This window comes from Symphalangus syndactylus, chromosome 12 (genome assembly GCF_028878055.3).
Source record: "Symphalangus syndactylus isolate Jambi chromosome 12, NHGRI_mSymSyn1-v2.1_pri, whole genome shotgun sequence".
NCBI classification, from domain to species: Eukaryota; Metazoa; Chordata; class Mammalia; order Primates; family Hylobatidae; genus Symphalangus; species Symphalangus syndactylus.
The window spans coordinates 137,404,216-137,538,563 of NC_072441.2; the positions used below are offsets into that span (position 1 = coordinate 137,404,216).

Sequence of the window (134,348 nt, forward strand, 5' to 3'; positions counted from 1 at the left end):
CACAGAAACCACTCCTGCAGTAGACCAAGAAGGTCACAGAGGGATAGGCCACTCTTTCTAGACAAGTTCTACATAATAGGGTATAAAATCAGTAGGATAAAGCCAGGAGGTATCACAGTTTACCTTGGGGTAGGAAGTGAGTAGGAACAACTTTTCTGAGTTTTAGAAGTTTCTGGCCGGGTGCAGTGGTTCATGCCTGCAATTCCAGCACTTTGGGAGGCTGGGGTGGGAGGATTGCTTGGGCTCAGGAGTTCAAGATCAGCCTGGGAAACCTAATGAGACCTCGTCTCAAAAAATAACAAAAATGAGTAAGTTTCTTTCAGAAAAGAAAACTTGCTTTTTTCGTAGGTTACATGTTATTCACAGAAAAAAATATGCATGTTTCCCATCTCTATACTCAAATGAAGAAATGTCAGCACCACATGACTGTGGAGTTTGAGTTGAATAACCTGGCTTTCACCTACACTTCAAATTGTATTGCCCACTATTCACCTTCACAAACAACACTCACATTATGGAACTGTGGTATTTTTGGTACTTCAAATACCACCTGCAACTTTCCGTCTGTTATTCCTTTGTACTAAATGTCCCTCTCTGACATTCTTCTAGTCAGAAGAGATTGGAAACTGGGCTCACCTCTATTTGTGCCAGCCAGGCAAGACACTTCATCTCAAGTTCTTTGTCAAATAAAGATAGTAACAGCACCTATTTCATAGGATTATGAAAATTCAACAACATAATTTTATGTAAAATGCTAAAAAGCACAAATTACCCTGAATTCTCACAGTACTTCCCACTTCCAGGCCAGTGCTTCTAAAACTTTTCTGTGCCTAAGAATCACCTGGAGATCTTACTAACACGCACATTTGGGTCCAGTAGGTCTACAGTAGGGCCTGAATTTATGCATTTTTATTAATAACAATCTCCTAGGCGACACCCATACTGCTGGCCCACTACCATACTTTAAGTAACAATGTTCTGAGATACTCCAGCCCTCCCTTCACCTTGTGAAAGCTTCTTGATGGCCCTGACAACTTTACTTTTTTGTCTCCCATTGCATCTGGAATTGTATCTCTTTAAATATGTGTACTTAAATTTATTTGGTGAATGACTATGTCTTAGGCAGTTCAGCTCAGTAGGCCTTTTGGGACTGAGAAAGGATAGATTGAGAATGGAACACCCCGAGGAAGGCTAATAAAAAACTTTCTTCTCCACAGTTCCTTACCCTGTTTCACACATGGGCTCATGAAAATGGGGAAAATACTGAAGCAAGAGAATTCTGGGTAAAGGCAAGAATAGAAGTGTCTGGAAGTCTTCATTCCTACTTAGCATTTTGGAGGCACTCTTGAATTGAAAAAGCTTTGAAAACAAAGTCAGTGCTTTCAGGTCTCTGCCAGGGTTGGGACAAATTCCAGAGATATCAAGTTAAAATGATTACTACAAGCTAAAAAAATAACCCTTTGCCCTGTATTATCGTATAGTCACTCATGCTGGTTTAAACATAAAAGTCTTTTTTTTTTGAAACGGAGTCTCGCTCTGTTGCCCAGGCTGGAGTGCAATGGTGCAATCTCAGCTCACTGCAACTTCCGCCTCCAGGGTCCAAAAGCGATTCTCCTGCCTCAGCCTCCTGAGTAGCTGGGATTACAGGCATCTGCCACCACACCCAGCTAATTTTTGTATTTTTAGTAGAGACGGGGTTTCTCCATGTTGGTCAGCCTGGTCTCAAACTCCTGACCTCAGGTGACCTACCTGCCTCGGCCTCCCAAAGTGCCAGGATTACAGGTTCGAGCCACCATGCCCAGCCAAAAGTCTTTAATAAAGATCAAATGATGCAATCTGCTCTAACTGGGATAGACAGTGATCTTAGGATCAACTACTTAGGCTTATACTTGAATTATTTTATTTATTTATTTTTTTGAGACAGTCTCGCTCTGTCACCCAGGCTGGAGTGCAGTGGCGCGATCTCGGCTCACTGCAACATCCGCCTCACGGGTTCAAGCGATTCTCCTGCCTCAGTCTCCCGAGTAGCTGAGACTACAGGCGTGTGCCATCACGCCCAGCTAATTTTTTGTATTTTTAGTAGAGACAGGGTTTCCCCGTGTTAGCCAGGATGGTCTTGATCTCCTGACTTCAAGTGATCCGCCCACCTCAGCCTCCCAAAGTGCTGGGATTACAGGCGTGAGCCACCGCACCCAGCCTAATCAGGTTCTTAAAATCTGGGTTTAGTTCCACTGTGAATGGCCTCACTTGGTCCTTCCAGGGGCTACAAGTTCTGTGTGGTTGAATGGATATAGTTCAGTCTTAGTAGCTTTCTCTTATTCTGGGTTAACCATCTCTCTCGTATGAGGAATTTTTACTAGGCCTACAGGTGCTTCTCATGCTCAAATCACAAAAAGGGACCTTTCACCTATACCTCCTCCCTTCATAAGTGAGGAAATTAAGGCCACTGAAGAAATTAGCTTGATTCCAAAGAAACAATAGTGGTCTCAGTCTCTAAGATCCTTGTTTCTGCCACTTCTTTCAACAGTCTTACTCAGATCATTCAGATTCCTCAGAATCCTCTGTTACCTACTGGGATCTGAGACAATAAATGACTTGGTTATGGGGGTGCTTTAGACTCAGGGTGAGGTGACAGAATGAAATTCCCGAAGAGCTGACAAACAAGAAAATAAGGTTTAAGGGTCAGAGAAAAGGTCTTGAAATTCTAACCACAACAGACTGGGCGCGGTGGCTCACGCCTGTAATCCCAGCACTTTGGGAGGCCAAGGCGGGTGGATCACGAGGTCAGGAGTTCAAGACTAGCCTGGCCAAGATGGTGAAACCCTGTCTCTACTAAAAATACAAAGAATTAGCCGGGCGTGGTGGCACACGCCTGTAATCCCAGCTACTCTGGAGGCTGAGGCAGAGAATTGCTTAAACCTGGAGGGGCGGAGGTTGCAGTGAGTCGAGATCGCGCCACTGCACTCCAGCCTGAGCCACAAAGCGAGACTCCGTTGAAAAAAAATCTAACCACAAGGATGAGAGAGACATTAGTTGTCTGAGTCGCTTCATTTCTAGCTAATGAAAGTAGTTGAAAACTTCACAAGGAACAGGAAATAAAGCTGCTGTATTAAAAGGACATACTGCTATCCTTGTCATTAGACACAGATGTCCCACAGTCCAATGAAACGCAACACATCTAAAAGCCAAACTCACCTTGGTTTCCATTCTTCCCAAATATTCATTCCTTCTTTGTGTACCTACTTCAAATGGTTGCATCAGTACCAAATCTTTTCCTTCACTCTCCAAGCCCCCCAAATCCTGTCTCCTTAGATATCTCAATTTCATCTACTGTGCCCTCTGCTGCAATTGTCAGTAAATACACTCAGCAAGCTTGCCTCAATTACTTCAAGTCTACTGTTTCCAATTTCAGCTCCTCAAATCAAGTGAGCACTCCACACTTCAACTGATATATGCCTATAGACTCAAGTCCAAACTCCTTGTTTTCATGATTTAGTTCCTGCTATCTCTACAATGATGTCACTCTCTTGTTCCCCTTTTATTGCCAGCGTATCAAATTATTTGTAGTTTCCTAGAAACATGCCCTCTGAATTTGCTATGTCCTTCATGTTCTGGTTGGCAGATCCTCTCCTTTCTACTCAGCCAACATCTGGACATCCTCTGGGAGCTATCTTGACTTCCACAGCTAATTACTCAATCTCAAAATTTTCTTTCCACAAAAACAAAAATTTTAAGATAAAAAGAACTTTGTTCTGGGATGGGCACAGTGGCTCATGCCTGTAATCCCAGCACTTTGGGAGGCCGAGGAAGGAGAGTAACTTGAACCTGGGAAGGGGAGGTTGCAGTGAGCCAAGACTGCACCATTGCACTCCAGCTTGGGCAACAAGAACGAAACTCCGTCTTAAGAAAAAAAAAAAAAAAAAAAAAAGAACCTTGTTCTGAATGATTTAGCTAGTAAGAAATAAAAAAATTACTGGGGTAAAATGTGAATGGCGTATTTCAGAAAATACAAGTGCAATTTCAGTTTACATGTGGCATGAAAACTCATGATGAGTAAACAACGAATGGGTGAAAAATTGTAATTTATTGAAACTCAACTCAAAAAATATAAGATGCTGTAGTGTACAATATATTACACAAAGCACCCTCAGGTGCACATTCAAGTCAAGTAAGAACTCCATATCCCTTTCCCTAGCCCTCCCACCCTGGGACCTTAGTATTTGTTCCATATACAATCATGCACACTTAATTTGAAAAAGGAAGCCCCAGTATATTTTGATGTATTAATTAGCACCAAACAAGTGTACAGTTCCATTTTTTTAATAAACAAACAAAAAATAAACCCATTCATTAAACCAACTGGAGAGCTAATGGACTCAGCCAATACTGCTGACATAGATATTATACATTCATGTAAATACACAGCCTATTCTACCTAAACAACGGTGTGGCTGCTTCTCAGCCTTTGTTCGAGTTGGCAAATGTCCCCATGTTGCAGTGTTGGAGCCAGTCTGTTACTAAAACAAAATTGCTACTTATGAACTTCCTACACAAAGCTCATCTGTCTTTTTTGTTGGAAATAAGTCTAAAATTGGTGTGGAAAACTTAGATCTTTCAAGAACAACCACTGGCCGAAGATAATGAAGCTGTTTTAAGGCAAGCTCTCCACAGTCTGTTAATGCTTTGTCCAATACAACCCTCAGGTTTTCCAAGGAAGGAACTGTTGTTGTTTCAGCTACTATTAAAGGTGGGATTGCAGTCAGGTTCTCATGAATTGTGGAGTCACTGGAAGAATGAGGTATGTCAACTTCAGGTTCATTGTCATTCACCATATTATTTGCCACAACACTCCCTGTTAAATCATTACTGGACTGTGAAGAACTACTTAATGTTAAGTGCTCTGAAGGCTCCCAATCATCAAAATCATCTTCTTTCTCTTCACTTTCCTGAATAAATTTCAGAAATGAAGATTCAAATCCCATAGGTTTGTAAGTCTTCAAATCAAATGACCGGGGCTGTGAATGTTTCCTAAAATTCTCTTTCGGGACATGGGTTGGATTTTTTACAATGTTTTCTTGCCCTGAACTATGCTGCCTGGTTTCTGATTCTTTGATCCTTGGTAAAGGCAGCTGGAAACTTGTGAAATAAGTCCCATTTTCAGTCCCATTGGGATTAGGTATGGAATTTTCTATTTTACAAGGAGGAGGAGGCTGAACTATATTACACTGTTCCAGGGAAGTGGTTTCTGAACTATGGTTACATTTCAAAGTTCCCCTGTAGAGCAGAGTATCTGCATCAAATACTGAGCTGCTTTCTATGCACCCTTTCTGACCTCCATCCCTTTCACTTGAATAACAGGAATCAGTGTTCTGGATGGGTGCACTACTGTCACCCAGGGAATGGCTGTGTTCTGTGCGCTCTGATTCACAGCTTCTATTTTCTTCTTTCTTTATACAGAGATCTGCTTCAGAAGGGGGTTCCTCCTTAATTTTGGTACCATACTTAACGCAAACAACAAGGTTCTCCATCTGCTGCTCTAAATAGGCACTACTCATCTGATGAGTGCGTTTGTAATGCCTCACAATGCTGCTCTCCAACTTCACCACAGATAAGCATCCTTGAACCATGCAGGGGTACTGTGTGTGCTCAGAGTGCTCCACACACATATGGAGGGCCTCAGCTCTGGTTTTAAAACTTATTGGGGCTTTCTTTTCTTTGATTAAGCCACATTTTTTAGCCTTAGCATTAAATGATTTCCTGGTGGTCTGATGTTCATGCCCCTGAGTGTCAGCTGTTTGACATACCTTTTCACTCCTTAGTAGTCTCTCATTTGCTACTTTCTGGCTTCTAAACAAATCATCATAATAGTCTTTATGTCGGTAATATACATGTTGTGAGTAATTACTGCGATGGGTGAAAATCTGGCCACAGCCATTAAGATCACAATGAATTTCATAATCTGAATGTATCTCCCCTTCAATATTATGCTGTTCCATCAAGTGGTGCTTCAACTTGTTGAATGTATAAAAAACAGCAGGGCACTGAGGCTGGTTACAAGAAAACCTTGCTGCAGATTCAGCTTCGGAAAGTACTTTAGGCTCTTCAATATGGTCTAGGTTATGAGAGTCACTACAGTGCTTAGCAAGAGCTTTGGAACACAGGAAGCGTTTATTACATTCCTTATATTTGCAAGCAAATATCTTTTTACATTTGACAAGTTCCCTTTTGGTTCTTGCTTTGTCTTTCTCTAAACATAACTGTTCTTTGTTGTACTGATGTACAGTTCTGTAATGGCGAATTAAGCCTTTTAGATTGGTGAATGAGGAGTTGCAAGTTTTATGAATACAATGGAATGGTTTGTGGTATTTATTCAAAATATAACACAGATTTCCTTTAGCAACAGTTCGCCTGCTACCTCTGCCCTCTCTTCCTTCTTGTTCTTCTCTATGGCTGCCTATTGGTGATGAAATGTCAGATGTTTTACTTTCTGTTTCTTCACAAGATGATTCCAAATCTGTTTCAGAACTACATTCATCCTTTTTAGGATGACAGTGTGGTTTCTCAGAGTTACTACTGGGATCACCTCCAAGTTCTGCAGAACAATCACCTTTCAACCTATCTACTGAACATGGGCCTTCATGATCACACTTTTCATTATCTAATAGTTTGTGAGTTGCTCTGTCACTGCCAATTTGATGTTTATTTTTATAATGAATCCTAAGGTGTGTTTTTCTTGTAAATGACCTTTGGCAAATATGACATTGAAATGGGGAATACCGATGTTGGAACATGGTTAACTGAAGGACTTTTTCTTTTGAATAATTATGCTTTTTAAGATAATGCATTAACAGAGCCTCTCTGGTCACAAATTCATATTTGCATCCTTGAAGCTCACAGAAAAATGGCTTAGCCGCCAACTGTGCAAGGTACTGACTTGGCATATTTTCATCTTGATTCTGAAAATTAAGGTCTGAGATAGATGAAACTGATTGAAGAGACTTAGCACCACTGGATGGGTACCCCTGCAATGACCCTGAGAAAGATCCATGTGTTATTGAGTTTTTCAAGCTTAGATGTTTCAAGCGTAACAGAAGTTCCAACATGGTATCCTCTGTACAGGGCCTTTTAGAAGCACAAATGGAGGATTCTGAGGAGTAACCTTGATGTTCTCGTTTACATTTAATGTGAATATTGTGATCTAGACCTTCATCTGGGGAGTCACTGTTTGTATCTGAGCAGGGTTTAGGTTCTGCATCCAACTTTTCAGTTGTCTGATTATGTTCATTACCCAAAGAGGGAAACAGATCTTTCGTCTTTATCTTTTTTGGCTTGAAATGGTATGGATGAACCTTCCGTAAATGTTTCTGCATTCCTCTTGCATTTTTGTATGTGGAACCACAGCCATCAAAACCACAGGTAAACTTAGTCCCATCAAAACAAACTGCCATACTGGAACATTTTTCTTTTAAACTGGAGGGCCCAAAGACTTTCTCATTAGATAACAATACATCCTGCATGGTTTCAGAGTGATCTAGTGTGTCAATTAGCTCTTCATTCATTGAAGTTGAAGAGCTATGACTTAACTGATCACTAGAATTACTGTCACTGTTTTCTTTCAGGTTTTCTGCAGTTTCTGTATCTATTTGAGAATTAGCTGATTCTGCACAAAAAAGATCTTCAGGTAAATGTGACTTAGCAGTTTGATTAAGTAGATGGGGCTGATTAATACAATCTTGCTTTTCACCTGTTGCAGACTCCTCAAGTTTCACTGATTTCTTTATGTCTCCATTTGAATTTTCAACATTATGCATTGAGAGGTGATTCTGGTATTCAATTTTGGAGTAATAGAACTTTTTACAGCCAAGAAAGTTGCATGTGTAAGATGCATCCCTAAAGTGTTGTGCTTCATGGTGGTAAAGCTGTCCCAAGTCACTGAAAACAATATTACAGCCATTTAATTCACATTTATAACGCAGATCGTCATGCTTTTGTTTATGGTTAAGTAGTTCATTTACTGATCCAAACCTAGCATAGCAATCTATAGATACACACATATAAGGCTGAGGCCCACAATGCACTTGTTCGTGCTCTCGAAGGTGAAAAGCAGACATAAAATGTCGTCGACAGTAAGTACACTTCTCTCTTCTATTTTTCATATCCAAGTAGTGCTTGGCATTTTCATCATTATTTTGGTGTTCAGCTTTAAGATGCACACTTAAGTATTTAAATTGCTTAAACACACGGGAACAGTCTGTACCGGGACATGGATACAAATCTCTGTCTTGCAGGTGGCAATCTTCTAATTTGCTGAATGTGACATATTCATGAGACTCTCCTTTGGCTTGGTCATTCAATGAATGGTTTTGCTCTGGGATTGCGGAGGGGCTCTTAGGACAAATACCCTTTTGAGAGCCTTTTAACAGTAATTTCTTTTTAGAGCGGTCCCTTCTGCTTGGTGGCATTTTAACATGCTCCATCACATGAGGAACAAACATTTCTTTTCTCTTAAATTTTTTAATACAAACTGGACAGGTGTAAATTCCATCTTCCATATGCATCTTAGAATGATGAAGAATTCTAGCCTCTATACATTCCCGCTTACATAACAAACAGAAAAACTTATACTGAAGCCACCTCTGATATCTTTCAGAAGAGCCAATGGGTTTTTTGTCTCTTTTCTCCTTATGCTGATCTGTCAAATCTCTTCTTCTATATTGTTTATCTTCTTTACCCTCATCATAGTCACTGAGAAATGACTCTAAAACATCTGTGTCATTAATGGACATTTCATAGCCACTTAAATCATCATCAGAATCTGAGGCTTCTTGTCCTAAAAGTTGGTGGCAGTGTCGTTTTAAAGTTTTCCAGTCCCAAAACTCAGGATCAAAAGGCCAGTGGGCTTTTAAAGCTAGTAAGAGCTCACATCGAAGAGAATTTGGAACCGGTGCATTTTCTTCATCAAATTTTTGATCTGGTTGCAAATATAGTTCTTCTAACATATTAAATCCATCCAAACTGGGTTCAATTAAGAATTCCGTAAGCTGACAGGCTCGTCTAACTTCTAAATCTTCTGGTAAAAGACAGGCAATTGTTTTACAAACGGATGCCTTCATTTCCTCATCTTCACTTGATCTGAGTTGAAGAGCTCTGACACACAGTAAAATTGACACCCCAAGACCAGCATCTTGTGCCTGTAAGTAGAAGACGATAAAAAAATTATTTTTTTGCATACAGAAAGATTATATAACTTTCACTGATAAGGAATTTTAGCTTGTAACAACTTTTAGAGTTCCTAAATTTTATCTTAAATCTTTCTTCATGAAAGTTATTTAGATATTTCTTGTCTCAACATGCAAAGAACTGAATTAGATGCTACAACTATGAACAATGTACATTTACTAGGCACTGTGTATTAAAGCAGTTCCTTACTTCCAAGGAATTTATCTGTACCCGAATGCATAAACAATAAATGCATGTGAATCCAAAGAAATTCAGGATAAAAAAGGTCACTGGAGGATTCAAAATAGAATGATGTTGAGTAGAGGGGCAGGGTTTAAAATGGCAGCAACAGGAAACACAGGTATAAATGTGAGTTTAAGATTAAATTCAATTTAAGAAATTCTCTTTGGCCGGGTACGGTGGCTCACGCCTGTAATCCCAGCACTTTGGGAGGCCGAGGCAGGTGTATCACCTGAGTTCGGGAGTTTGAGACCAGCCTGACCAACATGGATAAACCCCGTCTCTACTAAAAATACAAAATTAGCCAGGTGTGATGGTGCATGCCTGTAATCCCAGCTACTCGGGAGGCTGAGGCAGCAGAATCGCTTGAACCCGGGAGGTGGAGGTTGCAGCTGAGCCAAGATCACACCATTGCACTCCAGCCTGGGCAACAAGAGCGAAACTCCGTCTCAAAAAAAAAAAAAAAATTCTCTGTATCATGAACACTTGGATTTTTCAAAACTTCAAAGATAAAATAAATGATCCTCTCCATTTCCTCCTGAAAGAATTTGGTAATTTATAGTCACCGTCACAGGTGTACTGAATCTCAGCTTTCCAGGGAAAAAACAGAAATCAGAAAATCTTGCTATGGCAGCAGGGCAGCAGGTTCTCAGAAACTAGTTTAAAATTAGGAAGACCTGGTCATATGTGATAAAAGCTTGGTACATACAAGATAACTCTTTTTATCTGACAGGCTGAAATAAAATGCGAAAATGACATGAGCAAAGAAAAGCAAGATATGTCAGAGTGGCTTAAAACGCACTGCTATGAGCAGAGACTTTAGAATCAGACTTTGACTGCCTTTGAACCCCAGCTTCACAACAAGTGAAAAGTTCTCAACCTCTAAACTTCAGTTTCCTTATTGGTAAAATGATAACAGTAATGGTAATAACAGATTTTCCTCCTAAGGTTATAAAGATGAAATAATAACGCTGGCACATTGTAGCTATTTAACAGAATATGATGTAAAATAACGGAGTAAATTCCACTGTTTAAATCAGTAAACAATTTGCCAGGCATTTAATTCTGTGTTGGGCATCATTCATTCTAAATGCTGGGAACACAAAGAAATCACTGTCATTGATTTACAGAACCCCTACTACACCCTAGGCACTTATTTGAAATAAACTTTTTTGCACATATTATCCTCATTTTATAGACAAAAAACCCCCAACACTCAGAAGGTTAAGTTGCCCAATGTCACTAACTAGTGAGCAGAGGAGCAAGGACTTAAAAGCATTTAGGCCGGGCACGGTGGCTCACACCTGTAATCCCGACACTTTGGGATGCCGAGGCAGGCACATCATTTGGGGCATGGAGTTTAAGACCAGCATGGCCAACATGGCAAAACCCCATTTCTAATAAAAATACAAACAATTAGCCAGGCATGGTGATGCAGGCCCAAAGCCCCAGCTACTTGGGAGGCTGAGGCATAAGAATCCCTTGAACCTGGGAAGCGGAGGTTGCAGTGAGCTGAGATCACCCCACTGCACGCCAGCTTGGGCAACAGAGTGAGACTCTGTCTCAAAAAAAAAAAAAAAAAAAAAAGATATTTGGCCTGAAGAGTAGAAGAGATGTGGACTGGTAGGTGAAAAGGGAGTGAGTGAGTGTAGAATCCCTTGCAAACTGAGACTCCAACTTTTTTTTCTTTAAAACTAATCAAGCGTAATAGTGAGAAGGGGGGAAAGAGTAGAACAGAGTTCAGTCTTTAACTGTGAACAATCAACTGAGATAACTCCCTACCTTTCAGATGAGCCGAGACTCTAGCTTTTTTGAAAGAGAGGCATTACCTAGCCTATATCAGCTAGGATCTGGTTCTGTTGTGAATGGCAGACATCCCACAACAGTAGTGGCCTACAGAATATAGAAGTTTCTCCCTCTCATTTGGAATGTAGTCCAAGTAAAACAGGCCATGTTGCTTTGGTGGCTCCACAGGACTAGACCATGGGTCTCTTGACTTATTAGGATGATGTGATATAAGTTTATCATTTGTAAGTTAAGAGCAGAGAGGACTTGGGGAAAGTCAGCTAAATTTTAAAATAATTCACAGTTTCTCAACAAGTTACTAACTCCTTTTGGAAGACTGTGAGGTGGACAGCAAAGAATGGCCATTCTTTCTTAAACAACCTAATCTGGCTGGGATGGTAACATTTGAAAAATCACTAACAACACTTTTCAAAGAAAAGTAACCAGAAATACTATTATATATTCTAAACAGATATGCCAAAAAGTTACTGAAAGTAGTGAATAAATTTGAATCAGGATATGGAATGTGGAGCTGAATTTTGAAGAAATTGGTGGGTCTTAAACCAGGAAGGTGAGGGAGAGATCAAGAGTGACTTGGCATACTGTTGCAAGCGCACATAGGATATAGCCAAGTCATTTAATCTTTTTTTTTTTGAGACAGAGTCTCACTCTGTTGCCCAGGCTGGAGTGCAATGGTGTGATCTTGGCTCATTGCAACCTCTGCCTCCCAAGTTCAAGCAGACAGGTGTGGCAGCTTACACCTATAATCCCAGCACTTTGGAAGGCTGAGGTGGGAGAACTGCTTGAGGCCAGGAGTTGAGAACCAGTCTGGGCAACAAAGCAAGACCCTGTATCTACCACTGCTCCCCACCAAAAAAGAAAAAGCCAGGTATAGTGGCACACACCTGTAGTCTCAGCTACTCTGGAGGCTGAGATGGGAGGATTGCTTGAGCCAAGGAGTTTGAGGCTGTAATGAGCTATGATCACACCACTGCACTACAGCTTGGGTGTCTACACCAGCAAGACCTGTCTCAACCAAAAACTGAAAACTAAAGTCAGAGATGGAAGATGTCAGGTTTCACGCACCAACTTGTTGCACCCTTGCTGCCTGAAAATAGAGGCAAAGACTGAGTGTAGTTTCTAGTACCTGAGAACACACCCTGATTGGCAGCCAGCCAGAAAACAGAAACCTTAGTCCTACAACCACAGGAACTGAAATCTGTCAATGATAAGAACAAGCTTTGAAGTGGATTTTCCACAGAGCATCTGATAGAACTTAGCCCGGATAATTACATTTTAGCCAATATGATAATCTTAGAAGAGAATCCTGCCACATTGTGCTGGATTTCTGATTTACAAAACTGAACTGATAAAAATGGACATTGTTTTAAGTATTAATTTTTGTGATGTTATTCAACAATAGAAAATTAGTACCTTTATTAAAGATTTAAACAAAACAAAATGTTCTAATGGCCAGTTATAAAGTAATTGTTTAAACAGGCAAGTTCTATAGTTACCTTGAAATGTTCTTTTTTTAAAAAAAAAAAAAAAAAAAGACCAAGTCTCACTCTGTCGCCTAGGCTGGAGTGCAGCGGTGCAATCTTGGCTCACTGCAACCTCCACCTGCCCCGTTCAAGCGATTCTCCTGCTCAGTCTCCAAAGTAGCTGGGATTACAGGCACCCGCCACCATGCCCGGCTAATTTTTGTATTTTTAGTAGAGACAGGGTTTCACCAGTTGGCCAGGCTGGTCTCAAACTCCTGAGCTCAAGTGATCCACCTGCCTTGGCTTCCCAAAGTGCTGGGATTACAGGCTTGAGCCACCGTGCCTGGCCTCTTAAAATGTTCTTAATGTGACAGGAGACACAACTTCATTCACAGTAATTAGAAATAAATATCACCTAACTTGTTTGACCATCAATTTGTTTCTGATTAATTATAGGAAGTCAATCTGGAGAAACAGTCAGATGTGGTCAATTCCATTAATCTTATTAAAACCCATTATTTCTTATCTTCCTTTAAAGGGAATTTCCTGAGAAGTTATCTTCCCACTCATTTCTTTCCTCCAGCTACAGTTAGCAGAGAAGGCATAAAGTACTCACTTCAGTTTGTATAACTCTAATGAGGCAAAATAAATGCTGCTGCGTTTTAGCTATGACACCAAACTGACGACAGCGCTCCAAAAAAGTATCTAAAGAAGGGTCAATTCTTCTTTGCAGTTTACTCCAAAAAAGAGTCAGTTCCCTATAAAAAAAGAAGATCACGGTAAAACATTTAAAGTAACTGGTATTTGCTGCCCTGCCCCCGGCAACCCAATTTTTTGATCTGTAGAAAGCTGACAGTAGAGAAAACAAAAACTAGATTAAAAGCTGTCTATATTCACCACTGCTTTCTCCCAAACTGATAAAATTGTTAAGAATCCTCCGTAACAATTCCCTGACTTCTCTCTTGTGTTTGGGGGGAAAAATAAAAACAAAACACTACATCCTTAACAGTGGCATTATGAGGTTTTATCCTTCACACTGGTAATTAATATACTGATTGAATTAAGCCCTGTCCTAACAGGCAGAGATAATCAGACATCACTAAACTAAGAACGAAATATATATACAACAAATAGACACTCTAATGGTACACTTCGATACAGTGATCTTAAGGGCCCTTTCCAGATCTAAAATGTCAGGATGCTACTTAGAGCCTGTAGTTTGGAATGGTTAAATACTTCCAGCGAAATAAGTAAAATGGCACTTTTTGGAAATGGCTAAAATACAGGAATCTCACAAAGATTCATTATGGAAACAAAAGGAAAGCTTGAAAATAATAAATTAAACAAAAACATTTAATGGGTAAAACAAGCAAAAAAGCATTAGAAACTCAACAATGCCAAGGATAGAAATGCTAATGAGAATGTAAAATGTGAATGCAAGGAAAGCTAATAGTGAAACTAAAAAGAATGTTATCACTTCTAATAGCAAAACTAAAAAGGCCAGGCATGGCGGGTGGCTCATGCCTGTAATCCTAGCATTTTGGGAGGTGAAGGGGGGCAGATCACTTGAGGTCAGGAGTTCGAAACCAGGCTGGCCAACATGGTGAAACCTTGTCTCTACTAAAAATATAAAACTTAGCTGGGCGTGGTGGTGGACGCCTGTAATCCCAGCTACTTGGGAGGCTGAGAACAGGAGAATCGCTTGAACCCGGGAGGCGGAGGTTGCAGTGAGCTGAGATAGCGCCACTGCACTCCAGCCTAGGCAACAAGGCAGGACTCCATCTCAAAAAAAAAAAAAAACAAAAAAAACACTAAACTAAAAAGAATGCTATCACTTAATACATGTGGCTCTTTTAAGTAAATCAATGGATATTGATTAAATAATTTTCATTTAAAAATCTGTACTTTTTCATAAGCCAATTTAAAAACACTGATATCCTATATTGCTATTAACACAGACTGTTTCCCAGAAAGTTGGCTACAAATCCAAAGCTTAAGAAATGAAAACATGTAATTTAAAGTAAATATATTTAACAGAATTTATTTTCTTGTATTTCTAAAGAGGGAACTGGGGCTCTTGTAAGGTAATTTTTTTTTGAGACAGAGCTTTGCTCTTGTTGCCCAGGCTGGAGTACAATGGCACGATCCTGGCTCACCACAACCTCCAACTCCCAGGTTTAAGCAATTCTCCTGCCTCACCCTCCCAAGTAGCTGGGATTAAAGGCATGTGCCACCACGCCTGGATAATTTTGTATTTTTAGTAGAGATGGGGTTTCTCCATGTTGGTCAGGCTGGTCTCTAACTCCCAACCTCAGGTGATCCGTTTGCCTCGGCCTCCCAAAGTTCTGGGATTACAGGTGTGAGCCACCGTGCCCGGCATAAGGTGAAATTTTTAAGTAGTTATAAAACTTGCTTCAAAGATTGAAATGAATATATGGTGTCTCAAAAGATAAATGACTGGCCGGGCGCGGTGTCTCATGGCTGTAATCCCAGCACTTCGGGAGGCCAAGGCGGGTGGATCACGAGGTCAGGAGTTCAAGACCAGCCTGGCCAACATGGTGAAACCCTGTCTCTACTAAAAATACAAAAATTAGCTGGGTGTGGTGGTGCATGCTTGTAATCCTAGCTACTCAGGAGGCTGAGGCAGGAGAATTGCTTGAACCCGGGAGGTGGAGGTTGCAGTAAGCCAAGATTGCACCACTGAGCTCCAGCCTGGGTGACACAGCAAGACTCTGTCTCAAAAAAGAAAAAAAAAAAAAAAAAAAAAATACATGAATGAAGCTTAACAGGATGGCAAATTTGAGCTATAACAAATACAATTAATTTAAAATGCCTTTAAATATTTGCCTTTATTTGGCTAGTGCTACTTTACTAACCACAAGAAGTGAAAATTGAGATAGGCCAGCTGTGAAAATAGCCACCAGCCAGGCAAGCTGGGATAACTGTTCATTTTAAACACACAATTGCTTTATTCAGATTTAAGCACGTTAAGTAATAAAAACTTTTGTAATCTGTCATATGTATGTGAAATCTGTCCTATTTGAACAGAACAAAAATTATCAAAGCCAGTAAATCCTGATTATAAAGATAAACGAGTAAATGATGTCAGCTATCTAAAATTTACTGCAGGGCTGGGCATGGTGGCTCATGCCTATAACCTCAGCAGAGGATTACTTGAGGCTAGGAGTTCCAGACCAGCCTGAGCAACACAGCAAGACCCTAAAACCAACCAAACAAAAAAAGCTTAGCCACTCTTGGTGGCACACCTGAGGAGGCAGAGGCGGGGGGGCGGGGGGCGGTCATTGAGCCCAGGATTTAAGGCTGCAGTAAGCTGTGATCTCACCAGTATACTCCAACCTGGGTGACAGAGTAATACCTTCTCTCAAATAAAATAAAATTCACTAACTAAAGCCGGGCACACAGGCTCATGCCTGTAATCCCAGATACTTGGAAGGCTGAGGTGGGAGAATCACTTGAGCTCAGGAGTTCAAGGCTGCAGTGAGCTTCGATTTTGCCACTATACTCCAGCCTGGCAACAAAGTTAGGTAAATCCATTAAAGTGGTAAAAGGCAGGTTGAGAATTAAGGTCTCTCAAATAATTTTTTTTTTTTTTTTTGAGATGGGGTCTCACGCTGTTGCCCAGGCTGGAGTGCAATGGCATGATCTTGGCTCACTGCAACCTCCGCCTCCCGGGTTCAAGTGATTCTCCTGCCTCAGCCTCCCTCGAGTAGCTGGGATTACAGGCGACCACCATCACGCCCAGCTAATTTTTGTATTTTTAGAGACGGGGTTTCGCTGTGTTGGCCAGGCTGGTCTTGAACTCCTGACCTCAGGAGATCCGCCCACCTTGTCCTCCCAAAGTGCTGGGATTACATGCATGAGCCACCGCGCCTGGCCTTTTTATTTATTTATTTATTTTTTGAGATGGAGTCTTGTTCTGTTGCCCAGGCTGGAATGCAGTGGCATGATCTCGGCTCACTGCAACCTCTGCCTCCCAAGTTCAAGCAATTCTCCTGCCTCAGCCTCCTGAGTAGCTGGGGACTACAGGCGCACGCAACTATGCCCGGCTAATTTTTGTAATTTTAGTAGAGATGGGGTTTCACCATGTTGGCCAGGCTGGTCTCGAACTCCTGACCTTAAGAGATCCACCCACTTCAGCCTCCCGGAGTACTGGGATTACAGGCTCAAATAATTTTTTTCCTCCCAGATGAAGTCTTGCTCTGTCACCCAGGCTGGAGTGCAGTGGTGCGATCTCGGCTTACTGCAACCTCTGCCACCCAGGTTCAAGCGATTCTCCTGCCTCAGCCTCCCTAGTAGCTGTGATTACAGGTGCCCGCCACCATCCCCGGCTAATTTTTGTATTTTTAGTAGAGACGGGGTTTCAGCATCTTGGCCAGGTTGGTCTTGAACTCCGGAATTCGTGATCCACCCGCCTTGGCCTCCCAAAGTGCTGGAATTACAGGCGTAAACCACCATGCCTGGCCACTCAAATAATTTTTAAAACAGTAAGTCAGAATGTCTAGGGCTTGGTTTATTCCAAATTAAGTATTTCAGGCTCCAAGTATGTTAACTCCAAATAAGCATGATCAAAAATGGGCATTTTATGGTGTATTTTGTAAAAATATTTGCACAGTTATAAATTGATGTAAAATGATTACCCACCCAGATATATAAACATGCCTGAAACCACGACAGCCAGTATGTTACTCATGAGGATGCAAGATGTCACTTCAATCATCCATTCAAATCTGTACACTGGAACACTGAAATCAACATCCAATAGTAACCTACAGCCTGACAGATCAAACATGCACTAGGATAAATTCTTCTTCAATTACTACAATAATGTGACTTTTTTTTAAAAAAGCCAACCACTGAAAATCATGGAAAACGATTCCATTTTATGTATGCTTCCAATGTTCAGATGATCTACTACACCCTTGATTTAGCCCATTACCTAGCTCATTTCAACAAATTATATATAAATTTATAAAAATCGGAAAGGAAATTTAGCTCTGTTAACAGCAAGAAACACATTTTGGTAGGAATTTAGCTACTAAGCAAGAACTTTAAATTACTCTGTGTTTTGGCCAGCGTGGTGGCTCACCTGAGGTCAGGAGCTCGAGACCAACCTGGCCCACATGGTGAAACCCTGTCTCTACTAAAAATACAAAAAATTAGTCAGGCGTGGTGGCTGGCACCTATAATCCCGGCTACTCGGGAGGCTGAGGCAGAGAATCACTTGAACCCGGGAGGCAGAGGTTGCAGTGAGCTGAGATTGCACCATTGCACTGCAGCCTGGGTGACAAGAGCAAAACTCTGTCTCAAAAATAAATAAATACATACATATATATATATACACACACACACATATATACATATATATACATACATATATATATATACACACATATATATATATACACACATACAAACATCACTCTGTGTTTCTACATAGCAAGAAGCCCATGAAGTCCAGTTAACATGTTACACTGAGATTCAGAATTTAGGTATTTTAGGAATGAAGAAAATAAAACTGTGGAATTAAGGGATGATCATCCCCTAAAAAAGACTATTATAGAAAAAAAATTTTTTTAAAGCTATTACAATAATTGACCCCCATGACCTCTTTTCTCTCCCATACAATTCTGTTAAATAAAACACATATGCTAGTCTTCGCCAGTTACTGAGGACACAACTGTGAATTAGACAACATATTGGTTGGTATATCACAGTCTAGCTGGGGCAGAACAGACATGTAACTACATCTGAAGAAATACAAATGTGTTAACACAAAATTTAAGCTTAGACACATTACAGAAAGCAAAGGCCAGTCTATCAAATACTCACTGAAAGCTTACTGTGGAGGTTCAAAGTTCAACTTTATGACTTTAAAATGGCTGCAGTAATTACACCTCTCTATATACAAACATCATCTCACTCAAAATGGTCACCTTTTTCAAATACATGACTATTCCAATTATGTTACCACTGAGAGGCATCTACAGGGAGCTTACTCCTCTAGTACTTCTTTAATTTTCTTCAAGAGCCAAAAATCTTTTCAGGTCAAGATTAATAAATAAGTTAAACAATAACTGCTATAAAGTTTAAAACAGCTTTACTTTTTACTGTGGTTTGTAAATGTCTCTGAGGGAAATTTCTAAAAGAATAAAAAATGTTCTGAGTGACAGTTACATAGTTTTTTGTTTTTGTTTGGGTTTTTGAGACAGCGTCTCATTGTGTCACCCATACTGGAGTGCAGCGGTATGATCTTGGCTCACCACAACCTCCGCTCCCAGGCTCAAGTGATTCTCCTGCCTCAGCCTCCTGAGTAGCTGGGATTATAGGTGCGCACCACCACCATCCGGCTTTATTTATTTATTTATTTTTTTGAGATGGAGTCTCACTCTGTAACCCAGGCTGGAGTGCAATGGCACGCAATCTCGGCTCACTGCAAGCTCCACCTCCCGGGTTCACACCATTCTCCTGCCTCAGCCTTCCGAGTAGCTGGCACTACAGGCAGGCCTGCCACCAGGCTGGCTAATTTTCTGTATTTTTAGTAGAGACAGGGTTTCACCGTGTTAGCCAGGATGGTCTCGATCTCCCGGCCTCGTGATCCGCCTGTCTTGGCCTCCTAAAGTGCTGGGATAACAGGCATGAGCCACCGTGCCCGGCCTCTTTTTTTTTTTTTTTTTTTTTTTTGAGACGGAGTCTTGCTCTGTTGCCCAGGCTGGAGTGCAGTGGCACGATCTCAGCTCACTGCAACCTCCTGCCTCCAGGGTTCTAGCAATTCTCCTGCCTCAGCCTCCAGGGTAGCTGGGATTGCAGGCACACGCCACCACGCCTGGCTAATTTTTGTATTTTAAGTAGAGCTGGATTTTCACCATGTTAGCCAGGCTGGTCTCGAACTCCTGACCTCAAATGATCCACCCGCCTCAGCCTCCCAAATTGCTGGGATTACAGGCGTGAGCTACTGCGCCTGGCCAATAGCTACATAGTTTACGTTTCAAATATTATCTTCAATGGTAACTACACTCAAGAATGATACTCCCAAGAAATAAATTCTAGCATATGTGTTTAAAAATAAGCATGACTACTTTTATTATTATTTTAACTTTATTGTCACATTTAAAAAATACTGATATCTCTCTTATCCAAAATACCACTTAATTTAAAAGCTTTTTTCTAAACAAATACTCCTTATGTCCCACTACCTCAAGCATAACAAAAGAATCTATCTCATATGAACAGAATTCCTGTGATTAATTTTCCTTAGTAAAATTAAATGGTTTTTTTTTTTGTTTTTTTTTTTTGAGACAGAGTCACTCTTGTCTCCTGGGCTGGCTTGACCTCAGCTCACTGCAACCTCTGCCTCCCAGGTTCAAGTGATTCTGGTGCCTCAGGCTCCCAAGTAGCTGGGATTACAGGTGCCTGCCACAATGCCCGGCTAAGTTTTGTATTTTTAGTAGAGATGGGGTTTCACCATATTGGTCAGGCTGGTCTTGAACTCCTGACCTCAGGTGACCCATCCACCTTGGCCTCCCAAAGTGCTGAGATTACAGGCGTGAGCCATGCCTGGCCAAAATTCAATGTTTTATGTTATTCTAATATTCTAACTCCAGCATCCCACTAGCAAAAAAAAAAAAAAGCTTTCGAAAACAATGGAAGGGGAAGAAAAAAAAGATGTGGCCAGGCGCGGTGGCTCACGCCTGTAACCCCAGCACTTTGGGAGACTGAGGCAGTGGATCACAAGGTCAGGAGTTCGAAACCAGCCTGACCAACATGGTGAAACCCAGTCTCTACCAAAAATACAAAAATTAGTTGGGCGTGGCGGTGTGCACCTGTAATCCCAGCTATTCGGGAGGCGGAGGTTGCAGTAAGCCGAGATCACACCACTGCACTCCAGCCTGGGTGACAGATCAAGACTTCATCTCAAAAAAAAAAAAAAAAAGATGCGATTGCTCCTTGAATTGAAAGAAGCTTCCTTTTAACAAAGTGTGAAATGACTAAGATTTTCTTTCCTTTACTCATTATGGCTCCTGAGGAGGCCACAAAGGGAACTCTCTGTTAATCTCTTCCTGCTACAGAAGAACAGCATTAATCCTAGAGCCACTAACAGCTCTGGAAGAGTAAATGGTGGCTGACTGAAGAAGGGGAGAAAAATTTTAAACACAAACTATAACACATTCTATATATGATTTATTATTTGTATTGAAAACCTAGCTATAATGGTGGATATTTTTTCATTATAAAGAAATTATATTTAAGTCCCTATCCCACTATCTCCTTTCTCACAGGAGGTATAACTCTGGCAGAGTGGATTTGGTGGTAAAAAACGACAATTTGAATTTTGGCCTATGCCAAGAAAACAAGTATACAGAAGAAAAGCACTGGATTAGAAGTCTAAAACCTGGGCTTGAATCTCAGCTCTCCCACTTTAGCCTTGAGACCATGGACAATTACAAGTTTTCTCTGGTCCCTGTGATCCCCCCACTGCCTCACCTGTACAATGATTATTATGAGGACTGGGTGAGATTACAGTACACAAAATTTCTACATAAAATAATAAACAGAAAGAAATATAGTAACATACAATGGTATTAACCATAAAACTATAAAAATAGACAGACGATCCAGAGGGAGATCAATGAGGGCTGAAGTACACAAAAGGCTTTACTAGGTTTTCCTATAAACAAAATGCTCATTTCCAATTTTAAGCCATCCTTAGGTTCTGAAATACTCAGAGCTCCTCTAATCAAGATAATGCAAATCCAACCCATTCTTAGAATTAAATCTCAAATATTACTTCCTCCCTGACACCTTTAATAATCTGGTATACAGTGAGCACCTCTGTCTGATCTCCTATAGCATTATCCATACCACTAATCTGATACTTACTGACAGAGAGTCTTACATTTTAGAGGTTTCCTGTGTATCAGGTTTGTCCCTTTGGCCTAAATAGATTCAATACAGTTAGAATGAAAGAACCACGGATACACTTACTGTTTCCTTTTTAGCAACTAAGTATTCTGTAGGCAAACAAGATATAAATTGAATTAAAACCAAAATAATGCAATTCAACTATATAGTTCCAATGTTGCAAAAGAGATTACTATTCAAATGAATTTCCTTTTTTAGTGCTAGTTTGACCTAGAAACCTAGATAATTTGATCCTTTTCATTTGTGGGTTCCCAAGTAAGAATGGGGAGTGACTACCCAGAAGATACTAAAAAAATGAAAAGAAAAACAATCTAACACAGGTTTGTTTCATATTGACAAAATTTTATCGTCAAGGTAGAAGATATATTGGAGTTAACAGACAACCCGTTATGGGATGATCAAGAGGAACATTTTACCTTTTCTTGACTAGATTAAACCAATGATATTTTTAATTAAATGGTTGTGTGTGGAAGCAAGAAGCTATTCACAGGTCATGCTAGGTTTTAAATTAGAAACAAATTAACATTTTACATAAACCCTAAATGCTATACTATGTACCAACAAATAAAAGAGTGCAAAACTGAATATACTTACCAAGAACAATATACACTTGCAGTTTGGAGCTGCTGGGTAAGGTAAGTCGTACAAAGAACAAATGCTGTGTTATCCTGCCCCTCAGATTCCAGATTACAAATGATGTCTAGTACTTCCTTGCAGTCGACCTTTGCAATCTATCAAAAATGAGATGACTAAGTCAAAAAGAAAATGGTGACTTTTCAGTAAACTTTGTTATATAATGTGAAACTTCTTAATGAGGCAAAACTTAGAGACATAATTTTCTCCTGCTAATGAATGAGTCTTCTGGCATGAAAATTTCACATAAGAAAATATTAAAGAAGGGAACAGACACTATAAGGAAGTTCTACTACAGTCTCAGTACAGATAACAACATTTTTGCAGTTTAAAAAAATTACTTACAAACACTGCTACAATATAGATGAGTCAAATTATATATAATAATCTCAGGTTATTTTTACCTGAAGTATTACTATCTTTTTTTTTTTCTTTCCTGTTCCTGTCTTCCCCTAGCATCTATGACCACAGTTGGGTCACTCTGGTTACAGATAGTAAAACATATGGCTTATCCTCAATGTCAGTGGGGCTAAAGGAGGCCAGTTCAGGAACTGTTTTAAATACAAATGCTACATTAACAACATTTTTTCATAGAAGGAAAATATCTAGTGTATTAATGAGTTTTTCAGACCATCAAAACCCTTTTTAGAAATACATCTTTTCATTTATATGACTTAAGTCTTAAAAAAACTAATAAAAACCCTCTGGACAAATCAGTCAAATTTTTCTGGGGCTCCTTTCCTACACTGAAAAAGAGTATAAAACAAGTGAACTAGACTTTAAAGACCCTTTCTCTTTTTTTTTTTTTTTTTTTTTTTTTTTTGATACGGAGTCTTGCTCTGTCGCCCAGGCTGGAGTGCAGTGGCGTGATCTCGGCTCGCTGCAACCTCCGACTTCCAGGTTCACGCCATTCTCCTGCCTCAGCCTCCTGAGTAGTCACAGGCGCCTGCCACCGCGCCTGGTTAATTTTTTATATTTTCAGTAGACAGGGTTTCACCGTGTTAGCCAGGATGGTCTCGATCTCCTGACCTCGTGTTCTGCCCGCCTCGGCCTCCCAAAGTGCTGGGATTACAGCCGTGAACCACCGCGCCCGGCCTTTTTTTTTTTTTTTTTTTGCATCAGAGCAAATGAGGTAAACAGCTCATCTCCTCCAGAGTGCTATGCAGTTACAAGGGGGTGGTTCTAAGGCTCTAATTTTAGTCATCTCTTCAGGTAGGTGCAGAAAGGCTTTTTTTAAAGCTCAGCTCAAATGTTATTTTCTTACAGAATCCTTTCCTAACTTCTAAGGTCATGTTATTTGGTTCGCTGTCAAACACTCTCAAATTTCTCCTTTGTAGCACTTATTTCTAGAACTTTTTTTTATTTTTTCAAGTAAGTTTTACTGTATTATCTTGTTTTTTGTCATATCTCAACATGACAAATCTGTAAGACCGGCAAGGCAGGCAATATTATTTCTATTTCACAAATAAAAAATGAGTCCAAAGTTCATTTTTAAATTAAAAATGTATAAATTGGGCTATTTATTCTGCCTTGGGCCAACATTTAACCTACTCATACTGGCCTTTACCTTTTATTATTTTTAGTTTTGTTTTTTTTTTTCTTTTTTTAAGACAGTGTCTTAATCTGTTGCCAAGGCTGCAGTGCAGTTAGGGTAATCACGGCTCACGGAAGGTTCCACGCTTCTGGGCTCAAGCGATCCTCCTGCCTCAGTTTCTCAAGTAGTGGGGACCACAGGTCCCAGTTTTTTTCTTTTCTTTTTTTTTTTTTTTAAATTTTTGTAGAGATGAGGTCTCACTATGCTGCCCAGGCTGGTCTCAAACTCCTGGCCTCCAGTGATCCCTCCTGCCTCAGCCTCTCAAAGTGTTGGGATTATAGGCATGAGCCAACACCCTGGCCCTATTATTTTACTTTTTTATGCACTTTCACTATGGCTCTATAGCTAGACTATAAACTTGAGGACAAGAGCACAGCTCTATAAATAATATCCCAAATCCACTGTAAACAAATCCTGTAAGAAGAAAAATAGCCGTATCAAAATGTATGTGCCTAGCAAAGCAGTGCCATTTGCTAAATACCTGCACTGTGCTAAGTACTTGAGATGCAAGCCAATCTAATTTTTGCCCTAATGGATATCACAGTCTAGTCAGGGTTATTAGTAAGGAAGCAGTTACTAAGAATTAAATAGCTATAATGAGAGAGTATACTTTTTAAAAATCCCTTTGGTAAGAAGAATCTAACCCAAATTTGGGGACCAAAAAAGACTTTCTGGGTAAAGTGGCACCTAAGATGAGTAGGAATGAATGAGTAGGAATAAGCCATGGGAAAGAGAGAGTGAACTGAGAAAGATACTCCAGGACAAGAAGAAAAACACACGCAGTGGCCTAATAAATAAGAGTGAGCATGGCATAGAAATAGAAATAAAATATTTCAGTATAGTTGTGGGTAACCCGGCAATACTGTGGGAGCATCAACTCTTGAGAGTTGCTAGGAGTAGAAGCACTTTTGTTTTTCTTTTTTTTTCTTTTTTGAGACAGAGTCTCGCTCTGTTGCCCAGGCTGGACTGCAGTGGCATGATCTCGGCTCACTGCAACCTCTGCCTCCCAGGTTCAAGTGATTCTCCTGTCTCAGCCTCCCGAGTAGCTGGGATTACTACACCACGCCCGGCTAATTTTTTATATTTTTAGTTTCAGTATGTTAGCCAGGATGGTCTCGATCTCCTGACCTCATGATCTGCCTGCCTCAGCCTCCCAAAGTGCTGGGATTACAGGCGTGAGCCACCACACCTGGCCAGTATTTCTGTTTTTCTATTATCATTACCTCTATGCCTTCTAAGTTACCACAGGGATTGTTGGTAAACATGCTCCTGCACTGGCCTAAACAAGCAAAGTTTAACTTTCTCTACCAACATCTCAAATTAAACTTAACTTTCTCCAATGATGCATTTTCAGCAAATACTAACATTCTTTTAATTAGCTCTTAATATTGCTGTTTACCTGGCATTTTAAAATACACGAATATGCCTGATAATGAAATTTCTCATCAGGAGGTTCTTAACTCCTAAGCATGGTATCTCACACACACATTTTCATTACCTATTAACTTGACTGTTTTACTTCCATCAAGGTTTCAATTGTGAAGGCGGAACTAGTTTATAGTGGGGGCTTTGTATAAGCTTCCAATTCAAAAGCTCATTTGCCTTGCACCCACTTATCTGAGCTAATAACAGGAATATCACTCTAGATTTATTTTCCACTTTCATTTAACTAAATGAGACATCTGATCATTTTTACAAATGAGAAAAACTGAAGCCAGAGTTTTTTCATATCTGTTATCTGTTCCTCCTTATAGACTCTAAATCCCTTGAAAGCAGGTACTAGATCTTCTTTTATACTTTCATCCCCCTTAGCACCTGTTTTAGGATCTTTACATGACAAGCACTCAGTTAATATCCTTTGACTTGAAGAGAATCTCAGTATTATGCCCCAAATACCTGTACCTTCTTGAATATAGAGGAAAAAAGATACAATAAAGAAATAAAAGTAAATAAATAACTGAAAAAATTCATGTAAATTAAAATAACACCTCACTAATAAAATATGGTTATACTACTTGTCCTCAGTCTTTTGCAATAAATACCTAAGACCACACTAAAACACAAATATATGCCACAAAATACTTCTCAGCTAAAGTAAATTAAAATGAAGGTCACCAACAAGCTTTTGAGAGTTTTAATGAGTATCTAGGAAACATCTTATACTTAGATACTGAAACAATTTTTTGTTCTTAAATATAATTTCTAGTCCTGGGGCTTACAATTCTATAGCTGTTAAGACAAACTGAACACGTGTTTCAAATAATCAATTATGTTTACTAACTATTTTACCACTAAAATGTAAGTTCCCTGAGGGCAAAAGTCTGTGTCTTTCACCACTGTATCTACAGTGCCTACAACAGTGCCAGGCCCATGAATGAACATCAATAACTATTTGTTAGAATGAAAAATAACTAAGATAAATAACATGCAGAATAAATGGGACAGAAGACTGAAGACAGGAAGAATAATATCGACTGAAGTAAGACACAAAGATTCCAAGGAAAAGAATTCTTGGGGAGATAGCAGACTCTAGATGGACAGGGGAGAGTGTAGCCCAAAAATAAAACGCTGGAATGGGCAAACTAATTAATTGTGGCATTTGAGGAGGGAAATTGAGAGTAATTGTGGCATGTGAGGAGGGAAAAGGTTATCTGATGTAACGTCAACGAGTGATGTCACGTAGCTGACATTCAGTGAATGAAAGGTTAAATTAAACAAGTTTAGAGACTTAGGATAGAGCTAAATCATACACTGGGGGAAAGACAGACTGAATAAGGCCATGTCACAGAGTTGTGCAGTTTTGCATGGCACAAAAGTAACCAGCCAAAGGAGTTAGTGGGAGCTGAAATTCAGTCCACCTGTCAAGCCCTAATGAGGCTTTTGCCCTCAGAAGACGGAAGACCTTTGAAAGGCAACCATATGAAGGTGGAGTTAGAGGGTGATGGTTCTTTTTGCTGATTTCCACAAAGTTATCATGCAGGCCAATGATAACAGAAGACTAAAGGATCCAAAACTTACTCGTGGGGTTTTATGGGGAAAACAGATTTTGTTGTTTTCACTTGGATATACATCCAAAAGAAATCACTTGAAATCCGTAGTTTGATTAATTACTATTTACTAGATTTCTGCTAATTACAAAAATATTTACAATAGAAAACCTAGAAAACAGAATAAAAATCATCCTTAAATCTTACAACTCAATGATAACCAATATTAACAATGTGAATTTTTTTCCATTATGTCTACATACACGTTGCACAGCATGGGTTTAATATGTGACTACTGCAAATATGTACACATTTTAAAGAAAGGTGATACTATGCTGGTTATATGTTACTTCTTTTACCTTATGCTATGTTGTGACTTAAGTAGGAGTTGGGTTTTTTTTTCTTTCTTTCTTTTTTTGAGACGGATTGCTCTGTTGCTCAGGCTGGAATGCAGTGGCGCAATCTCAGGTCACTGCAACCTCCACCTCCCGGGTTCACGCAATTCTCCTGCCTCAGCCTTCCGAGTAGCTGAGACTACAGGCGTACGCTGCCGTGCCCAGCTAATTTTTTGTATTTTAGTAGAGATGGGGTTTCACCGTGTTGCCCAGGCTGGTCTTGAACTCCTGACCTCAGGCAATCTGCTCGCCTTGGCTTCCCAAAGTGCTAGGATTACAGGAGTGAGCCACCGCACCCGGCCCATTTGTTTTTTACTATAAGAGACAGGGTCTTGCTCCGTGGCCCAGGCTAGAGTGTAGTGGTATGATCACAGCTCACTGCAGCCTGGAACTCCTAGGTACCAGTGATCCTCTCTCCTGCCTCAGCCTCCAAGGTAGCTGGGACTACAGTCACACACCATCATGCCCAGTTTATTTTATTATTTTTTTGTAGAGATGGAGTTTCATACTGTTGCCGAGGTTGGTCTTGAACTCCTGGCCTCAAATGTTCCCTCAACCTAAGCCTCCCAAACAGCTAGGATTACAGGCATGAGTCACCATAACCAGCCTCAAGTAAGAGTTTTTACATTTGTATTCAACAGCCCAGAAAAACAGGAGAGGGTGAGGAGAGTATAGAGGCAAAGAGATCAATAAGAACAGAAGTGGCACGAGTGGACATTCTGGCATTCTTGTCTCTCTTTTTTTGAAGACAGAGTCTCACTCTGTCACCCAGGTTGGAGTGCAGTGGCACAATCTCAGCTCACTGCAACCTTTGCCTCCTGGGTTCATGCAATTCTGCCTCGGCCTCCTGAGTAGCTGGGATTACAGGTGCGTGTCACCACACCTGGCTAATTTTTGTATTTTTAGTAGAGACGGGGTTTCACCATATTGTCCAGGCTGGACTCGAACTCCTGATCTCAAGTGATCTGCCTGCCTCAGCCTCCCAAAGTGCTAGGACTACAGGCGTGAGCCACTGTACCTGGCCTGGTCTGTGGTTTTCTTTCTTAGGATGCCTTTGGTTTTAGTATCAAAGTAATACTGGCTTCATAGCATAAGTTGGGAAGTGTTCCCTCTTTTTCTATTTTTTGGAATACTTTGTGAAGGACTGGTATTAATTCTTCTGTAAATGTTTTGTTCAGTGAGGCCCTGTGGATGTGGGAAATTTTTAAATTACCCTCTTTACTAGTCATAGGTATATTCAGATTTTCTATTTATCTGTGAGTCAGTTTCTGTGGGTTTCTCTTTTCTTTCTTTCTTTCTTTCCTTCTTTCTTCCTTTCTTTCTTTCTTTTTTCTTTCTCTCTTTCTCTTTTTTCTTTCTCTCTCTTTCTTTCGATAGTTTCGCTCTTGTTGCCCAAGCTGGAGTGCAATGGCACAATCTCGACTCACTGCAACCTCTGCCTCCCAGGTTCAAGCGATTCTCCTGCCTCAGCCTCCCGAGTAGCTGGGACTACAGGTGCGCCACCACGCCCGGCTGATTTGTTTTCTGTATTTTTAGTAGAGACGGGGTTTTACCATGTTAGCTAGGCTGGTCTCAAACTTCTGGCCTCAGGTGATCCATCTGCCTTGGCCTCCCAAAGTGCTAGGATTACAGGCGTTGAGCCTCCGCATCCGGCCTCAGTGGGTTTTATCTTTCTAGAAATTTGTTCATTTCATCCAGTAATGTAATTTGTTGGCAAACAGTTGTTAAGAGTATTCCTTTATAATCCTTTTTATTTCTGTAAGGTTGATGGTATCTCCTTTTTTATTCCTGATTTGAGTATTCTTTGTTCTTGTTTAGTCTAACTGAAAGTATATCAATTTTGTCAATCTTTTCAAAGAACTAACTTTATTACTTTTCTTTATTGATTTTATATTCTCTATTGCATTTATTTATACTCTAATCTTTATTATTTCCTTCATTCTGCTTGCTTTCAGTTTAATTTGCTCTTCTTTTTCTAGTTTCTTAAGGTGAATCGTTAGGTTATTGGCTTAAGATATGTCTTTTTTAAAATCAACATTTTACAAATAGACATTTCCCTCCATAAATATTGGTATGTTGTGTTTCATCATTCATCTCAAAGTATTTTCTGGGCTGGGCATGGTGGCTCATGCCTGTAGTCCCAACACTTTGGGAGGCTGAAGTGGGATGACCACGTGAGCCCAGGAGTTCAAGGCTGCTGTGAACTGATTGTGCCACTGCACTCCAGTCTGAGGGACAGAGTGAGACCCTGTCTCAAAAACAACAAAACAAAATACAACAAAAAGTTATTTTCCAATTTCTCTTTTTTCTTTAATCCATTGCTTATTTGGGAAGGTAGGTTAAATTTCGCTTATTTGGGAAGGTAGGTTAAATTTCACTTATTTGCGAATTTCCCAAATTTCCTTCTGCTATTGGTTTATAATTTTATTTTACTGTAGTTAGAGAACATACTTTATATATTTCAATCCTTTAAAATTTATTTAGGTTTGTTTTATGGGCTAACACATGGTCTATCCTGGAAAATAGACCATATGCATTTGAGAAGAATGTATATTAGCTGCTGTTGGGTGTAGTCTATAGATGCTTGCTCAGTCCAGTTGGTTTATAGTATTGTTTAAGTCTTCCATTTCTTTGTTGCCTAGTTGTTCTACCTATTATTCAGAGTGGGTATTAAAGTCTCCAACTCTCATATTTGAATTGTCCATTTGCCTCTTCGATTCTGCTATTTCATGCATTTTGGGCTCTATCATTTCTCAGACTCGACAAGTTTGCTGATTCTTTCTTCTGCTAATTCAAATTTGATGCTGACCTTCTCTAGTGAATTAACTTGAGTTGCTGCACTTTTTGACTTCAGAATTTCATTTTGGTTTTTTATAATTTGTCTTTTTACTGATATTCCCTATTTACTGAGACACTGTTCTCATACTTTTAATTCTTTTTTTTTTTTTTTCTTGCCCAGGTGGGAGTGCAGTGGCGTGATCACAGCTCACTGCCGCCTTGACCTCCCAGGCTCAAGTGATCCTCCCACCTCAGTCTCATGAATAGCTGGGACTACAGGTGCACACTACCACACCCAGCCAATTTGAAAAAATTTTTTGTAGATATAGGGTCTCTACATGTTGCACATGTAGATGTTGCTCAGGCTGGTCTCAAGGGCTCCTCCCACCTCAGTCTCCCAAAGTGCTGGGATTACAGGTGTGAGGCACCTCACCTGGCCTCCTTTAATTCTTTAAGCATGTTTCCTTTAGTTCTTTGAATATATAGTTGGGCCTCGCTATTTGCAGATTCTGCATTCGTGAATTAGCCTACTTGCTAAAATTTATTTGTAAAACCCCCAAATCAATAATCAGAGCACCTCTGTGGTCACTTCACAAACATGCGCAGTGTGACAAAAAATTTGAGTCACCTGACAGGCATATTACCAGCTGAGGTCAAAGGTGATATTCTTATGAGATTTCTTTCTTTTTCTTGAGTAAAACCTCCTCAGATTGCTGTAAAGCCTTTATTTTTCAGAGTTCTAAAAAAGTTAATCTTATTCACTCTCTGGTTTCAAATGGTGATAACTTAGAACTCTTAATTTCCAGCTCAGACGTCTCCTCTAAGTCTCACGTTGTGTGAACACTGTCTGTTGTTTCTCTCCCTTTTGTCTTGTTCATTCTTGTATCCCCATTGCCCAGCAGACACCTCCAATGAATGTATACTGAATAAATGGAAGGCATTTCTGCATTATTTCTTGTAATTACATGTGAATCTAAAATTACCTCAAAATAAAATATCTAATTTTACTTAAAAAAGAAAAAGGATCACCTTGGCCACTGCAGAAAACAAATTAGGAAAAGGCAAGATTAGATACAGTTAGAAAGGTTTCAGAATAATCAGGCGATTAAACAACAGTAATAACAGGCATAAGAGGCAGCCAACTGGCATAACAGAAGGTGGGTACAGGCAGCATACTTATGTTCCTAAGTTATTTTCCTGCTTACGCTATCAATGTAAACTAGTATTCTGGCCAGTGCCATTAATATTTTATCATTACCTTTCTCTAGAATAGTGGTTTTCAATGCAGTATTTCCCTGATTAGTTCTGAGGTATACTGAAAACAATTTGTTCCTAGTAACAGATTTTAAAAATCAAAGTTGATAAATGTTTTATTTTTTCAAAAAGTAGATTTAAGCTTATTCATATAATAATACTTCATTCACTTGCATCCTTGAGTAGAAGAAAGGTGGGAGTTGCAGTTAGCAAACTTACATTTCAAGTAACCCTAGATATCTTTGGGAAAATCATCTGTTAGGTTCAAAGACATTACCTGTGAAAAAAGAATACTGACCAGTTTTAAAAACATGAGACTCCTTTTAAACTGCAGTAATGCTACAGACCAGTACTATGATGCTGCATGGACTTTGTATATTTCTTAAAGAAATAAATGGTCACCAATGCTTCCACTTAAACCCTATCACAGTGTGTATCTGAAAGAAGGCTGAAATGTCCTGCTGAATTCTCGACAATGATATGTCTGATCGACTCTTCATAATGACCCCCTCCAGTGCAATCATACACCAACCAAAATACCCACCCATAACCCATGAAAGTAAGACCAGAAGTGAGATCCAAATGCATACAAAGTTCTGGGAAGACGTCTCTTCAAAACCATTTAAAAGAACTGTGCTTTAGGAGATAAAAATATCTAAACAAGCAAATCCTCAATTTCTTTATACAGACTTTCTGTCATTAGTGTATTCTGAGTGTATTATCTCATTCCTTGTATGATCACAAGGATAAAGTAAAAGTATTAAGACTTTCAAAATAATCAGACAATTAAACACCAATGGTCTAACAGGCAGTCAATTAGCATAAAAGAAAGTGGTGGAGGTGGCATATTTTAAACTTAATTAAACCTTTTGTAATTATTCCTTGTTCAGAATTCATCTTAATCTTGATTCTTACTTAAACTACATCTGGAATTTCTATACTCCTGTTTACTTTTTCTTCTACTCCAAACTGAATTCCCACTGGGTCCTGTTTAAATGTATCTGCTCTATCATTTATACCTAGTGACTGTGTCAATTCCCAACAGTGTTAGGCTGGTGAGTAAACTGGATCCTGTTTGTCCTTTCCTTTCCCCATCAGGAAAAGAAGCAACCATCTGCTATTGTGTCTATCAACCACGTCAGACACGGAAGATGTAGTTCGTTCAGGGATTAAGAATGAAACGGACCCCTGCCTTAACTGTGCCAAGAACTCTGCTGACAGATTTCTTGAGCTCTTTAAAATAGAAGTGCTTCATGTTTAAAATGCTATCTTTTCTATGTTGAAAACCTGATCTTTGCAAAGACTTCCCCTTTCAGTAATGAAAAAATATAGGAAACATCCACTTGGGACACTGGGCCACTGCCAAGTCTATACCTTTTATTAAAATCCTTTAATATGTAAAGTTAATAGTAATGTCATCTCATTTAATTCTACATAAATAAAGTATCACAACCTAAAACTCCACGATTCCATGAAATTCTTCTGCCTTCCAGACCTACCAGATATCTGAAATGACTCAGTCTTTACCCACTAGGTTCTGAATTTTGACTTTCAGATGACCCAGTCAATTAATCTTAATTGTATGTGTCTGGCTAAATCTTCCCCAGCAGCGGTTTCCCATTACATACGCCTATTATTGGGATACCCCCAGGTGCCAACATACAATGTACTTTTATTCCCAGCTGTTGCTCAAGTTAACTCTTCTGAACTCAGGTGAAGTAGATGGCAAATATGTGTGTAACTCTGCTACCTTAGAACATATGCTGAATTTAAACTCAAATTAATCAACATCTAGTGACTCACTAGTAATTTTCCAAAGCAGATTATTTTTAATTCTGTTGACACTTGCAAAAGAAAAGTATCACTTTTCTTTTGTTTTTTAATTCTTTTGTTTTTTAATTCTGTTGACACTTGCAAAAGAAAAGATAAGAGACTGACTAGTGGCTGGGCGTGGTGGCTCATGCCTTGTAATCCCAGCACTTTGGGAGGCAGAGGCGGGCGGATAACAGGAGGTCAGGAGTTTGAGACCAGCTGGTCACCGGTAGAAACGGTGAAACCCTGCTTCTACTAAAAATACAAAAAATTAGCCAGGCGTGGTGGCGCGTGCCCGTAATCCCAGCTACTCGGGAGGCTGAAGCAGGAGAATCACTTGAACTCGAGAGGCAGAGGTTGCAGTGAGCCGATATCGCGCCATTGCACTCCAGCTTGGGCAACAAGGGTGAAACACCATCTCAAAAAAAAAGAAAGGAAAAAAAAAGAGAGACTGACTAGTTATGATGATACGATGATACTAGTGTTCCTTTAAAATAATTTTAAGATAACTTTATGTGTACTAAATGTTTTTGCATTGGTATATTTAACAAATTAATCCACATCATGATAAAAATGTTTTAAATCACACCTATATGTATAAATATGAACAGAATGATACATCACCGAGATGTTCCCAATCAGACCATGGCTTATCAGTGTCTAACACATGGAAATAGGTGGTAGAGTGGAAAGAAGGCTGACCAAGGAGCCAGGTGACCTGCATTCCAGCTGGGCTTGGCGTCTCTAATTAGCTTAATGCAGGAAGGGCCTTGGAAACATTATCAGCTTGGCTTCAGTTTCATCACTTGTAGAACACAGAGGGTTAGACCAAATGATACTAAACCACTGAAATAGACTGAAAAATTTAATTCTTGTAGAGCAGAGGTTAGCAAACATTTTTTGTACAAGGACAGACAGAACATATTTTCAGCTTTTCTGGCCAGAGAGTCTCTGTTACAACTACTCACCTCTGCCACTGTAGCACAAAAGCAGCCACAGACAAGAAATGAATGTGGGACTTCGTGCCAGTAAAACTTTATTTATAAAAACAGGTAGATGGGTGGGGGCCAACCCCCTACGATTTGTTGTGAATAGTATCAAATCGTATTTCCTATAACACAGTTCCCTGCAAACTCAACACAATCAGGAAAAATCCTGTTTCAATACATTGTTATTAATAAACCAGGAAAGATCATGTATAAAACAAAGCTGATCATCTTCCCAGACTCTCCCTTGTCCCTCCACCCATTCTTTCTTCTAATTAGCAGCAGAGCACCACTATTCTTCCAGTCTCTGAAGCTAGAAGCCTTGTGAGCCTCTTGAAGGTATCTCTGTACATCCTCCTCTGTTTTTGCCCTGTCAGCAAGTCCTGTCCTTTCTCCTCTTGCTGGCTACAATCTCTTGTCCTAAACATGATACATACTCTTTCTGTCTAGTCTTCCTAAAACACCACTTCAGTCATGTCACTTCCTAACTGCAAAGCCTTCTTAATTTCTACTGCATCAAATCTAACCATTAATGCAATGGAGTTTCCAAGCCCTTCTTTTCCAACCCCAACAGGTCTTATTTCTCACAAGACTTCAATAACCACTCTCTGCCCTAGGCAGGGCATTTATTCTCCAGTGGATCCCTGCAAAGTACTCGTTAGTACCTGTGCTTTACTACCATTCAGTCATCTCCAAACCATTCTTTCCACCCATCCAAACCCCACCATTACTTAAAGCTCCAATTCAAGGATCAATTTTTCTATGAACACAGAATTCTCTATCTTTACACTTCTACTGAATTTAGGGCAGTATCATAGAGCTTAGTACTTATCTTTCTGTAATTATTTTTGGCAAACAAACTGGGCCATACACAGTTTGCTGTATTTGCCAATGCCTAATACAACATTAGAAACAAAACGGGTTTTAATTAAGCAAAGGCTGAGAGAGTAAAGTTGTTATTATTACAGGATGAGGAATCAAACCCAAAATGTAATGTTTCGCTGCTGCTTCTGAATTCTTTTGGCATGTGTCAGGTGCTGAGAATAACCATTACTACATCTCAGTCTGATTAACTTCCCCAAACATAAAATACTGCAGCTGCTATTAGAGGCAAGCAATCTATCTCCTTACACTACCTGATACTGCAAATAAATAAATTAGCATACAGGCTTATAGTTGGTCCCTTATGATCGCTTTTTTTTTTTTTTTTTTTAAGACGGAGTCTCGCCCTGTCGCCCCAGCTGGAGGGCAAATGGCATGATCCTGGCTCACTGCAACCTCTGCCTCCTGAGTTCAAGTGATTCTGTTGCCTCAGCCTCCTGAGTAGATGGGATTACAGGCGCACACCACCACGCCTGACTAATTTTTTGTATCTTTAGTAGAGACGGGGTTTCACCATGTCCGCCCGCCTCGGCCTCCCAAAGTGTTGGGATTACAGGCGTAAGCCACTCTGCCCAGCCCATATGACTGCTTTTAAAAATGTAGATGAAGTCATAGGAGGCTATCTCTGTGTATACCACGTTTCTCTGTGCAAATTCAGGTTTCACCTCTGATCAGTCTTGACTTCGACTGATCCTCCCTAGTTCTGCACCCCAGGCTTAAAGAATTCTTATACTAGAGTCTATATTTGTACAGTGTCTAAAATATGCCAGGCATTGTGTTAAGTGCTTTAGATATTATCACATTTAAACTATCCAGCCATTTTGTGAGATGGCTACTACTGTTGTGCCTACTTTATAGATAATGAAAATAAAGCTACCTGGCCAAGGCTGTATGGCTAGTAAATGACAATGTCAAGATTCAAGCCTACATATTTTGATTGTTGCTTTCACTTCTCTAGATGTCTTGTGAAAAACATACTCTACCTAAGCTCCTCAGTAAATCCAGTCCAGTAATGAGCCACCCACAAGCCTCAGAACTTCAAAGTCCCCTCCCATCTTTTCTGAAGTTTCCCCTCTGGGTAAACAAAAGAAATAAAAACTTGCCTGCACAACAAGTCTACTTTAAGAACCAGAATCCAGGAAGAACCAGAAGGTTGGCAGTGCCAGTGAGTTGGACCATGTATATGAGATGTGTGAGTGTCAGATTAATATGTACAAAAGCAAAGCAGAGGCAGATCACCTTGGATTTAAACCCTGGGCCCACCACTTACTGGACATCTTACTACTATGGGCCAGTAATATCATCTCTCAGAGCCTCAGTTAATTTCTATAAAATTCAAAGTTTTTTTGTTTTTGAGACAGGGTCTTACTCTGTCATCCAGGCTGGAGTGCAGTGGTGTGATCTCAGCTCACTGCAACCTGCACCTCCAGAGCTCAAGCAATCCTCCCACCTCAGCCTCCTGAGTAGCTGGGACTACAGGCACAGGCCACCACGCCCAGCTAATTTCTGCATTTTTTTTTTTTTTGTAGAGATGGGGTTTCACCATGTTGCCCAGGCTGGTCTTGAACTCTTGGCCTCACGCAATCCTCCCTCTCAGCATCCCGAAGTGCTGGGATTACAGGCATGAGCCACCACGCCTGGCCTAAATTAATAGATTTTTATAAGGATTAGATACCAACACGTTTAAAGCACACAGCACAGTGCTTGGAACAGACAAGTGAGCAATAAATGTTTTCTGCAGTTATATTTAAGATTCAAGTAGAAAGTCTGAAAAGACAGGCAGTACAAAGCATTTTATCCTTTGATTTCTTTATCACCAGAAAGTCTAACAAATAAGAACATTTATTAATGAGGCCTTAGGTCATAGCTTCAATCCCCATTTGAGGAAACTACATGTTGTCCACTTGATAGCCACCAACTGGCTGTTTCATCTCTGCATCCCGTATCTGTGCTCCTGTCTAAGGTCATTCCCCAAAACAAAGATGACTAGCATTCTGTCTCTATCTATACTTTCCCTGCTTAGACAATCCTCTCAGATTCAAGTTACTACTAAACTCAAAGTCCAGGCCACAGTGCTAACCCAATATCCATCCCAGAATAAAGTCTGTGAGCACTTAAAAAAATAAGCTAGTTGATAGAAATGCAAAGACTACTAGGAGCCGGGACGGAATCACAAATTCCTGGAGTCAGTATTTTGGCCACTGGGAAGTATCTTTAGATATAAGCACATCTTAAATTTCAACAAGGGGCCGGGCGTGGTGGCTTATGCCTATAATCCCAGCATTTTGGGAGGCTGAGGTGGGCAGATTGCTTGAGGTCAGGAGTTGGAGACCAGCCTGGGCAATGTGGCAAAACCCTGTCTCTACTAAAAATACAAAAATGAGCTAGGTGTAGTAGCACACGTCTGTAATCCCAGCTACCTCAGGTGGTTGAGGCAGGATAATTGCTTCAACTCGGGAGGTGGAGGCTGCATGAGCCAAGATCACGCCACTGCACTCCAGCCTGGGCGACGGAGACTCTGTCTCCAAAAAAAAAAAAAAAATTTTTCAACAAAAAAATCTGATAAAAGATTCTCACAGTGGGGAGATATGATCTGGGACATAGCAGGGGGTCTTAGCCATTTGAAATAACTATTGACCCAAGCACTGATCCAGGATGCAATCAACCTATACAGAAATCTGAATCACAACACTATACTTGGTTTCATCTTGGTTCATATTTTTATAAATATACAGATAGCATAACTATATTTCAAAATAAAATAAAGCTGAGAGAAATATAAAATCACAATTTTAAAATTCAAAAAGACCCCCAAGCAAAGTTTAAAAACTTACAAAGCATGAGGAATGTTCCAGCTTTGACATTCTGGTCATAACTCAGGTAATAAAGCTAAAAATCCTAGTAACAAAAGATCAAGGGATGAGGCTATACCTTTCATTAATTCATTCAATAAGTATTGAGTGCCTACATGGCTAAGCATTCTTCTAGAATACAGGGATATACCAGTAAACAACCTATGTTCCTGTCCTTCCGGAGTTTACTATCTAGTGGGAGGAAATACTGAGTAATCAAATATGATGCCTAGTAGAAGTAGGTATGTGTACTACGAAGAAAATACAAATAGGCAGAAAGACAAAGTGATAGGGGTCATTTTAAATGGGTTGGTATACATTTATAATAATGACAGCAGATATTTAGGGCAGAGTAGGGGGATAGGGTAATATTTTAGATGAGACAGCGAGGAAGGCCTCTCTGATATGGTAATATTGAACAGACATGAGAACATTTAGAGCAGACATGAGGTAAGGGAGTAAGCCATTCAAATTATCTTGTGGAAGGCAATTCTGGTCAGAGGGAATAGCAAGCACAAAGCTCTAAGACAGGAACATCCTTGGCTTGTTCAAAGAACAGCAAAGACAAGGTGGCTGGAGAGTAGTGGGCACTAAGATTACAAGATAAGGTCAGAGAACGTTAGAAAAGCAGCTAGGGCCCATGGCACATAGAATAAAGAATTCTGAATGTATTCTGAGGAAGATGGAAAGCTATTAGATAATTGTGTGCAGAGGAGTGGCATGGCATGACAAGTTTTAGAGAGATTATTCTGGCTATTTTCAAGATAAAATGTAGAGGCCAACAGTAAAACCAAGTATGCCAGTCCAGAGGCTTCTGCATTCATCTTTGAACCCCAATGCCTAACACAGCATTTGGCATATAAACCCTAAGGTAAATACCAACAAGGATAATATTACTTATCCTATGTCTTTAATATAATATTACTGGTAGTACACCAAACTCAGGTTTGAATCCTAGCTTAACCACTTTAGCTTTGTAACCTTGAAGCACGCAACCTAATCTGAGCCTGACTTTCCTCATCAATAAAATGGAGCTACCTCAGAGCTACTGTGCTGATTAAATGTAGCAAAGTATATAAAGCATTTAGCACGGTGCCAAACACATAGTGAGGACTAAAAAAAACCCTCATAAAAGCAAAGTCCAAATATCAGGAATATCAAGAGCTTAGTTATGGACATGTTAAATTTGAGATATTAGCTCTATAAGTAGAGATGGTAATTAGGTAATTGGATATGGGTCTGGAGTTTGGAGGAGGGAATAGGGCTGGAGAGAAAACTTTTGGGATTCAGACCATAGTTGGTATTTAAAGCCAAAGATGAAGGAAATAAGCCTAGTTAAGTGTAAAAAGAGAAGACCCAGTGACAGAGTCATTGGGTACTGCAATATGTACTCATTAGACAGCAAAATAGAACTGAGAAAGGAGTAATCAATGAGGTAGACAGAAAACTGAAAGTCATCATTAGATTTAGTGATACGGTATACTGCCAGGGGCAAAGGTCACATTAGAATGTCTTGAAAAAAGAAAAATGGGCCAGGCGCCGTGGCTCACGCCTGTAATCCCAGCACTTTGGGAAGCCGAGGCAAGCGGATCACGAGGTCAGGAGATGGAGACCATCCTGGCTGACACGGTGAAATCCCGTCTCTACTAAAAATACAAAAAAAATTAGCCGGGCGTGGTGGCAGGCGCCTGTAGTCCCAGCTACTCAGAGAGGCTGAGGCAGGAGAATGGCGTGAACCTGAGAGGCGGAGCTTGCAGTGAGCCAAGATCATGCCACTGCACTCCAGCCTGGGTGACAGCACGAGACTGTCCCAAAAAAAAAAGAAAGAAAAATGTTCGATAGTAAATTAAGAAAATTTGTTAAAGAAATCATGCTTAAAAAGCCAGAAGGAAATGGGGCAGTAGCTAAAAGTAGAAACAGGATCTAAAGCAGTGTTATTTTTATTTTATTTTATTTTTTTGAAGACAGAGTCTCGCTCTGTTGTTCTGTTGCCCAGGCTAGAGTGCACTGGCATGATCTCAGCTGACTGCAGCCTCTGCCTCCTGGGCTCAAGCAATTCCCAGGCTCAAGCAATTCTTGTGCCTCGGCCTCCCTAAGTGCTGGGATTACAGGCATGAGCCACCACCTCTGGACCTAAGAAGGGCTCTTTTTTAAGGACAGAATAAATAATAGCATAAATGCCAATGGGGTGGTTATAACAGAGACAGGGAAATTGATGATGCAATAGAGAAAAGGAGAACTGCTGTAGCATTATCCTTAAGGGAGACATCAATTGAAATACAGAAGTGAGGGAGGCTGGCCTTAGCTAGGAGAACAGATATAATTTATCTCTAGTAACAGAAGAGAAGATGTACATTCATAGATGCTGGTAGATGAATAGATGTTTCAGAGACAGAGCTTATGAAAATTCTCTTATTTATCTTCTCAGCACTTCGATTTTTTTCAGAGAAATAAGGAGTTAAGTTCAGCAACAGAGAAACAGGGCAGAAAGTATTACAGTATAGTTTTGAAGAACAAGAAAAAACTATGCAACTATCTAAGAGTGGGAGAACGAATGGGCTAAAGAAATATAGGCTGGGCACAGTGGCTCACACCTGTAATCCCAGCACTTTGGGAGGCTGAGGTGGGCGGATCGTTTGACCCCGAGAGTTCGAGACCAGCCTGGGCAACATGGCAAGACCCTGTCTCTCCAAAAAAAAAAAAATTAGCCGGGAATGGTAGCATGTTTCTGTGGTCCTAGGTACTCCAGGGGCTGAGGTGGGAAGATCACTTGAGCCCAGGATTTTGAGGCTGCAGTGAGCAGTGTGCACCACACTCTAGCCTGGAGTAAAATTAGCTGGCAGATTTTTCTCCATGTAAATTTGGCCCCATGAGTGCAGGTAAACACATAGAGAGTAGGTGAAGATTTAGGGATAATCAGGATACTGGTAGTCAAACAAGCACAATTAAGAGAGAGACCAGTGGCCGGGAGCAGTGGCTCACGCCTATAATCCCAGCACTCTGGGAGGCCAAGGCGTGTGCATCATGAGGTCAGGAGTTCGAGACCAGCCTGGCCAAGATGGTGAAACCCCGTCTCTACAAAAATACAAAAAAAATCAGCCAGGCTTGGTGGTGGGCAACTGTAATCCCAGCTATTTGGGAGGCTGAGGCAGGAGAATTGCTTGAACGCAGGAGCCGAGATCACGCCACTACACTCCAGCCTAGGCAACAGAGCGAGACTCTGTCAAAAAAAAAAAAAAAAAAGAGAGAGAGAGAGAGAGGACCTGAGAGTACACGCAAGGGAGTGATAATGATGATGTTACAATGACAAAGCAGAGTTAAGTAGGGAAGTGAGTACATAAGGGGGGTAAGGGAGAATGAAAAGGTGACAAGATCAACAGATCTTGATTGATCCTGGTGGAGTCTGTATATTAAAGGGAGTAAGGTGGAAAGATAGACAATTGTATTTGGAGAGTAAGATATTACAAGTAAGAGTTTCAGAATTACTACAGCATAAAACCAGATCCTTGGGACTCCTACATCTAATAAAAAATTTCAGTTCAGAGTAAGAATCCATATGTCAGAATTGAATGGCAGGTAAGAGGATTAAAGGTAGATGATGAAATAAAGCTTAAGAATCTCTAGTTTTTTTCTGTATAATATGTCACAAACCATTAGAGAAGTCTAACTCCAAATTTAAGAAACATAATAATTCAGGTTTTTTTTTTTTTTTTTTTTAAGGATGCAATCTGATAGATAAAATAGTTGTTTTTTGTTTTTTTGAGACCGAGTCTCACTCTTGTCACCCAGGCTGGAGTGCAGTGGCACAATCTCGATGCACTGCAACCTCCACCTCCTGGGTTCAAGCGATTTTCCTGCCTCAGCCTCCTGAGTAGCTGGGATTACAGGCGCCCACCACCATGCCCGGCTAATTTTTGTACTTTTAGTAGTACAAGCTGAAGCAGGTGGATCAGCTGAAGTCAGGAGTTCAAGACCAGCTTGGCCAACATGGTGAAACCCTGTCTCTACTAAAAAGTACAAAAAGTAGCCAGGCATGGTGGCCCATGCCTGTAGTCCCAGCTACTTGGGAGGCAGAGGCTGCAGTGAGCCGAAATCGCACCACTGCACTCCTGCCTGGGTGACAGAGCAAGACCTTGTCTCCAAAAAAAAAAAAAAAAAAACAAACAAACTCAACCCTTATTTTCCATGGTATCCAGTTTGGCCACTTAATTGTTCAGGATGTAGTCATGGAATCTAGAATCCTATACTTTTCTGCTTACAAAATTAAATATATAAAGTAACTTAAGCTAAAATTAAGTGCCATTTTCTTTAGTTTATCCCTTGATGCCATGATTAACAACTTCTGCATTCCCCAAACATGGAGACGTCATTACTTTAAAAAGAAAAAACCACTTTCATATTTAAAATTCACAGCAAATCATCACCCAAATAAGTAAACATCCCTCTGTATATTCTTTAGTTATCTACTTTTCAAATCCACTCTAAAATATTACATTCTATCCGTTGAGCAGTTAAATATACAATTAAAATCATACATTTTGGTAGCCGGAAAAAAATGAATCTTGGTTTTCATTCTAAAGGGAAAAAATAAACCATGCAATATATATATAAATCTATTAAATTAATACCAAGTTTGAATGACGACAATTATTTACTTTACTCACCTCCTTAATAGCATCTTCATTAGGGAGCATAGAACATAAACATGTGATATATGCTTGCTGAAAAGATGACACATTTGAAATTTCTTTAGATTCTGCACATAGTTTTGATAAAGCAGTAGCCTGGGGGATGCAGTTAGATCTCAACAAATGTTTTATTCGCATTTGCAGAAAGGAAGGTCCTTCTTGTGCAATCAATTTATTGACTAGAAAAAATGAAAAATAAAACAGTTTGACAACATACCACATAACATGTCCGACTTGCTAAGATGAAAGTTTGAGATCTTTTTATTTGATTTTTAGCTAATAAAAATTTAGTTTATATAAATGGGAAGTTTATTCTGGTCTCAATATTCATCTAATAGAGATGAGAGGAAAATTAAGAAATAGTGAAATGAACTATAAGCATAAATGCAAGAAATGAAGCAAGTAACCTATGTAATATTAACAACTATCAACTGAATGCTTATGAGACATCAAGTTTTAAGCTGCATATTTTTATATACCTCTCATTTATTCTTCACACCACCACCAAGGCAAGTATTATTATCCCCAATCTAAGGTTAGGAAAATTAATATTCACAGAAGTTAGGTAACTTGCCAAGGATTCCAAAGCCAGTGGTGCTCTTTCCTCTAAACCAGGCATTTCTCAAAGTGTGTTCCACCGACCAAAAGACCTGAGAGATAGTCCTAGAAAAAAAAAGGATTCCTTGGTCAAATCTCTGAACAGTCCTGCAATAAAGAAAACTGTTCACTTTTATTTAAAAACCCAATGTTTCCTAAACTGATTTGACCAGAGAACCCTTTTATACATATTAGTAACCTGTAAAACATGTGTTCCTGGTTCAGTACACACTTTGGAAAATGCTACTCTGAAAGCTTCAGAAGTACTGAAACTCAGTACTTCTGAGCTGTACTGAATATTAGGCACTTGGCATTGACTGTACAGTGCTCTGGATGAGCCTTCAATTTTTTTTTTTTTTTTTTTTTTTGAGACGGGGTCTCGCTCTGTCGTCCAGGTTGGAGTGCCGTGGCTCGATCTTGGCTCACTGCAAGCTCCGCCTCCCAGGTTCATGCCATTCTCCTGCCTCAGCCTCCTGAGTAGCTGGGACTACAGGTGCCCGCCACCATGCCCAGCTAATTTATTGTATTTTTAGTAGAGACGGGGTTTCACCGTGTTAGCCAGGATGGTCTCGATCTCCTGACCTCGTGATCCACCCACCTTGGCCTCCCAAAGTGCTGGGATTACAGGCATGAGCCACCGCGCCCAGCCGAGCCCTCAATTTTTGAATAGTAAATATCCAACAAGTATGTGACATCACTACATAGTATTACTTAAAGAACAGAGGTGAGAATATTGCATGTCAAGCCAAGTGGTGAGTAAACAAACTGCTTTAGGTGGTTAATCTAAAACAGTATCTCTCAGACTTGAAAGTGCCTTCTGGGTCACCTGGGGAGCTTATTAAAATGCAGATTCTGATTTATTAGGTCTGGGACCTGAGATTTTGCTTTTCTAACAAGCTCCCAGGTGTGTGTGTGTGTGTGTGTGTGTGTGTGTGTGTGTGTGTAGAGTAGCAATAGTTTATACTAAGGTGTGTGTGTGTGTGTGTGTGTGTGTGTGTGTGTAGAGTAGCAATAGTTTATACTAAGGACAAACCACTGGCCCAATTTTAACTACATATCAGAATCAATCGTAAAATTATCCTTTAAAAAAATATAAAGAAAAACACATATATATAATCACAGATTTCAAAAGGACAGAAAAAGCTATACAGTTAAAGTTTTTCTCCCTCCTACCCTGACCTCAGTGCTCTGGTTTCCCACCCTGAGAAACAACAAGTTTCCAATTTCTTGTTTATCCTTCCAGAAATATTCTATGAGTATGGAAGACATTTTCTTTTGCCACTTAATATATGACACAGGTTATTCCATCATCTGCGCAGTTAGAGCTACCTTCTTATTTTTAACAACTGAATAGCATTCTGTGGTATGGATGTACTATAATTTATTTAACCAATCCCCTACTGATACACTTGCAGGCTGTTTCCAATCTCTGTCAATCATCAATAATGCTGCAGCTTACAACCCTATATATAGGTCATCTGAAACATGTGAATAAATCTACAGAACAAATTCCTAGATGCGGAATTGCTAAATTAAAGGCTCTGTTCACTTGTAATACTGACTCATACTGCCAAATTGCTCTCCAAAAATTGTACCAATTTATATTCCCATCAGCAAAATGTAAATGCCCATTTCCTAAGGCATTTCAAAAAGTTCTGGATTCCAGAGCTCCAGCTCTGGAGATTATGATTTAGCAAGTGGAGTCTGGACCTTGGGATGTATGTTTTTTGGTTTTAAACTCCATAGATACTCTAATATGTAGCCAAGGTCAAAAAGCATGGAGGGAAAACAGGTCACAATCACTTGGACTTTTCCATTTTAGTCCCACAGTTACTAAATTCCACAAGATGAACTCACAATCATACCCTTCACTCACATAGCTCCTTATTCCCTACTTCTATTTTAAGCAATGATATTCTCTCAATTATACAACAATAAAATTTTGGCATTATCTTTCCTTGATACTTCCTTTCCTCAAGGAAATCAACTTATTATGTCCTAGTAATTCTTTTCTAATTATCTCCAATCTAATTCATGCCTATTATTTCCTGTCACATGTCTCCCCTATATCCTATTCTGCCTGCCTAACATCAGATTCTGCTCTATTTATCTGCCATATGAGGTTGTAAGCAATTCTGCAAATCCCACAGGAAGCAATATACCTGATAACAGGCGTACTACCTATACAACCTATCACCTTACAAATTCCCACAGCATTTTACTTCTTTCCCCACATTTAGTTTTCTCGAAGAATAGTGATAAGGGATTATAGTGTACGAAGGTTAACATTTCAGGTTTTAGAATCACTGATCTGAGGTTGAAACCTGATTCTGACACATAGCTGTGAGACCCTTGGACAAATTAACTGACCTCTCTGAGACTCAAGTTTCTTCATCTGTAAAAAGGTTATATCCATCTCACATGGATGAACAAATTAAAGAAATACAAGAAATGCAGATAAGACTCACCACAGGGCCAAACATGGAGTAAATGTTCAATAGTACTACTGTCTCTGATATCTCCTTTATTACACTGTCAGCAATTTGTGAACAAATATCATGTCTTGTTAGCCTTTGTATTCCCTACAGCACTAAGCACAAGGCCTTGTATATTACGGATGTTTAATTAAACCATGCACTTAGCAACTGAAGGGTCATCGCTCTCCAATCAAAAACGTTTTAACGTCACCTCACCTGGGCTCAAATTCGGCCTCCACAATTTTAACTACATGGTCTTGGGTATGTGTAATCTCTCACCTGTTTCATGGATTATATGAGACATGAAAGCACAAATACAGTGCCCAACACATAGCAGGCACTCTGAAAATCATAGCTATTATTTCTATGCGGTAAGCTATTTTATTCAATAATTATAACTACAGTTAAACTGCTGCTAAATCAATTTTAACATATAGCTCAATCTTGTATTTTACAAATCATTTGAAGATATCAATCTTTAAATTTCTTTATTGAAAGGAAATCTACCATATGCTTCGATATTTAAAACAATATGTCTCACTCCCAATCACATTCCTTTCTGTATCTCATTTCTTCAAACATTTCAACACAAAACTTTTTTTAGTTTTTATACCCTTCCTTCTATCTAGATTTAACAATTGAACTGGTTTGCCACATTTCTTTGCCTTCTCTTTTTCAGAACTATTTAAAAGAAAGGTGCAGACATCATGACACTTTATCTTATACTATATACTTCATTATGTAAAAACAGTAACACTTAAGATCCAGTTGAAAAACAGCTCTGCCAGGCGCAGTGGTGCACGCCTGTAATCCCAGCACTTTGGGAGGCTGAGGCAGGTGGATCATCTGCGGTCAGGAGTTCGAGACCAGCCTGACCAATATGGTGAAAACTCATCTCTAAATATAAAAAATTAGCCGGTGTGGTAGCACATGCCTGTAATCCCAGCTACTTGGGAGGCTGAGGCAGGAGAATGACTTGAACCCAGGAGGTGGAGGTTGCAGTGAGCCGAGATCACGCCATTGCACTCTAGCCTGGGCAACAAGAGTGAAACGCTGTCTTTAAAAAAAGGCCGGGCGCAGTGGCTCACACCTGCAATTCCAGCACTTTGGGAAGCTGAGGGCAGATCACCTGAGGTCAGGAGTTCGAGACCAGCCTGACCAACATGGAAAAACCCCATCTCTACTAAAAATACAAAATTAGCTGGGCATGGTGGCGCATGCCTGTAATCCCAGCTATTCAAGAGGCTAAGGCAGGAGAATTGCTTAAATCCCGGAGGCGGAGGTTGCAGTGAGCTGAGATCACGCCATTGCACTCCAGCCTGGGTAATAAGAGCGAAACTCCATCTCAAAAAAAAAAAAAAAGAAAAGAAAAACAGCTCTTCCATGGCATCTTTACTGATCATGTCAGGTGAATATCAGGTAAAAGTATCAACAATTGGCACTTATTACAGAAGACAATCAGTGAGATGAACATCACTGCTTTTTGGTATCAAATATGTTAAATATCTGGCCTGCAAGGGCAGCAGAGATGTAAATAAAGCTTTTTAATCTTTTGACCCGAAATTAGATTAAGGGCCAACTGTGAAAGGAGGCAGACTACATGTTACCCACCACTTATACTGTGGTCCTCAACATAATTCCTTAGATATGTAGGTATCATGTACCTATTCAGAGTCTTAAAGATAGTGAGTGCTTAATTAATATTTACTGAATAGACAGGATACCAAGAATGTTAGGTAAGCAATGCTTCTCCCCATTTCTTGATGTTTTTCTATGTTAAAAATGATTAACTACTGTTAACTCCAGAGGTGGGGTGACATAGTTGATTAGTATATCAGGGGAAAATACACTAAGGATGTTTAACTCAGCTCCACCCTTTTTTCCTCCTGGGCTTGGGCCTGCCTGCACAAAACATGCAATCTCCTCTGCCCCAGTCAAGACTTATCTGGATAGGAATCTGCCCAATTCTGGGATGTTTCTGAAATTACCTGGCTCTAACAGCTTTTGTCAATAACAAAGGTGATATTTTAGCCTCCATCTACCTACATTTACAAGGGGATGCCGTTTATTGAGGACCTCAATGGAAAGCTATAAACACCAATCTTTTTCTATGTAACAGCTCTTTTTCTTATTCTTTTTTTTTCTTGTCAGTGCAACTGGTAAGCACCAGAATGATCAGAGGAAACGGATCAAGAGAAAATCTAAGTGCCTTTATGCCCATCTTTTCACTATACAGAGAGGTCCAAACACCATGTATATGGTAGGTGCTTAAGCCTGGTGAATGGATAAGCTAACTGGGATATTTTGAAGGATCGACAATCAAATATCTAGTTCTAAGACCTAAAGATATCTCAAAATGTGTAATAATTGTTCTAAAGTCTGTTTTTATAGCAAAAAATGTACTTAACAGAGTGTAACCCTTTGAACTTTCCATTAACTTGACGTAAATGAAGTTACAGTTGTTGGCTCTATCAAACAAGATACTTTTGTGTATCTAAAATGCAAATGTCAATTCAAATCCATAATTTTTCTGGTCTTCGACTGACAATTTTGCAAATAAGATATTTCATTCTGGCCAGATATGGTGGTTCATGCCTGTAATCCCAGCACTTTGGGAGGCTAAGGCAGGAGAATCTCTTGAGTCTAGGAGTTCAAGACCAGCCTAGGCAACATAGTGAGACCCCCATATCTACAAAAAATAGAAAAATTAACTGTGCACAGTGGCGCATGCCTGTAGTCCCAGTTACTTGTGAGGCAGAGGCAGGCGGATCACTTGAGCCTGAAAGGTAAGAGGCTGCAGTGAGCCATAATTGTGCCACTCCAGCCTGGGTAGCAGAGTGAAACCTTGTCTCAAATTAAAACAAAACAAAACAAAATCAACAAAAACTTCATTCTTTGCATCTCTCTATAAAACAATGAATTCCAATTATCTCATATATATAAAATAAAAAAGAAATTTTTTTTCACGGCCCTCAGTTGTTGCAGCCAATAAAAAAGGTATAAGCAGACCGGGCGCAGTGGCTCGTGCCTATAATCCCAGCGCTTTAGGAGGCCAAGGTGGGTGGGGATCACAATGTCAGGAGTTCGAAACCAACCTGACCAACATGGTAAAGCCCCGTCTCTACTAAAAATACAAAACTTAGCCAGGCGTGGTGGCGTGCGCCTGTAATCCCAGCTACTCAAGAGGCTGAGGCAGGAGAATTGCTTCAACCCAGGAGGCAGAGGTTGCAGTGAGCCGAGATCCTGCCACTGCACTCCAGCCTGGGTGACAGAGCGAGACTCTGTCTCGGGAAAAAAAAGAAAAGAAAAGTATAAGCAAAGCTCTACCACACACCAAAGATTACAGCAGATTATTCATTTCTATTTCAGGAACTTTGTATGAACATTGTTACTCAATGCAAAATTTAAAAATGAGTGCAAAGGGACTTAAAACTATCTAACAATGCAAGAATCCTTACTTAGGCAAAACATTAAATGCCAATAGTTAATTTTCACTACTCATAGTAAAAACAGAAAGACTAGATATATACACGAGTTAAATTCCCAAAATTTTAACCCATAATCAATTCCAACTTTCTCAGAACTAAATCCTCATCCAATATAGTCTTAAGACTTACCTTCCTCCGTTTCTACTGGCTGTTGAGACAGAATTTTAAGAAGAACTGGGTTTTTCCATACCCCTTCCTTGGTAACATGAACCAATATTTGTAGATTATTATTCCCAAATTCCAATAATGCATCATGTGACTCCTAGAACAAGAACAGCACACCCAGAAAATAAGTTAACAATAGAAAAATTAGTTTTGCCTTTTCAACATATCTGATACACCTAGGAATTGAAAGAACCAATACTTTGGATTTCCTAAAAATAAGTAACCAAAAAGACTATACTGAAAGCCTTGTGAAATTCTGTTGCTGTCCTTTTTTTTTTTTTTAAAGACAGAATCTTACTCTGTCACCCAGGCTGGAGTGCAGTGGTGCGATCTCAGCTCACTGCAACCTCCACCCCCTGGGTTCAAGCAATTATCCTGCCTCAGCCTCTTGAGTAGCTGGAATTACAGGCGTCAGTCACCGCGCCCAGCTAATTTTTGTATTTTTAGTAGAGACAGGGTTTCACCATCTTGGCCAGGCTGGTCTTGAACTCCTGATCTCGTGATCCACCCGCCTCGGCCTCCCAAAGTGCTGGGATTACAGGCGTTGAGCTATTGTGTCCAGCCTCTGTTGCTGTTTTTAGAAAAAAAAAACTAGGATGGGGCTGGGCACAGTGGCTCATGCCTGTGATCTCAGCACTTTGGGAGGCCGAGGTGGGTGGATCACCTGAGGTCAGGAGTTCAAGACCAGCGTGGCCAACATGACAAAACTCTGTCTCTATTAAAAATACAAAAAATTAGCCGGGCGTGGTGGCGCCTGCCTATAGTTCCAGCTACTCGGGAGGCTGAGGCAGGAGAATCACTTGAGCCTGGGAGGCGGAGGTTGCAGTGAGCCATGATTGTGCCACTGCGCTCCAGCCTGGGTGACAGAACAAGACTCCGTCTCATAAATAAATAAATAGGATGTTTTCACTAAGTAAAAGAGTGCCTTTAAAATGTTTTCCTGAATTCCTCCCTGGTAAAATTATCACCACAATTCAAGTTAAGTCCTTGCATTACTGTAGGATATTTGGAGTGTCCTACTATTAGGATCACTCATATTACTAGCAGACTCTGAAGACTTGAATGATAGCCCTGGTGGAGGCTGATTTAATTATTTTTTTTGTTTTGTTGGGGTTTTTTGGAGATGGAGTTTCGCTCTTGTTGGTTCAAGCGATTCTTCTGCCTCAACCTCCCAAGTAGCTGGGATTACAGCCACCACGTCTGGCTAATTTTTGTATTTTTAGTAGAGACAGGGTTTTGCCATGTTGGTCCAGGCTGGTCTCGAGCTCCTGACCTCAGGTGATCCACCTGCCTTGGCCTCCCAAAGTGTTGGGATTAAAGGCATGAGCCACTGTGCCCGTTTATTTATTTTAAAGCCATTGGTGCCGCTTTCTTCTAAAGAATTCTGCAGTATTCACACAAGCTGCCTATTCCTCTAACAGGAATGACAGGAGTATTACTTAGTGACACAAATCTTTATATAATTGTTTAAATTCGTCTAAAAAATTGCTATTTAAATGACAGGTGGCTCTATATAAAATGTCCTGAAAAGTCTAAGTTATTAACTCAGCAAACAAAATGTATTTACCAAGAGTTTGTTCATTAAAGTTCTTATATTCAAGGGTGAGGGAAAAGGAGTCAGAAATGTAATTCAGTATAAATGATTACGTATATGTCTCACTGTCCTCTATTACTACGGAGGATTATTGATTACGGTAAGCTTGTTCCCATGTTCTAATATTCTAACTTGTTTCCCTTAAACTCCTGAAATTCTCTAGGAACATAAGCTTCCATTTACATCAACATTTCTTTGGAAAATATAAGCCAAAAATGTTCACAGGCATAAGAATATAGTTTAGTATTCACTCAAGTGAAAACTACAAAATATAAAGTCTCCCCCATCCCTTAACTTTCATGTTAAAATAGGCTTTTACTACACATATACACCCACCCACACACCCACCCAATATGTTGCATTATTTTCTGCTGAGAAAGGACTTAAAATATGGAATTGATACAGAAAGTAGTATTTCTAATTATTAGTTCACCAATAGCAATATTTAACAAATGCTGCAATTTTCCTTTAACAGCTTGACTTGTCCTCGGGCTTCTTTCTTCTTAACTTAGAATGACTCGCATTTACTTTGGAGTGAGGAGAAAGAGTACATGTGAAAAGTTAAAAATCTGCGGTGTCAGGTTTACCATATTTATAATGTCTAACTGACCTGTACCATTACACTTTAGCAGAAAATACTACCACCCACCATGATATGCAGCAACTGAAATAAAAACCACAGTGTGAGTTTCTTTTTAAAAGTTCTCTACTTTTTCATTTGTTAAAGTTCAAAATACAGTTTACTCAGAATAAGAATGGTGTGTAATCCTTTGTTACCAATAGACATCTAATATAGGAAAGTTATCTTTTAAAAATAACATTAAATCTACAAAACTACAAAAACTATGGTAGCATTTCAAGAATAATTTTAAAACTTCAATTTGTTTATTTTTAAGGTGGAAATATCCTAGCCCAGTTCTTGAAATCTACAATACAGAAATAATAGCACAAGACGCTCACTTTTTTCTTTTTTTTTTTTTTTTTTGCTAAGACCACTCTGCTGCCCTTTTCAAGATGTTCACTCTTGCACCATTTAAAATAAATAGCAAGACATTGGTCAATTAAAGGCACAACCACAAAACAGAATTCTAGGTGATCATCAAAACAGGAGATCTACATATGCAATCTTAGATATATGTCCATGATTATTATGTAAAAAACCAAGTTGCAGAAAATAGGCTCTCATTTTTCATTAAAAAATCATTTGCAGAGTGTATATTTTTATATCCATAGGAAAGAAGTTACTCAGCTATAAATAGTAATTGGGAAATATTCTACCTGCAGCCTGCTCTGATAAAAACTGTTCTCTTACCAAAAGTATCCTTAATACCATTTGCTGCCTTGTCCATTTATAATATAAAATAAGAAAAATTAAGGGCTTTTTATCTTTTGGATTTCAACAGGGATCATATCTTCACATTTATTTGTACCCCTACTACATTTATTTACTGAACACATGTTAAAAAATACATCCTACACATCTCATAAACCTGAAAAAGCTTACACAAGGGGAAAAAGAGGCAACTATTTTATTCAAGCAAGCTATCTAAGAAAAGAATAAAGAAATATGGGAGAATTCCCTCTAAAAAGGATAGAGGTTGAGTATCCCTAATCCAAAAATCTGAAATCCAAAATGTTCCTCAAATCCAAAACTTTCTAAGCATCAACACGATACTCAAAAGAAATGCTCATTGGAGCATTTTGGATTTTCAGATTAGGGATGCTGAACTACTAAGTGTAATGCAAATATTCCAAAATCCAAAATACCCCTAAGCATTTGAGATATGGGATACTCAAACAGTATTAATATAGTAGTAATAGTCCTAATTAAGATTTGCCCTTCTAGAATGCCATACGCCAGAACAAAACGACTGGCAGGCTTCAGAACATAGAGTGATAAAAATCAAAGTGCTATGCATGAAAGATGATTTTAGCAGCTGTACAGATACGTGAGATATTAGGACTGCATTACAGGGATTTAAATAGGCCAAGAACATGACAAAGAATCCTCTTCTCACTAAAGAGAACATTATATCATTTCATTTTGGGTTATGTATTCCAGAGGAAAGAAATGTTCAGATAATGAAGTGTGTCTGTTAATATGCACATCTTTATTTGTGCCTCCATGAAACAGGTCTAAGCTGCTATAACAGGTCTAAGCTGTGTCCTCAAGGAAGTAGTTAGCAAAGTAAGCTCAGGGCTTGAAATCTGTATGTAACTTTGTCCAAGCTAATTAACCTCTCTTCACCTGTCTCCCCATTTGTAAATGGAGATTCAAATAATCCTCACACTATAAGGTTTGTAATTTGATTAGAAGATATAAAACAAACAAACAAAAAAAAGAAGATATAAAACAAATAAAATGTAGTGTAAAGCAGTGATTGGTACATAATTAGTGATCAATAAATGAATGACTGCATGCATTTATTTTTAGAGATGAGTCCTTTTATTTTAGGGATGAGCCCTGTCACCCAGGCTGGAGTGCGGTGGTGTGATCATATCTCACTGCAGCGTGGGACTCTTGGGCTCAAGCGATTCTCTTGCCTCAGCCTCCTGAGTGGCTGGGACTATAGGTATGTACCACCATGCCTGGTCTATTATTTATTATGTCTCTCTTTTTTTTTTTTTTTTTTGAGACGGAGTCTCACTCTGTTGCTCAGGCTGGAGTGCAGTGGCGCGATCTTGGCTCACTGCAACCTCTGCCTCCTGGGTTCAAGCAATTCTCCTGCCTCAGCCTCCTGCCTCAGCCTCCCAAGTAGCTGGGATTACAGGTGCCCGCCACCATGCCCGGCTAATATTTGTATTTTTAGTAGAGACAGGGTTTTGGCATGTTGGCCAAGCTGGTCTCGAACTCCTGACCTCAGGTGATCCGCCTGCCTTGGCCTCACGAAGTGTTGGGATTACAGCGATGAGCCACCACACCCAGCCAGGTACAATTCTTAAAGTGTTAGGAAGAAAAAGGTGAACCTTAGATGTAATAAAATAGTGTTTTGTATATTGAAGGTTATCAATAAGTATGCTACGAAGGATCCAAATACTGTTACTTTATAATCATGTATGATTTTGATAGCTTTATGCTGTCTAAACTTTATGTTTGAATAATGAAACTTTTTTGTTGATTTCTAACTATGCAGAGGCAAACAAAACCAAACCAAAAAAACTCATTTTTAATACATCCCCTTCATGTGAAGGGTCTTTTTATCATTTCATGACCTTAATACCAATATATAATAAACTTGTTTTTGTTCTAAGGTTTCAATTTCAGTTTGCTGGGAGTAATTAATTAGGTGTCTTGGATACAGAAAATGTTTCTGAGTTAAAATCAACTCACCTGTAGAGACTGACGGAATGGTAGCCAGACTTCACATGGCAGTTCACTTTCAGACACTGAAAGCAGTAATTCAAAACAACTCCTACAATAAAAATGAGTAAGTCTATAAAGGTGGTTACAGTAATAATTAAGTAGAGTATGACAGCAATATTAAAAATCTATTTTACATTTGTTTAGACTATTTTAAATGTTTTTACTCTTCAAAATTTGCTTCAGAGTTTATATTGACTGTTCAATTTTAAAAGGAGGAAAAAAAGAAAGACCACAAGGCTTTATATTTACATTGTTGCTTTAGTACATTTGGTAAGAATATAATAAGCTCTTTAGAAATCACATTCCAAGCAGTTTTATTTTGTTCATCTGGGTGTGAAGAGGCACCCATATAGGACAATTCTAATTCCAGTAGACAAAAATGGGAGCTCATACTACTATCAATTCAGCTGATAAATGATAAATATATGTAACTATTATCTATAGGTTTCTGTCACTTGCAGAGGAAGCATGAAGACTGGCAAAGTTGTTTCTTTACCTCTAAAAAAAACCAAGCAAAAGAGTTTCCTTTTTCTGACCATTATCCAGAAGACACAGAAAAGAAATAACAGGAAGATTTTTTTGAAAAAAGAAATGCACTACAACTTGAATAATGAGCAACTCAAAATACCAATGAATCAACATCTCTCTAAAACCCTACAGAATAATCCTTTACCCCTTAGGGATTACAACAGGTAAAACAGAAACTAGGACTTGGTAAAAGGAAAAATATGATCATAAAACCAGGAATGCCGGTCTTCCATAAAGGGCCACTGGAAAATAGGAAGGAAAACAGGTGAGGCTAGAAAAAAAATAAAATAAACCATCTAGACTAGAAGTCATCTCACTAAACAATCTGTAAGTTGAACAGGTGATGCCCAGCTAAAACTGACTGGCTGTTGTATCTTTTCAATTTGCAGATGAAAATTACAATAAAGGTGTAATTGTGTCTGCTACTATGCAGCTAAATATTAAAACAACAGCTAAATCGTTTTTGTTTTTGTTTTTTTTTGAGACAGTCTCACTCCACCACCCAGGCTGGAGTGCAGTGGCGCCATCTTGGCTCACTACAACCTCTACCTCCCAGGTTCAAGCGATTCTCGTGCCTCAGCCTCCTCCCAAAGTGCTGGGATTACAGGCGTGCACCACTGTGCCCGCCCTAAATCATGATCTCTTTCTTAAGATGGTAATCTTATACTGTACCCTGATATTTTTTGCTAATAAAATTATTCTTAGTTCAAATATAATCAAATTGCAGAATTTCATGTTGTTTTTGCTAAGATGTTCTTCAAGGACTACCAGTTTCCAGGTATTCTGTCATTTAAATCAATCTATACCTAAGAGATAGAAATATATCATTCTCAGATTCCAAGCCTGAATAGGAAAAGAGACTCTAGAGGCAAGTTAAAGATGATGTTGCTTGGCTGGAGCTTCACTTGGACTGTATCTCCTGGGAACGTGAGTATGAAGGAAATTTCATTCAATGGTATGACTCTAATGGTGCTCTGAAGAATAAATGTGATGCCACTGTAAAGAGAAACCAGGCAAACAAAACGACCAAGGGTACTCAATTTTAAGAGTGATTTAAGTTCTTAAACTTACAGTACTAATCTGCCAAGCACTAAGAGGACATCTTCACATTCGGTAGTTAAGTACGGACGTGCACTGGCAAAGCTTTGGATGGCAAGTCGATATACCTCCAGAAGATACACAATATGTTCTGACGCATTCTTGTTGCTTGCATATTGCAATAAGGTCTACAAAATAAAATTAAAAATTATTTACAAATAAAAATAATGAAACAGATTGTCTTTGTCCTCAAACACACCACATAGCTCTCCCATTTTTTTTCTAACAGATGCATATACTTTTATTTGCCTTTTAAGGCTCTGGTTTGTTTGAAAGATTCTATTTTCATCACTTAATGAATGATTTCTGCTGAGTTAAAGAAATGGCAGAACTACTCTTTAGATGTCAGAATAATTCTAAGAGTAGAGCCATAAAATGTCTAGTTGTTCTCACTGTAGCTCTGGAGTTGCCATCTCTATAATTCAATAATGAGTCTTCAACCATGTGCCAAGCACTGGGTACATAAGAATAAGACTATGATCCCTGCCATCTACAACAAGAGATGAATTATTCCTGAGTATGACTCTCAGTTCTACAGTGCCATAAAATCCTTTTTTTTTTTTTTCTGGACACATGGAATTGATTAGGCTTCTAAGGGTTAATTTATGCTAACTAATCTGTAAAAGGTTAATGTTATGTTGATATTTTTATTTTTCACTACCCCTGTATCCTCAACAAAATGTATATTTATTTTTTATAAAGTTTATGAAGAAAATTACCATATAGGCCAAATGCCAGTTTATTTGGTTACAATGGGGGGAATAGTCCTCTTACCACACAGGGTACCCTATTCCTCATACTGTGGCATCTGAGAAGTTATCTGGTGAGTATGGAATCTAAACCAAAAGAAAATGAAACCACAATAAAGCCTGATAAATTATGTATGTCCTATCACTAAGAATTTGTCCAAATGATGGTGGAAAGCTGGCTTATGTTCTCCCTGGACAGTGTTGAAAAATCACTGCCAAATTCATGTTTGGGGACTCTCCTTCTGAGTTCCATGGAGTTGTTTTCTCTCTTGTTCATATATATCTTCCTTCTGACAACTGATTAGGTTTTGCCTATGCTTAATTGGTATATCTAGTTAAGACCTGAAGTATGTATTACAGCCTAACATAAGCAGGATACAGTCTTCTCCCTGGAATACACGTTCTGTCTGACTGGGCTAGGGAGTTCCTAATAGGCTTTTGGTTGGGGATACTTCTATAGGCAAGTCTTATTTTCAGAAGATAGCTTTAACATGAGTGAAATACATCTTATCTGAATTCATTACCCCAGAATAATGTCTTCAAAGATTCCTAACTTCCTGTCTTTGATTTTTCTGCCTAAACAACTACAAATAGCTACAACAGTAGTGCAGGATTCTGCTGGATTTTCTGCAGCTTTAGTTTCCACACAAACGGTCCCCGTATGAGTTCTGGTAACTATTAGCATCATCTTGATTACTTTAAAATGTAAAAAAAAGAGAGAGAGAAACAACTTACAAGGAAATATACCATAGACCATTATACCATATACAGTAAAAGTTGCATTATCTGATCTTTGCATACCTGAATCATTATAGTCAGTTGAGCTATTTTTAGTATACCCACCTACTCAATTAAGTATCTTGCTACTTGGTCACAGTCACTTTAGATAAATGCCCTTCTGTAATTTCAGAAGAGCATCATGTCACCACTTAATCAAATCCCTAATTTTAATAAAATAAAAAAACTGAGTAACATTATAAAACTGACCCCTAAGCAATCCTGCTTCCCAGATGAATTAGTAGAGAGAGAATGCAGAACGAGTGTCTGTTATATAACTAAGATTTCACCTAATTTATTAAAATCAGCCAGGTGCTGTGGCTCATGCCAGTAATCCCAGCACTTTGGGAGGCCAAGGCGGACGGATCATGAAGTCAAGAGATCGAGACTATCCTGGCCAACATGGGTGAAACCCCATCTCTAAAAATACAAAAATTAGATGGGCGTAGTGGCACGTGCTTGTAGTCCCAGCTACTCAGGAGGCTGAGGCAGGAGAATCGCTTGAACCTGGGAGGCGGAGGTTGCAGTGAGCCAAGATTGCGCCACTGCACTCCAGCCTGGCGACAGAGCGAGACTGTCTCAAAAAAAAAAAAAAAGAAAAGAAATTTATTAAAATCTATGTTACAAAAAGATTCTGGTTTAGGTCAGTAAGTTACTTACTGTCTGCATTGGCTAATCTAAGAATTAAGGAGTTTCAAAAATTTATATTTAGTGCCAGATTTTATGTTCCTTAAAGTCAGACATTATGTCTCATCAATCTTTATAGGCCTACCACTCCTCTACCCACTTCCACCCCCATAGGACATTCTCAAGTCTCACTAAATGTCTGCTGAATACATTCACCATTTTATTCATTTGACAAATATTTTTCAATAGATTATCACACATAAAGTGCTAGATGCGGTGGGGGCGGGCAGACATGTGGCCTATCCTCACAGAGCTTTCAGAATGAGTCAATACAACATGATGGCTGAAACCACACATGCAAATTAACCAACTGCTAACTAAAGTATGCAAAGAGAAGGACAGAGTGCATACAGATGGGGTTAGTCTTTCCACAATCCACCTGTCCACTTCGAATGCTCTTGCCACCAATCTAATAGCTTCTGACAGACATTCCACCAGGACTTCTATAAGTTACACAATTTCAAAGATTCAATACTCTTGAGGAACTTCCAGTTTGCTCTATACTAATTTATACTTTTTATATTCCTAAATCTTCACCCCTTCATGTGTTGGTTCAAATTAAGTAGTGAGATCTCTTATACCCACTATAAGCATACTCTGCGTATGTGAAGAATGGCTGGAATAATCAATCTTCTTCATTATCACCTTTTTTTTTTTTTTTAATTGAGACAGAGTCTCCTTCTATCACTGCTGGTGATCCTCCCACTTCAGCCTCCCAAGTAGCTGGGACTACAGGCATGAACCACTGTAGCTGGCCAGGTATTTTCTTTTTCTTTTTTATGAAGTCTCACTCTGTCGCCCAGGTTGGGGTGCAGTGGTGCAATCTCGGCTCACTGCAACCTTCACCTTCCAGATTCAAGTGGATCCTTCCACCTCAGGCTCCCGAGCAGCTGGGATTACAACTGTGCGCCACCAGGCTCGGTTAATTTTTCTGTTTTTAGTAGAGACGGGGTTTCACCATGTTGGCCAGGCTGGTCTCCAACTCTTGACCTCAAGTGATCTGCCTGTCTTGGCCTCCCAAAGTGCTGGGATTACAGGCAAGAGCCACCTCGCACCCAGCCTTTGTGGTTTCTTTTTTTTTTTTTTTGAGACAAAGTCTCACTCTGTCGGCCCAGGCTGGAGTGCAGTGGGGCGATTTCGGCTCACTGCAAGCTCCACCTCCCGGGTTCACGCCATTCTCCTGCCTCAGCCTCACAAGTAGCTGGGACTACAGGCAACCGCCACCATGCCTGGCTAACCTTTTTTTTTTTTTTTTTTTTGTATTTTTAGTAGAGACGGGGTTTCACCATGTTAGCCAGGATGGTCTCGAGCTCCTGACCTCGTGACCTGCCTGCCTCAGCCTCCCAAAGTGCTGGGAGCCACTGCGCCCAGCTTTTTTTTTTTTATTTTTTTTAATGCAAGATTAGGTTGAAAGGATTACAGCCATCCAAATAACAGGATGGCTGTAATCCTTTCAACCTCATCTTGCATTTAAAAAACTGAACTAGGCAAGGTGGCTCACGCCTGTAATCCCAGCACTTTGGGAGGCCGAGGCAGGTGCATCACTTGAGGTCAGGAGTTCGGACCAGCCTGGCCAACATGGTGAAACCCCGTCTCTACTAAAAATACAAAAAGTAGCTGGGCGTGGTGGCGCATGCCTCTAGTCCCAGCTACTTGGGAGGCTGAGGCTGGAGAATTGCTTAAACCTGGCTAGAGTTCAGTGGTACAATCACAGCTCACTGTAACCTCAAACTCCTAGGCTCAAGTGATCCTCTCTCCCACCCACCTCAGCCTCCTGAGTAGCTAGGACTGGAGAAGTGCATCGCCATGCCCAGCCAATTAAAAAAAAATTTTTTTTTGTAGGGACAGGGTCTCTTTGCTGCCCAGTCTTGTCTCAAATTCCTGGGCCTCAAGTGATCCTCCCATCTTGGCCTCTCAAAGTGCTGAGATTACAGGTGTGAGCCACTGTACCCAGCCACGGTCTCTTACTTTTCTTTAGGAACTGAAATCACAACTGAAGAGAAAAGGGGCAATAAATGATAAAGATGACCTCCTAAAGTCCATTCTACAGTGACCAAATTAATGGCCTCTCTCTTTTGTTTCAGTTAACTCATTCCACAAATACCTACTATTTTGTACTGTGCTGGGAAGTAAGGATGGAGACTCTATTCCTGCCCCTGAAAGGCTATGATATATACTAAGGGGTCAGATATATATGTAAAAAATTAGCTCACTTAGGCACCATATTTGACTATTCGGTGCTCTCATTCACCTCCCAAGCAGATTACCCTCAAGTTACTCTCTCAAGTCCTTGCTATATACCTCAACTGCCTATTACATATTCCCATCTGGATGTCCTATTCAAATCTCAAACTCAGCATGTCCAAAACCAAACATCTTCCCCAGCAAATATGCTCTTCCTCCTATGTTCCATCTGCCTCCTTTCAGGAGCCAGAGCTAAAAAACTATCTTTGAAACCACCACACCAAAGTTTGTTGATTCTATCTCAGAAATATCTTTGTCTCCTGTCCCTATGCTTTATCTCTGTAGCCATTCACCTAAACCAGGCCCCCAATATCCCTCATCTAGGGACATTGGTTCACTTGTCTAGGCTACATTGGTTCACCTTTCTAGGCTAAATAACCTCTAGTTCTGTGTATGTGTTATAATCACGTATGTCTGTACATTGAAAAAATTAATGTCCAAGGGGAAAATGACTAGAAGAAATTAACTAAAATGCTTACATGGTTAGCACTGAGTTAGCAGGAATATGAGCAATTTTTGTCATCTTTACACTTTTCTAAACTTCTCAAATTTTCTTTAATAAGCATGACTACATTTTCAAAGCAAAAAAACTCTCCCCTCACCCTCAATTCTATCTACATTTCTTACTACATGGTTTCAAGGAGCTTGGCAGCATTCTGACTATTCTTTGAAACTATCAAGAAAGAATTTCCTTCAGGATGGTCACATTTAATGTAAAGAATACATTCCAATTTAAATTTCACATAGTTCAGGATTAACTTTCCTAATGAAATAATTAGTTATATTTACTGAGCACATAGTACGGGTTAGGCACTTCCTAAGAGCTTTACAGGCCAATAACTTATTTAATATGCACAACTCCATGAGCTAGGAGTTATTATCAGCCCATTTCAAAAATGAGAAGCCACTGTCAAGTTGTCTTTTGGGAATTTTTTTTTTTTTTTTTTAATGAGGAAACATGAGATATTGAATTATTTGGCCAAAGTCATCCAGTAGGTAAGTGTTAGATTCAGGATTTGAACTAGAGCCATCTGGCTCCTCAGCCCACACTTAATCACCATGCTTTCTTTATGCCTTTTCACAATTCAACTATTTTAAGTGTGCTTTTAAATTCTGCCCCCTCACCCCCAGCAACAGCTTTAATATTTTTGCAGCAAGTTGTGTCATGGTCATCATTTGGCCTTCTTCTTTAGAACTTCCATTCTAAAGTGAATGCTTCTGGGGAATGTTTTCAAGCAATGGCACTGACAGATATCCTGTACTTCAGAATGCTGCTGGGTCACAAAAAACTGACAAAAGATAGCTAGTGTTTCTTTTTAAAGCTGTATGTTCTATGGCAATAGGAAGTTACATGTTTTCTAATAGAGAGGGGTTTGAATTATTTCAAATTTTGCACATAAAGCAAGAAACCTTGATTTACATTTCTCAACATGTGAAATTCCCAGAATTATATATTTCAGTAAAATGTGACTGCACTACAAGAGGTAGACTTCCAGGAGAGGGCAGCACTTGAGACGGATCTCTGAAGTATGAGCGTAAGTGAGGGGAACAGGAGGACTCCAAAGAAAGAACTTGAAAAAAGTCAGAAAAGATGAATAGACAACTAGATGACTAGAACAGATCAGAGTAAATGCTGATGAGACTTAAATGTCAGTATGAGGAAGCACCTCTTGATGGAGGTTTCCCATCAAGAGACTAAGCTGAGAGTGAGACGAAATGAAATGGGGAGAGAACAGCTGGCTGCTCACAACCAGAAAGTTAAGTGGCTAGAGTAAATTAAACCCCCTAAGTCTTTAACATATGCTGCTACTATGCCCCCTGCCTCATTTTCTATATTGGTTATAGGTGGTTTTCTTAAAGCCAGCGATATGACTAACTTATTACTCTATCTATCTATCTATCTATCTATCTATCTATCTATACTTTTTTCATCCATCCTGATTAAATTTCACTGGATTCAGTCCATCAATCTCAGCCTACTAAGATTATTTTTAGATACCGATTCTGCCACAGGATTTAACTATGCTTTCTAGTTTTATTTCATTTTCAATTTTTAAAAATGCCTTTTGCTGTCTTGTCATAAAAGTAACATAACATTGATAAATACATATGCAAAAAAATTTTAATAACCCATAATACCACCACCCAGAAACAGACCACTATTAACAGGCAATACATTAAGCTTGAGGGGTTTTCCTTTTCCTTTTTTTTTTTTTTTTTTTTTTGGAGACGGAGTCTCCCTCTGTCACCAGGCTGGAGTGCAGTGGCGCAATCTGCGCTCACTGCAACCTCCGCCTCCCAGGTTCAAGAGATTCTCCTGCCTCAGCCTCCTGAGTAGCTGGGATTACGGGCGCCCGCCACCATGCCTGGCTAATTTTTTGTATTTTTAGTAGAGACGGGGTTTCACCATGTTGGCCAGGATGGTCTCGATCTCTTGACCTCATGATCTGCTCACCTCGGGCTCCCAAAGTGCTGGGATTACAGGCATGAGCCACCATGCCGGCCGCTTGAGGGTTTTTTTAATGCCTAAACCGAACATTTTAATAGAATCATGCTATAACGTCTTTCCATTTATTGTAAAGTCTTCTTCAATGTCAGTGTTTTTATGGCTGCACAACCTTGTGTGGATACTATTACCCAATTCTTTATTTATGGACATAATGGCTTCTAACTTTGCAGTATTATATATAATATTAAGATGAACACCCCTATAACACTAAAATGAGCACCCCTTATCTAACTTTTCCCATGTATCCATGACAATTTTCTTATAATAATGTCCTATAAATGGAATTGCTGGTGGCATAATTTTTAAGGCTTTACACAGTGTCAAATTCTGCTCTGGAAAATTTGTTCCAATGTACCTTCCTATTATTGGTATTACAGGGTGACAGACTGAAGAGCTGTAACAATTATTAGATATTATAATTTTAATATAACTTGTGAGGATCAGCTTAATAGAATACAATACTTTGTTTATTCAATTTACATCCTTTTCATCACTGTTGCAGTTCAAGAAAATTTTTCATATGTTCCTTTAATAATCTAAGCACCTAATTACTACAGAGTTATCCACAAAAGACACACAGACCAATGGAATCTAACAGAAAGCCAAGAAATAAATCCTTGTATATGTGGTCAAATGAAAATGATTTTCACCTAGGGTGCGAAGACCACTCAAAGGGAAAAAGACAGCATTTTCTTTTCTTTTTGAGATGGAGTCTCGCTCTGCTGCCCAGGCTGAAGTGCAGTGGTGCCATCTCGGCTCAATGCAACCTCCACCTCCCAGGTTCAAGCGATTATCCTGTCTCATTCTCCCAAGTACCTGGGCCTATAGGCACGAGCCACCACCCCTGGCTAATTTTTGTATTTTTAGTAGAGATGGGGTTTCGCCATATTGGCCAGGCTGGTCTCAAACTCCTGACCTCAAGTAATCCATCCACCTTGGCCTCCCAAAGTGCTGGGATTACAGGCATGAGCCACTGCAGCTGGCCAAAGACAGCCTTTTCATTCAACAATGTTAGGAAAACCAAATATTCACATACAATAGACTGAAGCTGGACCTTACCTTACACCATATACATAAACCAACTTGAAATGGATCAAAGATCTAAACATATGAACTAAAATGATAAAACTTCAGGAGAAAACATAAATAGCTTCATTACATTGGATTTGGCAATTATTTCTTGCCTATGATACCAAAAGCACAAGCAACACAAATAAAAATACATAAACTGGACTTCATCAAAATTAAAAACTTCTGTGCATCAAAGGACACTATCAAGAGAGTAAAAAGGCAACCCGTAAAATGGGAGAAAATACAGCAAATCATCTGTTGATGGATTAATATCTAAACACATAAAGACCTCCTAAAACTCAACAACACAAAACAAACAAGCCAATTAAAAATTGGGCAGAAGACTTGAAAAGACATTTCTCCAAGGAAGACGTACAAACGGCCAATAAGCATATGAAAAGATGTGAAACACCACTAATTAGGGAAATCCAAATCAAAACCACAATGAGATATGACTTCACACCCATTAGGATGACTATTATCTAAAATAAATGAGGTCAGGCCAAGTGGCTCACACCTGTAATCCCAGTACTTTGGGAAGCCAAGGCAGGTTGATCACTTGCGGTCAGGAGTTTGAGACCAGCCTGGCCAACGTGGTGAAACCCTGTCTCTACTGAAAAAAATACAAAAATTAGCCAGAAATGGTGGTAGGCGCCTATAATCCCAGCCACTCAGGAGGCTGAGGCAGGAAAATCGCTTGATTCCAGGAGGCAGAGGTTACAATGAGTCAAGATCATGCGACTGCACTCCAGCCTGGGTGACAGAGCAAGACCCTGTCTCAAAAAAAAGGAAAGAAAAGTAAAGAACAGAACAAGTGTTAGCAAGGGTGTGGAGAAACAGGAACCCCTGTGCATTGCTGGTAGAAATGCAAAATGCTGCAGTGGTTTGGAAAATGGTATGGTGGTTCCTCCAAAAATTAAACAGAAATACCATATGATCCAACAATTTCGTTTCAGTGTACACATCCCAAAGAAGTGACAGCAGATCTTGAAGAGTTATTTGTACACACATGTTCACAGCAACATTATTTACAATAGCCAAAAGGAGGAAGAAACCCAAGTGTTCATGAACAGACGAACAAGTGATATATCCATAAAATGGAGTATTATTCAGTCTTAAAGGGGAAGAAAATTCTGACACATGATACATGATGTATCTTGAGGACACTATATTAAGTGAAATATGGCAGTCACAACAAGACAAATACTGTACAATTTCACTTATATGAGGTACCTAAGAATAGTCAAATTCATAGAGACAGATAGTAGAATGATGGTTGCCAGAAGGTGAAGAAAAAAGGGAATGCGGAGTTAGTATTTAATGGGTACATAGTTTCTCTTTGGGAAGATGACGAAGTTCTGGAGATAGATGGATGGATAGAGGTAATGGTTGCACAACAATGTGAATGTACTTAATGCCACTAAGCTGTACACTCAAAAATGGTTAAGATGGCAAATTCTATGTTATGTATACTTTACCACAATAAAAGTACCCCAAAAAAAACAAAAGAGTTAACTTTAAGTCTAGAAATTTTAGATTAGAAATTTTCAAGAAACTAAAGTGGATGAGCATGCAAAGGGAAGACGACGGGGGCCGGGGGCAGGGAGGATAAATTCAAACTATCCTCCATTTCTGCATTAGCGAGCCATTATTACTAAAAGCACTGATTTACAATAGTTCTTAAATTTGGAGATTGTAAAGTTCAAACTTTATCATGCTGGGTAAAAGTATTAGAATTCTGAGGTAGTTGTGTAACAACAGAGGGAAATAACAGGCATTCTGGCTACAGTTTCAAATCTCTGCCCCAACAATTGCCAGATAACCTCTCTGGGTCTCATTTTCTGAAGTCAGTCAACTGAAACTGACTACCCATTTTGCACCGGCATCCTACAAAATAGCTTTTTTAAATATGGTGGTAAAGGCTGGGTGTGGTGGCTCATGCCTGTAATACCAGCACTTTGGGAGGCCCAGGCAGGTGGATCACCTGAGATCGGAAGTTCCAGACCAGCCTAGCCAACATGGCGAAACGCTGTCTCTATTAAAAATACAAAAATTGGCCGGGCGTGGTGGCACAGGCCTGCAGTCCCAACTACTGGGGAAGCTGAGGCAGGAGAATCACTTGAACCCGGGATGTGGAGGCTGCAGTGAGCTGAGATCGCACCAATGCTCTCCAGCCTGGGCGACACAGCGAGACTCCATCTCAAAATATAAAAATAAAAAATGGTGGTAAGGCTGGATACCAGTGGCTCATGCCTGTAATCCCAGCACTTTGGGAGGCCAAGGCGGGAGGACTGCTTGAATTCAGGAGTTCGAGACCAGCCTGGGCTAAATATATCAAGCCCTCATCTCTGGGGAAAAAAAAAAACACAAAACAAAAGACCATAGCAATATCGCATCTCTCCAAAAAAACAAAAAACAAAAAAAAAAACACCAAAGACAGCTTTGGGTTCAAACTATTTTTTCAAAATGGTGGTAAAATACATATAAAATTTACCATCTGAACAATTTTTAAGTATATATTTCTGTGGTATTAAGTATTCACATTGTTACATTGTTGTGCGGCCACTCGAACATCTACCCACTGAACTCCTGTCATCTTACAAAGCTGAAACTCCGAACTCATTAAAAAACAACTCCCCATTCTCCCCTCCTTCTAGCCCTTGGCAACCACTATTCTATTTCCTGTCTCTATGTGCTATATAGCTTTCATAGTATATTATATTTTGTTTGAAAATGCAACGTAAGAGTGTGGTATTGGCATCAGAGTAGACAAACAGATCAATGAAACAGAACAGAATCCAGAGTGAGACTCACACATGTATAGCTAATTTTCAATAAGGTGCAAAAACAATTCAGTGGAGAAAGGACAGGTTTTCAACAAATGGTGCTGCAACTTTTTAAAAAATCACTCATATATATAGCTATAAATATACTTATATAACATACATATCTATAGATATATCTATACACCTATCTATATATGTTTTTATTTTTATTTTGTTGTGAGCCAAAGATTTTTGTGAGCCAAAGATTTATCTGTTCATTTACTGCATTTGAAGTACTCTTTGATGACATCCTTGGCCTGAGACTCCCTGAAAAATACAGAACACTTCAAAAATTTGCAGGTCATCTTTGCACAGGGACCAGGCTAATCTTCTCTGTATCGTTCCAATTTTAATGTATGTGCTGCTGAAGCAAGCATGAGTGACTTTTTAAAAGTTCTTTAAATATACCTATATCTATATCTAAAGAACTTTCCAACCATCCCTCACACCGTATATAAAAATTAACTCCAAATGAATCATAGACTTAAATGTAAAACCTAAAACTATACAATCTCCAGAAGAAAATAGCAGAACATCTCTGTGGTCTTGGATTAGACAGATTTCTTAGACATAATGGGAAAAACACAATTTATCAATATTAAGAATTTATGTTCTTAGAAATACACTGTTGGCCGGCGCAGTGGCTCACGCCTGTAATCCCAGCACTTTGGGAGGTCGAGGTGGGCAGATCACGAGGTCAGGAGATAGAGACCATCCTGGCTAACACCGTGAAACCCCATCTCTACTAAAAATACAAAAAAAAAAAAAAAAATTAGCCAGGTGTGGTGGCAGGCGCTTGTAGTCCCAGCTACTTGGGAGGCTGAGGCAGGAGAATGGCGTGACCCCGGGAGGCGGAGCTTGCAGTGAGCTGAGATCACACCACTGCACTCCAGCCTGGGTGACAGACCAAGACTGTCTCAAAAAAAAAAAAAAAAAAAAAAAGAAAGAAAGAAAGAAAGAAAGAAATACGCTGTTAAGGCTGGTTGTAGTGGCTCACGCTGATAATCCCAGCACGGGCAGATCACTTGAGGTCAGAAGTTCAAGACCAGCCTAGCCAACATGGCGAAACCCTGTCTCATCTAAAAATACAAAAATTAGCCGGGTGTGGTGGCGGGCGCCTGTTCCCAGCTACTCAGGAGTCTGAGGCAGGAGAATCGCTTGAACCTGTGAGGCGGAGGTTGCAGTGAGTCAAGGTCGCGCCATTGCACTCCTGCATGGGCAATGAAGTGAGACTCGGTCTCGAAAAAAAATTAATTAATTAAAAAAAAAGAAATAAATAAAAAAGAAAGAAATACTCTTTTGTTAAGAGAATAACAAATTCTCTTTTGTTAAGAGAATAACAAAAAGAGAGAAGGCACAACCTAGGGAGAAAATCTTTGCAAAGCATATATCAGAAACAAAAACACAACACCTCTCAAAATTCAACAATAAGAAAACAACTATTTTTCAATGGCAAAGATTTAGACACTTCGTCAAAGAAGATATAAGGATGGCAAACAAACATATGAAAAGACACGTGACATATGTCATTAGGGCCAGGCACAGTGGCTCACGCCTGTAACCCCAGCATTTTGGAAGGCCAATGCGGGAGGATCGTCTGAGACCAAAAGTTCGAGACTAACCTGGGCAATGTGGCAAAATCCCGCCGTTACAAAAAAATACAAAAAAATTAGCCAGGTGTGGTAATACAAGCCTGTGGTCCCAGCTATTTGGGAGGCTGTCGTGGGAGAATCACCTGAGCCTGGGAGGCAGAGGCTGCAGTGAGCCAAGATCACACCACTGCAGCCTGGGTGACAGAGTGAGACCCTATCTCAAAATTTTAAAAAGTCATTAGGGAAATGCAAATTAGAATCACAATGAACTAACAGTAATTTTAGAGTGGCTAAAATGAAAAACACTGGCCACACCAAGTGTTAGTGAGGAGGTAGAAAACTAGAACTCTCATACAGCGTTGATGTGAATGTAAAATAATACAACTACTCTGGAAAACCTGTCATGTGACCCAGCCATTCCACCTAGGTATTTACCCAAAAGAAAAGAAAAAGCATCTGTCCATACAAAGACTTCCACACAAAATGTTCATAACAGCTTGATTTGTAGTAGTCAAAAACTGGGAACAATTCAAATGTCTATCAACAGGTAAATAAACAAATGATGATATATCCATATAATGAATACTCATCAATAAGCTACTGATATATACAAGATGAATGATTTCAATAATTATACAGAGAGATGCCAAAAAAGAGAGACTATAATGATTATGGTATTTATATAAAATTCTTTTTTTTTTTTTTTGAGATGGAGTCTCGCTCTGTCGCCCAGGCTGGAGTGCAGTGGCGCAATCTCGGCTCACTGCAAGCTCCGCCTCCCAGGTTCACGCCATTCTCCTGCCTCAGCCTCTCCAAGTAGCTGGGACTACAGGTGCCCACCACCACGCCCGGCTAATTTTTTTTTTTGTATTTTTTTAGTAGAGATGGGGTTTCACCGTGGTCTCGATCTCCTGACCTCGTGATCCGCCCGCCTCGGCCTCCCAAAGTGCTGGGATTACAAGCGTGAGCCACCGCGCCCGGCCAGTATTTATATAAAATTCTTAAAAATGCAATCTAATTTATAGAGACAGCAAATCAGTAGTTAAGTGAGGATGGGAGGGTATGTATACAAGAGGAGGGTAAGAAAGGGAATACAAAGCAGTAGGAAGAAACTTCTAGGGATGATGGATATAATCATAATCTTGATGGTTTCATGGATATTAAGATATGCCAAAGCTCACCAAATTGTACTTTTTTTTTTTTTGAGACGGAGTCTTGTTCTGTCACCCAGGCTGGAGTGCAGTGGCACAATTCTGGTCACTGCAACCTCCACTTCCCGGGTTCAAGAGATTCTCCTGCCTCAGCCTCCCGAATAAAATGAGAACTATTATTATTTTTTGAGTCAGAGTCTCTCTCTGTCACCCAGGCTGGAGTGCAATGGCTCGATCTCAGCTCACTGCAACCTCCGCCTCCCGGGTTCAAGCAATTCTCCTGCCTCAGCCTCCCAAGCAGCCGGGATTACAGGCACCTGCCACCACGCCCAGCTAATTTTTGTATTTTTAGTAGAGACAGGGTTTCACCATACTGGCCAGGCTGGTCTCGAACTCCTGACCTCATGATCCGCCTGCCTAGGCCTCCCAAAGTGCTGGGATTACAGGCATGAGCCACCGTGCCTGGCCAGAATGAGAATTTTAAGTGAAATCTTGTTAAGTTCAAATATACATATATGTTCTCCATTTCACATGACAGTAAAACACAAGATTGATCCAAATGTGATGTTTTATGCACATTTACTGTTAGGACTTTAGGGGAACGTCTGGTCTAGATTTAACTCCCCCCACCCCACCCCCACCATAACAGAACAGAGTCTTGGTTCTCCTGCTCAGGCTGGAATGCAGCGGCACAAACACAGCTCACTGTAACCTCAAACTCTTCAGCTTAAGGGATTTCCTGCCTCAGCCTCCCACATAGCTAGGACACCACAATGCCCAACTAACTTTTAAAAAGTTGTTGTAGAGACAGAGTCTCACTATGTTGCCCAGTCTTGGTCTCGAACTCCTAGCTTCAAGAGATCCTCCTGCCTTGGCCTCTCAAAGCACTGGGATTACAGGTGTGAGCCACTGTGCTTGGCCCCTTGATTTAACATTTTCACTGACAATGTCCTTTAAAGACCGAAATCAAGATTTCACTAAGAAGAAAAAACCAAATAAAGAGAGTGAGCATAACTAATGCAAATACTTCCAGTTCTAATCAGTAGTTTCCACTGGGATGGGCATTTATTCTACAGGGGCAAATAATAATCCATCAGAGAGAAGGAATATAATATTAATACTTCAAATGAGTTTTTAAAAATTTCACCCCTTTTATGTATTTCTGTGTCTGTTTTATACAATACATAGGTATGGTACAAATAAAACATACTTTTAAAAGATTAATTTATTTTGATAATAATATACAAGACAAATATTTGGAGATGACTTAGAAAATAAATCTTATATAGCAAACATTTTTCAATAGAGTTATATAATTTTGGAGCAGAATCAAACCTTAAAGAGCATCTCATTTAGGGAGCAATATGAGGCCCCCAAATAACAAGCTGACTTGCCCCAAGGTCATACATCCATTTGGTGGCACTCTATTTGAAAACATATAAAGGTCGCTTTTTTTTTTTTTTTTTGAGACAGAGTCTCACTCTGTCACCCAGGTTGGAGTGCAGTGGTGCAATCTTGGCTCACTGCAACCTCTGTCACCCGGGTTCAAGTGATTCTCCTGCCTCAGCCTCCTGAGTAGCTGAGATTAGAGGCGCCTGCCACTGCGCCTGGCTAATTTTTGTAGTTTTAGTAGAGATGGGGTTTTACTATCTTGGCCAGGCTGGTCTTAAACTCCTGACCTCATGATCCACCCGCCTCAGCCTCCCAAAGTGCTGGGATTACAGGCGTGAGCCATCGTGCCCGGCCAGGTCACAATATTTTTTAAAGTTAGCTAATAGAAAGCACTACAGTCTTTCCGGTTATTCAGCTATGACTTAGTCTTCCAGAGTTTAGAAGAATTGATTATAAGAGATCAATAAATGATCAATAAATGACTACACTGACAAAACTCTCACAGAGCCACCATCAATCACAAAAGTGTATCACACATTCCAATGACTTCAGGTTAGGCTATAGCTCTAATTATAATTCTTTGAACATGTTCTGCTTCATGAGAACTTCAAAGAGACCTAAAATCTCAAGATTACATGATCAGCCTGGCACGGTGGCTCATGGCTTTAATCCCAGCACTTCCGAAGGCCAAGGTGGGCAGATCATTTGAGGCCAGAAGTTTGAGACCAGCCTGGCCAACATGGCGAAACCCTGCCTCTACTAAAAATACAAAAAATTAGCTAGGTGTGATGGCACACACCTGTAATCCCAGCTACCCAGGAAGCTGAGGCATGAAAATCGCCTGAATCCAGGAAGCAGAGGTTGCAGTGAGCTGAGATTGTAACACTGCACTACAGCCTAAGCAACAGAGCAACACTCTGTCTTAAAAAAAAAAAAAAAAAAAAAATTACATGATCATAATGATTGGACAAAATCTAGTTTTAATGACTTAACAACATTTTTAAATAGTCATAATATATGAAAAAGGTAAACCTCACAAGAAAAAAATTTAAATGTCTGATACATATAAAAATACCTGAATATAGGCCAGGCGCAGTGGCTCACGCCTGTAATCCCAGCACTTTGGGAGGCCAAGGCGGGAGGATCACCTGAGGTCAGGAGTTCAAGACCAGCCTGACCAACATGGAGAAACCCTGTCTCTACTAAAAATACAAAATTATCTGGGCGTGGTGGCACATGCCTGTAATCCCAGCTACTTGAGAAGCTAAGGCAGGAGAATTGCTTGAATCCGGGAGGCAGATATTGCAGGGAGCCGAGATCGCACCATTGCACTCCAGCCTGGGCAATAAGAGCAAAACTCTGCCTTAAAAAAAATAAAAAATAAAAAAATAACCTGAATGTTATTAAAATGCAAATTAGTGTAACAATCTGATAATTTTTTCCTATCAGATCGTCAAATATTAATAAGTTTAAAAATACAAGCATTGGCAAGGATTTAGCAAAACGGGGACTCCCAAACACTACTGGCGGAAGTACATATTCAACTTTTTGTAGGCAAGTATCCATCAAAACTTAAACATTCTCTCAATCCAGTAATTTATTTTTTTGAGTCGGTGTCTCACTCTGTTGCCCAGGATAGAGTACAGGCAAGTATCCATCAAAACTTAAACATCCTCTTTAATCCAGTCATTTTTGTTTTTGAGTCGGCATCTCGCTCTGTTGCCCAGGATAGAGTGCAATGATGCAATCTCGGCTCACTGTAACCTCTGCCTCCCGGGTTCAACCAATTCTCCTGCCTCAGCCTCCAGAGTAGCTGGGACTACCAGCTAATTTTTGTATTTTTAGTAGAGACAGAGTTTCACCATGTTGGCCAGGCTGGTCTCGAACTCCTGACCTCAGGTGATCCACCTGCCTCAGCCTCCCAAAGTGCTGGGATTACAGGTGTGAGCTGCCGCACCCGGCCTAATCCTATAATTTCAATTCCAGGAATTTATGTTATAGATAGAAATAACCAGCACTTAATAGTTAAAGAAGTTCATAGGACACTGTTTATAATAACAAAATAACACAAATGTTTAAATTATGGTGCATGCTCCAAATGTACTGATAAAGGGTCAACATATCAAATTAAAAAGTAAATTGCATAAGGACACACAAGACTGTTAACAGTCATTTCCGCTGGGAGGTGACTGGAAAGATTGAGGGCAGAAGGAAAGAGGCTTTTGCTTTTCCTTAAACCTTCTGTACTGTATTTTTTGCCACAAGAAGTGCTTTTATAGTTTAAAAAAAATTTTTTTTAGTTAAGAGTGTTGAAGGTGTTGCTACCTGTAGAATTTAAAATCAATGCAATTTCTGATGGAATACCATGCATTTATTTCTTAAATACAGTAAGTCTACACATATTCTACGTGAAAAGATGTCTACAATAATAAGCAGGTTTTAGTATATAAGCTTGAAACCATTTTTTTCTAAAAACAGTACATATATATGTACACATCATACAGAAAAATTATATAGATATGCATTCCTAAACTGTTAACAATGGTCTACCTAGGAAAAGGTAGTACTGGAGTACATAAGAGTGTATATGACAGGAGCTTTTACTTCTTATTCTCCCCTTTTATACTGTTCTAATTTTTAACAATTAAAATGTATGCATGAGTTGTTTACACAATTAGAAATTGTAATATTTATATAAACGCACATTCTATATGTATTTTTCCAAAAATCTGATAAATACACCAAGCTATTAAAAGTGAGTTTATATGGTACTTTCACTATCTAATTCATCTATTTGTAAATCTTGTTTTAAGTTTCTAGAATGAGCATCCACTAGTTTTGAGTCACAAAAACTAAAATATTTACGTCTGCTTTATTACTTTAGGATACCTTATAATTTTAAACATATCTGAAAAAAGCAAAGACAATAGAATCACAAAAATATGCCTATTTTATAAAATTATATATCATAAAAATGCAATTCCCAAGCAAGGATATACATTTTATCATATACAATAACAATTCTTATAACAAATGTCCACATTAATAAGAAATTGTGCTGGCTAATGTGACACATTCAGGTTATTTCCTTGAGAGTAAGAATACGAGAAATCAGGCTGGGAGTGGTGGCTCACGCCTCTAATCCCAGTCCCTTGGGAGGCTGAGGTGGGAGGATCACTTAAAGCCTCAAGTTTAAGACCAGCCTGGGCAATACAGTGAGACCCTGTCTCTATAAAAATTATTTTTAAATTACCTGGGCACTGTGGCACGCACCTGTAGTCCTAGATATTTGAGAGGCTGGGGTGGGAGGATCACTTGAGCCTAAGAGTTTGAGGTTACAGTAAGCTAAGATTGTACCACTGCATTCTAGCCTGAGCAAGGGAGTAAGATCCTGTCTCTAAATTAAAACAAACAAACAAACAAAAAAAACCACTATCAAATCAAAAGTCAGCATCATAAGCTGCTGGATCCAAATAATACTAATAATAATAATAATAATGACAAGAATAGCACTCAAAAAGACAGTAATCAGACTTAGCACATAAGTGGGGAGAAATAAACAAATACATGAGTAATCCTGGCCTAGCTATGTTGCAGCAATATAGGTAAACCTATAAGAATAAATCTTGACTCAAGATACGTCTGAAATATAACTCATTCTCAACTTTCCTCAAATTATAATACACTAAAATATTTTTCATATGTAACAATACACATAATTTAATCCCTGCAAAACCTTTGGAGGAGAAATTTTTTCATAAAAAGCTCAGAGTCAGCTGGTTTTACAAATAAATTTTAGCAAATAGGCTAATGCACAAATACAGTATCTGCAAATAGCAAGAACCAACTGTACATTCAAAGAACTGAAGGAAACCCGCCTAAAGAATGAAAGGAGGCCAGGCAAGTTGGCAAACACCTGTAATCCCAGCACTTTGGAAGGCTCACTTGAGCTCAGCAGTTTGAAACCAGCTTGGGCAACGTGGTGAAACCCTGTCTCTACAAAACACAAAAATTAGCAGGGCGTGGTGGCACGCGCCTGTGGTCCCAGCTACGAGAGAGGCTGGGTTGGGACAACTGCCTAAGCCTAGGAGGTTGAGGCTAACAAGGCTACAGTGAGCTGTGATTGCACCACTGCACTCCAGCCTGAGCGACACAGCAAGACCCTGTCTCAAAAAAATACAAAAAAACAAAAAAATGCTCAGGATCTGGGGTGGGGGGAGGGGGGAGGGACAGCATTAGGAAATATACCTAATGCTAAATGACGAGTTAATGGGTGCAGCAAAACAACATGGCACATGGATACATATGTAACAAACCTGCACATTGTGCACATGTACCCTAAAACCTAAAGTATAATAATAAAAAAATTAAAAAAAATGCTCAGGATCATGTTTTAGGCTAAAACTAAATAATTAAAACTAGTGGCAGGCAGAAAGACACGGCAAATCACCTCTGCACTTTATTATAGTGGAAAAAAAAAGGCATGTGACTCTTGAGCTGATAAAGGATTTAGAATATGGCAAAATGTTCTAGACCTGGTAAGTTTGGCAAATGCTGCACAATATGTAATGTCTCTCTTGGAAATTCACAACGTATTTTAAAATTTTAAATGTTTATCCCATGGCCGGGCACAGTGGCTCACACCTGTAATCCCAGCACTTTGGGAGGGTGAGGCGGGTGGATCACCTGAGGTCAGGAGTTCAAGACCAGCCTGGCCAACATGATGAAACCCCATCTCTATTAAAATACAAATAGCTGGGTGTGGTGGTGAGCACCTGTAATCCCAGCTACTTGGGAGGCTGAGGCAGGAGAATCACTTGAACCCAGGAGACGGAGGTTGCAGTGACCCGAGATCACGCCACTGCACTCCAGCCTGGGCAACAAAAGCGAAACTTCATCTCAAAAAAAAAAAAAAAAAGTTTATCCCAACTTATATGAACATAGAAGCCTTATTTCAAGAAGCACTTATTAATAAATATATCATATGGAGTGAAACACAGTTTAGGAAGTTCTGATATAAGAAAAAAGAACATAGGCTCTACAGTCTAAAGAACTCATCACCACATGCCAGCTGTGTGATCCTGGGAAAGTTACTTAACTTCTCTGGACCTCAGTGTTCTATCTGTAAAATGAAAAATCACACTACTCACCTGAGGGCTTGGCACACAAAAAGATCCTCAATAAATTATTCAGTCCCTCAAATTTTTCATATAATGGATTGTATGTTGGCCTTGTGCCAGCAATGAAAGTTTTATTATATAAATTTTTATTTATGTTAAAACATATTATTATTTTTTTTCTGAGACGGAGTTTTGCCCTTGTTGCCCAGGATGGAGTGCAATGGCATGATTTCTGCTCACTGCAACCTCTGCCTCCCAGGTTCAAGTGATTCTCCTGCCTCAGCCTCCCGAGTAGCTAGGGTTACAGGTGCCTGCCATAACACCCGGCTAATTTTTTGTATTTTTAGTAGAGATGGGTTTTCACCACGTTGGCCAGGCTGGTCTAGAACTCCTGACCTCAGGTGATCCATCTGCCTTGGCCTCCAAAGTGCTGGTATTACAGGGGAGAGCCACCATGCACGGCCAAAACATATTATTTATATAAAATTTAATGCATTTTATATGAAACATTTTATATTATATAATAAAAATGAAGTTCTACTCTTAGGTGATCAAGATACAAAGAACAATAAGGTGTGATCCCTGCTGGGAAGCAGGATAAACTAGTTGACAAAAAAATGTCTCTTTCTTTCTTGGCCGGGCGCAGTGGCTCACGCCTGTAATCCCAGCGCTTTGGGAGGCCGAGGTGAGCAGATCACTTGAGGCCAGAAGTTCGAGACCAGCCTGACAACATGGCGAAACCCCATCTCTACTAAAAATATAAAAATTAGCTGGCGTGGTGGCACACACCTGTAGTCCCAGCCACTCTAGAGGCTGAGGCACAAGAATCGCTTCAACCCAGGAGGCGGAGGTTGCAGTGGGCTGAGATCTTACCATTGCACTCTAGCCTGTGCAACAGAGAAAGACTCTGTCTCAAAAACAAACAAACAAAAAGTATTTTTCTATTTATTTATTTATTGAGACAAGGTCTCACTCTGTCGCCCAAGCTGGAGTACAGTGGTGTGAATACGGCTTACTGCAGCCTCAACCTCCTAAGCGCAAGTGATCCTCCTGCCTCAGCCTCCTGAGTAGCTGGGATCACAGGTATGCATTACCACACCTGGATAATTTTAAAATTTTTTTGTAGAGAGTTGCCCAGGCTGGTCTTGAACTCCTGGGCTCAAGGGATCCTCTCGTCTTGGTCTCCCAAAGTGCTGGCTGGGATTACAGGCGTGAGCCACCACAGCTGGCCAAATGTCCCTATTTCTTGATAAAGACAGTTAAGACTTGCTTATTACTCTCAAAAATTCAAGTGGGAGATACAGGAGAGGGAGGAGATAAAGATCAACAAGCATTTAGTGAGTACCCATTAAGTTTTAGAGACTAGGCACTAGGTAAATAAAAGCCAACACCTTCATGGCACTTACATCCCAGTTGGGGAGACGGACATACAAGATTAGTAGTGATTTGAAGAAAAATAAAGCAGTACTTAAAGAGGTGAAAGGCAGTGGGGAAGTGCTATTTTAGATAAGACAGTCAAGGAAGGTCACTGGGAAAGGTGACAAGTATCTAGACCTGAATGAAAATAAAACACGTTTTAGTCTTTGCAGTCTTGCAGTAAGTTGTACTTTCTATTCAGTTTTTGTCAACACTATTCAGAAGAGTATGATCCATGGAAGAAACAGAAACCACTAGAGGTCACATTACACAGTAAGAGACAAGATGGTACCACGGTAAATGACAGAACCCAAAGTTTTCACTGCTCCACGGGGCACATTTATACTATGTTTTTGTCATGTGCATTACAAAGCTAGCTTTTGCTATGATAACTACTTGTCATGTAGTTTCTATTTAGATATCGCTAAAAAGAAGGCAGCGCAAGAAGAGAAGCTAATGCATTAAAAACTTCTTGCAATATATGAAAGAGGTAAGGCTCAAGAGCCTTCATGGCCATCAACTTCAAGGTAAGGGGACCGATTATATCCATCTTGGCATCTCCAAACTATTGTCCTATTAGGTGACTAACTCTTCTTAAATACTAGGCCTCTCATTTTCTCTCTCCATCAATGCTATTCCTCACTGCACACACGTAAATGTGTACATTATTATATGAATGTAGGCTTAGATTGATAAATAATGTCTCCAAGAAATGGCCAAAAGCTCCTATCCTGTTCCTTTATCGTAATTTCTTTTTTTTTTTTTAATTATACTTTAAGTTCTAGGGTACATGTGCACAACATGCAGGTTTGTTACATATGCATACATGTGCCATGCTGGTGTGCTGCACCCATTAACTCGTCATTTACATTAGATATATCTCCTAATGCTATCACTCCCCACTCCCCACACCCCACAACAGGCCCTGGTGTGTGATGTTCCCCACCCTGTGTCCAAGTGTTCTCACTGTTCAATTCCCACCTATGAGTGAGAACATGTGGTGTTTGGTTTTCTGTCCTTGGAATAGTTTGCTCAGAATGATGGTTTCCAGCTTCATCCATGTCCCTACAAAGGACATGAACTCATGCTTTTTTATGGCTGCATGGTATTCCATGGTGTATATGTGCCACATTTTCTTAATCCAGTCTATCATTGATGGACATTTGGGTTGGTTCCAAGTCTTTGCTATTGTGAATAGTGCCGCAATAAACATACGTGTGCATGTGTCTTTATAGCAGCATGATTTATAATCCTTTGGGCATATACCCAGTAATGGGATGGCTGGGTCAAATGGTATTTCTATATTTCTAGTTTCAGATCCTTGAGGAATCGCCACACTGTCTTCCACAATAGTTGAACTAGTTTACGGTCCCACCAACAGTGTAAAAGTGTTCCTATTTCTCCACAACCTCTCCCTTCATAGTAATTTCTTATGGTAAATTTGCTTTTTTACATACTAGATTTTACATTAGGGGTTCCCCCTAAAGTACTGTTTTAAGTGTCTATCTCATGTGCGTATAATGAACTCCCTACAATTGATTTAACAAATTAGTTTTGTGCCAGGCATTGTACTAATTGCTAGGTACTAAGTATACAAAAAAGAATAAACAAGATCCCTGCTCTTGTTGATTTACAAGTCAATACAAAAGACAAACATGGAAACAAATTATGTCGGCACCACGTTTATGTACTGGAAGCTAACAGAATGCATTGGAGAAAGAACCACCTAATTCTGCCTGCTGAAATCAGAAAAAGCTGAAAGACCGTAATATTAGAGCCAGGTCTTGAAGGATAAATAGGTAGATGGGGAAAGGAAGACCCTGGGTTATTCAGGCAGAGTGAGAAATGGACACAGTGGTGAAGGTGGGATCAAACCAACTTTCTTCATGAGGCTGAGAAAATGGGAGTTGGTGGTCCAGATTCTAAAAGGCTTTGTATACCAAGCTAATAAGTTTGAACTCTATCTTTCCTTTGCGGGGGGAAAAATTGAGGTATTTTAGGGAATAAAGTGACTAACAAGATTATATTTATAATTTAGAAAGAACACAAAGATGAACTGCAGATAATGTCAGTCAGAAAACAAGAGATTAGTGAAGAGGTTGCTACAATAGGAGAAAGCCTGAACGAAGACAGTGACAGCAATAAAATTAAGAGCTAAAACTACAGGTATGTACAAAGTGTCCAGAAAAAAAAAAAATCCCAAACAAATAAGAGGAAACCTCTCTGGTGAATCAGGAAAAGCTTCATAGAAGGCATGACATTTATACTGGGCCCTAAAGAAGAAAAATCTCCCATGCAGAAAATGAGAGAACCACACAATGAAAGGGAAAGACACGGCCTGAGATCTTGTTAACGTAGTTAATATGTCTATTGGATCTTGAAAAGTCAAATGAAAATTAAAATCATCTTTCCCAAAATTATGTGCTTGGAAACTTACAGACAAAATTTTAATCACAGGAATAACTGCAATCACATGTTGGTCCATGGACTGACTCTAAGTAAAGAACTCCTGAATAGGAGTAAACAAGTTGGATTCAGGTGATGGGACTGACAAGGGGAGGGCCGAAAAGCATGCTGAGACCAAGGTTGTGAAAACTTTTTACTACAAAGCTAAGAAATCTGGATAACACAGACAATTCTGGAGGCATTTTGAAAAATAGATATTTTCTTATTAAGTCCTTACAACAATGAATTTGCATACAAAACATAAGTACTATTATCCATTTGCAAAAGAATTAACGTTTAAAGAAAATAACATGCCCAAGGTCACACAACTATTTCAATAGTGAAGCCAATACATAGGCTATCTGACTCAGAGCCCTTGTACTCCCCATCACTAATCTAGGAAAAATGGAAATTTTAATGCAGTACTTAATTATTTTAGCCATCAAAAATCTACGAAGTCAGTTAGTCTTGAACCTAAGTGTCTCATATAAACATGGTTTACTCATAAAATTACTTTGCCTAGTATTCTCAAAGTGTAATCACATAATCACCCAATAATTTCAACTTTGATAATGAAGTTTACTAAAAAAAAGTCTTCAAAATTTGTTACAAATAGAAACACCAATTGTAAAACTTAAGGAATCTTGGTCCCCAAAATACAGCAAAAACTTGAGAAGACATCATCAATTTTTCAGGAAAACAAAGAAAGACTGTTTTCTAAAGTTAATCTTATCCACACTGTCTGGCAGTGGTTTCAGAAAAGGAACTGAAGGAAAGAGAAAAACAAACCACATCCCATAGTCACTTAATACAAATTTTCACTGAATACAGTTTGACCTAAGTATCATTTTCTTAGTAACTATTACTTTCAGTGTTTCATTTTATCATCTTCACAAACTTATGAAAATTGAAAATATGCCCAGAATGAGACAAGCTTCTCTATTCACTCATATGTTAGTTTATTTCTTGATTTGGTGCAATTCCAAAGATAGAGCCATTTCTTTTAAGTGCTGCAAGAGTTGGAGAGAATATGGTCCCAGGATGTTGCAAAAGGGATCTACTTGGTACAATCTAAGTCTCTAGGACATTTCTAACTAAATAACTGATGAAAATACATTTGCAGTATTAAGCATCCCATAAGCAGGGGTCAGACCTTTATGATAATGTAAAAATGCCTACTACCTATCTTTATATATTATGTGCTCCTCTCCTAGAGTCCGAGAAAACTGTCTTAACTAGGCTCCCATCTTCAGAACTGTCACACAATCAGCGTTCCTTAAGTAAATGAATGTATCTTATTCTTCTTTTCAAATGTGCAACCAAGAGCTATTCAACAAAATTCATTGACGGTGAAAATTTTCCTGCTTCTTCATACAATTTTTACTTTTTCTGTATCTGGTCATCAAGGACACAGTTGATCTTATCTGGACTACAGGGGAAAATGTGTCAAAAAATATGACAAATTTTGTGAAGACTTGTACACAAACTTTCTATTCTGATTGTATAAAGCATTACAAGGAGATAAAGGTCAGAAAATAAGATAGTTTTGCAGACATGGTTACCCAAGGTTATTAGCTAAGAAGTGGTAAAGACACAGTCAAGACCCAACTAACTCCCAATCCCATGTGCTTTCTATTACAATACAGTGTTACAGGAATACTTGTTCTTATTTCATTTATTAGTCTAAAAAACATTTTTTGGGAAAATTTTAGGTAAAAAAAAAACTTCACAGAAAAGACAAATTACACATGCTTTCTTTTAAAAATTCTTCTGGGCCATCACATCTCTGGTGTCACCAAGACTCAAGACATTAAAATATTACGTTAAATAAAACTGCAGTTGCAAGCACTAGACATAAAGCAGAATACATATATATGTGATCCTTTGACAAGCTTCAATGTGACTGGTTACATTCACTCTTGTCATCTTTCCAGGGAGACAACTCAAGCTTAGAAGCCTTACCCAAAACCCACAGTTATTTTCCTGCACCACCCCTCTCCTTCCATTAGTTTCCCCTCCTCCCATAGCATTCTGGGTCCTTACCAATCTCTACCTTTGGCACCGGGATGCTTTCCCCACCCCAGACCTTCACGTGACTCATTTTCATCCTTGCAGCCCATAGGGTCTTACTAACTAAAGTGGCCTCTCCCAGTTACTTCTTTCTAAGCACATATTACAATTCATAATTAACCTTTTTACTTATTTTTACTAGTTAATTGTCTTTCCCATCAGGATATCCCATGAGGGCTCTCTCCTCACCATTGTCTCTACAACACCTCCTTTTCCATCATTACCAAAACCGCACTGGAAATACTGTCATTCCTACCACCTCCCACCAACTGTAAGTTCATCAAGGCTAAGTGCTGTCTTACTCATGTTTCCCCAGCACTTGGTAAAGTCCCTGGCACTATCCTATGAAGTCAGTAACAATTTGTAAAATAAGTTAGCTTACTAAACAAGGATGATTACTACTAAGGAAGCAGAGAACAACAACACGCTAACATTTGATAGTACAGGGCAATGTTGCAGGTTGTACACACAAAAATTGGAGTGATACAATCCATGGAAAAGCCCATTAGTAAGGACAAAATTCCATTCAAAGAGATGAGGTGCTTCTGCCTCGGCAGAGAGAGGGAAGAAAAGCAATCAAGCAAGCTAGCTTTTATTCTACTCCGGACCAACAGAGCAAATTGCCCCCCAAAATTATTATTTTAGAACGCCGCAATTTATTCAGCATACTGGACTACTTATTAAGACTCCAAGTACCAACATACTACGATTATTTTGCATTTTCTAAGGTACAACAGATAAGGAGCCGAGGAGTGCCTCTGAAACCTGACAGAATAAACACTGGAAGCAGAAATAATAATGGCCAATATTTATATTTGTAAAAGACTTGAAAACATACAGAAAAATCTCGGAGTGGTCATGGAGACTAAACTAAACACACCCATAAATATGTAATCATAGGTTAGGACCCACCACCACCATGGCACAGAAATGATCATACGACTGCCAAAAGAGGCCACACTCTACATCCCTCTTCCCATCCTCTTCTACTCAAAGAGTCAGCCTTATTCTCGGCAGCACAATCCTCTCAGAGAAGTACAGAACAGACGAAAGAACGGCTTAAACGTAAAAAAAAAAAGCAAAAACCAAACAACCAACCGGCTCCGCAATCCCTAATCAGAAAGCCCTAGACGCCTTTCGAAGCCAACTGTCATACCTTTCAGGAACTCAGAAGATGTTAACTCCAAAAATAAGTCTCTGGCCCCAACACACCTCTCTGGATTATTCAGAAAAACCCGGGTTTACCAGTTCGAAGATCTGCACTCCACTCAAAAACGGATCTCCCGGCAGGGACAAGCAATCAATCCCTCAGGGGGCAGTGGCGCTCCAACCACTCGGCCAGGACACAGGCAACGGCGACAGACCCGCCAGGGCCCTCCGGGATCTCAATAAGGCTCAGAGCAAAACGCCCCAGCGGTGGCCAAAGTCGGGCAGTGGCGCAGGGGGGCCAGCGGTCGAGCTTCCGAGCTGGGCCTTCCCGGCCCGGGGGCGCGGCGAGTCACAGAGGTGGCGCCTTTCAGTTCGGACCCAGCTGCTTGCAGAGGATCCAGGGCCTCTTTCCCTGACTTCCCCGCCCCGCCGCCCTCAGCCAGCCAGTCAGCCCCTCACCTGGCAGAAGCTCCGGCAGTAGTTCAAAGATGAGACCTCCGACACCTCTTGCTCCCTCAGCTCTGTCTCCAGCTGCCACAGACACGGTCGCAGTCCCGAGGCTCCCGGCGCTGGAGATACGGGGCGATGACCCCGAACTATGGACTCAGTCTCCGCTCCATCTCCGGCTCCCGCTACCGCCGGAGCCTCAGCCCCAGCCCCGGCGACAGCGGCGGCGTCTCCCTTTCCGTCCGCCATCTTCCCACGGCCCACCAGCGCGTAGGCAACCAAGCCACGTGACTCAGCCCTGGCCCTGCCCCCGGCCGCCCGCGCACGGTGACGCACTCCTTAGCGACGCGGGCGCCCGCCTGATTCCGTCACTCGGACTCCGGGTGCTCCCCCTCTCAGTGGCCTACGCATCGCCAGTCCTGACAACAGCCTAGCAACAACTGGCTAGAGGCTATGCCCACCTAGACCCCTTTGAGGTCATGGGAACACGGAGCCAGAAATGCCTGTAGAGCAATCTAGATTTGAGGGGGATGACATTTGAACTGCGATCTGAAGGGACAAGAGGAAGGTAGCCCTGAAAGGAACATAGCGAAAAGCATCCCTGGTAGAAGGAAAATAAGCAAAGATTGTGAGGCCGAAATGAAGAGTAACATCAAGGGAACTTGGTTTATGATAAAGACAGCATTACAAGTCAGTGGACGAAAGGACGGACTCTTCAATAAATGGCGATGAGACATTTTTTCCAAAAGGGAAATAAATAATTAGATTTCTACCTCAAACCATATCCAAAAATAAGGCCGAGATGGATTAAAGACCTGAAAACATTTTTCAGAAAATAAAAATAGCTTTATAATGTCAAAAATAGGGAAGAATTTTTTTTTTTTTTTTTATAGGGAGTCTTACCCTTGTTGCCCAGGCTGGAGTGCAACAGTGCTATCTCGGCTCACCGCAACCTCCGCCTCCTTGGTTCAAGCATTCTCCTACCTCAGCTTCCCGAGTAGCTGGGATTACAGGCATGCGCCACCATGCCCGGCTAATTTTGTATTTTTAGTGGAGACAGGGTTTCTCCATGTTGGTCAGGCTGGTCTCCAACTCCTGACCCCGGGTGATACGCCTGCCTCAGCCTCCCAAAGTGCTGGGATTACAGGCGTGAGCCACCGCGCCCGGCTAAGAATTTCTTAATAAGACCGGAAAAGCACAAACCATAAGGGAAAATATTTAGATTTGACTGTATTAAAATGCGTTAGTTCTGTATAACAAGTTTAAAAAGATAGCACACAAAGACAAGCCACAGACTAGATGATATTCCCCATATATATAACCATTGTTTATTGTTGTTGTTTTTTGAGACAGGGTCTCACTCTGTCACTCAGCCTGGAGTGCAGTGGCACGATCTAGGCTCACTGCAACCTCTGCCTCCCAGGTTTAAGTGATTCTCGTCCCTCAGCCCCCCAAAGTAGCTGGCACTATAAGTGTCCGCTACCACGCCTGGCTAATGTTTGTATTTTTAGTAGAGGCGGGGTTTCACTGTGTTGGCCAGGCTGATCTCGAACTCCTGGCCTCAAGTGATCCGCCCGCCTTGGCCTTCCAAAGTGCTGGGATTACAGACGTGAGCCACCGCGCCCTGCCATAACCATTGTTTTGATTAGTATCCAAAACAGTTCCCCGGGCTGGGCGCGTTGGCTCACGCCTGTAATCCCAGCACTTTGGGAGGCCGAGGCGGGCAGATCACGAGGTCAGGAGATCAAGACTATCCTGGCTAACACGGTGAAACCCTGTCTCTACTAAAAATACAAAAAATTAGCCGGGCTAGGTGGCAGGCGCCTGTAGTCTCAGCTACTCGGGAGGCTGAGGCATGAGAATGGCGTGAACCTGAGAGACGGAGGTTGCAGTGAGCCGAGATCACGCCACTGCATTCCAGCCTGGGTGACAGAGCAAGACTCCGTCTCAAAAAACAAACAAACAAATAAATAGTTCCCAAAATCGAAAAAGGCAAACAATCCAATAGAAAAGTAAATTAAAAAACTAGACGTTTTGGCTCATGCCTGTAATCTCAGTACTTGGGAGCCCAAGGCGGGAGGATTGCTTGAGTTCAGGAGTTAGAGACCAGCCTGGGCAACACAGTGAGGCCTTGTGTCTACAAAAAATGAAAACAAAACTAGCCAGGTGTGGTGGCATGCGCCTCTAGTCCCAGCTACTTAGGAGGCTGAGGTGGGAGGATCGCTTGAGCTCTGGAAATCAAAGCTGTGGTGCAGTGACCCAAGGTGGCATCACTGCATTCCAGCCTGAGGGACACTAAAAAAAAAAAAAAAAAAAAAGAGAGAGAGAGAAAGAAAAGTAGGTAAGGAGGCAGTTCACCAAAAAAGAAAACCGAATGGCCAATAAACCCAAGAAAAAATGTATAACTTTGCTATAACTATCAAAGTACAAGTAAAAACAACAATGAGATACAGTTTCATATCCATTAGATTGACAGGAATTTTAAATTAGTATAGGAAATAGGAAAATGGAACTTATATACCCCTGGTGGAAGCATAAATTGGCATATCACTTAGGAGAATAATGTGTAATATTTAATGCAATAGAAGATTTACATGTCCTGTAATTAAGCAATTCCTAATAATAAGGGTAATAATAATAATGGTCAATATTCATTGAGATTTAATATGTGCCAGGCACTTTTTGAAGTTCTTTATATGTATTAACTCATTTAATTCTACTAACAATATCATGAAAATTTATTGCCATCATTTTACAATTAAATAAACTAGAGCACAAAGAAGTAACTTCCCCAAAGTGACACAACTAGTGACGGTGCCTGAAATTCAATCCTGGGTAGTCTGGCTCTAGAATCCACCCTCTTAACTGTCATGTTGCTCATATTCATTGCAGCACTATTTGGAATAACAACATATTTGAAACAACCTAAATGTTCAACAGTAAGAAATAGATAAACAAATTGTGGTATGTTCACACACTGAAATATACAGCCAAAAAACATATGAAAACTGCATATATCAACATAATAGGCATAAAGCATGATTTAAAAAAACAAATTGCAAGGGATATTTAATGTATTATTCCATACTGTAAATTTTGAAAACATGGAAAACAAATGCTCAAGTAACAAAATATTAAAACTAGGGATATTATAGGCATGGCATATATCACCTTTAGAATAGTAGGTGGTTCTTTTGGGGAAAGAGGGAGGGAAGGAGGTATAAGGAGCACTCACTGTATCTGTAATGTTTTACTTATTTTTTAATGTGAAGCAAATATTCAATTATACCAGATGCATCGAGCATATATTATGTGTTAGGCACTTTTCCAGGTAATAGAGATTCAGAAAAGAACATGTAGTTTACATTTTAATGGTACATGTAGCTAAGTATTAATGTATTAGATCTGGGTGGTAGGTACATAATCTATAATATTATTATATAATATCTATAATATTATTCACTATTGGCTGGGCTCAGTAGCTCACTCCTGTAATCCCAGCACTTTGGGAGGCTGAGGCGGGCAGATCACGAGGTCAGGAGATCAACACCATCCTGACTAACACGGTGAAACCCCGTCTCTACTAAAAAAATACAAAAAATTAGCCAGGCGTGCTGGCAGGCGCCTGTAGTCCCAGCTACTCGGGAGGCTGAGGCAGGAGAATGGTGCGAATCCGGGAGGCAGAGGTTGCAGTGAGCCGAGATCGCGCAACTGCACTCCAGCCTGGGCAACAAAGCGAGACTCTCTCTCAAAAATATATATATATATAAATATGTATGTATATATAAATATTATTCTCTATTTTTTTATATCTTTGTAATACAAATAATTAGGTTTAGGCCAGCAAGTCTGGAGTATGGTGCAAGAGAGAGAAAGAGGTGAAGACGAGATTGGAGAAGGAGCAAAGAACCAGATCATGTAGGACAGTATAGCTCAAGGTAAGCAGTGGGGATTTGAAGTGTACCGAGTAATCATTGTTTTACTGAGTAATCAAAGCTTTAAGTGGAGGTGTAACTTCGTCTGATTTACACTCTTGCTGCCATATGAGAATAGGTGGTGAGAGGCGAGAATGAAAGCAGGGAACCTATTGTAGTACTCCAGATGATCAAGTTAGAGATGTATTTTGGAAGTAGAACTAACAGGCTGATGCACTGTTTGTGAGGAAAATGAAAGAATCTGGACTGGCTACGTGGCTTTTGGTTTGAATGGCGGGCAATGATGTTTATTGAGAAAAGGAAGGCTTAGGAAAGAACAGATTGGGGAGAGAGTGAGGGAGAATCAAGAGTTCTATTTGGAATAGGTTAAGTTTGATTTTCCTATGAGTTCCTATGAGACATTTAAATGGAGATGCCAGATAGGCACTTGGATGTGTGACTGTGGAGCTTCAGCTGAAGATGTAGGGCCATCAGCTGTTCCACCTCTATTAGGCAAAAAGAAAAATAAATCTCTGGTGACTCCCACCACATCTTCATCTAGCTTACATCCCACTTCTTTGCTTCCTTTTATAGAAAAACTTGTCTGAAGAGCTGGCCAGACCCTCTGTTTCTACTTACCCTCTTCTCATTCTTACTTGAACTCTTCTCAGTCAGGTTTTATCCCCACCACTCACTGAAACAACTCATTTTAACACCACCGGTGAGTTCTACTTTTTTGTGTGTCCAAAGGTGAATTCTCAGTCCTTGTTTAGTCAGTCTCTTAGCAGTATTTGGCATTGTCGATAATTCCCCAACATTTAATTTCACTTGGATTCCAAGTCTGCACATTCTCCTGGTGTTTTTTTTTTCTTGATTTCTTTTTTTTATTCTCTCTTTTCTTTGCGATTTCTAAGTGTCCCAGGCATAGTCTGTCAACTTCTTTTCTATCTACACTCACTGCTACACTCACCCAGTTCTAATACATGTATGTGCTTATGACAATACCACCCTAAGCCCAGGCAAGAAGGGCCCTGCCCTGGGTCCCACACTTTAGAGGACTACACAAACCTCTCTCTCTCTTTCTTACACACACACACACGCGCACACACACACACAGTAACTATATTAAAGAACACATGGGCACCCCTATCATTTGAAATCCAGCACTCAGCACAAGTACAATCTTAAATATTTGCTTTCTTGAGGTAGGGTCTCACTCTGTCGCCCGTGCTGAAATTCAGTGGTGTGATCACAGCTCACTGCAGCCTTGGCCTCCCTGGACTCAAGCAAGTCTCTCACGTCAGTCTCTTGAGTAGCTGAGACTACAGAAATGCACCAACAAGCCCAGCTTTTTTTCTTTTCTATTCTTTTCTTTCTTTCTTTCTTTCTTTCTTTCTTTTTTAGATGGAGTTTCCCCTCTGTCACCAGGCTGGAGTGCAGTGGGGTGATCTCAACTCACTGGAATTTCTGCCTCCTGGGTTCAAGAGATTCTTCTGCCTCAGTCTCCTGAGTAGCTGGGATTACAGGTGTGCACCACCACACCCAGATAAATATTTGCTTTTTTTACCACTACTATTCAGGCTTTAGGGAGCCTCTTTATCACGTCTCTTCCTCCATATATTCAAAGCTGAAAGGCACCAAAAGAATTGAAACCAGGCACGTGAACAAATATTTGTACATTTATGTTCACAACACTGTTATTCATAATAACCAAAAGATAAAAACGACCCAAATGTCCATGAATGAATGAATAAATAAATGAATGTGGTATAGACATGCAATGGAATGTTAATTCAACCTTAAAGAGGAAAGAAATTCATTCCTGAAAAAGCAGGGGGAGGGAGGAAATTCTGACATGTGCTACAACATGGATAAATCTTGAAGCTATTATGCTAAGTGAAACAAGCATCATAAAAAGACAAATGTTGTATGAGTCCACTTATATGAAGTATATAGGGTAGTCAAATTCATAGAGTAAGAAAGAATAATGGTGGTTGCCAGGGGTTGGGGGAGAGAGAGGCCGGCAGAGTTATTGTTTAATGGATATAGAATTTCAGTTTGGGAAGACGAAAAAGTTACAGCGATGGAGGGTGGTGATGCTTGCACAACAATGTGAATGTACTTAATGCCACTGAACTATACACTTAAAAATGGATAAAATGATAAGCTTTACCTTATGCATATTTTACCACCATTAAAAAAATGAAAGGCAACTGCCTCCTAATGTCTTGAAGGTTTTGGGTTGTGCTACTTAAGAGAAATAGGCACACTGTTTTTGAAACGCTACGTAGAGAGTGTTCGAACTACAGAAGCACTTAGGTAAGAGAAAACACAAATTAGCTTGTCATACTCTTCCTCTTAGATAGCACAAATGCAATTTTCTTGCATAACCATGTATTGTTTCTTGGTAGTGGCAGATGTTCCTTGTTTTAATTGTCTCCATACACGCATATACGTATACACGGATATATACATGTATCTGTCTAGATGTAACATGAGTAGAGAGTGAGACTGAACATTTACATAATCATAAATAGACAATGAATATTAGCATTGGGAATAACTATTTGTACAAAAATATTTAATAAGACTGAATTGTTTTTTAAATGAAATTTACAATTCTAGCATTATTTACTTAATTTTAATTTAAAATCGTGAAAGAAAATAGTCAATTTTGATCTTCTAAAAGTTGTTAGGCCCTAAGCAAGGTTGACTTTGGAGACTGAGTCAGAAAGCATGACCTCTTGTTTACTGGCATTTTTGTTTGTTTTTGTTTTTTTTGACACAAGGTCTTACTTTGTCACCCAGTCTGGAGTGCAGTGATCTCAGCTCACTGCAGTCTCAACTTCTAGGTTCAAGAGATCCTTCTGCCTCAGCCCCTCAAGTAGCTGGGACTACAGGCACACGCCACCACACCAAGCTAATTTTTGCATTTTTTATAGAGATGGGGTTGTTGGTCTCAAACTCCTGGACTCAAGTGATCTGTCTACCTCAGCCTTTCAAAGCCCTGGGATTACAAGCGTGAGCCACTGTGCACGGCAGCCTTTTGTTATAGATTAACTTCCTTCCTTATTTTCTTTTACTTGGCTCAAACAAGAAAAAAAGACCCCTTGACTATTACATCCTTAATGTGAAATGTGAAGTATACCCTTCCCCCAAAAGAAACACAGCATATAATCAATCAAATTGCTGTATCTATGCATTAATCTTGTATGCAAAATGTTGAAATCCTGGTAAGCTTCCCCAGACTTTGCCTATTTAAGCGCCCTCAAACCTCTCCATTTCAGAGCACTGACCCCATCTTTTTGGAGTCTATATCCTCTCAGATGGCCACCCTCAAATTTACACTCGAATAAACTCAATATTTAATAATGTTGCCTGAATTTCATCATTAAGGTTGACATTTTGGCGACCATGAAGGGACCTAAGGCAAATCTTCACTCCAGTGATTCCTGTCATTTCACTAACAGCCAAAATCTTGATACCAGCATGAACAACTTTTGTTCATCCGCCCTCAAAGGCACTAGTGGGGATCCCTGGTAAGGCTCCTCTCAGGTTGTAGTCCTCTTGGCTTTGATGAGGATTCAGACTTTATTCCAGCAATACACTCCTAACTGGAGGGAGTAAGAATTAAAGCTCTGCTGCAAGATAGGAGTTTCATTTGTTACTCTCTAGAGATTCTGCTGATCATAGATTTGTGACTTTCATTCGGGTGCAGTGGCTCACACCTGTAATCTCAGCACTTTGGGAGGCCGAGGCAGGCGGATCACTTCAGGTCAGGAGTTCCAGACCAGCCTGGCCAACATGGTGAAACCCCGTTTCCACTAAAAACACAAAAATTAACTGGGTGTGGTGGCACATGCCTGTAGTGCCAGCTACTCAGGAGGCTGAGGCAGGAGAATCACTTAAAGCCGGGAGGCAGAGGTTGCAGTGAGCCGAGATCACACTACTGTATTCCAGCCTGGGTGACAGAGCAAGACTACGTCTCAAAAAAAAAAAAAAAAAAAAAAAAATGTGACTTTCACTTTTCTGTGAGGTTAAGGTTTTTGTGTCGAATTACTCCTTAGAGTTTTTACAACTTTTTCTCTCATTCAAAATGTTGATAAGGTGAAAAACAGTTTATTTTTAAAAAGAGGAAGTAAATCTTTGTGGTTTAAGCAAAAATGTTATAATATTTAAAGCTAGCCATGTTCTGAGGCTTGGTTCAATTGACAGATTCAAACTTGCTTCTTGAGTGACCAAAATTATGAAATACTCTGTATAAGGATGAAATAAGTCCTGAAGATATTTAATAGACACTGTTTCTCCCAGCTAAAAGGCACCTTAAGCAACGAAGGTCTAGTGTGAGTATCTGAGTTAATCGCTCCTGATAAGTAACAGTCTCACAGGAAATCCCTTAAGTAGAACTTAAAGGAAACCTTGCTTAATCTGGTGAGCACACATAAAGGATTGATTACCCTGTATCTTAAGCATCCAAGTTTGTTGGTATCATTGAGATTTGTATGTGGGAAGAAGTGACTCAAGGGTGACACCTTGAGGAGTTATTTTCACAAGCAGCACACTTGATCTCAAAACAACTTTCCCTAAGTCTTTTGGTCTTAGGGATCTCAAAACAACTTTCTTGATCTCAAAACAACTTTCCCTAAGTCTTTTGATGCACTATGGGCAACTGTGCATCTAAAACTGAACCTTCCTCCTTAAAGAGAGACCCACTATTAGAAACTCCAGCTGGATTTATAGTTAACATATATGACGCCTTTTCAGGTAAGTATTTAGAAAATTGCTTATGAATAACTCACAATGACTCCAAATTATAATGGCCAAAATAGGGTGCCTTTGAAATGCTTAGTTTACTTATATGCTCAATTAGAATAAGCTGGCTCTAAAATAAAACAGAGCAATTGGAAAAGTTATTTTCAATGGCATTTAGAGTCTTCCAAAAGAGGTTTTGATAAAGTTCTTTTTTTACAGAAAGAAAACAAAAGATTCTCTGAAACAATTTCTGAAACAAAAAAGATGCTGAAATTTCTCCTCCTCCGTTAACTCCTCCTTCTCTTTATCTTTTATTGTCTCAACTACTTTTTCTTCCTCCTCCCACTTCTACTCCCATTGTTCTGGCTCCATTTTGTGAGTAGCTGGTGTCTGGTAGGGGAGAACCTACCTTGGTTTATGAACCAAGGTGAAATCTAAAGGCATAGTTAAAGAATTCCCTGACTCTCACCTACTCATTTTACCAGAGAATTTGAATGGAATATTCAAGCTTATGATCCTGTTGTTTTTTTTTTTCTAATTTATAATAACTAGCTCACATGTTAACATCAAAAAGTAAAGCTAAAGGTGGGGCTTGGTGGCTCACGTCTATATCCCAGACCTTTGCGAGGCCAAGGTGGGTGGATCACTTGAGGTCAGGAGCTCGAGACCAGCCCGACCAACATTACAGGCGTGAGCCACTGTGCCCGGCCTAAGGAGTCTTATATCTCAGTCAAGACTCAGTCAAGGAGATTTATATAGACTCAGTCAAGGAGTCTTATATCGCAGGTACCATCTGCGTCAGGTACAAGAAAATAAGAAAGGAAATTAATCTATAACAAAAAGTCAAGATTAAGAGGTCATGCTCCATGACTCGGTTTCCAAAGTCAATCTTCCACAAAACCTAAGCTTTTAGAAGCCCCAAATAGACAGACTATTCCATTTCTTTCACATTTTCCCCTTTTCTTCAAGATCTTTGAAGAAAGCATTACAGAAGAAGCATTTGTTAGAGAGTAGTTATATCTCACATCACTAGGAAGTCTCATTCCTAGACAGTCATGTCCCACAGAGAGGGGAAATGTTTAATTCATAAGCGGAAAGCAGCTAAAGCCTAATTATAAACAACAGAAGGAAAGTATAATTTAGCGGTCTGATTCTGGTCATGTGACTTATTTTCAATTAAGGCAACTTTTTAAGCAATTATTATTCTAGTTTTAGTCATTGATCACAAGCAAGCTGAAACACGAATCATGAGTAATTTGATAACTAGGAAAATGGTAACTATACTTATGATTATGATAACAATTACTTGAAGACCAGAATGAAAAAATGAAGTTAGCCCTGAGGGTAGCCAGCTAAACAAGTCATTTAGCATTTAAATAATCCATTTTCTTTTCCTTCTTTCTTTCTTTCTTTTTTTTTTGGGACAGAGTCTTACTCTGTCACCCAGGCGGGAGTGCAGTGGCATGATCTCAGCTTACTGCAACCTTCGCCTCCTGGGTTCAAGTGATTCTCCTGCCTCAGCCTCCTGAGTAGCTGGGACTACAGGGGTGTGCCACCATGACCAGCTAATTTCTGCGTTTTTAGTAGAGATGGGGTCTTGCCATTTTGGCCAGACTGGTCTTGAACTCCTGGCCTCAGGTGATCCACCTACCTTGGCCTCCCAAAGTACTGGGATTACAGGCGTGAGCCACCACACCAGCCTAGAGAATCCATTTTCTAACATCTTATAACCATTAGTCTTTTGAGTTTTATTTATTTATTTATTTTTGAGATGGAGTCTCGCTCTGTCCCCCAGGCTGGAGTGCAGTAGCGCAATCTTGGCTCACTGCAACATCTGCCCCATGGTTTCAACCACCAGTGCCTGGCTTTTTTTTTTTTTGATGGAGTCTTGCTCTGTTGCCCAAGTTGGAGTGCAGTGGTACAATCTCGGCTCACTACAACCTCCGCCTCCCAGGCTCAAGTGATTCTCCTGCCTCAGCCTGTTGAGCAGCTGGGATTACAGGCGCCCACCACCATGCCCAGCTAATTTGTGTAGTTTTAGTAGAGATAGGGTTTCACCATGTTGGCCAGGCTGGTCTCAAACTCCTGACCTCAAGTGATGTGCTCACATTGGCCTCCCAAAGTGCTAGGATTACAGGTGTGAGCCACCACGCCCAACCAAGTTATTCTTTTAAATTGAGTCTGCACTTCTCTAGAGGTATTAACATAGATACAACAAGTGATGTGTGCTACTGCACAGACACCTCGTTTTTCAGCCAATACATAGTCAAAGGCAATTCTGTTATCTAGTATTACCTGGGCTAAGGAGGTCAAACATTTTTGGTGAGCTGCAATGCTTCTTGCATTGTCTCCAGCTATCTGACCAATATGAGCTGATAGGTTTTTATTCATCTCTATTAATATGAACTCCTAGCACTCAGGATTAGTATTCCCAAATATGTAATTATACATTTAAATATTCATTTATTTGTTTAATTCTCCACTAGACTGTAAACTTGCAGTATTCATGTCTGTTTGCTCCCCACTCTATTTTTCAGTGCCTAGCACAGTGCAAAGATGTAAAAAACATGAATATTTGCTAAATGCATAAGTGATTGAATGGGTTATAGTGCATAGAACTCATGGTCTGTCATCAGCAAAATCCTATGTTTCTCGATCTCTTCTCTGCTTTAACTTAGACCTGGCTTTCCCCAAAGAACACCATTTCTCCCAAGTGACATCTTTTCTCTTTTGTTCACTTCATAGATTAGTGCCTGGCACAGAATAGGTGCTCTGCAATTATTTAATTGCTGTTTACTGGCTGTGTTCTTTTCCCTTTAAGCTAATGAATGGTTAGGAAGATAGCTCAACAGAATGAAAAGAAGCCATTCTGGAGGCAGACAGGCTGAGATTGAATCCTAGTCCTGCTGCTGACTAGCTGGTGATTTGACCAAGTTTGTTAACTTCTCTGAGCCACAGGGTTCATCTTTACGTGTAACAGAATTTTAACTTGGGCGGAGGTACTTTATTAGGTTGGCCCAGTGAGTTGATTCATACTGCCCCCTAGAGGACTTCTGTTTCTGGGACAACAGACTCCAAACCCCAGGAATGTTCGAGGAGCTTTGTGAGCTACTCAGACACACCTGAGGGAGAGGAGGGCTCCAGATCAGCCCTGTGGGAGTTGGCCCCAAATCAGCCCTGCAGGGGTTGGCCCCAGATCAGCCCTGCAGGAGTTGACTCCAGATCAGCCCTGAAGGAGTTGGGCCACAGACAAAAAGTTAAGTGGTCTTGGAGAAGGCAGCTCAGACATGGAGAAGGCACCTCAGACATTGACAAGGTCAGCAGTCCTTGAGCAGCAGTGACAGTGGGAGTTTTAATGATTTCTGAGAATCAAGGAGGGGACTTGGTTTGCAAAGCCTACCTTTATTGCTACTCAAGCATGTGGTGGGTTATCCAGAGCTCAGAGATTTAGAATATTGCTAAAGGCGAGGTCCATTTGTGTTAACCATAGTTAGGTCGGGGTATTTCAGAGTCACATGTAAAATGGAGCATCCTTAATAATAAGTACCTGCCTTTCAGGATTCTTGTGAGGATCAAATGAGAAAAGAGTCATGTAACATGCTAATATGGTACCTGATACATAATAATTGCTCAATGAATGACAACTGCTATTATTGTTGAAGCCTCCCCACTTTCCTTTCTTACACTACATGCTAAATTTATTCTCTAATAATAAAGAGTCAGGAAAAAAGTGGAACAAAAATGTGATCAAATATGCACTTTCTTGTAGGCAGTCTTTTGCTTTTTTATTTCATAATAAAATTATCCTATTAATAAATTAAATGTGTATAGTTAAATCTATTTAAAATCCATTCATAAATGGTAAAGTAATTATTATGTGGTTGCCAGTGGCCAGAGGTAGAAATGAGGTAGAAATTGATGGAGAAAGGGCAAATGGAATCTTTTGGGGGTGAAAGAAATGTTCTATATCTATATCTTTTTTTTTTTTTTGAGACAGAGTCTCACTCTGTCGCCCAGGCTGGTGTGCAGTGGCACGATCTCGGCTCACTGCAACCTCCGCCTCCCAGGTTTAAGTGATTCTCCTGCGTTAGTCTCCTGAGTAGCTGGCACGCCACCATGCCTGGCTAATTTTTGTATTTTTAGTAGAGACGGGGTTTCACCATGTTGGCCAAGATGGTCTCAATCTCCTGACCTCATGATCCACCCGCCTCGGCCTCCCAAAGTGCTGAGATTACAGGCGTGAGCCACCACGCCTGGCCCATTTAATACATTTTAATTTAACTTGACTACTATCTGCAGTAGCAATGGAAATGAGTCAGTGGGGAAAGGTAAGAGAGACAAAGAGCGTAAGCACCCACATTATAACTCTGACCTGGACACAGAGCTGGGCTCTTGGAATACAAACTGAAATAGACCTGGTTCCTGACCTCAAGCAGCAGCTAACTGTCTTATGAGGAAGACACACACATAAACATATAATTTCTCCTTAAACAATTAAATATTCTTGAATAATTACAGTATGTATTTGGTTTTGAAAAAATCTGTACAAATAATAGTAAAAATAAGTCTCTCTCCCACCCCTGTCTCTTGGTTGAAAGCAACCACTGAAAACAGTTTATTTTACAGCCATTCAGAGGCATTCTATTTACATACAAGCACAATTTTTCTATGGTATGTGTATTTGTTAGCTTTGTATATGGTAGCTTTACTCTCTCTGCATTTTCCTCCTTTAAACAAACAAACAAACAAACAAACACTTAACATTCTACCCTGTAGATGAGTCCATAACAAAACCTATCAAACAGATGGTTTGCAATATAAGACAGTAAGAACAATGAGAAAGAAACGAAAAGAATGCTATGGTGTGGAGACTACTGGCATCTAGCAAGGGAAAGCTTCCTGGAGGATTGATGAGGCTGCCTTATCTCTTTTATGAGTATTCCAAGATAGAAATACAAGAGCTAATTAGTAAACCAAACGCTCTAGTTGTATAGTAAACTGTGTTGTCTACAACTCTGTTGTTTGGAGGGGAGCAAAAGCAGTTTGAGCAGGCCAGGGGTGGGGAAAAGGTATTGCACAGAAAGTGGGACTGCCGAGATAGGAGGTAATAGGTCTTGGTACAGGAAGCACTGGGAGCCCATTGCTTGCAGGGAGGTCTTTGGTTATAGACTTGAGTATAGTATTTCAGATGACCCAGGGACTGATTAGAAGGATTAAAGGATGCTTACTTGTAGTTCTTTCTTTTTTTCGAGACGGAGTCTCGCTCTGTCGCCCAGGCTGGAATGCAGTGGCGCAATCTCAGCTCACTGCAACCTCTGCCTCCCGGGTTCAAGCAGTTCTTTCTGCCTCAGCCTCCTGAGTAGCTGAGATTACAGGCACCTGCCACCACGTCCAGCTAATTTTTGTATTTTTAGTGGAGACGGGATTTCACCATGTTGGCCAGGCTGGCCTCGAACTCCTGACCTCAGGTGATCTGCCCACCTCAGCCTCCTAAAGTGTTGGGATTACAGGCGTGAGCCACCATGCCTGGCCGCTTATTTGTAGTTCTAACTAGCATTGCCAGATTTAGCAAATAAAACCACAAGGCATCCAGTTAAGTTTGGAGTTACATAAACTATAAATAATTTTTAAATATAAGTATGTATGTCCCATATTCAACTTAACTGGGCATCCTGTATCTTATCTGGCAACCCTATCTTTAACCCAACCATGTGAAAAAATCAAATTGACCACTCAACATCAGGGAGTTAAAAACAATGACGAAGTGGGCGTTTTTAATTGGAAGAATAGACAAACAAGAAAATGTGTAGGGCTGGGGCCAAGATTTGTTTAAGTGAATTTAGGGCTGGTGGAGCCTGGGCCAAGGAGACAACTCTGGTGATCTGGGATGGCAGGTCTGGGGCTGAGGTAGTAGCTTACAAGGTCAGGACAACTAGGTTCAGAGCCAAATAAATGGTTCTCATGGTCAGGAATGGCAGGGTCATTGCAAAGGCAGCAGCTCAAGGTCAAGGTCAGTGAGAATGGGGCCAAGGAGATGGCCCATGTGGTCAGGAGATTGAGCAAATAAGAAAATATATTGAGAATAGTGAGAGCCAGGTTTCTTACTCTTGGAGACAGTAAGTACGAAAAGGGGAAAGACTAGAACAAACCCTGTAATTAGAGTCAGAGGTGTGAGTCTATGGGGGGTGTGTGTGTGTGAATATTATATATTATATACAAAGAGAGACAGAAGCGTAGATGTGTGTGTTTATGATATATATAGTGGCTTTCTGATTTTTCAAAACACACTAATCTGTAGCATTTGCTGATTTCCATGGTGTAAATACTCCCAGCATGAAACAATACCAGTTTCACAGCCACCCGCAAAGTTCCTGAATATTTAACAAGCAGCTTTTGCAAGTCCATATGAGCCAACTCCACTACAGTACTTCAGAATGTACATCATATGTGTGATAGTGTGTGTGTGTGTGTGTGTGTGTGTCCAGACGTATTTTTCCTAGTTGATATCTTGTTTCCTTGTCCTACTGAAAGGACTTGCAAGACCGACACACCCGTAGCAATGAGTGCACCTAGCATCTACATCTTGACTTCCAAATATCATTCTTCACTAAAAAGAAACCAAAAGTTCTTAGAGAAATGGCTGATTTCGTGACTAGGGCAGTGAAAAATCTTACTGGTTCAGGAAGAAAGGAAGTATTCAAAGAATGAGGATGTAGTAAGCTGAGTAATGGCCCCTGAAGCTCTAATCTCTGGAATCTGTAAATATTATCATATACAGAAAAAGGATCTTTAGAGATATGATCAAGGAACTTGAGATGGGAGGATTGTCTTGGATTATTCAAGTGGACTCTAAATGCAAACACAAGTATCCTTGTAAGAGAGAGGCAGAGAGAGATTATGCAAAAGGAGAAGGCAGGAGGCAGAGACTGGAGTGGTGCAGCCACAAGCCAAGTGCCAGCTGGAAGCTGGGAGAGGCAAGGAATGAATTCTCCGCTAGAGCCCAGAGGAAGCATGGCCCTGTTAACATTCCTGATTTTGGCCCAGCGAAGTTGATTTTGGATGTCTGGACTTCAGAACCATGAGCACTGCAGCTGTTTTAAGCCACCAAGTTTGTGGTACACTGTTACAGCAGGCATAGCAAACTAATACAGATGGGAAATGTCAAAAGAACACAGGAGCCAGTGTAAAGAGGCTCCCACTGGCCAAATCAGGGACAATCTAGTCATCAAAGTAAATTATGATTGTAAGGAATTATAACTTATTGAATAAACTGGGAATCCTTAAGCCCACACTAATATAAATAAAAAATTAATTAAAAAGGATACAGGAGGCCAGGCCCAGTGGCTCATACCTGTAATCACAGCACTTTGGGAGGCCGAGGCAGGCAGATCACTTAAGGTCAGGAGTTTGAGACCAGCCTGGCCAGCATGGTGAAATCCCATTTCTACTAAAATTACAAAAATTAGCTGGGTGTGGCAGCGTGCATCTGTAGTCCCAGCTACTCAGGAGACTGAGGCATGAGAATCTTTTGAACCTGGATGGCGGAGGTTGTAGTGAGCCGTGATCTCACCACTACACTGCAGCCTGGGCAACAGAGCAAGACTTGGTCTCAAAAAAAAAAAAAAAAAAAAAGAGGATATGGGAAAGGAAATGATACTTTACTATAGAATTCAAATAATAAATGTAGAAGAAACAATGGACATAGGAAAATCTCTATTTGATGGCCATTACAGTAATAATCCAGGCAAAAATCATTAATGGATGCTAAAACTACTAGGTGTAAATTCGTGTATATTTATGTATATATATATATATATATATATATATATATATAAAGAGAGAGAAAGAAATAAAGAGATAAGGAGGCAAATATAACAAAATGCCTCTGGTGGAGATTCTTCAGGATTCTCTGTAGTAATCTTGCAAATCTTTTCTAAGTGTGAAATTATTCAAAACCATTTTTTAATTGTGACAAAATATACATAAAATAAAATTTACCAACCTGTCCCTTTTTAAGAATACAGTTCAATAGTGTTACGTACATCTGCACTGTTGTGCAACCAATCTCCAAAACTCTTATCTTGCAATCTAAAACTCTATACCCATTAAACAGCAACTCCCCATTTCCCTTCTCCCCAGCCCCTAACAACCACTATTCAACCTTCTGTCTCTATAAATTTGACTACTAAGTACCTGATATAAGTGGAATCATACAGTATTTGTCTTTTTGTGACTGGCTTAGCATAATGTTGTCAAGGTGCTACATCCATGGTATAGCATATGTCAGGATTTCCTTCCTTTTTAACGTGGAATAATATTCCATTGTATGGATATATCATATTTTGCTTATCCATTCATCTGTTGATGGACATTTGGGTTGCTTCCATGTTTCAGCTATTGTGAATAATGCTGCTGTGAACATGGGTGTACAAATAACTCTTCAAGACCTTGCCTTCAATTTTTTTGGATATATACCCAGAAGTATCAGTGCTGGATCATATGAAAATTTTGTGTTTAATTTTTTGAGGAACTGCCATACTGTTTTCCATAGCAGCTGCACCATTTTTCTCTCTTTTCCTTTCCTTCCTTTTTTTTTTTTTTTTTGAGACAGAGTTTTGCTCTTGTTGCCCAGGCTGGAGTACAATGGCGTGGTGTTGGCTCACTGCAACCTCCGCCTCCCAGGTTCAAGCGATTCTCCTGCCTCAGCCTCCTGAGTAGCTGGGATTACAGGCACCCGCCACCACGACCAGCTAATTTTTGTATTTTTAGGAGAGATGGGGTTTCACCATGTTGACCAGGCTGGTTTCGAACTCCTGACCTCAGGTGATCCACCTACCTTGGACTCCCAAAGTGCTGGAATTACAGGTGTGAGCCACCGTGCCCGGCCAACAGCTGCACCATTTTTCATTCCCATCAACAGTACACAAGGATTCTGATTTCTCCACATCCTTACCAAAACTTGTTATTTTCTTCATATTTTTGATAGTGGCCATCCTAATGCATATGAGGTTGTAGCTCATTGTTGTTTTGATTTGCGTTTCCCTAATGATTAGTGATGTCAAACATCTTTGCATGTGCTTTTTGGCCATGTGCATATCTTCTTTGGAGAAATAACTATTCAAGCTCTTTGCCCTTTTTGGCTTTTTTTGTTTTTTTTTTTTTTGAAACAGAGTCCTGCTCTGTCGCCCAGGCTGGAGTGCAGTGGCGCAATCTCAGCTCACTGCAACCTCCACCTCCCAGTTCAAGCAATTCTCCTGCCTCAGCCTCCCATGTAGCTGGGATTACAGGTGCACGCCACCACGCCTGGTTAATTTTTTTTGTATTTTTATTAGAGACAAAGTTTCACTGTGCTAGCCAGAATGGTCTCAATCTCCTGACCTCATGATCCTCCCGCCTCAACCTCCCAAAGTGCTGGAATTACAGGCGTGAGCCACTGTGCTCAGCTTCTTTGCCCAATTTTTAATTGGGTTGTTTTGCTGTAAGAACTCTCTGTATATTCTGGGTATTAACCCCTTATCAGATATAGGATTGCAATTATTTTCTCTCATTCTGTAGGTTGCCTTTTCACCCTGATCGCGTCCTTTAGAGCATAGTTTGTTTGTTTGTGTGTTTGTTTTTTGAGACGGAGTTTCACTCTTGTTTCCTGGGCTGGAGTGAAATGGCATGATCTCAGCTGACTGCAACCTCTGCCTCCCAGGCTCAAGCGATTCTCCCATCTCAGCCTCCTGAGTAACTGGGATTACAAGCGCCTGCCACCACACCTGGCTAAATTTTGTATTTTTAGCAGAGACAGGGTTTCTCTATGTTGGTCAGGCTGCTCTTGAACTCCCGACCTCAGATGATCCGCCCGCCTTGGCCTCCCAAAGTTCTGGGATTACAGGCGTGAGCCACAGCGCCCAGCCTAGAGCATAGTTTTAAGTTTATCTATTTTTACTTTTGTTGCCTATGCTTTTGGTATCATATTCAAGAAATCACTGCTAAATCCAACGTTATGAACAATCGTTATAAACAATGTTATGTTTTCTTTTAAAAGTTTTATAGTTTTCGCTCTTATTTGAGGTCTTTGATCTAATTATTTTAGGTCTTTGAATTCATTACTGTATATGGTACAAGGTAAGGTTTTAACTTTATTCATTTACATGTGGATATCCAGTTTTCCCAAAACTGTTTCTTGAAAAGACTGTCCTTTCCCAATTGAATATGCTTGGCACCCTTGCCAAAAGTCATTTGATCATATATAGGAGGGTTTATTTCTGGGCGCTATTTCTACTCCATTGGTCTATATGTCTGTCTTTATGCCAGGAGCACACTGTTTTAGTGACTGTGGCTTCATTAAAAGTTTCAAAATCAGAAAATGTAAAACCTACAACTTTGTTTTTCTTTTTAAAGATTGTTTTGACCATTCAGGGTCTCTTGAAATTTCACATAAATTTTAGGATGGATATTTCTATAAAACAAAAAGTTTTAAAAATGCTTTTCTATAGAAGCAGATGGCACCATTACCTATTCTTATAATTCAGGGTGTCCTTAAAATAGTCATGACTGGCCACAGACATGAAATTAGGGGCACTTTTGAGATATGCCTTAATAGTACTGGAATCCTGTCCAGAGAAAGTTGAAAAGCCCAAGACAATGTTTTATGAGATTTTTTCCTTCCCTGTTTGTGCCAATTAGAGCAGGCTCAGCAGCTTTCTGGTCTACCTCCCCCAAGGCTATTACATCAGAAAAGAGGGCTCATCTCTCATGGGTTTATTTGTTCCACAGGCCTTTTGGGGGTCATAAAGAGTTTAGTGGTTTTTGATAGGATTGCTTTATCTTATTCAAAGATAAAGATAAAATTTAACAAGTACTGCATAGTCACAACATCTTTTATGGCCATGTATCATTCAACAGAATAAAATGATCTTTGATTCATTTGCTCAATGTACTCGAAATCAAATCATTCAATATGACTCTTCTCTTTCTAAGATAAGAAAAATAATAATGTATATTTTTAAAATATATGTACACAGATGCTGGCTCTGTACTTACTAGGTAAGGCTGTTAAACTCTTTGTGTCTCAGATCTTTAAAATTGAAAACTAGTAGAAACTACATCATAGGGTTCCCTGAGGATCAAATGTGTTAATATATGCAAAATGTCTAGAACAATGTTATGTAAATATCAGACATTATTATTCTCTTATTAGGTGTTGTGATGATTAACGTAAATGAGATAACCCTTGTGAAGCTCATAGTACAGTGCCTGGTGCATACAAACTGCTAAATAAATATTGGCTATCATTATAAACAGATATTTCTGTGTTTTCTTGTGAAGCCCACACCTTCATTAGGTACATCTTACCTTTCTTTACAACTTGGATACATGGGGGATTTGTTATCACAATAAGCATGGATTGAGTCTTCCTCTGTCATCCAGGCTGGAGTGCAGTGGTGCCATCATAGTTCATTGCAGCCTCGAACTCCTGGGCTCAAATGATTCTCCCACCTCAGCCTCCTGGACAGCTGGGACTACAGGTGCACACCACCATGCCTGGCAAGCAACTCATTTTTCAGGCCCTGTGGTTGTGTCGTCCAATATGGTAACCTGTGGCCACATATAGCAATATGTCTGTCTTTATGCCAGTATCACAGTTTTAGTGAAATATGAGTAATACAAATTGAAATATGGCTAACACAACTGAGAAGAGCTGGCCGGGCATGGTGGCTCACGCCTGTAATCCCAGCACTTTGGGAGGCCGAGGTGGGTGGATCACCTGAGGGGAGTTCGAGACCAGCCTGGCCAACATGGTGAAACCCCATCTCCACCAAAAATACAAAAATTAGCTGGGCCTGGAGGTGCACGCCTGTAATCCCAGCTACTCAGGAGGCTGAGGCAGGAGAATCACTTGAACCCAGAAGGTGGAGGCTGCAGTGAGCCGAGACCACACCAGTGCACTGCAGCCTGGGTGGCAGAGTGAAACTCTGTCTCAAAAAAAAAAAAAAGTAAAATACACACCAGATTTCAAAGACTTAGTATGAAGCGGGCATGGTGGCCTATACCTATAATCCCAGTGCTTTGGAAGTCCAAGGCAGGAGGATTGCTTGAGGCCAGGAGTTCAAGACTAGCCTAGGCAACATAGGGAGATTTTGTCTCTACAAAAAACATAAATATTAGCCAGGCATGTTGTTGTGCACCTGTAGTCTCAGGTACTCAGGAGGCTGAGGTGGGAGGATTGTTTGAGCCCAGGAGTTCAAGACTGCAGTAAGCTATGATTATGCCAGTATACTTCAGCCTGGGTGACAGAACAAGACCCTGTCAAAGAAGAAAAGAAGGAGAAGGAGAAGGAGACGGAGAAGGAGAAAGGGAAAGAGGAGGAGGAGGAGGAAGTGGAGGATGAGAAGGAGACCTAGTATGAGATTCAAGTGATTCTTAGTATGAGGAAGAAGAAGAGGAGGAGGAGGAGGAGGAGGAGACCTAGTATGAGATTCAAGCGGTTCTTCTCCCTCAGCCTCCCGACTAGCTGGGATTACAGGCGGCTGCCACCACACTCAGCTAATTTTGAATTTTTAGTAGACATGGGGTTTCACCGTGTTAGCCAGGATGGTCTCGATCTCCTGACCTCGTGATGCGCTTGCCTCAGCCTCCCAAAGTGCTGAGATTACAGATGTGAACCACCGCCTCACATTTTTATTTCTATTGGACAGTGCTTCCTTATATGGTAATAATTGTGATTGTTTACTTAAGTCATGACCATAGCTGTAAGGTGGAACTTTCATAATATGACTTAATAAATAATATTCTCAAATGTTTATAAACATATATTGATAATTTACTTCTGCATTGTAACTATATTTTAACCACATCTCATGTTAACATCTCTTTATTTTATATTATCCTAGATTCAGGGCGTATATATAGATTTAACTTGTTCCAGTTGATTATAGGCACTGATTTCCATATTCAACCTGTCATGGTTTGACTGTCTCTGGGTGTGAAAACTTTCTTCTCAAACCTTCCTGTTTGATTCCTGCAACCACCCTGTTTGCCTCCCCCAACATTACACTTGAAATCCCCAAAAAATTCCTCCTTCCCATCAGTAACAAAATGTATCAGGCATTTCTCTGCCTGGAGATTTGGCACTGGCCACTCTTTCTATGAAGGTTAACATGGAGGATTTAGGCACCAGGGCTGCAATGTATCATCTTCAGTGACCATAGGGTGTCAGTAGGGCCAAAAACAAAGCAAACATTTAACCATTTCATTGGCTGAATGAGACTTTTCAGAGTCATGGATTCAATTTAACTCTAATCTCATTATTTTTATCTTACTCTAATACAAATAATAATTCTAAATAAAATTAAAATTCTACAACAAAATCCTAATTATTTAACATTACAATCCTCCCTCTCCAACTTTCCTGATCCCTCTTATTCTGCTCTATTTCATTAATGGCACTTATATCTTCCAACATATCATGTCTCAATTTTCATTTCTTTTTTTTCTTTTCTTTTTTTTTCCTTTTTCTTTTTCTTTTTTTTTTTTTTTTTTTTTTTGAGACGGAGTCTTGCTCTGTCGCCCAGGCTGGAGTGCAGTGGCGCAATCTCGGCTCACTGCCGCAATCTCGGCTCACTGCAAGCTCCGCCTCCCGGGTTCACGCCATTCTCCTGCCTCAGCCTCTCCGAGTAGCTGGGACTACAGGCGCCCGCCACCATGCCCGGCTAATTTTTTGTATTTTTAGTAGAGACGGGGTTTCACAGTGGTCTCGATTTCCTGACCTCGTGATCCGCCCGCCTCGGCCTCCCAAAGTGCTGGGATTACAAGCGTGAGCCACCGCGCCCGGTCTTTTTCCTTTTTCTTTTTTATTTTTTTTTTGAGACGGAGTTTCACTCTTGTTGCCCAGTCTGGAGTGCAACGGCACAATCTTGGTTCACCACAACCTCCGCCTCCTGGGTTCAAGCAATTCTCTTGCCTCGGCCTCCCAAATAGCTGAAATTACAGGCATGCGCCACCACGCCCAGCTTTTTTTTTTTTTTTTCTTAAGCATTCATTTGCAGTTACAACATGTGGACAAACCCAGGCGAGATGAGCTCGTCTACCGTTCCCACCCACCCGGCAGACGCTGGGGCGGCCCCAGGAGCTCGATGCTCAGCCCCGCTGCGGCCGCTACTACTCCTCGCCCAAAGACTCTCTGCCCGACGTGTGGGCCATGAAGCAAGCGTCGGGTCTCTTGGGGACAAGGGGGGGGATGCCCCGGTCTCACAATCTCAAAGCCGCAAAAGCTGAAGGTCCGGAGCAAGGCGGCTCTGTCCTCGTGGTTCTTGTGCAAGCAAATGCAGACATGGTCGGCGCTCAGCTGCTCCTCGGCGAACTGCTGGAGAATTGCAAAGCTATCCTCGCTCCCCTGGGGCAGCGCACCACCAGGGATCTCCCATGCAGAGGCTGCCGCCGCTCAGCACGGCTCGCCAGTTAATGCGTTTGGCATCTGTGAGCCTGGAGTGGACGTTGAGAATCCTTGTCGTTGGACGTTAGAGTCTCTGCTACATTCAGCCGATCATAGGAGTAGAGTAAGTTAGCTGAAAGATTGTGATCCCTCTGACGATTCCCTCGCCCACCCGGAATCTTCGGGGATGGGCGAGGGGCATCAGAGGTGCGCGAGGCATCAGGAGCACCACCGAGACCCCGGACCAGGTTACTACAGCAGCGGAGGGAGACCCTGGAACTCTTGCTGCTGCGGCCGCTGCGGCTACGCAGGCTGAGGAGCGGCCTGGTGCGGCTGGCGTGGACGGTGGCGCTGGCTTTGATCCCCTTTCTTCTCTCTGGCAAAGCAGTGGCTTTTGAGGATTCGCTGCAGGGAGGAGTTCCCCATCCGGCCCCTGGGATCCGAAACCAGGAAAACCTCTGCTGCGCCTCTCTGCGCCGTGCGCCCCTCTGCGCCGTGCGCCCTTAAAGCACAAATTGAGACGTCCCATAAGTTATCGAATACCTTAAATTTATATTTATTTTTATAATAAATATAAATTTTATATTTATTGTTATTTATTTTATAATAAATATAAAATTATATTTATTGATATTTATTTTTATAAATAAATACCAAAATAAAATTTGAATTTATTCATCCCCCTTTGAATTTTTACATCCATTGACACTGGTTAAGTGATCTTGTAAAAAAAAAATCTACTTTATTTCCTGTCAGTAGGGGAAAAATGGCTTCCTTTGCTCATATTTTGTCATAAACAGCTTTGACAATAATTAAAAAAAACCCTAAGCAAGAAAGGAAATAAATTAATTTATATAAATTATAATTTATGGTTTGGCTTTGCTCTGCATAATTACATAGTCAATAGAAGTGGTCCCTGCTGATTTCAACTTGGAATCAGCTTATAGACAAAGCACAAAAGACTGAATGTAAATGTTTTCCATCTTGATCATGTAGAAGTGAAACTACACATGATAGAAGTTGGAGGGTGAACGTGGGGAAGAACGCTGAAAGGAAAAGGAAAGCTTCTGATATTTGCATTTTAAAAAAACGAGGAGTCCGGCTGGGCGCGGTGGCTCATGCCTGTAATCCCAGCACTTTGGGAGGCCAAGCGGGCGGATCATCTGAGGTCAGAAGTTAGAGACCAGCCTGACCAACATGGTGAAACCCTGTCTCTACTAAAAATACAAAATTAGCCGGGCGTGGCGGCACATGCCTGTAATCCCAGCTACTCAGGAGGCTGAGGCAAGAGAATCGCTTGATCCTGGGAGGCGAGGTTGCGGTGAGCCGAGATCGGGCCACTGCACTCCAGCCAGGGGGACAGAGCGAGACTCCATCTAAAAAAAAAAAAAGAAAAATACAAGGCCGGCTCGCGGTGGCTCACGCCTGGGATCTCAGCACTTTGGGAGGCCGAGGAGGGCGGATCATGAGGTCAGGAGATCGAGACCATCCTGGCTAACACGGCGAAACCCCGTCTCTACTAAAAATACAAAAAATTAGCCAGGCGTGGTGGCGGGCGCCTGTAATCCCAGCTACTCGGGAGGCTGAGGCAGGGAAATCGCTTGAACCCCCGGGAGGCGGAGCTTGCAGTGAGCAGAGATCGCGCCACTCCACTCCAGCCTGGGCGACAAGGCGAGACTCCGTCTCAAAAAAAAAAAAAAAAAAAAAAAAATGAGAGAGAGAGAGAGGATTTAAAACAGTCAGTCCTGTAACTGTATTGAGAGAAGAGGAGGATTGTGTTAGCTTAATCCAAAAATAGACAAATCAAGGAATGGTGGCATAGTATATTATTTAGAAATATGAAGGTAAGCACAAGAGAGAAAAAACGTCTTTCAATAGAGTTATTTTTAAAAAGCTTCCCATTGGGGAATGGGTCAGGGGAAGAAGGTGAGGACGAGTAGAACAGAGCCTTGTCTCGGGCAGCTACAAGACAGTGGACACCTGCACCTGCCCTCCAGAAAATATCCTTTATATAGCAAGTTTTTTTTGGTAAAACGTGCAGTTAGTCATGTCTCAGACACTCTTGCAAAACTCATGACCACTGGGGAAGTTAGATAAGCATCTTTATGAGGGGTTATCTATGCTACAGGCATTGTTTCTGTGGGACTGCCTTGGTATGCAGGAGTCAAATATGGGTCATTATGTAGGCTTTGCTTGAAAATGGCATTACTCTTGCCATGCAACAGGCTGTTCTCCAAATGAAGAAAACAATTCCATGTACAATAACATCAAGAAATAATGTATTCAGGAATAAATTTAACAAAAGAAGTGCGAGACTTGTACAATGGAAACTATAGAATACCATTGAAAAAAATTAAAGCAGATCTAAATAAATGGAAAGGCCTCCTATGTTCATGGATCAGAAGACTTATTATTAAAATGGACATATTCCCCAAATTGATCTACAGATTCAATGCAATTCCTACAAAAATCCTAGCTGGATTTTTTTTTTTTTTTTTTTTTTTTTGCAGAAATTGATGAGCTGATTCTAAAATTCATATGCAAATGTAAGGGAACTAGAATAGCCAAAACAATTCTGAAAAAGAAGAGCAAATTTTGGGACTCTCACTTCCTGATTTCAAAACCTACTACAAAGCTCCAATAATCAAAACAGTGTGGTGGTAGTGTAGGGATGACATATAGATCAATGGAATAGGAATGAGAGTTCAAAAATAAATTCTCCTATTACAACCAATTCATTTTTGACAAGGGTGCCAAAACAATTCAACCAGAAAGATAGTCTTTTCAACAAAAGGTGCTGTACAACTGGATATCTACATTCAAAAGAATGGAAATGGGGAGTGACTGACTGATAATGGGTACAAGATTCTTTTGGGAGTGATTACAGCATTCTAAAATAGATTCTGGTGGTGGCTGCCTAACTATGTACACTAAAACCCATAGATTTTACCCTGTAGGTGAATTTTATGGTATATAATTATATATCAATAAAGTTGTTTTAAAGCATGTCAGATGTCACTCCTTTACTTACAATTCTCCAAAGGCTTTTGATATTATGTAGGCTAGTTGTTCTTGACAAGGGTCAGAGGAGAGGAGGATTTTTCTGTCGGGGACATTTAACAATGTCTGGAGACATTTTTGGCTGTCACACTGGCAGGGGACTGCTAGCATCAAGTAGGAAGAGGCCAAGGATGCTTCATTTTCTTTTTTCTTGAGTCAGAGTCTTGCCCTTGTCACCCAGGCTGCAGTGCAGTGATGTGATCTTGGCTCACTGCAACCTCCACCTCCCAGGCTTGAGCAATTCTCATGCCTCAGCCACCTGAGTAGCTGGGATTACAGGTGTGTGCCATCATGTCTGGCTAATTTTTATATTTTTAGTAGAGACAGCGTTTCACCATGTTGGCCAGACTTGTCTCGAACTCCTGACTTCAGATGATTCACCTGCCTCAGCCTCCCAAAGTGCTGGGATTATAGGCATGAGCCACCAAGCCTAGCCCCAAGGATGCTTCTTAATATTTTACAATGTTTTGAGCTAGGCAATCCTCTACAAAAAAGGATTATCTATCCCAAAACGTCAATAGTGCTGAGACTGAGACACCTTGATCTAGAGAAAAAGCAAGGTCCTTACAATGGCCTATAAAGCTCTACCTACTCTGGCTCTGGCTGCCTCTATTGTCATCCCCCTCCACTCTCCTTATTGTTCACTCTCCTTCAGGCACACTGGTCTAGTCGCTATTTCTCAAACACACCAGGCTCACTTTTTCCTTGGAGCCTTTGCATGTGTTATTCCTCTTGCTTAAGAGCCTCTTCCCCCATTGACCACATGGCTAAATCCCCTAACTTTTTCAAGTCTTTGAACAAATGTCCCTTCTCAATGAGACCTACCTTGACCATCCTATTTAAAATTACAACACTCCTGGCCGGGCGCGATGGCTCACACCTGTAATCCCAGCACTTTGGGAGGCCTAGGTGGGCGGATCACCTGAGGTCAGGAGTTCAAGACCAGCCTGGCCAACGTGGTGAAATCCTGTCTGTACTAAAAAATACAAAAATTAGCTGGGCGTGGTGGCAGGCACCTGTAATTCCAGCTACTCGGGAGGCTGAGGCAGGAGAATCACTTGAATCCGGGAGGCAGAGGTTGCGGTGAGCTGAGATCGCGCAGCAGAGATCGCGCCATTGCACTCCAGCCTGGGGAACGAGGGAGAGACTTCATCTCAAAAAAAAAAAAAAAAAATTACAACACTCCTGTAGTCACTAGCACTCCTTCCTGTCCTGTTCTATTTCTTTTTTTAAATTCCCTGTTACTTATTGCCTTAGAATCTACTGTTTACTTTGGTTATTTAGCATGTCTATTGCTGTTGTCTGTCTTCCTTAAGCATCACAAGGGTCCTCATCCATTTTGCTCACTGACCTGTCGCAGTGCTTGGGATATTGTAGCTGTCAATAAATATTTATCGAATAAGTTGAATGAATACACTTGATTATTTCCAAAGCCTTTAAAAACATTTAGGCATTCACTATTCAATATCTATCCCAAATTTCCAAAAGTCATTTTAAAACCAAGTATTTATTAAAAATCTAAATTATATACTGTAAATTATACCTAATAGCACATTCTTTCTTTTTTTTTTTTTTTTTTTTTTTGAGACGGAGTCTTGCTCTGCCACCCAGGCTGGAACGCAGTGGTGAGATCTGGGCTCACTGCAACTCCCGCTTCCCAGGTTCAAGCGATTCTCCTGCCTCAGCCTCCCAAGTAGCTGGGATTACAGGCATGAAGCCACCACACCTGGCTAATTTTTGTATTTTTAGTAGAGGAAAGATTTCACCACGTTGGCCAGACTGGTCTCAAACTTCTGACCACAGATGATACGCCCACCTCGGCCTCCCAAAGTGCTGGGATTACAGGTGTGAGCCACTGCACTCAGCCAATAATATACTCTTAACTCTAGATAAGACTTTCTGAAAATTCATAGATTATTCTCTTACACTCCTGACATCCTCCATCTCTGACTTTAGTTTTCAGTTTTTGGTTGAGACGGGTCTTGCTCTGTCACCCAACCTGTAGTGCAGTGGTGTGATCGTAGCTCATTACAGCCTCAAACTCTTTGGCTCAAGCAATCCTCCCATCTCAGCCTCCAGAGTAGCTGAGACTACAGGCGTGTGCCACTATACCCGGCTTTTTCTTTTTTGGCGGGGAGCAGGGGTAGATACAGGGTCTTGCTTTGTTGCCCAGACTGGTTCTCAACTCCTGGCCTCAAGCAATTCTCCCACCTCAGCCTTCCAAAGTGCTGGGATTATAGGTGTAAGCTGCCACACCTGTCCGCTTGAGTCTGAGAGGCAGAGGTTGCAGTGAGCAGAGATCACACCACTGCACTCCAGCCTGGGCAACAGAGTGAGACTCTGCTCAAAATAAATAAATAAATAAAGTAAGATAATTAAAGATTATTATTATTATTTTAGAGCAGGGTCTCACTATGTTGCCCAGGCTGGAGTTCAGTGGCTATTTACAGGCATAATCACAATATGTGACAGCCTCAAACTCCTGGGCATAAGTGATCCTCCTGCTTCAGCCTCTGGAGTAGCTGGGACTACAGGTGCACGCCACTACGCCCAGCTAGTCTACTGTTTTGCTCAATACATGGCTCCTAGTTAATACAACTAGTATGGCACATTTATATTGTCTTGAACTGAAATTTGAGTATTTTCTTTTCAGTATCTAAATATGGAGATGTTGCCTACAACTTTTAATTTAAATTCCCAGATATGGTACAATTTTCTTTCCTGTCCTTTTTAGTGGTATTCCTTTAAAAAAAAAAAAAGAAGTAGGGAACTATTAAGTTATATTGATAAATCTGACACCATAGAAGCACAGAATCTTGGAGCTGAAATAATTGCCAAAAAGAAGCAGGGAGCGGTGGCTCACACCTGTAATCCCAGGCCTTTGGGAGGCAAAGGCGAGCAGATCACTTGAGGCCAGGAGTTCGACATCAGCCTGGCCAACATGGTAAAAGCCCATCTCTACTAAAAATACAAAAATTAGCTGGGCATGGTGGCATGCTTATAAGCTTATAATCTCAGCTGCTCCGGAGGCTGAGGCAGGAGAATTGCCTGAACCCTGGAGGGGAGGTTGCAGTGAGACGAGAGCATGCCACTGCACTCCAGCCTAGGTGACAGAGCCAGACTCTGTCTCAAAAAAAAAAAAAAAAAAAGAATTGATAAAAATAATTTATTCCATCACTCCCTACCCCCATTTGTTGTTGTTGTTGTTTATTTTTATTTTTATTTTTATTTTTTTTTATTTATTTTTTTTTTTTTTGAGATGGAGTCTCACTGTGTCCCCCAGGCTGGAGTGCAGTGGCACGATCTCGGCTCACTGCAAGCTCCACCTCCCGGGTTCATGCCATTCTCCTGCCTCAGCCTCCCGAGTAGCTGGGACTACAGGCGCCCGCCAACATGCCCGGCTAATTTTTTTGTATTTTTAGTAGAGACGGGGTTTCACCGTGTTAGCCAGGATGGTCTCGAACTCCTGACCTCGTGATCCGCCCGCCTCGGCCTCCCAAAGTGCTGGGATTACAGGCTTGAGCCACCGCGCCCGGCCTGTTGTTGTTTAATTTTGAGACTGAGTCTTACTCTGTTGCCCAGGCTAGAGTGCAGTGGTGCAATCTCAGCTCACTGCAACCTCTGCCTCCCAGGTTCAAGTGATTCTCCTGTCTCAGCCTCCCGAGTAGCTGGGATTACAGGTGCCTGCCATCACGCCCAGCTAATTTTTGTATTTTTAATAGGTGAGCCGCCTCACCTGACCTAGACTTTTTTATTTATAAAACTGGGGGTATGGCCGTAAGCCCAGCACTTTAGGAGGCCTAGGCAGACAGATTATGTGAGTCTAGGAGTTTGAGACCAACCTGGGCAACATGGCAAAGCCCTGTCTCAAAAAAAAAAAAAAAAAGCTGGGCTCGGTGGCTCATGGCTCATGTCTGTGATCTCAGCACTTTGGGAGGCAGTGGACGGTAGATCACTTGAGGTCAGGGGTTTAAGATCAGCCTGGCCAACATGATGAAACCCTCGTCTTTAGTAAAAATACAAAAATTAGCCAGGTGTGGTGGCACGTTCCTGTAATCCTAGCTACTGGGGAGGCTGAGGCAGGAGAATCGCTTGCACCTGGGAGATGGAGGTTGCAGTGAGTCGAGATCACACCACCGCACTCCAGCCTGGGCTACAGAGTGAGACAGTCTCAATTAAAAAAAGAAAAACTTATAAGATGATCTGGCTCCTACTCTTGGTCTCTTTATGCTGCACTCATTTCTCGTAAGTAAAGATTTTTATGTCAATAATTTAGGACTTATTAAATAGATTTATTTGTGTTCTAATTCATAAAAAAACAAAGGTATTTGAAGCCACTTATGTCAAGAACACAAAAAATAAAGTAGAAATGAAGATGGGACATTATAGTCATTGAGAAAACCAGGCACCCAGCTTTGGGTACAGAAATCTGCAGTTCTTGGACATCTTGACCTGATTTATCTTTTTTTTTTTTTTTTTTTTTTTTTTTGAGACGGAGTCTTGCTCTTTCACCTAGGTCAGAGTGCAGTGGTGCAATCTCGGCTCACTGCAAGCTCTGCCTCCCGGGTTCATGCCATTCTCCTGCCTCAGCCTCCTGAGTAGCTGGGACTACAGGCGCCCGCCACCGTGCCCGGCTAATTTTTTGTATTTTTTAGTAGAGACGGGGTTTCACCGTGTTAGCCAGGATGGTCTCGATCTCCTGACCTCGTGATCCGCCCGCCTCGGCCTCCTAAAGTGCAGGGATTACAGGCGTGAGCCACCGCGCCCGGCCACCTGATTTATCTTCTTTTTGTTTCTATGTTTCTTTGTTTTTCTTTCTGTAATATTGTACAATCTCCTCTTTGCAGTATATAGAATTGTTGGAAAACGTTCTCAGAATTTATTTTCTCTTGGTATAGTGCTAAATATTGGGGAAGGAACAGCCTTGTTGTATGTGGTATCAGGTGTTCTTTTTTATGTCTTTATTTTATTTTATTTTTTAAGAAATATTTTTTTAAAAATAAAAATAAAATTAGAGACAGAGTCTTGCTGTGTTACCCAAGCTGGTCTCAAACTCCTGGGCTCAAGTAATCCACCCACCTCAGCCTCCTAAAGTGCTAGGATTACAGGCATGAGCCACTGTACCCAGCTGGTATCAGGTATTTTTGAGTGTCCATCTGAGAGCATTACCAAGGCTTATGGGAAGATGCTACGTGTTGCATTCCAAGCAACATGTATTTGCTTGGAATGTTTGTTCCAAAACATTCTCACAAGAAGGTAAGGCAGCAAACACCTCTTAATTTGGACAAAATGTCTTCCTCTTCCCAGCTCTCTCAGTCAAAAATATCCTCCACCCACTACTGCTTATAAACTACTGATTATGGCACTTGATTGTGATGGAGGAGGGGCACCGGACTGGGATGGAATGGTTTAGTATGTGCAGGCTGAGGCCATTAAAATCCTCTGCAAAAGTTGATTCCTCAGAACTGTGTCTGACCCCCAATGCCATTGTGCCTCATGAGCTCCTGAAGTCTCCTAAGACCTCGCAAGCTGTATGTAGCGGCCAGGTTAGGTTCTTTGGCTCTGTAGTCAGAATTACCAGCTTCAAATTCTGTTTCTTACTAGTTGTCTCACTCTGCCCTTAACTTCATGTCTTGGTTTCTATATTGAAAATTGAGGATGATTGAGCTCCCTTCATAAGATGGTTGAATTTAATTAACTAATTAAATTAGTTAATTTCCATAACCTCTAAGAAAGTTCATGGTTCCTAGTAAGTGCTCAATAAACGTTGGTAATAATTACTGGTCTTTTCTCCCTGGTAGGTATGGCTACTAACAAATACATAGCTTTCTGGTGGTTTTGATCTGATCCGCAGTGTTAAGAGCACCAACATGACAGGTAGATTCTACACTTACTCCTCCCACAGGGCCGCCTCCTTCTGCCTACAATACTCTCCCGTTCGTCTCCAATCCCAGTTGTGTAACCGCCCAAGGAGTTCACCTTGCCCACTGTCTAGACAGAGCCGATTCATCAAGACAGAGGAATTGCAATATAGAAAGAGTAATTCAAGCAGAGCCGGCTGTGCGGGAGAACAGAGTTTTATTATTACTCAAATCTGTCTCCCCGAGCAGTTTTTAAGGAGAATTAGCTGGGCGTGGTGGTGGGTGCCTGTAATCCCAGCTACTCGGGAGGCTGCGGCAAGGAATTGCTTGAACCCAGGAGGTGGAGGTTGCAGTGAGCCGAGATCACACCATTGCACTCTAGCCTGGGCGACAAGAGTGAAACTCTGTCTCGAGAAAAAAAAAAAAAAAGAAACTTATGACTCCCAAATAGAAGGCATATTTGAGACAAGCTACATTCTCTAAAAGTGTTCTGTTGTGTTATTTTTGCATAGCCTGATTAAACATTTAATGCACTTATCCAATTCTTTCTTACCTGTGGATTTGTTTTCTCTGATGGCTGTAATCATATAATTTTACTAAGGGCCATTAATCATTGTAATTTAGCTTATCTGTTTATTACAAAATGTCATTTAACTGTTACTGAGTCATCAAATTCTGGTAGCTGGCATAAAAATAACTCTGGGGCAGCCAGCAAGCAATCAGGAATTGCTGAGGCCTGTATAGTTCAATTACTTTGAGTAAAGTCTACACATTTTGATAATTGTTATGCTGAAATAATCTTGTGTGCATTTTTTATTTTATATGGAAATAAGAGTTTTATTTTTTCTAAGTAAATAATGAACTGTGTCCGCTTGAATAGATTCTCTTTTCTTCTGATGGCCTAGTGTTGCTAGCCAAAATGCAATAAAGCTGAGCTTCAGGATCTTAGTGCTTTTCAGGCCTGAACTGGTAGCATTTTATTTTGCTTCCCAGAAGAGAAGAGCATTCTCATCAAAGAGCATATTTATTAATACACTGGCATATTTCATTCCTGAGTGAGACAAGAGAATTAAGGATAGAAGAATTTTCAGTTCTTTCTTTTTTTTTTTTTTTTTTTTTTTTTGAGATGGAGTCTCGCTCTGTCACCCAGGCTGAAGTGCAGTGGCGCAGTCTCGGCTCACTGCAAGCTCCGCCTCCCGGGTTCACGCCATTCTCCTGCCTCAGCCTCTCCGAGTAGCTGGGACTACAGACGCCCGCCACCACACCCGGCTAATTTTTTGTATTTTTAGTAGAGACGGGGTTTCACCGTGGTCTCGATCTCCTGACCTCGTGATCCGCCCGCCTCGGCCTCCCAAAGTGCTGGGATTACAAGCGTGAGCCACCGCGCCCGGCCCAGTTCTTTCAAATCCATCCACAAGAAACAATTGAATGGAGCCCTCCTAACATGAGGCTATTTTAAGAAGGGGAAGGATGCTTATTTATTGGGTACCGATAGACAAAGGAGTAAGCAATGACCCAACAGCCTCATTCTCCCTAATTGCCCATCCTTCTCCTAGCAGTGTTCTCCCTCAGGATGGAGGTGCCTGGAAGTGCTGCTAGTGGCCACTCCTGAACCACAGACTATCCTGGGTTAACGTCTTCAGTTGTATATTCAGAAGGAAAAAGCCAAGGAGTCACCTGTGGTCTCAGGGTATCATCTGAACAAGCAATATACATCCAGCAAAGAACACTCTGTCCCCTTAGAGAGTTTCCAGTCCTTTCCCACATAAACAGACTAACACCTGCACTCTTTTCCTCATCTTCAGCGCATGTCTGTCACAAACAGAACTTTCAGAAATCCTTTATGAAGGTATAGACTTCAAACTCCTGTGAGTTTAGTTATTATGAGTCTACTCTTTGAGCCTAATCCTCTTTGGGCACACTGACAGAGCTCAGACCCTGGGCTAGGAAGTCCCTGTTTGGCCAGCTTGTCAGCCTCTATTGCTGTCATCTCTAGTTCACTTAAATGGAACTGCAAGAGTTACAACATACTGTATATTTCAATTAACATTACTGTACTAGGGAAAGTAGTGATGCTTTCTTTCCAGTTGGAGATTTATTGTCTCTAAATTGGGGGTTGGCCGGGCGCGGTGGCTCACGCTTGTAATCCCAGCACTTTGGGAGGCCGAGGCGGGCGGATCACGAGGTCAGGAGATCGAGACCACGGTGAAACCCCGTCTCTACTAAAAATACAAAAAATTAGCTGGGCATGGTGGCAGGCGCCTGTAGTCCCAGCTACTTGGAGAGGCTGAGGCAGGAGAATGGCGTGAACCCGGGAGGCGGAGCTTGCAGTGAGCCGAGATCGCGCCACTGCACTCCAGCCTGGGCGACAGAGCGAGACTCCGTCTCAAAAAAATAAATAAATAAATAAATAAATAAATAAATAAATAAATTGGGGGTCTTCTCAATCCAAGTTCACCCTGTGAACATGTTGTGAAATTGTCATCTGAAGCAGGCCCCTCAAAGATGGTTGAGAAGCCTTGCATTTTCCTGGAGCAGAGGACACTGTTTATCTTGGCAGAATTCCAAGCCTAATCAGTAGATATGAAGAGCAAGAAGAAAGGGCATGTGTTCAAAGCTTTTTCTTAACAAGTCTTTAGGGTGCAGGCCCTGGGAAAAATGCTGCAGGTACATTAGGATGGAAAGACTATGTTGGGAGAAAGCCCTTGGCTAATAAGAACATAGGTCTAGTAGAATATTGAGGAGCCCTTTAAGGAGAAAACAATTAGCTTTTTCGAAGCTTTCCTTTTAGAGACCAACTCACTATGATTAGTAAATTAGACATACTAAGAAATAGATTATTCGAGAAAAAGAACTTCAGCCACAGAAGTAAAATGGGCAGAGTTAGATCAAGAGAGAGTAAATATTCAATAGGAAGCAAAGAGTAAACAAAACATGCATTCGTTACCAGTAATAAGGTAAAAAATGCTAGCAATAAGGTAAAAAATGCAAGAGAAAGCACATTAAGGATTCTATTTGACCTTTCTCAAATGAAGAAAACTGTATTTAAAATAGTAGCCCCCATTTCTGATGAGATTGTGACAAAATTGAGGTGAGAATAGGAATGAAAATAGGAATACTATTTGGGAAAACAAAATAGCCATAATTAGCAACAGGCTTTTATTGAGTGTATAGTTCAATGACTTTTAATATATTTGCAGAGTTGTACAACCATTACCACAATCTAGAAACAGTCTTGAAAATATTAATATCCTTGAAATTACTCCTGGATCAAGAATTAATAATAACAGCAGTTGTTATTCTGTATTGAGTACTAACTCAGAACCAAGCACTTTACATGTAATTTATTCATTTCAATTCTCAAAACAATCCTACGAGGAAGGTGTTATTAGTGACCCTTCTTGATAAATGAAATACTGAGATATAGAGAAGTTCAGAAATTTGCCCAAACTACCATGGACAGTGTTAAAAACCAGATCATCTCTTTCCAGAACCTATACTCATAACCAACCACTACACTATAAGGAAAAAATACAGCAAAAGTAAAAAGCCCCATGCAGGAAGAGTTAATTACAGAATTCTGTAAGATCCAGTAATGGGCATAAGTTAAATGCTCTACAACCCAACAAAGAATAGGTTTAGTAGATTTTGATGTGTCTGCTACTCAGCCATAAAAAGGAAAATAGTAGACCCTGTAGAAATAAGGAAAATATTTATGAGATTCAATAGCAGAGTATAGTAGTTGTTGGATGAATGAAAAAGCCAGCATAGACCCTGCCTTCTTCAATATCTGTCCTTCACAAATGATCATCAATTGCTGTATACCCAGGGCCAAGGCCAGTGTCTTCAATGCGTGGGGCTCTCCAAGTGGCTGTGGGGTGGTAAGATCTCTTCACTGGGTGAGCCACAGGAAATGACTCCAAGAGTCAGGCTCCTTCTGAGCTGAGACCCGGCTGGGCATTGGAGATGTTCTCCAAGGACAAACGTATTTGTTTTTGTTTTTGTTTTTTGAGATGGAGTCTCTGTCACGCACGCTGGATGCAATGGCGCAGTCTTGGCTCACTGCAACCTCAACCTCCTGAGTTCAAGCGATTCTCCTGCCTCAGAGTAGCTGAGATTACAGGCACGCGCCACCACGCCTGGCTAATTTTTGTATTTTTAGTAGAGACAGAGTTTCACCATGTTGGCCAGGCTGATCTCAAACTCCTGACCTCAGATGATCTGCCTGCCTTGGCCTCCCAAAGTGCTGGGATTACAGGCATGAGCCACTGCGCCCGGCCCCCAAGGACAAAGTTTCGATGGTGTCCTCTGTGTCTGCAAAATATTGAAAAGACACCTGCATGTGAGCAAAATCTGGAAGACAGTACGCAAAAAATTAAAACAGTTGCAATGTTTGCTGGAAGAACTGTAGGAGTTTACTTATTTTGAAAATTTTTTTCTGCAATGCTGTTACACTATCTTTTTCAGCAACGTTTTGAAGAAAAGGGATCTCCTTGATCTTCATCTTGATGTTCCTAAGACAAAAGCCAAATCAATGAATGACTCATTGCTGGCCACATCTGACCCAAATGTTAGACACTGACAAGACTCCATCCTCCAAAGAATATCTCGGTTAGAAGTATTTAATTGTCTAGGTTCTGGAGATATGGCAAAGCATAAGATTGAATCCCTGCTCTCTCAAAGCTTACATACTAGAACTGTGTTGTCCAGTACAGTAGCCACTGGCCACATGTGGCTATTTAAATTTAAATCAGTTAAAATAAAATTAAATTAAATTAAAAATTCATTTACTCATTCACAGTAGCCACATTTCAAGTGCAGAGGAGTCATATGGTAACTAGTGGTTACTGTATTGGACAGCTCAAATATAACAATACTTCCATCATTGCAGAAAATTCTACTGGTTAGTCCTCTTTTAGAGCGAAGAGTTTGATAATAATCAAGTAAACAAAAATGGACAAGAGTAAACATTGCTCTGAAGAAAATAAAAAACAGTGCTGCCTTGTATTGTAGACTGATGATCTTGGGAAGGCATCTCCAAGGGACTCACATTTGAGCTGAAAAACGAATGACAAGAATGAGCCAGTCATGCAAAGATTTGGGTACAGAATGTCTTAGGAAGAAGATGAGGCTGCCGGGCGCGGTGGCTCACGCTTGTAATCCCAGCACTTTGGGAGGCCGAGGCGGGTGGATCACGAGGTCAGGAGATCGAGACCACGGTGAAACCCCGTCTCTACTAAAAAATACAAAAAATTAGCCGGGCGTGGTGGCGGGCGCCTGTAGTCCCAGCTACTCGGAGAGGCTGAGGCAGGAGAATGGCGTGAACCCAGGAGGCGGAGCTTGCAGTGAGCCGAGATCGCGCCACTGCACTCCAGCCTGGGCGACAGAGCGAGACTCCGTCTCAAAAAAAAAAAAAAAAAGGAAGAAGATGAGGCAACCGTAAATGCCATTGACCTGCTCCTCAAGCAGCAATACTACTGCTGCTGCTGCAACTGTACACGGCCCCTTCAATAAAAGTTGCTAACTTCACTAGCTCACCCTTGAATTACTTCCTGGTAAAGCCAAAACCCTCCTGGGCTAAGCCCCAATTTTGGGGCTTGTCTGCCTTGCATCACCATGAAGTGGGAATAAGCCTGGGGTATTTGAGAAACAGAAAGAAGATCATTTTGGCTAGAACTTTGTAAGCAAAGAGGAGAGGGGCCTGAGATGAGTTTGGAGAGTGATAGGTAGGAACAGACTCTGCAGGGCTTCCAAGGTCACAGTGTGGGGTTTGGACTCATCCTCTTTCTGTTTTCAGAGGGTCGTTAACCAGACGCTGTCTTGAGGTCTACAGATAAGTTTATACTTCTTGTTAGGTTTTCTGAGGCCGTGAATTAGCTTTTCAGGCGCCTGAGACCCTGGGGCAGAGCAGAGTTGCAGAGCCTGACAAGGTTTTGGAATTGAGCAGAAGATGGTGTCAGAAAAGTTGGGCTTGCCAAAGACAAATAGGAAGAATTGGGGGATCAGCTAGCAGCATCCACAATCCCACTATTAGATAAGGCAATAGCCTCACTCGGCCAAGTCAGTGCTTTCACAGGGTGACGGAGAGCTCCTCTGTGCTGGCTCCTAAAGGCGTGGTCAATACATGGTTATACCCATTTTGTTGGTCTCACCCTAAGAACGAACCTTTGAATATTAAAGGGACACAGCATGGTTTAGGCCAGCACTAAGCATAGGAGAAACTACGGGTGGGGAATGGGAGAGTAACATCCCCTCATCCTGGAATGTTCAAAAGCAGAGCCATCTTCCACCTTTATCTAAGACCCATCCATTCGATCATTTATTCCCTCAACAACTGTTGGTTGTGTGCTTCTGCTCTGAATTGTTTTAGTTGTCAGAAATATAGTATTAAACAAGACAAGTTCTTTATGTCACTTACAAAGCAGGTCATAAACAAATGGATATATAATATAATGTTAGGTGGAAAACGAAATGGTAAAGAGGATCAAGAGTGACAGGAGCGTATACAGCTGGCCCTCCATATCTGCAGGTTGTCTGTCAGCAGATTCAACCAACCGGGGATGGAAAATATTTGGGGAAAAAAAGAAGGTGGTTGTGTCTGTCCTGAATATGTATGGACTTTTTTTTTTCTTGTTATTATTCCCCAAACAATATAGTATAGCAACTATTTACACAGCATTTATATTATATTAGGTATTATAAGAAACCTAGAAATGATTTAAAGCATATGGGAGGATGTGTACAGGTCACATGCAAATACTACGCCATTTTATATAAGCGACTTCAGCTCCTTGGACTTTGGTATCAGAGGAGATCCTAGAACCAATTCCCCACGGATACTGAGGGATGACTATATATTTCTTGGGGAAAGCGCTAAGGAGGTGACCTTTGAACAGAGATCAGAATGAAGTGAGGGTGAAAAACATGCAAATACTTGAAGGAAGAGCAGTTCAGGCAGAAGGAACAGCAGATGTCTTGAGGTGGGAGTCGACGTGGTGGCCTCATAGAAGCCAGTGTGCTAGAGCTCAGTGAATGAGGGGTAGCGGGGTGAGGGATGCAACCAGAGGCGTAAGGCTGGGGGTGTGGATGTAGTTAAGGAGTTAAAGGCCTTGAAGGTCACCATAAAGATACTTGGTTTTCTTCTTTTTTTTTAGGAGTCTCACTCTGTCTCCTAGGCTGGAGTGCAGTGGCATGATCTTGGCTCACTGCAACCTCCGCCTCCTGGGTTCATGTGATTCTCCTGCCTCAGCCTCTCCAGTAGCTGGGATTACAGGTGCCTGCCACCACACCTGACTAATTTTTGTATTTTTAGTACAGATGGAATTTCACCATGTTGGCCAGGCTGGTCTCGAACTCCTGACCTCAGGTGATCTGCCTGCGTCTGCCTCCCAAAGTGCTGAAATTACAGGCGTGAGCCACCACTATTGTTTTTAAAGTCATGGCACCAGAGGACATTATCTAGGGAGTAAGTATAAACAGAGAAGAGACCACAGGACTAAGGGGTGACACTCTACCTTTAGAGGTTAGGAACAGGAGAAGCAAGTAGAACGAGAAGGCAGAATAATATTTCATTGTATGCATAGACTGCATTTGTTAACCCGTTCATTCTTCGATGAACACTTGGGTTGTTTCCACATTTTGGCTATTGTGAATAATACTGCTGTGAACATGGGTGTTCAAACATTTCTTCAAGACCCTGCTTTCAATTGTTTGAGTATATATCCAGAAATAGAAATGCAGATCATATAGTAATTCTATTTTTAATTTTCTGAGGAAGCACCATACTGTTTTATCCAGCGGCTATACCATTTTACATCCTCGCCAACAATGTACGAGGGTTACAGTTTATCCACATCCTCACCAACACTTGTTATTTTCTGTGTTGTTTTAGTAGTAGCCATCTGTGAAATAATAATAAATAAAAACCATTAAGAAATAAGAAATATGTCTCTGCCCCAGTTCATGAGGCAGAGCTCCTAATACCCTTGCTGATAGAGGTGCCAGGAGAATCTTTTCTTCTAATATTCGGTCTTTGACTCGGTTCCTGACACAAATCTCCTTAGACTTTTGTAATTTCCAGAGTGATAGGAGTGTCTGACACAGAGTTCCTAAATTACTTGGAATTCCCTAGGGATAGGAGCACTGTTTGTTCTAATGAGGTGACTCTTGATAGACTTCTGTGTAAGGACTGGTCACCAGAAAGATCGAGATATGATTAGAAGCTTGGAACTTTCAGTCCCATCTGCATACTTCTAGAAGAGGAGAGGTCTGGAGATTAAGTCAATAGTTGACCATGCCTATGCGATGAAGCCTTCATAAAAAAATCCCTGAACTACGAGGTTCCAAGAGCTTCTGGATTGCTAACACGTATAAGTGCCTGGAAGGTGGCACATTAAGAGAGGACATGGAAGCTCCATGCCCCTTCCCAAAAGCCTTGCCCTGTGCATCTCTTCCATCTGGCTGTTCATCTGTATACCTCATAACATTCTTCATAATAAACTAGTACACGTAAGTACAGCACTTTCTTGAGTTCTGTGAGCTGCTCTTACAAATAATCAAACCCAAAGAGGGGATCAGGGGAATCCCTGGTTTACAGCCAAGTACATCAGAAGTTCCAGAGGCCTAGACTTTTGACTGGCATCTGAAGTTGGGGGGCAGTCTTGTGGGGCTGAGCCCTCAGCCTGTGGGATCTGACTCGAACTCCAGTTAGACAGTATCAGAATTTTTTTTTTTTTTTGAGAAGGAGTCTCTGTCACCCAGGCTGGAGTGCAATGGCGTGATCTCAGCTCACTGCAACCTCCGCCTCCTGGGTTCAAGCAATTCTCCTGCCTCAGCCTCCCGAGTAGCTGGGACTGCAGGCAGCTGCCACCACATCTGGCTAATTTTTGTATTTTTAGTAGAGACAGGGTTTCACCATGTTGGCCAGGCTGGTCTCGAACTTCTGACTTCAGGTGATCCACCCACCTCGGCCTCCCAAAGTGCTGGGATTACAGGCAAGAGCCACCACACCTGGCCAGTGTCAGAATTGAATTGAATTATAGGACAATCAGTTGGTGTCTGCTGGAGAACTGATTTATGGGGAGTAGGAAAAAAACAACCCAATCCGGCGTCAGAAGCATTTTGTGCTGCGTTGACTGTGAGATTAGGAAGAAAAATTTGTTTTTTTCTATCTCAAACACCATCCTAATAGGTGTCAGGTGGTACCTCATTGTGGTTTTGATTTGCATTTCCCTAAGGATTAGTGATGTTGAGCATCTTTTAATCTATTTATCTGCCATTTGTATATCTTCTTTAGAGAAATGTCTATTCAAGCCCTTTGCCCATTTTTGAATTGCTTTGTTTGCTTATTTTGCTGAGTTTTAGAGATTCGCTATATATTCTGAATATTAATCCCTTATTAGATATATAATTTGCAAAAAGGTCTGCCATTCTGTAAGTTGCCTTTTTTACTCTGTTGATAGTATCATTTGCTGTGCAAAATACTTTAATTTTCATGAAATCCAATTTGTCTATATTTTCTTTGGTTGCTTTTGTTTTTGGTGTCATATCCAAGAAATTATTGCCAAATCCAATGTTGTGAAGTTTTGTTTTTGTTTTTTTTTTGAGACGGAGTCTTTCTCTGTCCCCAAGGCTGGAGTGCAGTGGAGCGATCTCGGCTCACCGCAACCTCCACCTCCTGGATTCACACCATTCTCCTGCCTCAGCCTCCCGAGTAGCTGGGACTACAGGCGACCGCCAACACGCCCGGCTAATTTTTTGTATTTTTAGTAGAGATGGGGTTTCACCGTGTTAGCCAGGATGGTCTCGATCTCCTGACCTCGTGATCCGCCCGCCTCGGCCTCCCAAAGTGCTGGGATTACAGGTTTGAGCCACCGCGCCCAGCCTGTTGTGAAGTTTTGTCCTATGTTTTCTTCTAAGAATTTTATAATTTTAGGTATTACATTTGGGTCATAAATCCATTTTGAGTTAATTTTTGTATATGGTGTTAAATAAGGATCCAACTTCATTCTTTTGTGTGTGAATATTTAGTTTTCCTAGAACTATTTGTTGAAAAGATTGTCTTTTCCCGGCCGGGCGCGGTGGCTCACGCTTGTAATCCCAGCACTTTGGGAGGCCGAGGCGGGTGGATCACGAGGTCAGGAGATCGAGACCACAGTGAAACCCCGTCTCTACTAAAAACACAAAAAAATTAGCCGGGCGTGGTGGCGGGTGCCTGTAGTCCCAGCTACTCGGAGAGGCTGAGGCAGGAGAATGGCGTGAACCCAGGAGGTGGAGCTTGCAGTGAGCCGAGATTGCGCCACTGCACTCCAGCCTGGGTGACAGAGCCAGACTCCGTCTCAAAAAAGAAAAAAAAAAAAAAGGAAAGAAAAGATTGTCTTTTCCCCATTGAATGATCTTGGCACCTATGTAAAAAAATTATTTGAACATATATGCCCGGATTTATTTCTAGATTTGCTATTCTACCCCGTTGGTCTATAACTGTCTTTTTAAAAACTAAATTATTATAAAATTTATGGAAATATCATAGTTGTACATATTTTATGTACATATACACAGATAGTTAGTTGTACACATATCTATCTTTATGCCAGTACCACTACACTGTTTTAATTACTGTAGCTTTGTAGTCAGTTTTGAAATCAGGAACTGTGAGTCTTCCAGCTTTGTTCTTCCGTTTCAGGATCGTCTTGGTTATCCAAGATCCTTTGAGATTCCATATGAGTTTTTTTTATTTATGCAAAAAAGTCCTTAGCATTGTGATAGGAATTGCATTCAATCTGTTGATCTCTTTGGATAGTATTGACATCTTATAATATTAAATCTTTGGATTCATGAACAGGGGATGTCTTTTTATTTATGTCTTCTTCAATTATTTTCAGAAATGTTTTGTAGTTTTCATTGTCCAAGCCTTAAATCTCCCTGGATAAATTAATAAGTATTTTATTCTTTTTGATGCTATTGTAAATGGGATCGTTTTCTTAATTTTTTTTCCAGATGGCTTATTGTTAGCGTATCAAAATGCAACTGATTTTTGTGTGCTAACTTTGTATCTTGCTACTTTGCTGAATTCACGTATTCATTCTAACTGGTTTTTTTTCTTGTTTAATCTTTGTTTGATGTTTAACATCAGAGGGTACATGTACAGATTTGTTACAAAGACATTTTGCATGATTCTGAGGTTCGGAGTATGAATGAATCTGTCACCCAGATAGTGAGCATAGTACCCAATAGGTAGCTTTTCAACCCTTGCTCCACTCCCGCACTTCCTGCTCTTGTATTTTTGTTTTTCCCAGTGAACAGTATTTCCCATTGTTCCCATCTTTATGTCCAAGTTTACCCAATGTTTAGTTCCCACTTATAAGTGAAAACATGAGATATTTGGTTTTCTGTTTCTGCATTAGTTTGCTTAGGATAATGGCCTCCAACCACATCCACGTTGCTGCAAAAGACATGATTTTATTCTTTTTAATGGCTGCATAGTATTCCATAGCATATATGTACCACATTTTTTAAATCCAATCCACATTGATAGGCACTTGGGTTGATTCAATGTCTTTGCTATTGTGAACAGCACTGTAATAGACATAGATGTGCATGTGTCTTTTTGGTAGAATTATTTATTTTCCTTTGGGCACGTACCCAGTAATGGAATTGCTGGGTTGAATGGTAGTTCAAATATTAGTTCATTAAGAAATCTCCAGGCTGGGCATGCTGGCTCATGCCAGCATAATCCCAGCACTTTGGGAGGCCGAGGTGGTTGGATCACTTGAGGTCAGGAGTTTGAGACCAGCCTGGCCAACATGGCAAAACCCTGTCTCTACTAAAAATACAAAAATTAGCCAGGCATGGTGGTGTGCACTTGTAGTCCCAGTTACTCTGGAGGCTGAGGCATGAGAATCGCTTGAACCCAGGAGGTGGAGGTTGCAGTGAGCCAAGATTGCACCACTGCACTCCAGCCTGGGCAACAGAGCAAGACTCTGTCTCAAAAAAAAAAAAAAAGAAATCTCCAAACCGCTCTCCACAGTGGCTGAGCTAATTTACATTCCCACCAACAGTGTATGTGTTCCCTTTTCTTTGCAGCCTCACCAACATCTATTATTTTTTGACTTTTAAACAAAAGCCATTCTGACTAGTTGAGATGGTATTTCATTGTGGTTTTGATTGACATTTCTCTGATGGTTAGTGATGATGAGCATTTTTTCATATGTTCATTGGCCATTTGTAAGTCTTTTTTTGAGAAGTCTGTTCATGTCCTTTGCCTACTTTTTAATGGAGTTATTTGTTTTTGCCTATTGATTTAAGTTCCTTATACATTTTGGATATTAGACCTTTGCTGAATTCATAGTTTGTGAATATTTTCTCCCATTCTGTAGGTTGTCTGTTTACCCCTTTGATAGTTTCTCTTGCTATGCAGAAGCTCTTTTGTTGAATTAGGCCCCACTTGTCAATTTTTGCTCTTGTTGCAATTGCTTTTGAGAACCTAGCCATAAATTATTTGCCAAGGCCAATATCAAGAAGGGTATTTCCTAGGTTTTCTTCCAGGATTTTTATAGTTTTAGGTTTTACATGTAAGTCCTTAATCCATCTTGAGTTAATTTTTATATATGGTGACAGGTAGGGATTCAATTTCCTTCTTCTGCATACAGATAGCCGGTTATCCCAACACCATTTATTAAATAGGGAGTCTTTTCCCCACTGCCTTTTTTGTTGTTGTTGTTAGATAAGATCTCACTCTGTCACCCAGGCTGCAGGGCAGTGGCATGATCACAGCTTACTGCAGCCTCTTCCTCCTGAGCTCAAGCAATTCTTCACCTCAGCCTCCTGGGCGCCTGGGACTACAGGTGTGTGCCCCCACGCCTGGATAATTTTTGTATTTTTTCTAGAGATGGGGTTTCACCATGTTGCCCAGGCTGGTCTTGAACTCCTGGGCTCAAGAAATTCTCCTCGCCTCAGCCTCTTCAAGTGCTAGGATTATGGGCTTGAGCCGCTGCGCTTGGCCCCATTGCTTATTTTTGTCGATTTTGTCCAAGATCAGATAGTTGTACATGTGTGGTTTAATTTTTGAGTTCTCTATTCTGTTTCCTTGGTTTATGTGACTGTATTTGTACCCATACCATGCTATTTTGGTTACTGTAGCCTTGTAGCATAAGTTCGAAGTTGTCTAATGAGATGTCTCTGACGTTTTTATTTTTGCTAAGGATTGCTTTGGTGATTCTGGCTCTTTTTTGATTCCACGTGCATTTTAGAATAGTTTTTTCCAATTCTGTGAGAAATGATGTTGGTGGTTTCAAAGGAATAGTATTGAACTTGTAGATTGCTTTGGGCAGTATTTTAATGATGTCGATTCTTCCAGTTCATGAGCAGGAATATTTTCCCCTTTATATGTATCATATCTAATCTCTTTCAGCAGTATTTTCTGGTTCTCCTTGTAGAGATCTTTCACCTCCTTGGTTAGGTATATTCCTAGGTATTTTATTCTTTTTGTGGCTTTTATAAATGGGATTGTGTTCTTGATTTGGCTCTCAGCTTGAATGTTATTGGTGTATATATATGCTACTGATTTTTGTATCCTGAAACTTTACTGAAGTCGTTTATCAGTTCTGGGGGTCATTTGGCAGAGTCTTTAAGGTTTTCAAGGCATAGAATCATATTGTCAGTGAAGAGATAGTTTGACTTCTTCTTTCCCTATTTTGATGCCTTTTATTTCTTTCTCTTACCTGATTGTTCTTCGTAGGACATCCTTGTCTTCCAGGACATAGTGGACATCCTTTGGACATCCTTGTCTTCTTCCAGTTCTCAAGGGGAATACTTCAGCTTTTGCTGGCTCAGTATGATGTTAGCTGTGGGTTTGTCATGGATGGCTCTTACTATTTTGACATAAGTTCCTTTGATGCCTAGTTTAGTGAGAATTTTATCATGAATAGATGTTAGATTTCATCAAAAATTTTCCTGCATCTATTGAGATGATTGCATGCTTTTTGTTTTTAATTCTGTTTATGTGGTGAACCACATTCATTGATTTGCATATGTTGAACCAACCTTGCATCCTAGAAATGAAGTTTACTCGATCACAGTGGATTAACTTTTTGATGCGCTGCTGGATTTGGTTTGCCAATATTTGGTTGAGGATTTTTGCATCTATGTTCATCAGGGATATTGGCCTGAAGATTTTCTTTTTTTCTTTCTTCTTCTTTTTTTTTTTTTTGAGACAGAATTTCATCCTTGTTGCCCAGGCTGGAGTGCAATGGCACCATCTTGGCTCACTGTAACCTCTGCTTCCTGGATTCAAGCGATTCTCCTGCCTCAGCCTCCTGAGTAACTGGGATTGTAGGCATACATCACCACACCCTGAAAATTTTTGTATTTTTAGTAGAGACAGGGCTTCATCATGTTGGCCAGGCTGCTCTTGAATTCCTGTCCTCAGGTGATCCACTCGCCTTGGCCTCCCAAACTGCTGGGATTACAGACACGAGCCACCGTACCCGGCCGTTTTGTTTTTTTTGGTTTTTTTCATTATGTCTCTGTCAGATTTTGGTATCAGGATGATACTGACTTCATAGAACGAGTTAGGGAGGAGTCGCTCCTCCTCGATTTTTTGGAATTGTTTCAGTAGGATTGGTACCAGCTCTTCTTTGTGCATCTGGTAGAATTTGGTTGTCAATCCATCTGGTCCAGGGCTTTTGTTGTTGTTGTTGAAGTTTTGCTCTTGTCTCCCAGGCTAGAGTGCAGTGGCAAAATCTTGGCTTACTGCAACCTCCGCCTCCCAGGTTCAAGTGATTCTCCTGCCTTCAGCCTCCCAAATAGCTGGGGTTACAGGTGCCTGCCACCATGGCTGGCTAATTTTTGTATTTTTAGTAGAGACGGGGTTTTGTCATGTTGGCCAGGCTGGTCTCGAACTCCTGACCTCAGCCTCAGCCTCCCAAAGTGCTGGGATTACAGGCATAAGCCACCATGCCTGGCCCCAGGGCTTTTTTTGATTGGTAGGTTTTATGTTACTGATTTAATTTCAGAACTCCTTATTGGTCTGTTCAGGTTCTCGGTTTCTTCCTGGTTCAGTCTTGGGAGGTGTATGTTTCTAGGAATTTATCCATTTCCTCTGGAGTTCTTTACTTACGTGCATAGAGGTGTTCATAACAGTTTCTGAAGCTCTTTTGTATTTCTGTGGGATTAGTTGTATTATCTTTGTTATTTCTGATTGTGCTTATTTGGATCTTCTCTCTTTTTTCTTTGTTAATCTAGCTAGTGGTGCATTACATTGATCTAGTTTCATATGTTGAATCACCCTTGCATTCCAGGAATAAATCCTACTTGGTCATGATGTATAATGTTTTTAATATGCTGCTGAATTTGGTTTGCTAGTATTTTGTTGAGGAGTTTTGCATCAATGTTCTTAAAAAACATTGTTCTGTAGCTTTCTTTTTTTAATCTGGCTTTTAAAATTAGGGTAATTCTGGCCTTATAGAGTGAGTTAGGAAGTGTTCCCTCCTCTTCCAGGTTTTGGAAAAGTTTGAGAAGGATTGGTGCTTGTTCTTTAAATATTAGGTAGAATTTATTGGTAAAGCCATCATGTCCAGGGATTTTCTTTGTTAGGAGACAATGTCAGGGTTTTTTTTTAGACAGAGTCTTGCTCTGTCACCCAAGCTCTGGAGTGCAGTGGTGTGATCTTGGCTCACTGCCACCTCCACTTCCTGGGTTCAAATGATTCTCCTACCTCAGCCACCTAAGTAGCTGGGATGACTGACATGCACCAACACACCTGGCTAATTTTTTTATATTTTTAGTAGAGATGGGGCTTCACCATGTTGGCCAGGCTGGTCCAGAACTCCTGACCTTGTGATCCACCTACCTTGGCCTCCCAAAATGCTAGGATTACAGGCTTGAGCCACTGCGCCCAGCCAAGATTTTTTATTACTGATTTAACCTCTTTATTAGTTATAGCTCTGTTCAGATTTTTTTTTTTTTTTTTTGAGACAAGATCCCATTCTGTCCCCCAGGCTGGAGTGCAGTGGCATGATTATAGCTCACTCACTGCAGCCTCAAACTCCGGGGCTCAAACGATCCTCCTGCCTTAGCCTCCTGAGTAGCTGGGACTATAGGCATGTACCACCATGCCCATCTAATTTTTATTTTTTTGTAGAGACAGGACCTCACTATGTTGCCCAAGCTGGTGATTTGCATTTTTTAAACTTTAACCCGTCTAGTGCCTATGCCCAACTTTCTTCCTGTGCCAGAGGCTACAGAGCTTCAGCCTGGGCTTCTTCAGTAGCTGCAGATGGGTAGACTGCAGGCTCCCTAGATCCTCCTTCCATGGTTTCCTCAGACTAGATTCTGGAACTGTTGTCCTTTGAAGGATTTGTGTATTTGCAATGTCTGCCTTTGGTGCTCATTCAATTATTAAACAGGAACTTGTCGAGCACTAAACTTGTGCGAGATCCTCTGAACACCAAGTGAATTAGACCTAGCCTCTGCTGTTGAAAACTTGCTAGTCTAAAGGTGAGACAATGAGGTAAATAGATGGGTGCAGACACTCTGAATAAGTTGAGGACGGAGTGGGTAAGAGAGAACACAGGAGTAGGTATCTAGGAAAGAAATCACGCTTGAGATGAGGATTAGAGGACATGGGCAGTTCTTTTCAGAATCAACAAATTTTAGACAATCAAAAGTGAGATTTAAGTTAATTATCAGGTAATTTATGCAAGTGTTACATTAAAAACAATTTAAGAAACCATTTGGTACAAATGAGTCTTTATTCTTCCACCCTTATAAAGGTAACTGGTACTGGTACCTTTTGCTCTAATGCTAAAGTATGTCTCTCTAAAGAAGTAGTGATTTGCCTGGGGAGGACTCCTTGAGAGAACATTTAGCTTGAGAGAAAGTAGATCAGACTTGCATAAAAAGAAGGATGGGATAAAAAGAAAAAAGTGGCAGCTTCACTTAGGAGTAATTCATGTAATGCACTTCACCCTCACCATGCAGTCAGTTTTGGGGTCATCAGACTGCCTGACTACTCCCCACCCATGCATTCTACAAAGCAGCCTCCCTGATCATGTGGTTCTCCTGCTCACATAGAGCCCATGATTAAGGAATGGACCTAGAGGAAAAATACACATGTAGAAGAAATTCATGCCATCTCTCTATATAGGAATCTGAGTGGGCAGCCAAACATTCAAAGAGAAAAAACAAACAAACAAAAACAAAATAGGTTCCCTAAAAAGCAGTAAGACTAATCATCATTAAAAATAAATGTTTGGCAGGGCATGGCAACTCACGCCTGTAATCCCAGCAGTTTGGGAGGCCGAGATGGGTGGATAACCTGAGGTCAGGAATTCCAGACCAGCCTGATCAATATGATGAAACCCTGTCTCTACTAAAAATACAAAAGTTAGCCAGCATAATGGCATGCACCTGTAATCCCAGCTACTTGGGAGGCTGAGGCAGGAGAATCGCTTGAACTCTGGAGGCGGAGGAGGTTATAGTGAGCCGAAATCGCACTATTACACTCCAGCCTGGGCAACAAGAGCAAAACTCCATCTAAAAAAAAAAAATACAATAAATGTCTTCAAAATTGGCTGGGCGAGGTGGCTCATGCCTGTAATCCCAGCACTTTGGGAGGCTGAGGTGGGTGGATCACCTGAGGTCAGGAGTTCAAGACCAGCCTGGCCAATATGGTGAAATGCTGTTTCTACTAAAAATACAAAAAAGTTAGCCGGGCATGGTGGTGGACTCTTGTAATCCCAGCTACTCAGGAGGCTGAGGCAAGAGAATCGCTTGAACCCAGAAGGCAGAGGTTCAGTGAGCTGAGATTGCGCCACTGCAGTCCAGCCTGGGCAACAAGAGCGAAATTCCGTCTCAAAAAAAAAAAAAAAAAAAAAAAAGTCTTCAAAATTGTAAGGGAAAAAGAATAGGACCCTAGAATTGTTGCAGAGAAACAGAGCCAGACACTAGTTAAAGGTAGTAAAGACCAAAGATAGACTTTAGCAAGATGAAAATGGAATGTAACAAAGAGGACCCTATGGGATATAAGTAATAGAGGTATATGACCCAACAAAGTAAACAAAAGTTGGGGGAAAAATATAAAAGATCTATTAGATCTTTTTTTTTTTTTTTTTTGAGATGGAGTCTCATTCTGTTGCCCAGGCTGGAGTGCAGTGGCTCAATCTTGCCTCACTGCAACCTCCACCTCCTGGGTTCAAGAGATTCTCTTTCCTCAGCCTCCTGTGTAGCTGAGATTATAGGTGCACATCACCACGCCTGGCTAATTTTTGGATTTTTAGTAGAGACAGGGTTTCACTATGTTGGCCAGGCTGGTCTCAAACTCCTGACTTCAGGTGATCTGCCCACCTCAGTCTCCCAAAGTGCTGGGATTACAGGCATGAGCCACTGTGCCCGGCAATCCATTAGATCTTGATGTGTGGAAGGCTCCCTTTTGAGTTACAAAGTCTTAGTGACACAGTAATATATTTCCATTACTAAGGGTTTAACCACACCTGTTGGCTCTACAGCAAATATATGGAGGATTATAATATGGTAAATTCTGGGTTTGAGTTTTTAATTTTTGTCCATCTGTATACAAATCACAAAATATTTTATTTAGTCCCAGAAAATAATATAAACATTACACTTTTTTCCCCCCACTGACATGGAGTTTTGCTCTGTGGCCCAGGCTGGAATGCAGTGGCAGGATCTTGGCTCACTGCAACCGCTGCTTCCCAGGTTCAAGCAATTCTCCTGCCTCAGCCTCTTGAGTAGCTGGGATTACAGGCATGCACCATCATGCTCAGCTAATTTTTGTATTATTAGTAGAGACAGGGTTTCACCATGTTGGCCAGGCTGGTCTCGGACTCCTGACCTCAA

General features: G+C 40.6%; 1 protein-coding gene, 1 long non-coding RNA gene, 1 other non-coding gene and 1 pseudogene across 7 annotated transcripts; 1 reads left to right on the plus strand and 3 right to left on the minus strand.

The window, feature by feature from the left end:
* Nucleotides 1–4,065: 4,065 nt before the first annotated feature.
* Nucleotides 4,066–83,794, minus strand: RLF (RLF zinc finger). Of its 5 annotated transcripts, none has more exons than XM_055255062.2 (8): nt 83,497–83,794; nt 55,814–55,968; nt 54,182–54,263; nt 49,221–49,353; nt 42,506–42,708; nt 22,263–22,399; nt 13,345–13,486; nt 4,066–9,191 (listed from the first exon to the last, which is right to left on the minus strand). In XM_055255062.2, exons 1-8 carry the CDS (start codon nt 83,731–83,733, stop codon nt 4,536–4,538), a joined length of 5,745 nt encoding a protein of 1,914 aa, XP_055111037.1. In that variant the 5' UTR covers nt 83,734–83,794; the 3' UTR covers nt 4,066–4,535. The 5 variants fall into 5 exon arrangements, 3 of the variants coding, with proteins under 3 accessions (XP_055111037.1, XP_055111038.1, XP_063483848.1); XR_010117712.1 differs by lacking the exon at nt 4,066–9,191 and adding an exon at nt 20,645–21,757 and having other exon boundaries at nt 13,394–20,159; nt 83,497–83,751; XM_063627778.1 differs by lacking the exon at nt 4,066–9,191 and having other exon boundaries at nt 13,394–21,682.
* Nucleotides 66,973–67,075, minus strand: LOC129469280 (U6 spliceosomal RNA). The gene has a single exon (XR_008652974.1). It is a non-coding gene; the product is annotated as a U6 spliceosomal RNA (small nuclear RNA).
* A 79-nt stretch (nt 83,795–83,873) lies between the features above and the next one.
* On the plus strand, nt 83,874–88,917 carry LOC129469143 (uncharacterized). Its single transcript, XR_008652922.2, has 3 exons — nt 83,874–84,052; nt 87,318–87,422; nt 88,803–88,917. It is a non-coding gene; the product is annotated as an uncharacterized lncRNA (long non-coding RNA).
* A 17,381-nt stretch (nt 88,918–106,298) lies between these two features.
* On the minus strand, nt 106,299–107,023 carry LOC129468815 (ornithine decarboxylase antizyme 1-like; annotated as a pseudogene).
* Between the last annotated feature and the right edge of the window lie 27,325 nt (nt 107,024–134,348).

Coding starts and splice junctions, on each gene's coding strand:
- RLF (XM_055255062.2), bottom strand. CDS start 83,733: ATGGCGGACGGAAAGGGAGACGCCGCCGCTGTCGCCGGGGCTGGGGCT. Junction 55,969..83,496: donor ACTGCCGGAGCTTCTGCCAG/GTGAGGGGCTGA, acceptor TTTATTTTGTAG/ACCTTATTGCAATATGCAAG. Junction 54,264..55,813: donor GTGCTTGGCAGATTAGTACT/GTAAGTTTAAGA, acceptor TTTTTATTGTAG/GAGTTGTTTTGAATTACTGC.